The following is a 144179-nucleotide window of genomic DNA, read 5'->3' as shown; positions in this document are numbered from 1 at the left end:
TTATTAGACCGTTCTATTTCCCGTGGATGCAAGGTAGCATACACATTTGTTTTTGCAAAGTTGTGGCATTTGATTTAAGCTTAAACTACATTTATGGCATCTGCTCTGTCGCTGACCATTCTACTCTCTCTGTCAATGCCTCCGCACCTGTAATCACCATTAAAGATGGACAAAACAATATTATTATGAATGGAACTATTATTAATATTTGGCAAAATAACACATAATGACATTTTTTTCTATTAATTCAAAGAGAATAATACCATGCTTTTCTGATTTTGTTTAGTTCTTTAGTGACCTCCATAATATGCATTCTTTCTTTGGGTGATTCCATTGAGCAAGCAAGTCCAATCTTAAAGACTGAAACTAAGTACTTTTCATCAACTGCAGTAAGATTTTGACTGTTCTCTTTTTCTATTGTTGCTCCTTCATGATTTAGAACAAGTGTTGGGTCCAAAATTTGTAAGACATTACCAAGCAATGAATTTTCCACAAACTTATGCAAATTTTGACCATTTTTAAAGATTTCTTCTGTGGGTCTTCTTCCAGTAAACATTTCCAATAAAAGGATCCCAAAACTATACATGTCACCATTCATAGACACCTCAGAACCCATTCCATACTCTAAAATATACAGAAAAAAAAATGTCAATACTTTATAACTAGTAACTAAATAACAAGTTTTCATAAGAAAATAGAGAAATTTAACAAAGCAGTGATTCAAGAGTTTAGAACATACCAGGGGGAGCATAGCCAATTGTCCCCTTGAACTCAATTGTACTCGTTTGCTTACCAATACCATTAATAGTCGAGAGAATTCTTGCTATGCCAAAATCAGACACACGAGCAGTCATGTTATCATCAAGAAGAACATTGCTTGGCTTTAAATCACAATGAACAATCGATTGCTCACATTCATGATGAAGATAATGTACTGCAGAAGCAACGTCAATGATGATATTTAATCTTTGACCAAGGTTTAATAATCTTGGAAGTTGTTCTAGACCCAGTGTCCTTGGATGTAGCCATTGTTCTAAGCTTCCATTCTTCATGTACTCAAAAATCAAAGCTTTAAATTCTTGACCTTTGTAGTCTGTGCTTGAACAGCATGTTAAAATCTTAACCAGATTTCGATGTTTAATACTTTTGAGTGTGTTGCATTCAGCTATGAAGCTCTTGTGGGATCCTTCTTTTTGAAGATTTAGGACCTTTATAGCAACAACTTTGTCTTCGAACTCAAGAGTTCCTTTATAGACAGAGCTAAAATTTCCAGAGCCAATCAAATTTGTTGCTGAGAACCCATCAGTTCCATTGTGTAGGCTTTGGTATGAAACTTTAGCTAGCTGGTCAATCGTTGTTGAATCCAAAGATGGTTTGTTATTCCTTCTTCTCATCCAGTGGATAGTTAGGATAATTGACAATATGAGAAGAAAAACAACCACACTAACTGCCACTGTTATCAACCTAAACTTAAGGTGTTTTGCAGGTTTCTTACCTTTGAAAAGACATGGTGGTAGGTGCAGTTTGGAAATACCTCCACAAAGGTTATCATTTCCATTCACCACAAAGCCGGTTGCATTTTGAAACACACCTCCAGTTGGCACTTCGCCATCCAACATGTTGAAGGATACATTGAAATATTCCAAGAAAGAAATATTCTGCAAATCAGTAGGGATTGATCCAGACAAGTTGTTTCGTGACAGGTCTAAACGTTGAAGTCCTTTGAGTGATGCCAAAGAGGATGGTATGCTTCCCTGTAAAGAATTTCCTTGCAAATAAAGGTACTCCAATGTTATGCATTCTCCAATAGTTTCAGGAATGTGACCAGACAACTGATTCTCAGACACATCTAGATAATCAACATTTTTTAGCTTTCCCACTTCTTTTGGTATACTGCCACTCAATGAGTTTCCTGACAATTTCAACAAGTTTGTCAAAGAGGAAATATTAAAGATCTCTAAAGGTATGGTTCCTGTAAAATTGTTTTGTGAAAGACCCAGATGTTGTAACTTTTGGCAATTTCCTATACTCGAAGGGATATTTCCTTCTAACATATTTCTTCTCATATCCAAAAAAAACAATTGACTAAGGTTGCCAACAAAGTCTCCTATGTGTCCTGACAACTGATTTCCACTTAAGACTAACTTTTGCATTTTTTGAAACTTTCCAAAACCTGATGGAATAATCCCACTAAAGCGGTTAAATTCCATCGCCAATTCAGTCAAGCCAATTAGATTTCCCATTGATGTAGGAATATCTCCTGATATCATATTAGCTCCAAGATACAACTGGTTGAGTGCGGTGGACAAATTGGCTAAAGAATTTGGCAATTGACCTCCAAAATTATTGTCAAAGATATCCAACATTTGCAAACTACTACAATTTGTCAATGATTTAAAAAACTTCAAATCATTAGTTGAATTGTCACCTAGATTGTTGTGAGACAAACCTAGATAATAAAGATCTTGTAGCTTTTCCAAAGCTGGAACTTGTCCTGTGAATTGATTGGCACTTATCTCAAGTAATGAAAGGATAGATGCATTTGTAATGGAAGGTGGGATTGAACCTGAGACTTGATTTAGAGCAATATAAAACTGTTGGAGATTGGGGAGGGTGTGGAACATGTTCGGTGGAAGAGATCCATTAAACTGATTTCCTGTAGCTGAGATCACAGTCAGAGATGAGATGTTGTAAAAGCAAGAAGGAAATGTTCCAATCAAATTGTTGACAGCTACAAATATCTTTACCAAGTCTTTTAGGTGACACAATTCATGTGGAACTTCTCCCTCTAAGTTGTTCATACCCACTGAGAGAAGATGTAGAGCAGAAAGATTTCCTAGGAACGATGGGATTCCTCCTGTTAACTTATTGACCGCAACATTCAAACTTTGAAGCTTATGAAGGTAGCTAATTTCTATTGGTATTCTTCCAATCAGATTGTTCCCACATAAGTATAGGAATTTGAGATTAGTGCAACCTGTCAAGTTTGTAGGAATTTCTCCTACCAATGAGTTGTTTCCAACAGAGAGCTCCTGAAGTTGTGACAATTGTCCCAATTCTTGTGGGATGTTTCCGTACAGGAAGTTGTTGTCAAGGTACAAGATTCTCATGTAAGAGAGATTGCCCAGGTGAGGAGGTATGAATCCCTTCAACTTGTACCCCTTCTTCAAGTCTAACTTTGTAACTCTTTTTTGCATGGAATTGCATGTGATTCCATCCCATTTACAAAAGTGAGTAGAACTATTCCAAGATAGCAAAACTCCGTAAGGATCACTGGATATGGATTCTTTGAATTTGAGTAGTGCCAAATGATCAGTATTGTTGCCTGATGCAAAGACAATCATGTTTGTGCTAAGCCATAGCGGGTTCAACGTAAAGATAGAAATCAAGTGGACAAATATATAACAGAATGCATGAAACATGACAGAAAAATACTTCATTTTGATGAGGAATCAGAGGTTGCTAGATGGTTGTATATATGGAAATTGTAATTGAATGTGATCAATGAAGAAGTGGAAGTCAAATCAATAAACAATTGGCAATGAACTGTTACTAACATGGGACCTGGTTTATGGAAACTTTGTTAAAAGTTTAATTAATCTCTGCATTGATTGTCAAATAATTCCATAGCTTTTTGTTGTAGCAGGACCGATATGTATATAGCTTTATATAGAATTGTAATTGAAAGTGATTAATGAAGAAGTGCAAGTTGTTTTGGTCAAGTCAAGAAATTGACTATCACTAACATGTTTATACTTTTTGTAAGTTCTTATATTTACAAATTTCAAGTTGTAGTTCTTGTATAAGAATCTTTTATGTTTTAATCTCTGCCATTGTTTGTCAAATAATTTCAGTAGCTTTTCTTTTTCCAAGAATATAACAAATTAAAATCGGTGGTATAAAATAGCTACAATGTTGATATAGAGACTAAAAATTAGGGTGGCAAAGTGGGGTGGGTCGTGCGGGTCTGTTCGCGGTCCGCTGAAAAAAACGCGGGACGAATTGCTTATTTCAACCCGTTGGCCTACTTAGGTCTGTCCCGCATAATCCATAGTTCGCACAGATCAAGAGCGGGGCGGGGCGGGTTGGCCCGCATAACTCGCATAATTTTAAAATGTATAATTTTTTTTCTACACCCCATATTTTCTTCATATAACCTCATATTTTACTTTCCAAAATTTTTAATAACATTACTACGTATGTTTCATGAAAATAATATTATGATACCATTTACCTAATGTATCTAAATAAATAAAAAAATCAACCTGCAAATTTTATGCAAAGCGGGTCAACTCGATCCATATTTTGCAGGCAAGTGCGGAGCGGGCCAACCCACATTGCCACCCTTACTAAAAATGTAGAGTTTCTATGAAAAATAAAATATAAGTATGAATATGTTGAAGTACAAATGAATAATTACATCTTAATCAAATTATCACATATGAAGACTTGCAAGTCCATCAGACAAAAGTCACTGCTAGTCAACAATGTGTCTCTTTAGAAATTATAAATTATTTCTGAGTAGTGAAGAATTTCTTGAATGAATTGTCATTTAATAATTTAATCAATATAATTTTTCATTTTTTTTTTCTATTCAAATAACAGAATAGAAAACAAATATATAAGCAATATTATTATGTATATTATTATATAATAGAGTGTCCTATTTGATACATGTAAATTATTTATATATTATTAAATCAATAAATAAAAATCAATTTTAGAGACAAAAAATAATTAGTTGTTATATTAACTAATTGATACTATTTTAGAGACTAAAAGAATTATTAGTTTCTAAATTAATTTATATCATTAATAAATAATTTTTAAATTAGTATCTAATTAACTATAAAGATTTCTCTATCAAATTTAGAATTTAAATAATTATTAGTTAAAATTTTAGTAAGTAATTAGATACTAATTTAGAAACTATTTATCAATAATATAAATTAATATAGAAACTAATAAGTTTTTTAGTCTTTAAAATAATATCTAATTTAGTCAATATATAACTAATTATTTTTAATCTCTAAAATTAGTTTATATTTAATAATTTTTATTACTGAATTATAATATAAAATCACAGTTAAATGATATCGATGTAAAAGGAAATAAACAAAAAATAATAAAAAGGAAAAGGAAAAAAAAAACTCACAAATATTAAGAAAGAAACTCCCACGTAAATTAAAAAAAAATCACATATAGTTTTATGGATACAATTAAATTGTAAATAGTTAAAATATTTAATTTTATATAATTAAACTTTATTATAGAATAAATTTTAAATAATACATAACTATTTTACTTTTATACAATAAATAAAATTATATTTATAATAATATTATAAGAGATTATGATAATAAAAACATACACGACACATATTTTTACATTTCTTATAATATGGATTACTCACATAACATCGATTATAAAGGTGATTATATTTGAGTCGACTAACAACTATTATAGAAGTAATTATATTTGAGTCGTAAATGGACAAAAGTGTGGTTAAAGTACTGGATTTTAAAAAAATAAAAAAATCATATATAGAATGCAAAAACAAACATTAAGATTTTATTTTACTTTAGATAATTAAATTATATAGTCGATGACACAAAACATTATTTATAAATAATAATTTAAATAAAATATTATGCAAAAAAATCAATTAAGAAAATAATTATTTATTATATTAATGTCGACTTAATTAACACTTTAATTATTAAGATAGTAGCGTCAACTTGGTCAATGTTTATGGATTTTTTTTTTTTTTTTGGAATTGATGTAAGAAAAAAAAAGTAAAGTGATTCAGTAGTGAGTTCACTTTCTCTCGTTTTCCATTTCTTCGTCAATCAGATACTCTAAATCTCACATTTTAAGTGTCATTGTTAATTCTAGATACTTTAGATTCTTAGGTTAAAAAAAAAGATAAACCTAAAACGTAACATGTTTTTTTATTTACAGACAACTTAAACTATATGCATATATATAGTGATGCATTCCTAAGTTTTTCATTAATAATTGAGGAATGTTATGATTTTATATTATATGCAAATTGGATAAGCTGATAAAAAAAATGCAAATTGAATAATAAAAATATATTCTAAATATAAGAAAAATACAACACATCGGTGAATATTACCGATAATGTTATGAAAAAATGTTAACAACATTTATCATAGCTAGCTAGTGATTAGAAATCATACAAAAGGTGAGTTTATGGTAAAGAAAAAAGTTCATGTTCTTCATAAGTGCACACCATTCTAAGAAATCATGCAACAGAAAATGTTCTCAAAGGAACTAAACTTATTAAGAACAATGTTATATATGAATCTGGTTCTTGTTTGGTGGGACACGAATGGAATCAAAGGTCTCAATCTCATCTCACAGAAACAAAAAAAATGTCTGACTCTTACTTAGTTGTTCATAGATAGATGATTAGGTTAACCAAGTATTCATTTATATATTTTTTTAACAGATCTAACCTTAAGAAACACCCTTTAAATAAAAGATTAAATGTTTCATTTAATAAAAAATATATTGTAAAGTATGTTTAAAAAATAATACCATCTATGGAGCTTAGTGAGATCTTTTGTGGCACACCTATAAATACTCAAATTTTTAAATAATATATGGATATAAATGTGACAGAGTGATCCAGTAAAGGAAAAATGGGAAAATGCACAAGTCATGGGGAAGTGTAACCTTATAATCATGATGATATATGTGTAGGATTCTGAATGTTTTAAATAAATAGTAACTGCTAATATAGTAATTTTACAAATTATTTAAAAATACATAAAAATTATAATCTAGACTGGGATATTTGCATACATAGATCTTAGAGAATACAACACGAGAGTGAACATATCCAAATTCTATGAGAACTGATTCCATATAAAAATATATATTCTTTTATCCATGAAACTTGGATCTTGGTGAATGTTAATTATGAATTAACCTATTTCATTCAATTAACATCAAACACTTTAGTCCTTAATTATTGAATTGTGTAGAATAATTACCAAACTCATGAAATTCATCTACTGCATCTGATAGAAAAAAATATTTTTCATTTTCAATAATTAATACAATATATCATATTAGATAGATCAAGAGGAAGGTGATCTACTTGGAGATCCCATGGAATATATTTGTAGATGTCATTGTAATAGCAATCAAAGCCCTATAGTTGTATAAAATCTGTGTAAATCAACCCAAAATAATGGAACAAAAAATAACTTAAAGAGGATGAGTTAGAATGTTACAAATGCAACCAAACTAGTTGACATCATGTAATTCCAACATAGTTGGTCAAGAAACAAAAAGGCCATGGATTCACATTGAAGGGGTTAATAAAGAGTAGCAACACCATCTACATTTTGCATCATATGAAAATCTTATTAGATACTCAACTTAAGTTATTGAATGAAATTGAGTTGCATATAAGTGGATATATTTTTACACACATTTATAGTTTTATTTTATTGTGAATGCATTTTTTATATAATTTATTTTCAATTCTAAACACACTTTTTTTTAATAGTAATAAATTAAATTAACCTTACATTTCTTACTATTTTGGTCATGAATTTTTCTTTAGATTTATTTTATTTTATTTTAGTTGCATTATATTTTACCTTTTCAAGATTTCAAAATGGACACATATATGGTTGGTTAGATTTGGAGTTCTATGTTATTTTCCACACTTTTTTTTTAAAAGAAAGATTTGTTAAAATTTTATTGAGGAACTTTGCATACTAGTTTTTAATTGTTTTAGCTTACATTTTTGTAATTGAGCTTATAAACTTAATTATAGACTATATTTAGGATAGTGTGTAATTCATGTTATAAACTATTTTTAATAGCCTAATTGTGCTCTAAACCACACACACAAATATTTAGAATCCGTAATGCATTTTTTTTTATTTTTGATGTTTGGTTGTGGTTTTTAATAATTTATTGGAATTTTATGGTAAAATATTAATTTGTAAAAGCATGAGTAATACTGAAGGATTTGTTGAACTTCACTATTAATCAATTTTAGGACCCATTGAAAAACATAAACATAAATATTCTTATCCAATCGTCAAAGTTTGGTCTTCATATGTAGTTATGAGGTTGTAATCAAATTCATAAATTAATATGTAAACATACATTGTGGTTATTATGAATGCGGAAGAACAAATTCACTCCCGATCGTGTAAGAACTAATTCCCTTATATTGTAATCCAAAATTCACTTCCGATTATGTAATCCAAAATTCATTTTTTTTTTCTTGAAGAAACACATTTTGTATAACCTAATCCATAGCTAACCTCGAATCCAGGAAAAACTTTCAAATTGTGTAATCTAGAATGTGTTTTTTCAAAAATGAATTTTGGATAATCTAGAATGTTCAGAAAATGTGGAAAAAAATTTAGTGCAGCAAAATTAGTGTAGGAAAAGAGGGAAATACATATGAAAAACTAACATTTTTCACCACACAACCACTAATACATTGTAAAATGTTCTCAAAACTTTGTATGACCACGAAAAAACCTTCAACGCCTTTTGAAGATGCCTTCGTATGTATCGTGAGAGAAATTAGAAGAAGAGATAGGATAAAAAAACCTAAGTGAGATTTTAGAATTTATTTACTTTTTAATTAAAGGACAAAAATATAATTGCACAATTACTATATAGGGTGCTGGAAGAACCTATGGAATGCATGAAGAAGTAGTTCATACATAAATGTTGCTACAAGGAATTCTTTGAAAGAAAAATAAGAATGCAAAATCAAAATAGGTTGTCAATCCTCTTTCTCTAAATTAATCATGTTTTTCTTATACTATAATAAAGGGGAAATAGAATAATAGATTAAGTTAGGTAAACACTTTGTCAATTTGATGGGGATATATAATCGATGACAATTAGAATCGGCATCTATTTAACTAAAATATATAAATATAATATGAATGTATCATAATTCTTATAATAGTAAATAACTTAATTTAAAATAATAAATATTAATATTTATTTAAACTGTTAATTAATTTTTTAAGACAACAAAAATTTTAAATTATAAATAATATATTTAATTAATTATAGGTAATTATTTTTGTGTTCGATGTTATACGATGTTAATACTGTTTTTCATACTTGATCGATTTCTGAAATCAAAATTCTAATTTTGCAAATAACCTTTTTAAATGGTTCTATTAATATTTATTTTATGATAAGTATTGGTGTGCAACTGCATAATTTTTTTTGCCATAGTAATATTTGGCTGCTTTTTCCAGCACTTCTTCTGGCACCTCCATAAATTTCATAATTCTACAAATGTCTTAATGTAAAAAATCTAAAAAGCATGAGGCATTGGTTTTGATTGTGGAGGTGTGGAGATGTGGAACTGTTGGTGAGTGATGAGAGTATGAGTGTTGAAGACGCTAGTAGTTGTTGTTTTCGTGGATTGTGTTGGCAGTGGTTCATGATAATCTACGTGAGTTTTTTATGTTGTATTTTTTGTCTGTGTTTTATTGGTACATTTATGTATGTATTTTGGATTGGGTATTCTGGTAAATCTCCGACTTAAACAATCTGTAATCAAATTTAAAGATACTTGTTCTTTGAATTTAATTATGGATTATATAATTTAGTATATGTTTTATGAAAAATATTGATTTTTTACCAATCCAAATGAACAAAACTCCAAAGTTTCAGTATTTAGTTCTAACCGATTGACATGTGCGAAATGCATTAAGATAAGAAAAAGATTAAGAAGTTTTAACACTAAGAAAACACTAAATAATATATTTTTAATTATAATTCAAAGATTAATATTGTCCATTAATAATAAACTCATGATAAACGTATAAATAGTCACAATCTTTCGAGAAGAATAGATTTCATTATCGCACATTAATTATATCAAACACCGAATACAAAATACTTACTTGAGTGTCAGAGCACTTTTTCCAGGTATCCTTCGAAAACCCACAAAGAAAATGAGAAATTCACTGAAGTGAAGAAACGAGAATAAAGGAGGAAAAAGTGAAGGAGTTTGACTCATTCAAATACAAAAAAAAGAAGTAAACCAACTAAACGAGAACATCACACCACTTTTATATGAGAACAATTTCAAATCACATAATCCAGTATTCAATCCCAGTTCAGATTTATCTTCCGATTTACATAATTCAAAAACTTTTTTGAAAAAATAAAAAACACAACAGCGAAATAAACATTCAACCCCACAATTCAAGAGAACAATAATCAACATCTTCAACCACACAATCACAAACATGCCGAATATTTGTCAAGAACCACACAAAAATTCCTTCAACCAAAGCAAATGCAAGCTTCGCGGGTACTTGGGGTGCCTCGCGGTGAGAGAAGAGAGAAGAAAGAGTAAGGTAAAATCTATTTTAGGGTTTTAAATTTTCAATTATTCACCAAAGAAAAAACAGTAATTTCATATATAGTGTGGGGGTGCTGAAGAAGATATGGGTTGCAGGAAGAAGCAACCGTAATATTCTAGTCTGGGAAGTCGTGATTAAAGATACTTCTTTATTTCGAAATAGTCTATTAAATATTTTCTCTTTGTTAAAAGAAAAGAAGTAAACCCCAAGAAAACATTGATTAACAGAAAATTAATAACAAAGATATAATAAATTTAAAAAAGAATTTAATTAAGGTAAATTTTGATATCATTTTAATAAATAAATGTATCTCTAATTTACTTTTATAGAACTAATTTATAAAATAGTATTTATAGACACATTTTAAAGTTTATTTGTCTTTTATGTGGAAAGTTTATTTTATGTTGTGAAATAACATTATTATATGTGACACAACTGTCATGCAGAACCGCGTGCCATGCACCACCTGCGGGCCATACCACCGCGAAAGCGCAACCTGTGAGCACTACAGATTATGACTACCACCACCGTCGCCACCAACATCGCTGCCAGTACGTCCTCTTGCATTGCGTCCTCCTTTTGTTTCCGGTGCTTTTGCCACTCCTGCTAACACCTCCTCTTGTTCCACCTGTTACCAATGCTCCTGCCATCCTTTTTCAATAATTTTAATTTAACTAATATAATTTATAGAAATATATTACAAATATCTCTTAATAGAAACACAGATTTTTATATTAGATGGAATATATATTAAAAATTATATCTTAAATTAGAATTCAAGCTTCATTCAACTATTTATTAAAATTCAAGCTAAAATTGAAATGATACAAGCATATTTAAATTTTGGCCAAATTATTTGCCAATATAATGTGTATTTGTATCACTTTTTAAAGTAAAAAGCTATGCAACATAGAAAAATAAGTATTGTAACTATACGAGAAGTTGCATAAAAATAAGAAAAACAATTAATGTTATATGGAGTGCATTAAATGCTTTTCAACATCCAAGCTCATTACTTCTTCATGAGTCTATTTAAGAATATTTCTTAATAAGAATACAAAGAACATACCAATTTCTTACAAGTGCCAAAACTTTACTGAAGTTTTCCCTTTCCTAAAAAATCTTTGTAAGAACATTGTTGTGTCTGTTTTAGTAAACTAGTAGAGAAAACTTAAATATTGGGTACGTTGAAAGACATTACCCTTTCTAGTGAGTCCAAATTGTGACCGTTTGATTACAAAGGTGTTGTACTTGTTTTGAGTCTGGAGTGACTTATCAAAATAATACTTAGTTGAGCCAAAAGTGTGTTGGGTATGAAGTCAGGACCAATTGGGTTGGGCTGACAAGACACCATGTTTAGTGAGTGAGCTTAATCATTGTATCCCTTTATAATTTCTATTTAAAGAGATCATTGTACTTGTAATTGGTGTACAATAGGACAGAATGAAAACCTAATAGTTATCCGTGTGGAAGTAGGTTGCAATTGGCGATCGAACTACGTTAAATCCCTGTGTTGTTTATTTTCTGCAGTTCATTCATGATTATGGGTGTTACTTCCGTGTGCGTTTTTTTCCCATCAAGTGGCATCAGAGCTTGATTCCTTTACACACTAGAGATTCGATCAACAAAAATTAATCGACGAGACGTGAAAATTGCGGTTGTAGTGGCGTCCCAAAACTAGGGTTTTGTAGGGGCGGCAACTGCGTCCCAAAGTTAGGGTTTCGCAGAGGCGGCAACAACGTCCCAGAACTAGGGTTTCGCAAGGGCTACAGCGGCGAACCAAAGTTAGGGTTTCACAGTGGCCCAAGAGTGGTGGGTCGCGACGTGCAGTGGTGTGGGTCGCGATAGGAGTGGTGACAGCTCGCGACGTGTGTAGGTGACTTGCTCGTAGTAGGGTCGTGTCCAGGCAGTGCGGCGGAGTGCGCCAGTGCGGCGAACAGGTGTAGGTGCTTGCGGTGAGCGAGACGGCACAAAGGTGCAGTGCGATGGCAGTGACGAAAGACGCAGGGTGGCGCATGCATTTTTTTGCTGGTGCAGCAGTGACGGTGCGGTGGTAGGCGCGGGGTGTGGCTGTTTTTCGCTGCGGCACGTAGTTATGACAATTCAGTTACTGAGCACATCAATATTCGATCTTAGCCAGACTTACGTCAATGGGCATTAAGTTCGATGATGAAGTTCAAGCTTTACTATTGCTATTGTCTTTGCCTGACAGTTGATCCGGAACGGTTACTGCAGTTACCAGTTCAGCGGGATCCGATGGATTCACTTTTGAGAAGATTCGTGATCTCATTCTTGGCGAGGATGTTCGAAGAAGGAGTTCTGGGGAATTATCTAGTGAATCGCTATATGTCATCAGAGGTAAGAAAAATATCAGAGATAGTGGGAGCAAGAACAAAAGAAGGAGTCACTTAAAGACTCGGGATTGCTCAAGTGTAACATGTTGGAACTGCAAGGAGGTGAGACATTTCAGGAATCAATGCCTAAATGATAAACAAGTCAACATTGTAGAAGACTTCGCGGACGATGACCTTTTAGTCTGTTGCGCGGATAGTAGTGTGGATTCCTAGGTCATGGATTATGGTGCTTCATTTCATGCTACCCACAACAATGAAGCATTACAGAATCTAGTTATTGGAGACTTTGGAAAGGTAAGACTAGCAGACAACATAACTCTTGATGTTACAGACATGAGTGACATAGTGTTGAAGACACCAGTTGGTTTCTGGACTTTGAAGGATGTCAGAGTTGTTCCAAGTTTGACGAAAAGTTTGATTTCTGTTAGGCAGTTGGACGAACATGGACATGAAGTAAAGTTCGGAAATCAGCAGAGGAAGGTCGTCAAGTGAAATCTTGTCATGGCCTGTGGAAGAAAGAGAGGTTCGTTGTATATGGTCGGATTACCGTCTGAGGGAGTGACCATCCCAGTTCAGAAGATAAACAAAGTCTGGTTCACAGTGAGTGGGCTTAATCATTGTGTCACCTTTATAATTTCTATTTAAAGAGATCATTGCACTTGTAATTGGTGTGCAACAGGACATAATGAAAACCTAATAGTTGCCCGTGTGGATGTAGGTTGTAGTTGGCGACCGAACCACATTAAATCATGTGTTGTTTATTTTCTGCAGTTGATTCGTGATTATGTGTGTTGCTTTCGCGTGCATTTTTCTCCATCAAAGTGGCTTGTGAAAAGAATACTTGTATGAGGTGAGCCAGTAGTGTTTGAGAGCTGAAACAATACTTGGGTTGAGCTAGTAGTGACTTGTTGAAAGAATACTTGGTTGAATTAAAAATGACTTGTTGAAATAATACTTGAATGTGGTAAGCCAAAAGTGGTTGAAAAAGAATACTTGATTGGTTGGTCAAGAATTGAACGTAATTTGGTTGATCAAACGAACTAGTATAAAAATATTGAGCATCTTTTCTTTCCTTAACTAAATTCAAATCGTTTGACTCAACATACTTAGATGATATAAGTGAAAAACTATGAAAATTTAAACATACAATTCAAATATTCCTTCTTGTGTTAGTTCTTGTTCTTCACATGCAATGTCTTAAATGTTAACACCATTTCATCTTCACATAATCTATATTGAATTTATCCTAAGGTATTTAATTTTTCCTTTAAACTACTATAATCATTCTTATAAGTTTTTCATTAATTAACTTTAACTAAATTTCATATATTAATACAATAGGCAATAAATAAGATTTGAGTGCCGACACCATCATACATTAGACGCGGACCATAACTCGAGTCAATATTGCTGATTCTCGAAAATTGTAATAAAATACTTTTAAGTATTATAAAAAAACTTATTTTTGGTTTGATATGTGATATCATAAAAAAAATCTAATATTTATTCTCTATTACAACTTTTTACCCATAACTAATCATTGGGTTCAAATACAATGGAAGAAATTTGTCACAATTAGACAAGATATTTTTTACATATGAAAAATTAGTATTTGTCTTTAGAATAATGTGATATTTAAGTATTTGTCTTTAGAATAATGTGATATTTAGAGAAAGTGTTTTGATCTAGTTAATTTAGCTTTTATTAATGGTTAGTTTATATGATTTGATCTATGAAAATTTTGATGTTAATGTAGTTAAGTAAACGTTGATATTTAAGTAGATTTTTAGTATTTATTACTCTAAATGAATCCCACATTTTACTTTTTCACAATCTATTATGACTGCTTCAAATTATTTGTGATTACATATTAAAATCATATAAATCATGCTGTTATTTATAAAAAAACATTATATTTGCCATCTATTATGACTAAAATCGATATAATATCTTACAAATGAAAAAAAAAAACTTGATAAAAGATATATTACATTAGTATTTTAAGGTAACCAATGTAATATACCTTTCATCAAGTTTTTTTTTTTCAATTTACAAGGTACATATTACATATATTATCTCAAGGAATCTATATTATATATTGTTCTTACAACAAGGACTAAGAACACTAAAATTAGGTTGACAAGATTAACTCTTATACAAATCTTTCGAACTTTGGGCTGGACTCTCTCGGTCTCTTCTCACATTGGGTGCTCTAGACTTCTCCTCAAGGTAGATGCTCTCGGCTTCTCTTTCGGCTAAGTGCTCTCGGCTTCTCCTTCGGCTAAGAGCTCTCGGCTTCTCTTTCGGCTAAGTGCTCTCGGCTTCTCCTTCGGCTAAGAGCTCTCGGCTTCTCCTTCAGCTAGGTGCTCTCGGCTTCTCCTTCACCTAGGTGCTCTCGGCTTTTCCTTCAGCTAGGTGATCTCGGCTTCTTCTCGGGTTGGGCTCTCGGCTTCTTCTCCTCACAGGTGGGTGTGTGTACCTGCAAGGCGCTCCGATGCCAAAGTCAGATATAGTTTTTTGCTTATCAGATCAATTGAAATTCTCCTTACCTTTTGAGCTGAACCTCTATTTATAAGGCTCTCTTATTGGGCTTAAGAGTTACTTAGGTCTTTTCTTTTTGCACCTAACATTTTGAAAACACACACCTATATATTTGGGCCCATCTTATGGGCTTTGCTATAATCACTAATTTAATTTTACGCACAACCTTTCGGTCGGTCGAGACTTTCGGTTGACCTTTCGGCCGCACAACCTCTCGGTCGGTCAAGACTTTCAGTTGACCTTTCGGCGTCAGAGCCTCACGGTCGGTCGAGACTTTCAGTTGACCTTTCGGCGTCGAGACTTTCGATTGACCTTTCGGCCGTACAACCTTTCGGTCGGTCGAGACTTTCAGTTGACCTTTCGGCCTAGACAGTACATATACCTTCAACACATTTTTTTATTTCATTTAGAAAGTACATACTACATCATATATGATAATAACTGTTAGTATTACTGGATGTTGCATTATTAATTCAATAATCAATATAAAAACTATTAAACTTACTATCCCAGTGACATATATATCAGATCTAAAATCGATATAAATACTTATAAATAATTATGATAAAATATTATTTTTAGAGTAGTCAATATTTTAAAATAATTATATAATATGACTTAAAAATAAAAATATAATTCTAATTGTATCATAAATTTGGAAAGATGGTAATCATAAGTAACATTATGTGAAAAATGTGAGTATATTACCAGAGTCTTTTAGTTTTATTATTTCAATAAATATTTTAAGAACACTCACAATTTTTTTCTCCTCTAAAGCTTTCTACAACTTCAATCATAATCAATTTTTTTTTTCAAGTTAAATGAGATTGTTATACAAAATGATCAGGAAGAAGGTATCAATCCAAGACTCGAGGACGTGAAAAAGAAGGAAAATAAAGTTTTGCATTAGTACTACAAGTTGGAATCAAATTTGCAAGAAAATTTTGAAGAAAAATGATTTTGTAAAATTTTATTTTATGTTTGGTGGCCCAAAACAACTTTAGATAAAAGTTAATTAGTTTTAAAGCTTATGTTTAAAAATATTTACTTTATAAACATATTGTTATAAATTATATTTAGTTTTTTTTTTTAGTTTTTGTTTTGATCAGCATTTAGTTTAAAATATAATATTTATTTTATAAATCACTGTCACATGACATAAGTTTAATTACTCGTTCAAGGTTTAAGGGAAGTAGCTGAGGGCTAAAGATTATCTTCGACTTCACGGTGGATGCTAACATTTTGACTTCAAGTTCAAGAGATAGTATTGTTAGAATCAATCACCGCATTCAATGCCGTTTGAAGGTTGGTGATCCGTCATGATTTTATCCTTAAAAAATGTTTTGATGAGTGGAGGTGGAGGAACTATATAAGAATATATATATATATATATATATATAAAAGAATTGGTTAACCAAATGAGTTGGATCAAAGGTAATGATTCTCCCTTTATAGGTGCAGGAGCAATGTACCATAATATTATCAGCGATATGTACCATTGTTTGCATGTTCTGTTATTCTCCCAATGAGAGTTAGTGGCATCGTGCCTGCATGCTCAAGTTATAGCTGGATTACCAACCCTTTACGTTATTTCAAAGTGTAAAACGTAAAAATGCACTTACATTAAAATAAAATATTTTAATAAAATAACATTAGTATTTTTTTTTTTAAATTTTAGATAAATATTTATTTTCTTTATATTTTCAATAGATGACATCTCTTTTTATATTTATAAACGACAATGACATTTTTGGAGGATTTTATGATATTTTTTTGGCTATATATAGTTCTATTGGTGAGGGTGTTTTTCGGGATTTGGAGTGGTTTTCAAGTTTTTATGTCCTTTTTCACATAAAAACAAAATAATCATGCCCATGTCCTTTTCTTTCTTGACAAAACAAATTTTTTTATTTTATTTAAATTAACTAAAACTTGAATAAAAGAATTAGGAAAATTAAAATTCCAAATTTAAAAACATAAAAATTATAAAAAGGAAATTGACTGATTAAATTATAGAAAGATTAATATCCTTTTAAAGAACTTTCACCTGTTTGTGTTGTGAGATGGGAAATTCGTTTTTCAATTTTCATATGGAAATTATTAACAATATTCCTTTGTATACGAAACTTAACAATATTCCTTCTTATCTGGAAATAAAAATTACCAAAAACTCTACTTATAATTAAAGCAGCATTTGATTACAAATTATTTTTATTATATATATAATACATTTGTTAACATTTTTTAAGAAACATTCTTATTGATTTAAATTCATTAAAAAATATAAATATATATATATATATGTGAATAAGCTTATACCTTTTGATTTTGCAATTTTCATAAATTTTATCTCATAAAAAATAGTTAAAAGGTGTGATGCTGGTCCTCTGAGTCAAATATTAGTAAAAGTTTGATGGAGACAAAAAAGTTACTGCAGTGGAAATGTTGAAAAAGTAAATAATGGTAAAACATAGGAAGTGTCGGTGTCGGTGGATACTGGACTATTCGAAACGGTGGTGAGTGGTGGTGACAACGGGATTTCGGAGTTTGTCCAACGTTCATACGCAAGGTAAAGGGTATTAATGTAATTTGCAAATTCTTCCTCATCGCAGTGACCAGCTCTCTAAGGAAAGTGAAACAAAACCAACCATAGATATTTAAACGTGCAATATCTGCTGCACAGTCTACATTGCTTGCTTTTGCATTTCATCCAATCCGATTCTTCGCCCTTCCTCTGCAGCGCGTGAAGAAAATATTCATTTCTTTCATGCGCTCAGACTTTCAATCCACACGCCACTTTGTCTGTGCATGAGGTCAGTGATATCAAATTTTAATTTTTCATATTTGTTTTTGTTCATCTTTGTTTCTTCCATTATCAAATCCGTATTGCCATTATCTTTTCTGTTGTGTAGTGTACTATTTTGTATCTTGCCATACAATTCCCATTATCTTTTCTACTGTGTAGTTTATCTTATCTGCATTTTTTTTTTCGCTCATTGCTATATCTGGGTCTGTCAGATCTGGCACAAATCCCTGTGAATCTTGCAAAGATGGAATATTTTGCGCAATTTGGGTTGTGGGTGATCTTGATCTTGTGCTCATTTCAAATTCAACCCAATTATGGGTTCTACCTTCCGGGTAGTTATCCCCAGAAGCATGGTGTCACGGATGAGTTGTGGGTGAAAGTGAATTCCCTTACTTCCATTGACACAGAGATGCCATTTAGCTATTACAGTTTGCCCTTTTGCAAGCCCGAGGGAGGTATCAAGGACAGTGCTGAGAATCTTGGGGAACTCCTCATGGGGGACAAAATAGAGAACTCTCCTTACAGGTTTAAGATGCGCAACAATGAATCTGAGATTTACTTGTGCCAGGTGGAGGCATTGTCCGGGGATCAGTTAAAGATCTTGAAGGAGAGGATTGACGAGATGTATCAGGTTAATTTGCTTCTTGATAATTTACCTGCTATTAGGTTCACACAGAAAGAAGGGTACTTTATGAGATGGACGGGGTACCCTGTTGGTGTTAAGATTGAGGATGCTTATTATCTGTTTAACCATCTCAAGTTCAATGTTCTTGTCCACAAGTATGAGGAGAATGTGGCTCGAGTAATGGGGACCGGCGAAGGCGTAGAACTGATCCCAGTTGGCAAGGAGGGATCTTCTGAGAAGCCTGGATACATGGTTGTTGGGTTCGAGGTGATTCCTTGCAGTATCATGCATAGTGCTAATTTGGTTAAAAACTTGAAGATGTATGACAAGTATCCGTCGTCTATCCGATGCGATCCGGCCACTGTGGCAATGCCTATCAAAGAGGGTCAGCCTCTTGTTTTCACTTACGAGGTCACCTTTGAGGAGAGTGATATCAAGTGGCCATCTAGATGGGATGCCTACTTAAAGATGGAGGGAGCTAAAGTGCATTGGTTCTCTATCCTTAATTCGCTTATGGTGATCACTTTTCTTGCTGGTATTGTTCTTGTGATCTTCCTGAGGACTGTTAGGAGAGATCTGACCCGTTATGAGGAGCTGGACAAGGAGGCTCAAGCACAGATGAATGAAGAGTTATCTGGTTGGAAGCTTGTTGTGGGAGATGTTTTCCGTGCTCCATCAAATCCTTCTTTGTTGTGTGTGATGGTTGGGGATGGGGTTCAGATTCTTGGTATGTCTATTGTGACAATTTTGTTTGCCGCACTAGGATTCATGTCACCAGCATCTCGCGGAACACTGATCACCGGTATGCTGTTTTTCTACATGATACTTGGTATTGCGGCTGGTTATGTCTCAGTTCGGATGTGGAGGACAATTGGGTTTGGTGATCAGAAGGGCTGGGTTTCGATCGCATGGAAGACTGCGTGTTTCTTCCCAGGAATTTCCTTTTTGATCCTCACAACCTTGAACTTCCTTTTGTGGGGAAGCCACAGCACTGGCGCCATTCCATTTTCACTCTTTGTAATACTAATCTTGCTTTGGTTCAGCATATCTGTTCCCCTTACCCTTGTTGGTGGGTACTTTGGAGCCAAGGCACCCCACATTGAGTATCCAGTCCGAACCAACCAAATTCCTCGTGAAATTCCCGAGCAGAAGTACCCATCATGGCTGTTAGTTCTTGGTGCTGGCACCCTTCCATTTGGCACTTTGTTCATTGAGCTCTTTTTTATCATGTCTAGCATTTGGATGGGTCGAGTTTACTATGTCTTCGGGTTTCTCTTCGTTGTTCTGATCCTTCTTGTGCTGGTTTGTGCTGAGGTATCTCTAGTTCTTACTTACATGCACCTGTGTGTGGAGGATTGGAAATGGTGGTGGAAATCTTTCTTTGCCTCCGGTTCTGTTGCCATGTACATCTTTTTGTACTCCGTTAACTATCTTGTGTTTGATCTCAAGAGTTTGAGTGGTCCTGTGTCTGCAACTCTGTACTTGGGATACTCACTCTTCATGGTCCTAGCAATCATGCTCGCTACAGGCACAGTTGGGTTCCTCTCTTCATTCTGGTTCGTGCATTACTTGTTCTCTTCAGTCAAGTTGGATTGAAGACTTAACTCGCTCACAAATTACCCCTACAGAGATAAGTTTTTATCAAGAGGACCCTTTGAATTGTTCAATTTTATGTTACTTTATTTCAGTTCATTTTGTTAGGGAACATAGTAAATTAGTGCAGCTATTTCATTCTGTTTTGCTTAACTCTTTGCCAGATATAAAAAAATATATTCATTGCATGATGTAGTTAGCAATTGATAAGTTTCTTGGCATTCTGAAGCATGTAATTTTGTTGTTGGTAGTTGATGTTTGGGAATGTAATTCATATCTGCATGGCAGTTGCCTGCTTTGAATAAAGTGCAGCAAGTTGCGATTAACACCTAGGTAAGAATAAGATCTCTGAGCACTCGTGGACGTAATAAAAAAACTACAGTCGTTTTATGTTTAAAGTAATATAACAAAGCTGAGAAATATATAGCTTCGCAATCACATTATTCGGATCAGAACCGTTTTCTTACGAAAATGGTGTAACTAAATGGATAGATATGCAGGAAATTTACAAATTTCTTAGATATGCACCTTGACACGATTTTATTTCATGACCACTTTTAATCAGAAGAAAGTGGTGCATATTGAATACGACTTTGCTAGAGAAAAGGAAAGCAAAGTCGTTGATTTGTAATGCCGGTTTTGAAATTCAAGATACTAAGTTTATTTAAATTTTATAATATAGAAAACAATCCAATTTTATAATCTAAATCGATTCTTAGAAGACACGTGTATATTGTATTTAATTTTAAAAATTATTCCGTACAAATTAAAATTGGGGATTAGGGATTTGTTACAATAAAACACAAATTAAACTCAAAATGTAACAAAAATTAAGATGAAAAGTTCAATTCACATGTTCAAGAACTAAGTATTTCTTCCTCTTATCACAATTAACTAAAAATTAACCAAAGATTCAAATTTAAGATTAAACAATTAATTGATTCAATTAATTTTAAATTGATTATACAAATCAAATGAGAGTATCATTCAATCTAATTTATATTTAATCATCAAATTAAGATTCAATCCATTCTTAATTTAAATTCTAAAATTAGAAACGCAAATTGTAATCACAAAATACAAAACTGAAATTACAGGGAGAATAACAAACCTAAACAATCAATGCAAGACTCAATTCGGCTTGTTTGATCTTTGATTGGTTGAATTGATACTCAAGAATTAGTTTTCCATTGATGAAGAACACAAAATGCATATGAAAAAAGAGAAAGAGTCCCAACAAAAATTGAGAGAAAAGGAGATGAAGAGACAATTTCTAAAACTAAAAAATTAATCAAATGATTTACGTCTACAAGTTTAGAAAAAATTAAAGCTATTTTAATGCTATGAAATTTGAGCTAAACACTGCACCTAAATAGAGACTCTAATTACACCTATACAGAGGTTCTAACTAGATCATAAGCTTAATTACAAAAATCTAAACTAAAACCAAGAGAATTGAATATTTTTTTTTTATCAGCAAGAGAATTGAATATGCAAGAGTTATTTTACAAAGATTCTTCAAATTTGCCTCCACTTCTTAAAATCGTAGAAATAGCAGGGAGCTCCAAATCCAACAAATCATATGTTCATTTTGAAATTCTAAAAAATTATAGTCCGATGCAACTAGAATAAGCTAAGAGTAATATCTATATAAAATTTATGGTTGAAATAATGAGCAAATGTTAAATCAAAATTGCAAAATTAAAGCAAATATGTACAATAAACCCAGTTTATTACTATTGAAAAGAAATAAGTTAAAAATTGAAAATAAATCATATGGAAGTGTTTTCCGTGTACAATAAAGCATATGAAAATTATTTGGAATGTAATAGTTTCCGATTAAACAATCCAAAGTATTTTTTGAAATTTAACCGCTCTTAGCTAAACTTGAATGTTGTTTGAAAGTAGTCACTCCTAAATAAGGGTTTTGCAAAGAGAGAGAGTGATGTATAAGATCAAAGGTTTTTCTTAGAGTAGAGAAATGTGTCTTTCAATGAATTACTAGTTTCTAAATGAATATGAACAATGTTCTTGTGAAGTTTGGGGAACTAAAAGCTTTGAACAATGATATTGACTACATTTTATAGCTCTTGATCACTTTGTTCTGTTCTTTAATAAGGATATATGGAGTTGCGAAAAGAGCCGTTGCAAATCTTTTTCTGCCGGTTAAAAAACTTAACTTTAAAACTCCCTTCATCTAGACATACATGAATGTCAAGATGCACTAAATGTACTCCATACAGCATTAGATGTTTATGTCTTTTTTAAAAAAATATATTGATAATTGGCATGACTAATCATATCTCGTTAGAAAGCTTTCAACCTAGGAGTGGCAATGCGAACTACCTCGCGCTCTGCATTTGACCGACAAAATGCATTGTATATTAAAATTGTATATTATATAATTATTATCATATTTATAATGTCAACTTTATCTTGTGTTCATAATGAATTACTCTTATATTTAAAAACTATAACAAAAATTTGTCGTTTTTATTGATAAATATAAATATTAATAAATATAAATTGTTGGTGTAGAGTGATGATACGTTGCATCAGATTATGACGAAAAAGAAAAATACTTTTTTTACTGTAGAACAATTTTAAAAATTGAATTAAGCAAATCAAATTTATTATCTGTTAAAATAACATTTTTTTAAAATTCTACAATAAAAGTAATAGTGGCATTTGTGAGAGGGTGTAGTGAGTGCTGTGAACCACTCAACTAATTCGAGTGAGTGGCTCATCATCGCAAACGAAAGCAGACAATGATAAACTCCACACCCACCTCCTTCCACCGCACCACCACCTTCCACCGCACCACCACCTTCACAACCTCTCATTCTCTTCCGTTCACTCCCCTTCGCCGCCATTCATGTCTACACCTCTGCCATTTCTCTTTCTGCACACAGCCTCTTCGTTTAAGCAACCTCCGCTGCCACACGCTATCGCGGTTAACAACCAAGGTTACATTTATTTATCATCATTTACTAATTTATTCCTAATTTTCTTACACCACGCAAGGATCCTTACATCTCTCATTATCTTTAACAAGACGCTCAAAGTGAATTGTTCCATCAGCGATCCTCTGAAGGTGATGATATCAGGTGCACCTGCATCCGGCAAAGGCACGCAATGTGAATTAATTGTCCAAAAGGTTCGTTGCTTCCACATGTTACGTGCCATCCCTTTTCAATTAATAAATGCCTCACTGTTTTTCTGGAAGTAATTTAATGAAGAAAAGCAAGAAGAATTAAGGTTTGTTTGCACGGAAAATATAAAAAGTATTAAAAGTAATTTTTCACTGTTAAAATTTTTGTATATATTATTTTTTTTAAGAAATAATTTTTAAACTAATTTTAACTTGCAATTTGTTTTTCTTTAGAAATATTTGGTAGAAAATTAGTCCAAAAATGACTAAAATTAGTAAATAAATAAATTATGTAATTGATGTTGTAATAAATAAATGAATAAATTGTTTGTTTGTTTTCTGCTGTGCAGTTTGGATTGGTGCACATATCAACAGGGGATTTGCTAAGAGCAGAAGTGGCAGCTGGGACTGAAATTGGAAATAAAGCAAAGGAGTTCATGAACGCGGGTCAACTGGTTCCTGATGAAATTGTGACAGCTGTATAATATTGTCAAACCTAGCCTTTCTGCCATGAAAATAAAATGCATGGTTTGGTTAATGTATGTTCTTTTGTAGATGGTGGCAGCACGATTGTCTCGCGAAGATGCTAAGCAAAAAGGGTGGCTTCTTGATGGGTACCCTCGGAGTTTGGGCCAGTCCCAGAATCTGGAGAAAATGCAGATACGACCTGATGTGTATATAGTATTGGATGTATGTCAAACGTTTATTTTATTTTGTTTTTTTCCCCTTTCCAAAAACTCCACCTGCTAAATTTGCAGTTGTTTATGGGATTGTTTTTAAAAAATGGTTGTCAATTTGAAGGCTTTTGGGGTCTCGCAAACCACAATCATAGCATAAAATATTGAAAAGAAATTTCATATGATTGCAATGGCAATTTAAAATCCCGTTTAAGGTTAATAGGATTTTATTTGTTTTTTTAAAGTTTTTCATGGTTGGTGCAAATGTGACCTGTTTGTAAAGAGAAATGGGACATACACCTCATCTTTTGGTGCTTGAGGGATGAGTTATAATGAATGAAGAAAAAGAAGAGGGACAGTGAAAAATGTGTGATAGATGAGATGAGTTGAGAAAGGAAAAAAATGAGATGAAAAGGAGATGGAAGTGAAAGTGTGTTGGAGACCCATATCTACTAGAAATTAAATTATTTTATAGTATATAAGTGGATGCAAACCTGATCATATAAATCAGTTTTATAAGGTTGGTTTAAAGTCCACTTCTTACTTAAAAATATGTGAATAATCTTGTTTATAATAGGCATAGGACATAGTATTTGGTGTTATTGACATGTTACATGTTATATACTTAAATAGAATCAGTAATCTTTAGATTCATCTTCCTCGCTAAGTTATTAAATTTCTAATACTCAGGTTCCTGATGAAATTCTGATCGACAGATGTGTTGGTAGAAGGCTTGACCCAGTGACAGGGAAGATATACCATCTAAATTTTTTTCCACCGGAGACTGAAGAAGTTAATGCAAGGGTGATAACTCGACCTGACGACACTGAGGAGAAGGTATATGCACTCCTTTTATTTGTTTATTTTTGCTCTCTTTGTGGGTATTTCACATAAGCTGCATCATTTGAAAATGTATTTGTTATTTATACTCATTGGAAGCTGGAAAAGATGGACTCTGAATGAAATGATTTCCTAAATACTTGTCGCCATTGATGAGATTTTGATTTTGTTAATGGCAAGTTTTATTACAATATTTATGAGAAGTTAAAGATCTTAATTATCATATAGTCATAGTGTGCTTTTAAGACTATTTTCAACTGAATCAACAAAGAAGTTTATCAGTCAGCATAATTGCATTATAATGATGGTGTCAATCATGTGCATAAACTGCTCAATGTGTGCTGCATATCAGATTTACATATAACTCTTTCAGATTTTTGTTTCTTTCTCTCCACATTTCTACAAGCAAGGTGTGGGTTAACCATAGCCATTAAAATTTTTCTTTTCTAGGAAGTAGTAACAGGATTCAGAGTCCGAAGTTATATGAAAGGTGAATTATCACTTATGTTAGTAAAGGGAGGAGTTCTAAAGGATCACTGCGTGTAATTTATTAAAATACTTAAATTCTACAGTGTGACATTGCATTAGCTTTTTTGTTTTATTTTATTTCAATGCTACTTTAGAAGTAGAAAATGTATCATGTAGTTATTATCTTAAAGGGAAAAAAACGTTTAGCGAGCTTCGGTCATATTGTTATTTAAGATTACGTGGATCTAACATCCTTGTGAAATACCTTGTGTATACTTATCTATTGCTTTTCAGGTCAAATCTCGCCTAAACATATATAAGCAAAATGCAGAAGCCGTATCTTCCTCTTACTCAAATATAACTCATAAGGTCATTGGAGACTATTAGCATTCTCATATGTCTATCTTTTGTCTTGACGTTCACTCACATTTAACTTATTTGTCATGCACAGGTTGATGGCAGCCATTCGAAAGAAGCAGTTTTCAAAGAAATTGAATCTTTGTTATCTCAATTGCAATATGATAAAGTAAAAATAATGAAATCTGGAGGTATGAAGCTTCAAGAGCATGTATTAAAACCATCAACCATTATATATTTGTTGGGAATTGTGAGTTTAGAGTCTATTCAGTTTCAAAAAAAAATCTACTTTTGTTCTTTTGACAATTAATTTGAAAAGAATCACATTGTTTCCAATTTTTTCGTTTTAAAAAATTTGTTTGAAAACTGTGAAAGCAGAGTGGTATATATGTAAATATAAAAAATGAGAAAAAATATTTTATTTGTTTATACAAAACGGCCCTTATATTTGGAAGTCAGGTAATTCATCAACTTATACGGGAGTGTATTCCAGATTCTTAACCTTCACATGATATTTAAGAAACAAATTTTAGGCTTGCATTTTTGTTCCTTGCACAGTAGCCAATGCACGATTTTGGTCATCTAATAATTCGTTGTTCGAACTTAACTCCCCAATTTTAAAAATTTTCAATCTAACTCTAGTAATATTGCATTACCTAAACCATCCACAACCTTGTTATCTGGTCAAATAATTAGGGGTTTTGGAAAAAATTGAAATAGAAAATTATGTAGATGTTCAAAATCCGGAAACTGGGTATAAATTTGAGGAAAAATCTTAATGAATTTTCTGACATAAGGTGTTTGTAGAAGGTGAATTTTGTGATTATTTTAGGTGAAATATAATGCTTTGAGGATTGGATTTTGAGGAAAAAGAGGGTTTTCCTTTCCATTATTCCATTATTCATGTTTTGTAAGTTCATTTACTAACTTCTTTTAACTCAGAAAAATCAATTCTTGATACAAAGAAAGGACGTACATCTTTGAGCCAGGTAGACAGTTGTGAGCATTTGTCTGTTTAGTTTTTAATACTTTACTCCTTTATGCACTATAAAAACCTCCTCGGTATATTGTTTCTTATTTTTCCTTAGCTTATTACAGGATAAGTGGAGAGGGATTCCTACTAGACTAAACAACATTCCCCATTCTCGAGAAATCAGGAAATATTTCTATGATGACGTGCTACAAGCTACTGAGAGGGCTATCAGTGATGGTAAAACTAGGTTGAAGGTAAGACACTACTACTGTCACAAGTCTGCAAACTGGTTAATGCTTTCAAATATTTGAGTGACTCTAAATCTGTGCAATATCTTTAACCATTGTCATTCTTACTTAGTTTGCCCCAAGAAAAATGTTGTATATTTAAATGTAAAAAATAAAGAAAGTTAATGTTGGGATCCCATGGATCCAATGGTGCCAGGGATTTTCCTATGTGACCTACGCCTTTGGTGGCAACTAACAATCAAGCTTCAAGCGAGCGGGATAAACCTTCGTATGTAAATTCCTTACACGGGTCCTATTTCAATGTCTCACAACTGCCTAAATTGTGTATGAAGGGTGATGAAAATTCTATAACAATTCCGAAGGAAGAATACCGGGATGGGTTAGCAAGTTGCCAACAAAACTTCATGTCACAAGTCCTATTATCCTATCAAAGGGAGAAAGACCCAAGAAGCTCATGGATTTCAGCTTAAGTTAGAAGGAACTTGGAAAATTAATGGATCTTGGTCCATTGTTCCCCTTGGTCGTGGATATTTTGAATTCTCTTTCTCTAATGATGAAGATTTAAAAACTATTCTGGCCGCAAGTACTAGGCAATTGAATCCAGGGATCTTGGGAATGTTTCTTTGGCCACCTGATTTCAATCCTTTGAGACAAAACTACCATTCCCATGTACAGGTTTGGGTGCGCATTCTAGGATTGTCTCTTCAGATTTTGGGGTCTCGTATATTAATTGCCATTGCTAATGGTATAGGTACACTGCTGGAACTATGTTAGGAAAAATAAAATGGGTAAGAAGGGAAAACAAAATACGTTGTAATGTTTTGAGCTGCAGTCAAGGAATCTGATATTTTATTGATCAACAATGGTTATATCTATAATGATTGAAAGATAAAAAATAACTATAGGAGACTAGCTTTAGAAGGAAGGTTGAATAGAGCCTAAAACTTTTTCGCAGATCACTAGACCGTCTAATGACTGATGGTCTATAGTCTATATACACACAAATATAACCGAATAAAGAATGAAGGGATTTATTCTGGTTCAACATAACTATGAGTTATATCCAATTTTTCCTTTAGACACTCTTAAAGGTATCTGCTACAATCAATCAGATTACAAAGACAAGTATTCTCAACTTCACTTCTTGCTGTAATGTGTACACCAAGCACTAGTGACTATCCTATCTTAATCTCCCACTGAGACTAAGCACACAAGTATTTTAACTACCAGTTTTGGATACAGATAATCAAGGTAGAATCCTCACTTTGGTATTGTTTTTTCTTTTTTATGAGATTTGTGGTGCTGCAATAGTGATGCAGCACTTCCTACTTTTAATAAAATAATCAACATTCTTATTGCACGCATAATATTCAATGATAAAGAGTAATGAAGGGTAGGAAGAACAGAAGGAAAAATATTAAGCTTTTACCATGTATGTTGAATGGTATTATATTTAATTCCCTTGGATCCTAGGCTAATATATGCTTTGTTTGTCATTCCAAATCAAACAGGTTGACATCAACATTCCTGAGCTGAACCCAGACATGGTATGGACATCTTTGTTCTTTATTTTATTTTTCTAGATGTATTGATTTGACCATATATTGTGGTTTACAGGATGTTTATCGAATAGGTACCTTGATGGAACTTGTTCGAGCTCTTGCCCTCTCTTTTGCGGATGATGGAAAACGGGTTAAGGTATATTTCATACTCCTTTTTTTCCAACATAGAATATTTTCATTGTTTGGGGAATAAAATGATGCTATTGTCTGTAAATGCTAGATGTAATTCTTTTTATTTAAATTATCTTCATCTTCATCGTGCAGGTTTGTATACAAGGGTCGATGGGAGAGGGTGCTCTTGCTGGAATGCCATTGCAGCTTGCTGGAACTCGTAAGATTTTAGAGTTCATGGACTGGGGTGATTATGGAGCAAAAGGAACCTTCATAAATATTGGTTCTATAGGTATATCAATTAGTTTTACTATGTATGGTTTGGCAGATGCAGCTTTTGATCCAATGCCCCTGATGTATTTACATATTGCACACCTTTTGGAGGGACTTGGTAGTCGGGAAGTTTTTTCCGTGCTTGGGAATCATGAATCCTGAGAGTTATGATTCCTAGAAATAAGTAAAATATGTTTGGTTAGTCATAAATATTCCTAAGAATACTTTTTTTTAAAAGTTTTCTGGTATAAAAAGTAACATTGGTATTTTTACTAGAAACTACTATTTATCACATTGGAACAATTTTGCAGAAAAGATACCTGGAAAAATTCCAAAGAAAACACTGTTTTCTAGGAATGTTATATTTTTAAAAAATAATCCAAATATGGGAAACAAGCTTTCCGAACTAGACTCACAGGAAACTGAAAATTCCCTGTGTACAAAAGGCCTCCTTATATTTTCGTATTCCAGATTCTAACTTAAGTCTTAATATCTAACTATACTTCTCTGTATTTGCTTTGTCATCCATTTCTCTAATTCTATTTCAAGTCAAGTTCAGATTCTTTTTGCAATTCCTACATTAAATGCTTACTTCACACACAGAATTAACTGCAGGCCATCATATATGTATGCCCTATAAATGTAAAAAAGAAAAACATTCATATGTGCAATCCGGATTGAAAGAGATCTTTGCTTCCTAACTTCATATTGAGAATATCTATCTAACTCTGCCTTTTTACAACAAATTAGTTTTGCTCCTGCTGTAATATATTTGGCATCTTATTTATGCATGAATTTCCAATCTCAGGTGCTGCTGAGGTTGAGGAGCAAGATGACATGTATATTTTGGTGGCTCCTCAAAATGCTGTTGGGAATTGTATTATTGATGTAAGTGAATACAGTGGGAGTTTTACAGATATATTTTAGAGATTTTTGTTGACCCTTTTTTCCCCTTTTTCATGAGGGATTATACATGCTTTTTCAACTTTCCCATGCTTTTCTCTCTTTTTTCTCTTTAATGTTTGAGGTTGTAAATACAGGATCTAAGAGCCATGACCAATGCAGCAGAACACAGACCAGTTATTCTAATCAATGCTAGGCTTAAGGTTAAGTTCCTAGTTCCTATATTATAGCTCAAAATTATTTAATGAAATAGTTGAATGATTTACAGCTTGTTGTTCAGATAGTCTTGACTTAGTGAAATGAAGATAACCTGAATCTGACACAGTTCTGTGTCATATAATCAGTTTATGCACCGAAAACTAATTGCCAAATAGTCTAGTCAGTACAATTGCATGCTGATAAATGATTTTGAATGATTTCTATCTTTTTGAATAATTGATTAGATATGTAAAACTGCTGAAAGGAACACTGGACGTGTCTTGATTAGAGGCTGTTAGACATACTATTAAGTGTGTGTAATGTTGTAAATAGTGGATTATTACAAAAAAAATATCCTCAATATTTCCATATTGATTAGGAGAAAATATTTTTAGAATCTTCCTGTTCATTTCAACATATTTTCATTTCCTTATGTTAGAGAGCTTGATTATTACTGTCATAGCTTGGACGATGACCAATGACTGATACAGTAAATAGTGGATTATTAGGATAAAATTATCCTCCATATCTTCCTATTGATTAGGGAAAAGTATCTTCAGAATTTTCCTATTCTTTTCCACTTATTTTTATTTCCTTATTTAGAGAGTTTGATCGCTAAAAATAGAGGTCATGGTTGCTGATACAAAACTAATTTCTAGAGTAGTTATTTTTATACACATAACTACCATAATTGTCATTGACTATCCGTTCCTATCATTACATTACTGACTGCCAAAAAATCTGCTTTCAGCTTGTTGGGCCTTTAACCCATGTTTATAAGAGGAGTGATAATTGTTTCAATTGTGTTCAATTTTCAAAGAAAATCTATGTTTCTCTTCTAATGTGGTATAGGGTCAACCTAGGTCGAATCTTAGAGAAAACATGTTGATTGAATTCATTGTGTAATGTTTTTTTCTTTACAAGTTAAATGGGGAGATTTTGAATTTGGGTTTTTGAAACGTAAATGATCCGAAGGTAAGACAAAGTTTAGAATATATTGCCTAATGAAACAAATAGACCGCCTACCAACACTTGAAATGTAAAGAATTGAAAAGTAAAGGGCAAATTATAATCCACTGGAATTAGCTAATATTCTGAACTGGAAACGTGAACAAAATGAATAGAAACAGAAATTGTAGTAAATGACTGAAACAGAAAATGTATTAGACACTTAAAAACCCTGTACCAAATGACTGTGAGAATCTAAATCAAATTGAAATTAAACCTACTCTAAAAACAAAAGAGCAATATGAATGAAGGTATGTGAAGAAAAAGATTAAGTACAACTATTAGACCATCTAGGTGACTATCGTCTACTAGACTATCTAGTAGTTATACAAAAGATGAAAAGTGAAAAGAGAACGTCTAATAAAGAACAAACTAAATTGTAGAAAAGTAAAATGACTTGTAGAAAAGAAACCAAGTACAACTGTTAGACTTTTTAGTTAGCAATTGCTTATTAGACTGTCTAATGGCTTTACTTAGAAAGTGTGACAGAAAAAGAAAGGGATAATGTCTAAAAGTAAATTGCGAGAACTGTAAATGGATGAAAAATAAATTGCAGGAAATGTAAATGACTGCAAATGTAAAGGGCAGAAAAATAAATTGTAAATTACAGAAACGTAAAGACTATGAATGTAGAATAGAGCATGATGAAAATGTAAATTGAAATTGATTTAAGATGGACAGAAAGCCAATGAGAATTGTAAACTGAAAATGTAAATTGCAGAAATGTAAACAAGCTCAAATTGAATGGAAATACAAAAGAGAAAAGTGAAACCTAATCCAGGAACATAGAGCAGGGACCGCAACGATGGTTCAGTAATCTTCAACTTCGAATGCTAGGGACCCAAATCTGGATTCATTGATAATGAAGAAACCCACTTTCAATCAAAATTTAAATTCTAAAATGAATTTTAGAGAAAAAAAACTAAAACAGAGCATCGTCTAATATGGTTTTCGGATCACTGTTACCCAATTCCAGAATCAAAGTTCAATTATAAAGATAGACTGAGACAATGCGAAAAGTTCAATTATAATCTTGTTTCCTCTTAAATTAAATATTCTGTTGTGTACCTCTATATGTTAAATGTAAATATTCTTTCCTGATTTTCAACAAAAAGCTTGCACCTGATGCTTAATTTGAGGTTGCAACCCACCCTAAAAACAACCCAAATATTGTTCCATAGGCAAACGATTAGCTTGTGATGAGAGAAATTGAAAATGATTCAATAAAGATTCCCTCCTGTTTCAACTAGCCAGTTCTTGAAAAAGATTTTCATATTGTTCAGCCCCCCAAACCTTGTCACATATCCTGCTTCAACTTCTCCTGCAGAAGTCCACCTTCTATTTTTCTAAATAAATTAACCGATTGGTAGTGGAATCCTTCATGATTAACTTAGCTAATATTCTGAACTTCAAAATAAGTTTCTTCCCTAGATGGCAGTTCAACCACCTTAACTTCCTCACAAAATTAACATGTAGTAGTTATTTTCTACAGATCAGTGATTTTTGTTGGAGTTTCTGGAACAAACTATTTTCTAAAGTAGTTATTCTCCACAAATAATTTCTATAAATGTCCATAACTATCAATTTCTATCAAAATGGAGCCCAAAGTCAAAAAACATTGAGAGGAAGTTCGGTTGTTAGAGTTGTTACAGCTATGTGCTCCTACAAATAGGAGTATGTTCGGGCAAAGGGAGTTATTTTTGGATAAGAAACATTTGGTTGTCAGTGAGAGAAAGCTTTCAAAGTTGAATACCTGAGTAATGCCTTTTATCTTCTTTAGGAACCCACTATTTCAAAGAAGGGGTACATTGAAGTAAATGATTCTCTGTATCTTTGTATTATGTTAGTATGGTTGCTAACTTAGGCTCTTGGGCTATCTTGGATTTCAATTCTTAGATGTTAAGATTCATCGTTAAATAGCTGACTTCTTTGTAGAGCAATGTGTAGCACCACTTGATGCACATTTGGGTCTTTGTATTAAATTAAAACATCTATTTTAGTAAAATTGAGTAAATTACATCTTGCTACTTTTCTACAAATATGCTTTACACTATTAACGTTTTAAGGTGATGAAACCAGCAAATAAACTAACGTTACAAGTATAGAATATATTCAGATTGTTTAGTTTTCTTAAATTATCTTTGGTTGCATGGTCCTTGGTTAATTTTATGTTTATACTGCAACCCGTCTTTAAATGATATTTTTGCATTTTATTTTGCTCATTTATTAAATTGACAAATTTCTATGAATTCAGGATTTGCCCGGTTCTAGTGGTGTAATGCAAGTGAGTACTAAATCACCCAGTTGAAGATAACAAATTATTCTTGTAATAGTATGCTTATAACTTTGCCTTCTTAATCACTAGACGATAGGGAGGGACAAGAGACTCAAGTATGCAGCATCTTTTGAAAGTTGCTACTTCTTTCGACTTCTGTATTATGCAGGAACCCAGTATCCCATAATGGGAGCTATCAGGTTAGACAATACCATATTTGCATCATTAAGTTTTTCTATAAATCTAATGTTTCATTGCTCGACTTCAAGAAGAAAAGGAGACATAGTGTACTATGACAGATAAACATGCATGTCTGGGCTTGCTCATTGAGTAGCCTCTCAAAACATCCAATGAGATTGTCTGATCAGCAGAAAGGATTTTTAGGAACTGTAGGAAAGTTAAAGATATGTTCATAAAAACCAATCAAATTGATTCATGTTTATTCTGGCTGGTGCTATCAGAAAACATTATCATGTTCTCTTCCTTCTATAAATGGGTAACTAGATGATGGAATTGACAATGTTGTTAAATATTTGCTTTATGTATTGCACATGACTATATTTTTGTTTTAGTTTGATGAGCAACTAAATTCGTAATAGTCTGACATTTTTACTTGAGGAACAAGTCTGTCAGTTACCACTTTTACTTGAGGAGCAAGTCTATTAGTTATTGATAATTATATCTTTTAATTTGTTAGTCTATATTTTGTCTCTTTCTATAATTATAAATGTAAATATTGTTGATCAATAAAATATTAAATTACTTGCTTTTAGCTCAAAATATACCAACATATTTTGTTTCCCCTTCTACCCTATTTTATTTTTCTCTGCCATAGTTCCAACAAAGAGACATAGAGCCCTCTTCTTACTAGACCTCTAAAATAGAATGGGAAAAACGATGACCTTTGGGCAATTTATGAGGAGGCATTTGATTTTTTGGAAACTGTGGAAGAGAATTATGAAATACTCCTACTGTCGCATAATCATACCACAGCCCAAATCAAAGTCATAAGGATAGAAAAAAAAAAAAAGGTAAAAACAAAGTCATGTTTTTTTTTTCTAGTGTTTTTGAGACCATCTTCACAAGAATTATGGATTTCAAAATAACAAATGAAATTTGGGATTATTTCAAGGAGGAATATGTCTGACATGAAGGGGTACTAAGCACGCGGGTGCTTTTTTGAGTTGCAAAGATGAAAGAGTCTTAGAGAATAAAGGAATATTCAAACAAATTAGATAATTATATCTTTGATATGCTCAAAATACAAAGATATTTTTTTATCTTCTGCCAGTACGCACCATATGGTACTGTAAATTAACTTCTTGTGATGTAGAATGACTTATCCAAACCAATATGAACTCTACAAGAGGGTGGATGAATCACCTGGGAAGGAGAACTATGTTATTTTATCTACATTTCCACAGAGGCCTAGTACAGATGAAATTAACGATACTATCCAAGGAAAACCAAGGTAATTGATTTCTAATTTTTTGTGCTGAAAGCTACAAACGCTGTCCGTCTTATCTGACTTTCTTATGTAGCATCTATGCTTGTCAAAATAGAATTGAACATTTTGTGTGATAATTTTGCAGAAATGAATCTAAGAAAACCTCAGGGATTTGGTTAGTAACTTTATCCTCAGTCCAATATTTTCATACTGATCCCGTAATGGTAAGTTATGTCAAACATTTTTTGTTTATTGGTGCATCTATTTCTTGCAGGGGCTTCTTGAGTGGCATACTCTGAGCAGATTGGAAAGCAATGGCAAAGTGCTTAAGTCTTTGATTATAATTGAAGAACGATAGCAACTAGCTGTTTGATTGTAGGAAAGTATCAGAGTCCGTTTGTAGGTCAACTTGCTGGTTGTCTAGCAGCATTTGTATAAAAATTGAAAGCAAGTGAAGATGATAGGGAAATGAAGATTGAAAATACATCAATTGTAAAGTATGTAGGATTTTTAATTATTGTTTATAAACATCTACATTAATATATATATATATATATATATTTATATACGTACATATGTATATTATATGGAGCTCAAAAAATATCAATTGTATTGACCTTTTGTAGTTATGAATCAATTATTATTCTTGTGGATACGTGAAGGGTAAGGTATATGCACGAGTATTTTAATTTCTGAATTGTTAAATACACAATTTAATACAAGTTGCTTTCCAGCTGGGTGGCTTGGTTGAGCTCTCTGAATCTTCTTGGTAATGAAATCCCTTGACTAGGCAAATAGCAAATAGTATTAATCCATGACAGAGATTGCACATCCTATAAAAAGAAATTATTTGTTTCTTTAAGGCGTGTAACCCCTTTCACTTTCTGTTGTTCTTCTCTTTAAATCCATGCTGTTTTTCCTTTCTTTATAATAATGACAATTATTTACGTGTTTATGAGTAATGATTTGAAGGGAAAGTAAGTACAGAGAATCAGCATATTCTGCTCAGCGTATGAGGGATAGAGTCGTTTTTGGTTTCTTTCTCATTGGCAAGAAAAGTTTTCATTTAAGTAAAGCTAGTGTTTTAATCATCCTTTCCAATCATGGCTTAAAGTTTTTATCATTGGCTTTAGAGCAAATCACAGTCCATGGTCATTGGTCACTAATTACAAACTTCATTTAAATCCTCAATAATATTAGTAATCATAGGAAATATTTTACTGCTATATAGTTTTAAATAATTAATTTTTTTATTGTTATTCAACATTTATTTGGCAGTTTAAAAAATAGCTTAATAAAGTATTGTTTTACTGTAAAAGGAAAATACTTCATTGTACTTGTTGAATAGTAAATAAACTTTTTTTTAAGACGGAAGTGCTAAAGTATCATTATATTACTATCGTATACTCAAAATGATCGTTTTCCAGCACCCCAAGTAAGTTAGGAAAGTACCAAAAAACCTATTAAAAAACCAATGGTAATATCTTAGCAACATGGAACACTGTCAGGTACGAAACACAATCTTTCATAACAATTATGGGATGAAAAAATTAACCTTTTTTTTCCTTCAAATATTCATTCCAACAATATTTTAAGTAGAAGATTATCAAAACTAAAACAATATTCGTTTTTCAAATTATAGATATCAAAATAATCAATTTTAAATTTAAATACTGAAAATAAAAATGATCCCATATTTAAGTTTTTTGAGGAAAAAAACTCTAAGTATTGCAATAGTTTATTATTTGGTTTTTAAAAAGAAATAAATACATCTCTCTCTTCTCTCAAATCCTCATGTGATTACATATTACATACACTCCTAGAGTTTGTTCATCTTTCCTCTTCTTTTTTCCATGCTTGTTCCATCTTCAACATCTACATATATTGTCTTCAATGCATGACCTATGTTTTGGGATCTTCCTGTGGTGAGTTTTTTTAGTTTGGTCTTAAATACAAGACACTTCATAAGAGAAAAAACTTCTTTCTAAGAGAGTTTATAATTTGTATAAAATAATATATTTATCTTTCTTATTTGTTCCTATTAAATATTATGAGTATATATGTTTTTTTATTAAGAAATAATGATAGAATAATTTAAAAGGCATTAACAGAATAAAGTTAGCACATTAGTAATGTTGTTCCAAACATTCAACCATATCAATTGGGTTAATTATTTGTTTTGATTTATGTGATTATATTAGAAATATCTTATATTAACGACATAAAAAAATATTATTTATTAATTGATTGGCTAATTTGGGTTTTAATCATAATAATTAGTATGGCGAATCAGTTCAAAACATGTATGAAATCTAAGTGTTTATTTGGTTTCACTGATTTAAGAAAGGGAATAGAAGTGAAGGAAGATTTATCAGTTTGCTATCAGTGAAATGGCATAAAAATAAAAAAATATTTTGGCACGAAACCATGCACAATAATTTTTAAACAAAACATAGAGGTAAGTCAGAAAAATATGGGGAAAGAATAAAAAATTTATCACTCTCTCTCTCTTGCAATTCGGTAATAACATCACTTACATTCACTTAACATCTAAATAAATTATTATTTTATTATAATATAATATTTTATTCTATAAAATAATTATTTTATTATTATTATTTATAATGTCAAACAAACTTTAAATTAATGATATTCGTCAACAGAGTTGTATTCTTGAAAAGTGTTGTGTTTAAATTTTCTGGATTTTATGTGATGTTGCTTTCTTTTTATGTATATACTGATTTGATATTTTAAAATATATAATATATTAAAATCAGTGTCAACGCATCATCCACTAGTTTTGTAAATCTCATTCGTTTGAATATTCAATTGTGTAGTTGTCTTCACTTTGCATGTGTTGTTTTGGAGAACTTATCGGAAAAGTAGATTAAAACACAAGTAGGATTGAGAAAACATATTCAACTATGGAAGTAAGTATACATAATCAATAATGTTTGAGTGATTGAAACGTATACTTTTCCAATAAAGTAAATAAAACTAAATTATAAATTAATTATTCCTTCATTATATATTTAGTTGTTAAAAAATGATAGTTAACAGTTCATGTAGTTGGTTAGAATTTTTGGATTTGTGTTTAGGTTTGATAAAGTTTAATTTATTACTCAAATTATATCCTTGTAATAGTAATCATGATTAGGCTTTGATTGATGATATAATTAGAATGTAAGATGTATACTTTGGTTAATTGGTTATCATAGAAAACAATTATGTTATAAATGTTAATAAGGTTGTGCTTTTTGTTGCTGATAGTTAGTGTAGTCTAAAGGAAAAGAGATATTTCAATTTTCTTTGCTTTATTAGTGGCTGAAAACATCTTACGTACACTCAATTAGAATAATTTTTATGCAAATAAGGTTTTTGTTTAAATTTTAAATATGATAGAGAACATTTTGTGAAGTAAATATTGCCAAGTAATAACCATGTTTATGACAGAGAAATATTAAAAAAGGTAGCTTCGTATTTTACAGAGTGATATTTAGTATATTAGTATAATTAAAAACTATCATTTTAAAATATAAATTTTATATATTTTTAGGATGTTTGAAATGTGTCCTTAAACTATGAGTAATTTTTCTTTTGAAGAGATGGGTAAACATAGATAGTAACGAGCTTGATCTAGAGAGAGAATAATTCACTAATAATGTAATGGGAATGAAGACACAAATAATAATTCATGCTAACCAGAAACTGTAAACATGAACCATGTAATTGAATAAAGTTGGTTTGACTTCTTTTTTTTCTCACTTCTACTTTGCAACCCTTTTTAAAAATAAAATATTACATTCAACTAATAAAAATAAATATAAATAAAATAATAATATTATTAGTTGTTAAATGAGAGTGTGAAAAAAAATAAGAATATACATTAATAGTATTTATTGAGTGTGATGTCAAAAAGGCATATGAATATAAGAGAGTTTGGTTGAAAGAGAGAAAATGAGTCTCAAGCTAATAAAACTAATGAGATTTATTGATAGAGAATATTTTTTCATTGTTATAATAGGTTTTTATCTTGTCTTTTCTTAGAATTCTTTATGAATACGTATAGTTTATTTATGTATTGTTTTTGTTAATATATGAGTTTCGGTCTAATTCCTCCGTATTTTTGTATTTTTTTTTCTTTTTTAATAATACTTTTTTTCATGCGATAACAAATGTTGTTAATTGAGATGTCAACCTAACTAAGATCTTAAGTTGCATAGTGATGTCTAATATGAAAACTTTTATTTTAAAAAAATAACGTATGTTTTATAACAGTGAAAGGTGTGGTTTATGTCATAATTTAAGAGACAAATAAGATCTACCATGAAGAAGGAAAGTGGCAAAACTTTTAGTTATCACAAATGATAAAGTAAAAGATAAAAGTATTTATTTATTTTTCACTCAATGAGATTATTATTCAATATTTTTATATGTTACATGTTATTTAGAGGATGAAAGTTTAGTGCAACCTTTTGGCAGTAATTGAAAATTGAAAATTATAGTTGTATAAAATATTATTAGAATAGTTAAGATATAAATAACCTATTATATCATGTAATATATTGTGAAAGTGATTATTCATAATTTTATTAGATCGATGAAAGAAGAAAGAAGTAGTATTCTATTTTTCATGATGGCCTATAATATGTAAAAATTGTTATTTGATTCCTCATGATGGTCATTTGCTATACCAAGAAGGATAGTGATTTGTGTTTAAAAAACCTTTTGAATATTAAAATGGTTTCATTTTAAACATTATAGTTTTTAAAAATCTCTTTAAAAAACAAAAAACAAATAAACAACAATGTTTTTATAATAATTTATCTGCACCACTGAGACTACGTCTAATTCATAGTATAGTCACCAAGTTTCACCAATATTTACAATTAACTACAAGTATTTTTCATTAATCACGTGACTTAGTATTTTTTTTCACTCATTTCTCTAAAAATACCCACTAATTCTTTAGAGTAACATCCTCAATATTTAACACTATAAAATTGGGTATTGATTAAACTATTCATAATGTCTACATAAGACATATATGAATATTTTCACTTAGGCTAGGATCTCACATATAATAGAATATAATGCATCACAAATAATAACAAAAAATGTTTTTTGTTTTTTGTTTTTGGACTAGAATCTCTTTTCTTTTCATGTTTCTAGTCACTCTTCTAAAAAATGATGTGATCTTGTTATTTTCTTCTTCCTCATTCATGCATTCATCATTTTTTAAAAGAATTCATATTCAAAATTCAAAACTTACATTAAAGAAAATTATATCACTCACATCAAATATAGTACTAATAATATAATCATTAAATATAGTACTAATAATATTATCATGTAATAGATATAACCTTGACAAAAATAGAAAAAGAAGAAGAGATGAGACTTACCTCTTGTGGTGGCTCTTGGTTTAGTCGGAAAAAGTTAAGGAAAAAATGACATAGGAGTGAGCTTTATTTATAGTGAGGGTTGGTTCTTCAAAGTACAAAAGTTGATAAGGAAAAAAAAAAACTTCTAAAAAGAACCCCATTGTTGTTGCACAAAAGAGAAGAAACAAGTGTTCTATGGTCATGCTTCTATAAAATCAATGAATAGGAACTTGATTGACTAAAACTCCTACTTCCAACAATATTGAGGAGATGGGTTTAGTTATTTTTCTTTTTTTAATGAAATTATTTTAGTTTAAGAAGACCCAACAAAAAATTTAGCTTATTTTACACCTTTACATAACTTCATTTATAAATTAATTATCGGGAAAGTTTTAAGTGATTAATATATTTCTTTTTATGTGACTATTTTCAAGTTTTTTTTTAAGTTTTCCATATTTAAATTATTATTTTCACATAGTTATAGTTAAACTTTTAAGTTTACCTTAAAATAAAGAAATAAAATTTGTAAGACAACATGAGAATAAAAAACAGAACATTCAAGTAATTAAATAAAACCTATATTTATAATTACAATAAAAAAATATGATGTTACACTTAGTTCTAAAAATAATATTTTATTAAAATTATAAAATATGTCTCATTAATATTATTTAAAATATATAGGTTTAAGATAAATTTATTATTCTTAATTAATTTATTTAATTTTAATAAAGTCAATTGAATATTATTAAAAATAGTCGAGGGATCATTATTGATTTCATAAAAATGTATATGCTAATATTAATGAAAGTATATTTTTTTACTATAATATTGATAGAAATTATTTATTGTCCTTAAGGAACGATTATAAACACGATATTAATATAAAATTAGATATATATATATATATATATATATATATGTAATCTAATTTGATTTGAAATATATGATAATACTAATTAAAAAAATTAACCACAGTATTTATATGAATTATTTATTGTTGTTAGAAAAAATATAATATTGTTAGATAATTAAAAGTATACTTATATTTCATTTAATTTAAAATATTTTGTAATATCGATTAAAAAATTGGTTATGACCAAATATAGGTTACTCCACAACTTCTTACCTATTTTAAAAAACAAAGGGTTTTCAAATTGGGTTCTTGGTAAAAGGGATGCCTTTGATAGAGTAGAAGAAATAGAGAGAAGAGAAATGGATAGGTAAAAGAAAAATAAATGAAAAATATAGTGAAAATAAAAATTATTCGTTTAAAGAGATATAAAATAAAGATATTTTTATATTAAAAAATTAATTATAATTAAAAAAAATATTCATTTTATTAATAACTAGATGTATATCTGCATTTTTAAATATTTTAAAATTTTATTGTGTTTTATATATATATATATATATATATATATATATATATAAACATGAAAATGATAATTTAGAGAGCATGATAGTTTTATAATTTGTAATAATAATAAACTTTTTCTCAAATAGGAGACAAAAAACTAATATTTATTATATTTTAATATTATAAAGGATAAAATTGAAAAAAAAGTAAAAAAAAAAATCTGTTATAGATATTATTTTCATTATAAGATGTGCTTCATCTTTTACACTTGACAAACTAATTTTTTAACATTTTGTTTTCGCTATTATTTTTTAGAGTACACTTATTTTTATTTTAAAATATCAACATTTTTTATTCTAAAAAAAGTTCAATGTTTTTTTTCTAAAAAAAGATACTGCGGAAAAGAAGATTCTATCGTTATCACACTGACACACATATGTGGACAAATCAGTGACAACCCCAACTCTTTAACATTACACTAAAGTCTGATATTATAAAGTGTTATGAAAACCCAAAAAGAGAAATCAAAAGATACTGAACTCAAGCTTCGGAAAATAATGATTACGTGCACATTCACTCCACCATACAAAATTACAAAATTACTTCAACTTATTAAATGTTTACACACTTTCAAATCTCTCAAACAATATTACATAATACCATAAAGTTGTCCTTTTCTTATTTACTAAAGTAAGATTCTTTTATACATAATAACTATATTATTTTAATACTTCTGTTAAAATATATAATCACTATTTTCATAAATACATTAATTTAAAAATAATTAATTTAAATAGATCATAACACATTTAAGTATATTTTTGTTATAACACAGATCATTTTTATACCTACAGTCCTAAATCCTAAACATAAATTCATAATATTTTCATTGTACAACTTACGTTATTATTTTTAATTATTCACACATTTAAATATGTAAAAAAAGTAAATATTTATAATTTATATCATCACAACTTTTTAAAAAAATTCAATATTTATAATTTATGTCACCACAAATTTTTAACATAGCTTTTTTAAAGAAAAATTATCAAAATATTCAACATCATATTTCACTTTTAAAAAATAATTAACAGTGTTTCTAAAGTTAATTAAAATCGTGCGTAAGCAAAACTTTTTTGGAAATTTGTTTAACTCAAAATCATGAGACTAGATGATAACTTGTAACTCTCTTGCTTCCATGATAATCGTCTAAGTGGATGACGCTTTAAAAGAATAAATTCGTATCCTTGAAACAAAATTTATCCAATTTTATAATATTTTTTAAAAACTATAAATTCTCCTAAAATTAGTGTAAAATTACAACATTTTAGTAAAATTTCACCTCATCATATTTCATACTTGTTAGGGTAAAAGTAGTATCATGATTATTATTATTTTGAAGAGTTGAGAAGAAAGAAATAAGAAAGGGGAGTAGGGAATCGAAGACCGAGTCTTCTATTTGCCAAATAAAATAAATAACGTACGACAAAATTTTGACAAATCTTAACCAAACCCTATGTTAGTTCCATTGTTATTCATGTAAAAGGCGCATCACATTTCTCAATCTTTGTGTTGGAGACTGAAAGAAAAAATAACTTCATCCTTCAATTGAGTTACTGCAGATAAAACTTGGTTTAACAAACACGTGTAGTTTTTTTCGAAGTGTTTTTGATGTCGAAGTGTGCTACATGTGCAAAAAAAAAACCTAAAAGTATTTATTACATTGCAGTTTCTGTCACATGGTCTAACAGAATGGTTTTTCTACTTTGTTGAACAAATGGGTTGGTGGTAGGACTTGTATAAATTCTGAGGTGTATGAGAATGACAAAAAAATCACTCTTTTGAGGTTGGTGTAGTTTGAGAAAGTAGAATTCAGGAGATGGCAGGTGGGTCTTTCACAACCGGTGCTGTGAGCAAGGAGAGAGCAGAACAATACAAGGGAAGGGTCACCCCTTATGTAATCATCGCTTGTATTGTTGCTGCCACTGGGGGGTCTCTCTTTGGCTATGATATTGGAATTTCAGGTTCTTCCATAATCCACACTTTCAATCATAATTTTCATGATTTCTTCTTTTCTGTGTTCTGGTTTATTTATGCCTATTAGTGTTATTAAAGGTTGTTGTGAAGAACACTCACAAGATAGGTGCTGAACTGTGAATTGCATATCTGACAAGAGATTCTGCTCTACAAATTCATGATTTTGAGAATTTTGGTTTGTTCTGTGTACAATCTTGACCCTCTTTAGTGTTTCTAGAAGATGTGATTCCCAATTATCATCTCAAACTGACATGCAGGATAATTAGAAAAGGTTCCGGGTAGTTTTCTCTTTCCAAAACCTTAGATACAGATTCCTTAGCTCTAGTGATAAAGACATCACCAAAGTCCCAACAGTGAATTATCTCATCAACCACTAATGCAAATTCAATCACTTCCCTTCCTATCAGTAAGTGACAATATAATCCCTTCTTATTGCCCAATTCTCGTTGAGATAACAAGTTTTGTGAATCAAGTTCGATTTACATTCTTTAACAGAGCAGTTGTGGCTCTTCAGTTCCAAATTCAGATTCTTAGGTCAAACATTGAAAAGAAAAAACCCACTTAATTAAACTGTCTTTGAACATATCATGCACATTACATCTCTTATGCTTGCTAATAGAGATAATTATCCTCATATGTGCTAATGAAGTCACCTACACTTAATGGATCCGGTGACAAAGGGCTCTTTTTTTAAGGTTTTGAATTCCACTTTAGTGAAAGGAGAAAATAGTTGTTTGGAGAGATTTAAGTAAGTTCATCCTAATCAACTTGGATTAGTCAATGTTTGAACATGTCATTTTGCCATACCAAAGATCTCAAAAAAAAATTCTTTCTCATATTCTGTTTTCACTTTTAAGTTATAAAAGTGTCACTTTATTCTTTACTTTGTCTGCTATTTTCAAAAGTATATATAAGAAACAGTGAAAAAAGAAATGACAAACAAATACATGGTTTTACTATTTCCTGTACTAAACCTCTTAAAAACATGAAACAAGGAGAATAAAGTGCTACTTTTGAAATTTAAGTAAAAAAATACTTTTCTCAAATTAAATGGTCACAATCACAAACTAACCCAAAACCTTAAGACTTGTTCTTTGCGGCTCTTTTCTTCTTACGTGTTACTCAACTCTTTCATTCTTATTTAAAGTGATCACTTATATTTAAAGTAAGACTCTCAACTCATATAAGTATGAAGTCCATATCTACAGTGTATTGTCAAATATGCTTGAGAACATAGATTGGATAGTTCTTGTGCTTGAGAACTCATGTTGTGAGGAACAGAAAAGGTGGGGTTAGAGACTTATTAAAGTTCAGAAATTTTCTCATGCATGTTTTATGGTTAATAGGTGGGGTTACATCCATGGATGACTTCCTTAAAGAGTTCTTCCCAGCAGTATACAGACAGAAATTGCATGCACATGAAAATAACTACTGCAAGTACGACAATCAGGGTCTTGCCACATTTACCTCTTCTCTGTACATTGCTGGTTTGATTGCGTCCTTGATGGCATCTCCTGTGACAAGAAAGTATGGTCGTCGAGCAAGTATCATAGGTGGTGGTATCAGCTTTCTGATTGGATCAGCCCTGAATGCTTCAGCTATGAACCTGACAATGCTGATATTAGGCCGGGTCATGCTTGGTGTTGGCATTGGATTTGGAAATCAGGTAGTTGCATATTTCTTTAATCTATGACCAATCCTTATGCAGAAACAAACTTTGTTTTTCTTTTTAGGTGAAATATGTTAGGATATTTATATGAAAGGAGAAACCAACTTTTCTCCCCTTTGTTTAAAGCCTAGCTTTTGATTACCCTAACAAGTATCAGATGCTTTGAAAGGTGAGTTTTAAGAACATTGAGGTAAATGTTAACATGTGTTTATAAAATTTACAGGGAAAAATTTAGTAATATGATTGAAAGAGTCTATGTAGAGGTAGAAGATAATCCAGTTATACCTTGAAAGTTGAAAAATTCTCCTCCTGGTTATTGTTTTGAAGGCTATTCCACTTTATTTGTCAGAGATGGCACCAACACACCTTCGAGGTGGCCTGAACATGTTGTTTCAAGTTGCAACCACTCTTGGGATTTTCACAGCTAACATGGTCAATTATGGAACACAAAAGATCAAGCCTTGGGGTTGGAGACTGTCCCTAGGATTGGCTGCAGTGCCAGCTATTTTGATGACCGTGGGAGGGATACTTCTTCCTGACACTCCAAATAGCTTAATCGAACGAGGAATGGTGGAAAAGGGAAGGAAGCTGCTAGAAAAAATCAGAGGAACCAACGAGGTTGATGCCGAGTTTCAAGATATGGTTGATGCAAGCGAGTTGGCAAACTCAATAAAGCATCCATTTCGGAACATCCTTGAAAGAAGGTACAGGCCAGAGTTGGTGATGGCAATCTTCATGCCTACCTTTCAGATTCTCACTGGCATAAATTCCATTCTCTTCTATGCTCCAGTGCTGTTTCAAAGCATGGGATTTGGAGGAGATGCATCACTCATCTCTTCAGCATTGACTGGTGGAGTTCTTGCTGCTTCAACATTCATTTCCATAGCAACAGTAGATAAGTTAGGCAGGAGAGTTCTTCTTGTCAGTGGTGGAGTACAAATGATTACATGCCAGGTAAGGAAAACTGTCTCATAAAAATTCTAATCATGCTTAATATATCCATGCTGGTGGGAAACAATGGTAGAAGCCAGACCAAAACACCAATCTGTTGTATGATGTTTCACTTCAGAACTCATGTCAGATAAAGGTCAAAGGTGGGGTTATCTTATAAGCTGCAAAATGTTATCCAATTTTACTGGAATAGACAAAACTATCAGAATAAACAATTTACTATGAGTTATAGATTCTCTTATTTTGTCACATTTCAACTTAAAACTAATTGCCAATAGAAGAAACTGTTCAACACAAATATAAGCTAGACTCCAAGAATTAAGATACAACATATAGTTATTATACTTTGCAAAAGTCAAGATTCTTGCAAATTGCAAAGTAGTATCTAAGAAGAGGTGCAGTTTACTTTATTTTGCAGAGCAATTAATTTTACTTTCACTCTTCTTATGAGCAGGTTGTAGTGGCCATTATTTTAGGGGTGAAGTTTGGAGCAGACCAAGAATTGTCAAAAGGGTTTTCAATTTTGGTGGTTGTGGTGATTTGCCTGTTTGTTGTTGCTTTTGGGTGGTCATGGGGTCCACTTGGGTGGACAGTCCCTAGTGAGATATTTCCATTGGAAATCCGGTCAGCAGGGCAGGGCATCACAGTTGCAGTAAACCTTCTGTTCACTTTCATAATTGCCCAGGCCTTCCTTGCCCTTCTCTGCTCATTCAAGTTTGGGATCTTCCTCTTCTTTGCTGGGTGGATTACCATCATGACCATATTTGTTTATCTGTTTCTACCAGAAACCAAGGGGATTCCCATTGAAGAGATGTCGTTTATGTGGAGAAAGCACTGGTTCTGGAAAAGAATATGCCTCAACTGATGTTAATATCTGAATTACTTCACAGAGATTCATATCAATAAAAAATATGATTTTACTAAGGAGGTCTCGTGTATGTTAAAAATAAAAATAATACATAAATAATTACGTAATATATCCCTCTTTAGACTTAATAACAAAAATCAAGAGAAAGCTAGCTAGATCAAAATTTGTGAGGGATGTGATGATTGAGAGGAAATTTTAAATGTTTTTTTAAAGGTGTAAAATATAAGTTTTACAAATTTATCATTGTCTTTAAAAATATTTAAATAATGAAATATGAAGTATTTTTGTAAAAATTTGAGTTAACTGAAATTTTGTAAATTATTTCTAATATTGTTGAATAATTATTTTTAAAAAAAACATGAGTTTCTTGTCACTCTTGAAACATGAAATTACCTTTGGCTAGTTGTCGCCTCGTCTTTTCATTTTCTTCCCAGATGATCCATATCTCCTCCCCATTCTTCTAGTGTATCTCAGTCATTTCCCTTTACAGGGTTAGGAGTAAGGTCATCTGCTCGACTTCCCATATCCTCTCACTTGCCATGTTTCTTGTTGATACCATTTGCTTTTGTGATCTTCAGTACTCTTGACCCCACGATGAGTGCCATTTGTTTAAGGGGCTAAAACAATAATGGTAACCAGTTGAATAATTGATTCTTTCTTTTCGGTCATCCTTTGCTTCTTCCTTCATTTGTTCTTAAGTCTCAAGTTTCGACCCTCAGTTGGCAATGTACCTACAAAAGGTACTTCAATACTCTAGCAAATATTTATTATTTAGTGTGTAATAAGTATTATATTAATTACATACCTATTGATTTATTTATTTATTTATACAATTTATCGTAAACTATATTATTAATAAACTATATTTAATATATATAATCATAAAAACTAAAATACCTAATTTATCAGATATTTCCTTTTACTTTAACAATTCCTGATGCGATAGGTATAACACAATTGTCACATACTATGAAGCATAGACACATACACGACATGGATACGGATATAGGGATACCGCTAAATTGAAAAATATAGGATACAGGACATGTCATATATATATATATATAATATTGTTAAAATATATTAATATACTTCCTAATCTAAAAAAATTAAAAAATATATATATATTTATAAAAAAAATCTAACAAAAGATAAACATATTTAAATTATAATGTTTGAATTTTACATTTGTTCATCGTTATTGAAAAATACAACTTCTAATTCTGGTTGATTAAGAGGTAAATTAGCAATCTCAAGAATTCCATTTTCATCTAATGAAAAAGCATAAATATTTATCATTAAGTGATTATATTTACATAATCATATTTAGGTTATTATATTTAAATAAGTATAAATATTTATCCTTAAGTCGTTATATTTATATAACAATAAATATTTATCATGAAGTGGTTATATCTACATAAGTACAAATGCTTATCATTAAGTGGTTATATTTACATAATCATAATTAAGTCATTATATTTAAATAAACATAAATATTTATCATTAATTAAGTAAGTATATTTACATAATTATAAAAATATTTATCATAATAACTATCAAAATATTTATCATTAATTAGTTATATTTATATAATCATATAGATATTTATTTTTAAGTGTTTATATTTATATAATTATAAAAATATTTATCATTAACTATAATCATAAAAATAATTATGTCATTACATTTATATTATCATATAAATATTTATCAAATAAGTAGTAGTTAATAACTAGTTATATTTATTTAAAAATATTTAAAGTATTATAATTAAATATAAAATATTGTGATTTAAAATATTTTATTTCTTTTGAAGTTAAAGTTTAATATTATAATATTAATATTTAATAAAATATTAATATTTAATAAAATATTAATATTTAATAAAATATTACTATTTAAAAATTAATTTAAACTATAAAAAGTAATTTTATGACAAACACCAAAGCACCGTGTCACTGTCACACTCAAAATAAATACAGTATAGAAAAACAGACACATGTCATGTCAGTAATATAATAAATTAATAAATATCAATTTTCTATTCTCTTCATCTTTTTAAAAAAAAATTCTTAAAGCTTTATCTTCTTTCTTTCATTAGTTCATAGTTTTCGTCCCTCCTTCATCTTCTTTGTTCTCCTCTGCATTTAAAAGTATTCATCACATGTCCACAATTTGGATTATGTCCAACCCAACTCACTACATTCAACACGGTATCGACTTCGTGTCCACCAAATATCTATGTTCAGTACGCATCCGACGCACAAAAGCGACTATCACCAGCCATGTCGAACCTTCATGATCACATATAATAAAACTAACACAACTAATGCATAACAAATTTATCCTCCAAACTACATACACATGACAACCTACTAAATCAGTCTAACTGACTAGTTACTTTACACTTGAATACTCACTTTATATCTTATATTATAATTATATATATTTTATTCTCTAATTGATATAAGTGTGAGAATATAATTAATAAATGGATCTGCATTAGATACTCACTCATACCTTGTATATAGATTTTTTCTCTCATTAAAAATGCATCTGATTAAAATCCACAACTTGAGTTATAAAATTTAAATGATGAACTTTATCAATAGATCGATCAAAGACGTTCAACGCTGCCACCTATTCATGATACGTAAAAGCACATATTAGGAAAACCGAAGCAATAAAAAATAACTAAGAATTTATCCGAAAAATCAAAATCTTTTTTCTTTTAATCTATTTTTAGTCAATCGAATAAGTTAGTTTGTGTACCTGTATGGATATTGGGGACTGAGTAATGTTGGTCCACGTCGATACAAGGTGTCTGCTCCAGTCTTAGTTGTCTTGTCCTTCGAGTTTCCTTCTTCCTCGCGTGCCTCGGTCGGCCGGTGGGGGTACCTGCGATTGTGCTCCGACGCTCAAGTCAGTAATCTCTCTCAGTGAGAATCCTTGATAATTTGAAAAACATACCTCTCTCTCTTTCTTTCTCTTCTTTTGTATGTCCTTTGGGCTTGGGCCCCCTGGGTCATTAGTGGTTTGCGACGTGTTTTGTGGTCCTTGGGTCGTGTTAGATGGTTTCCTGGGATCTAGGGGTGTTCCCGAAAATCCAGGGAGTGCTCATGTGTGTTTGTTACTCAGTGGGAATTGTAACCGTTTATCCCACGTGTAACCATGTTCCTTGCTTAATTAGATAATTTAATTCGGACAACGCGGTCGTCCGGTACCGACCGGTACAGTTTGAAAATCAAGAACCAGACTAAATCAGATCGAATTAAGCCAAGTCTTTTTTTATTTATTTAAATATGATGTCATAAATTTAAAGTTAATTAGCGACTAGCAGATATATATACGAGTACTAAGTCAAACTAAGTCCTTTATTGTATTTAAATATAATATCAAACATTTAGTGTCAATTAACAACTAGTAGATATATATGTTTCTTAAATATTATTTTTAGAATTTAATTGGATTATACTTAAAATATATTTACATTTATTAAAATATGAAAATAATTTTTATTGAAGTTTTTATCTATGAATTTATTTAGTTTTTTTATAAATATGAAATAAATTAAAATTTTAAATAAAAAAAGTTACGTAAAAAAGACAAAAAGATATAATATTTTTTTGCAATAAAACGTTTAACAATATTTTTAAGAAAATGTAACAATTGTATGATAACAAAGTCTATCTAAATTAAACTCTAAAGATTAATTTGATGTAGTTGGAATTTTATATTAAATTAAAACCAAATTTAGATGGCGTTTGAATTTTATGTTACTTTCAAATGAATGTTTAATCAAATTTGGATAAAACCACCCCCAATACTGGTGATACATATTGCACATGGCAAAAGTTAACAGGAGATGAGATGAAAGTCAAGTGAGCCAAACAGACTTACAAGTATTTATGGCAATATATGAATTTTTTTAATTAGGTCAAACTCAACTTAATTCATAGGATTCAATCTTCTATAAATTTGGATAATTATTTTTAAAATTTCATTGAATTTCAAAAACTATTATTGTATAACGATTAAAAAAATTAATAGAAACAACTTAAGCATAGAACACTAATTCATCCTCACCTACTTTATATGTTATATATATTAGTGGAAACACAGGTGTATAAGTATCTGTGTGTCCGCATTTTTTATTTTTATCATTAACATTTTCAAAGTCATAATATTACTACAACAATAAAGAAAAAACGATTCAATATTTTATATTTATTAATAATTCTCAAATTAATGGAATGAATAAATAAAAGAAAATGAAAGAATAAGGTATGGTTGCGAAAGGCATGTATGTATATTCGTGTGAGTAGATCTAAAATAAAAAATAAAAATATTAAAAATAGAAAATTATTCAATTATTAGTTATATGATGGATGCGCACGTAGGTGTTATATATATATATTCGTGCGAGTAGATATATAATATGATAATTATTTATTTTTATAATTAATTTAATTAACACATATGCATTATGTGCATTAATGTATATGTATTATGTGTATTAATATATATGCACTAGTGCATTTGTGCGAGTTGACGAGGTCACAGTCGCCATTCATTCATATTTTTTTTTTCAAAGAAATAATAAGAAAACAAATGATAAGAAGGTATAAACAAGTATAATTTTTAGGAGAGATGAAGATATGAGAAAAAAACTATTCCACACAAAAATTTTAATAATTGCTTTTTATAATATGATAAAATATTAGTTTTAAAAATAAAAAAGAAAAACAGTTTCCAATTAATTATAAGAATAATTAGTTATTTGTTAAATAATTTAAAAATAATGAAATAATTGAAATGTCCAAGATAAAATAATAAAATAAATATTAATATAAGAATAAAATAGATAAACACAAAAAAAAGCCATTATAGAAGAAAATATTTTTTATATATAAGTATAGATAATAAAAAATTAAGATTGGAATCAAATAAAAAATAAACCCTACCATGCACACAAAGAAAAATTTGCAAAATCAGATATAAAGACTTAAAAAAAGGAAAAGAAATCCAAAATGAAAACTACACAAAAATTTCAACATATCACCGTAAATCCACCAACTATTAAAATATTAATATTTTTCGAAAGTTGTAGCACGACTGTGAAAATATGGTAACTTTATGTATTAAAAGGAAAAGATAGAATATGATAAATCTCTTGTATATATTGAACACATAAGGTTATGTTTATATTGGAAAAGAAACATATGGACTAAGCCTATTACATAAATAGAAATATTTAGTAATATCTCATAATATCTAATTATATCTAATAATATCTAACACTCTTCCTCAAGCTGGTGCATATAGTCATATGTACTAGTTTGTTACAAATATAATCAATCCGAGAAGGATTTAGTAAAAATATCTGCTAATTGATTATTTGAATTAACAAACTCAGTCTTGATATATCTCGATATAATTTTTCTCGAATGAAATGACAATCAATCTCAATATGTTTTGTGCTTTCATGAAAAATTGGAATTGAGCTAATATGAAGAGCAACCTGATTATCACATACAAGTGTCATTTGAGTGACCTCTCCAAATTGCAATACTTTAAGAAACTGTTTAAGCCAAATAAGCTCACAAGTAGTTGAGGTCATACCTCTATATTCTGCTTCTGCACTAGATCTCACCACAACACTTTGTTTCTGGCTCTTCCAAGAGATCAAGTTATCACCAATGGAGACACAATAACCGGAAGTTGATCTTCTATCAGATGGAGATCCTGCTCAATCAGCATCTTAATAACAAACGACTTTAGTATGGTTATTATGACCATACAACAAACCTTTTCCAGAAGAGGCTTTAATGTACTTTAGTATACGAATGACTGCATTCAATTGATCTTCACATGGAGAATTAAGAAATTGACTCACCCCATTGACTGCAAAGGAAATATCAGGACGAGTAACAGTGAGATAGTTCAATTTTCTAACTAATCTCCTGTACTTCTCAAGATCTGAAAGAGGCTCCCCCTGATTGGGTAGAAGCTTAACATTGGGATCCATGAGAGTATCAACAGATTTCGAATTCATCAACATAATTTCCTCCAAAATATCCAATGCATATTTTCTTTGAGAGATAACAATATTAGTATTGGATTGTGCTACCTCAATCCTCAAGAAATATCTGAGCTTGCCAAGATCTTTGGTCTGGAAGTTTTGACAAAGGTGTTGTTTTACTTGTGAGATGCCATGGTGATCACTGCCTGTAAGAACAATGTCATCAACATATACTACAAGATAGATACACCCAACACTCGAGTGACGATAAAAAAAACTGAATAATCTGCTTCACTGCGAGTCATACCAAACTGTTGAACAACATTACTAAATTTTCCAAACCAAGCCCTAGGAGACTGCTTGAGGCCATATAAGGATTTGTGAAGACGACATACCCATCCAGAAGACTCCCCCTGAGCAACAAAACCGGGAGGTTGCTCCATATAAATTTCTTCCTGCAAATCCCCATTAAGGAAAGACATTTTTGACAACCAATTGATAAAGAAGCCATTGTTGAAGAGCAACCATGACTATGAATAAGCGAACAAAAGCCATCTTTTCCACTGGAGAAAAAGTATCACCATAGTGTAAACCAAAAATTTGGGTATAACCCTTAGCCACAAGACGAGCTTTGAGACGATCAATAGTACCATCAAGACCAACTTTGATAGCAAAAATCCACCTACAACCAACAAAAAATTTTCCCAGATGGTAAAGGAACAAGTTCCCAAGTTCCATTATTCTGAAGCGCATTCATTTCATCAAGCATGGTTTGATGCCAACCAGGATGAGTTAAGGCATCACCTATAGATTTTGGAATGGATACAGACAAAATAGATGAAAGGCAAGTATAAAAGGGTTGAGATAGTCTATGGTAACTCAAAGCAATATAATGTGGAGAGGGATTATGGGTAGAACGTATACATTTACGGATAACAATAGGAAAATCAGGTTCAACTGTTAGAGGTTCAACTGTCGGAGCCGGAGGGGGATGAGGTGTTGGCACTAGAAAAGAGTCATCTGATGAACGATGAGATGTTTGATGACGACTATACACCTGAAGAGTTGGTGGCGATGGTGAATCATTAGGTGCACTAGGCACAACAAGAGGAATATTAACTTGATTAGATGAAGAAATAGAAGGAAAAGGACAAGACTTAAAGTAAAGGGAAGATTCACTAAAGGTGACATCCGTTGAAATAAAATAACGGTTTAGAGAAGGTGAGAAACATTTATATCCTTTTTGTGATCTAGTGAACCCTAAAAAGACACATTTGTGTGCCTTAGGAGATAATTTATCAAGACCAGGACTAAAATTATGAACAAAGCATGTGGACCCAAAAACTTTGGGAGGTAAAAAATGGAGAGGGTCATGTGGAAATAAAATAGAATGAGGAATTTTGTTATCTAAAACTGAAGATGGCATGCGATTAATGAGATAACATGCATTAAGAACAACATCACCCCAAAAACGCTGAGGAACATCACCATGAATTAAAATAGTACGAGTTGTTTCAACAAAATGTCTATTCTTGCGCTCAGCTACCCCATTTTGTTGAGGTGTATAAGCTCATGAAGTTTGATGAAGAATACCATGAGAAGCCATACAATTTTTAAAATAATGAGAAAGATACTCTCGTCCATTATCACTGTGCAAAATGCGAATGGAAATTCCAAATTGATTTTTAATTTCATTGTAAAATATTTGAAATATTGAAAACAACTCATAACGGTTTTTCATTAAAAACACCCAAGTACATCTTGAATAATCATCAATAAAAGTAACAAAATACTGAAATCCTAAATTAGATTTAATACGACTTGGTCCCCAAATGTCAGAGTGAACTAAGGCAAAAGGAGATGAAGCTCGTTGTGAGATACTACTAGGAAAAGAACTACGAATGTGTTTCCCTAACTGACACGACTCACACGATAAACTAGACACATTAGACAAACTAGGAACAAACTGCTGCATCTTGGCAAGACTAGGATGACCCAACCGAGCATGAATGAGAGATGGAGAATCCATAATCACGCCAACATGTGCAGAGATCTGTAATTGATAAAGTCCATGAGACTCACATCCGATGTCAATCATCTGTCCCAAACTCTGGTCCTGTAAAGAAACAAAATATTTGGTAAAAGAAATAACACAATCAAGGGAACGAGTGAGACGACTAATGGATAATAAGTTAAATGGAGACCCAGGGACATAAAGAACATTATCAATAGATAAAGAAGGAAAATGGTTAATAGTACCAACACCATGTGATGGTACCTTATATCCATTGGCAATGGTAACTGAAGGTAAATAACCCGTAATAGATGGGGAAGAGAAAAAAGATTGATTACCAGTAATGTGATCTGTGGCACCTGAATCTAGAACCCAAGGGCCAAGGGAAGTAGAGTGAGTGAGGCCAACAAAAGATATACCTGAATGTGCAACAAAAGTTGTGGAACTAGAGTTCTAACGATCCTCATACCATTTAAGAAATTCATTGAAAATAGCAGGTTGGCCTAGGGTATCAATTGAAGTATGGTCCATAGTAGAAGGTTGCACAAAAGCAGTTTAAGAAATTAATTGAAAATGGCAGGTAAACACACCATTGATATAACGTCTCATGTTGATGACTCTTCTGCTTTAGTCTCTCATCATAATGATCGTACTCACCTTCACAAGTCGGGCAAAGGGCGTCACAAGTGTGACCATTGTGGCAAACTTGGTCACAAAATTGACAGATGTTATGCCTTACATGGTCGTCCTCCTAAATCTGTTATGGTTGCTCAAACTGTCCATGTGCAACCTTCTACTGTGGACCATACTAGAATTAATACCCCAGGCCAGCTTGCTATTTCAATGAATTTCTTATATGGTATCTAGAACATAAGGTTAAGGTTCAATTTTTATTGGTGAACCCACTATTCACTAGAATTGTTCAACCACCGCCTTGCCGGAGTCGTCATCAGACCCTCGTCGGAGCAGTCGCCAAACCCTCGCTCAAGCAGCCGTCGGACCCTCGCCGGAGCAGCTGCCAAAATCGTTGCCGAAGCCTTCATCTTTGCTGTTGCCGCCAATTAACTAGTCACTGGATTTGTTCTTATCCTCTATGGCTTCTTCCGTTTCCGCTGCCATTATGCCTTCTTCCACTGCTGCTACCACTGTAGCTTCTTCCGCAGTCATTATGTCAGATCCATCTATTTATACTAATTACGTCAATGCTCATCTTTCCATTGAGAAATTGGATGGAACCAATTATGACACAAGAGATTTATCCTAATTTTTTTTCTCTATCATCATTCTATAATATTTTTTCCTGTCATTATTCATCTCTCCTTAACTACTACAACAATGATCAACAACCAAGAAATATACCACACTCTTTCAGCTCTTGTGCCATTGTATGTGCCCATGATTTTAGCCTATGGCTCGGTTCGGTGGTGGAAGATCATTACGCCCCAGAACAGTGTTCTGGCATAAATCGCTTCGTGACATTTTTCTCAATTCCTTTCCTTAACTTCTATTTCCTAGCTACCAACATCCCTTACACTATAAACTTGGGATTCATAGCCCCACACACACTTCAGAAATTGGTGATTCTACACGCTCTTTTTTTCTATGGTAACAACCATGTACAGAGATTCATAGTATTATTATAACAATAAAAAAATTTAATATTTTATATTTATTAATAATTCTTAATTTAATGGAAAAAAATAAAAGGAAAGAAAAGAATAATGTTTTGTTGCAAGTAGATCTAAAATATAAAATTAAAATATTAAAAATAAATAATTATTTAATTATTAGTTATATGTATGTATGAATGAGCGTGTATGTATTATATATATATATATATATTTTGGTGCGAGTAAATATATAATATGATAATTATTATTTTTATAATTAATTTAATTAGTATATATATGTATTATGTGCATTAATGTATATGTAGTATGTGTATTAATGTATATGCATCAGTGCATTCTTGCGAATTGACGGAGGTTACAATTGCGGCTGCCATTCATTCATATTAAGAAATCAAATGATAAGTAGAAATAACAACTATAAACTATAAATTTTAAGAGGTGAGATATGAAAAAAAAAAATTATTCACATACAAAACTTTTAATAAACTGTTGTACATTCAAAACTTTAAATTAGTAACAACTTTTTATAAAATAATAAAATATTAGTTTTACTAATATTTAAAAGTAAGAAAGATAAACAGTTATTAATTACTTATAACAATAATTAGTTATTAATTAAATGTTTAAAAAATAATGAAATGATTGAAATGTCTAAAATAAATATTTATATAAGGATAAAATTAATAAAGACAAAATAATAAAGAAGAGTTAAAGAGGAAAATATTTTTATATATAAGTATAGATATTGATTATTTAATATTATTTTTATTCAAATTATATATTTATATTAAAATATAAAAAATAGTAATATTTTTTTATCTAAATAATTACATAGTATTAAAATTAATATAAATATTAAATTTTAGTTTATTATAATTAAACAGAATACAAACCATAAATGTATTGTATATTAAGTTTTTAAATTATTAAATAATGTAATCTACTGTTTTAAAATATTTCAAAATTAGAAATCTAGACTATGAAGAAGATCATTCGATATTTTCTTTTAATCAAACAATTTTATTCCCGAAAAGTAATTTATTTATTTAAAATGATTATATATACTTATTGAAAAATATATATGAATTAAAAACTTAACTTATTCAGAATTTTTATTTTATTTCATTGATAGATTTATTGAAACTCTAATGAGGATTGTAAACCAACCCTAGTGATGTGATGAAATGGAAGATGAGAATCCCTCCCGCCCTTTATATTCCATTCCAAGCAAGCATCCGTGTCCATCAGACTCAGTTTTTGTTGAAGAAACAGTTTCATTTCTCTTCATTTTGCAAATATGGGAACCTCTCTTCTTCTTCGCTCCCACGATTGTCTTCAAGCCCGTGATGCTTTGCCCCTTACTTCATCTTCCATTAGATCACAAACAAACCCTAATCCCAACCCCAACCCTTGCCAGAATCGCCGCCGGAGGCTCTACGACGGAAATCGCTCCGGCATGGTGGTGAAGGCCCCCGTCGCAAACCTCGTAATGGGCCAAGTCAAGATCCTCAAGAGAGGCGAGAAGCTGAGCCCTGAAAACATCGGTTCCAGCGATGATGGTTTTGATCTGGCTTTGGGATCCACGAACCGGTTGGGTCCGGATCCGAGTTCTGTTCCGGTTCCGGGGTTCCTCTCTCTGAGGCGGTTATGATGATGAATTGGTTGATTGTATTGTTAGATTTCGGCGTCGATTGAGCGCACGTGAGACCTGACGTGAGAAGTGGTTGTTCGGAACTTTCTTGATCATTTGATCTGATTGCATGGTCTCGACGAGCGAATGATTTGATTAATTTTTTTTCGAGACTCATGGTCCTTGGGTGCAAGGCAATGAAGATAAAATCGAAGGCGAAAGGGGAAAACTTTTGGTCCCGCGAAGCTTTAGGTCACCGTTGAAGACAAGATAATAGGTTATCCTATTGTAAATTCCCATAGTGTTGTTATTTAAGTATACCACATTAATCTAGTAATATGTGTGTGTGGGTGTTGTGTTGTTCTGAAACTTAATAGAATAAACTTTCTGGTATTGGTGGCAGTGTATGACTGAGATAGATATCTCCTCATGACTTGAATTGAACCTGCAATGTTCTTTGGGGAGGAGCAATTGATTGGATACAATTGGTGATTTCTTTGGGAAGATTGTGAATTGCGAAATTGGTGCGTCTTATCAAACCTACCAATATTGTGATGCTTGTTTTGGTTGATTTGATGAACTAGTTCATACATGTTAAAGTGGCCAATTGTAAATTGATATTATTTCCAGTTGTTGAGGTGCAAGTGCTATTCGGGCTTGGGTCTGATCAAAACCCAGTTACATGTGAGAGAAAAAAATGTGGGTGTGCGTGTTACTCTTACCTTGTCTGGCTCTTTTAAACTAGCGAAGGATTATGTATTAAATTAGATTCCTAGCTAAAAAGCATATGCTTTTTCGTTGGTATTGCAGAATGACCACGAAATCCTTTTCTTGTGTTGCTTACATCATTGACACCGACTACACTAACACGATGACGGTAGTTTGTGGCCACTGGCCAGATGGGCCAATGTTGTTTGTGGCACAAGTCTTAGTGAATAATAGTATCTCTAATTTGATTGCACACTTTATTGACAAGGACCAGAAGCTTCTAAAGAAAACACTCCATTTTACTCTAATATTAGAACATGCGGGAGAAATCATTGCTAAAAGTATAGAGACTTGTTTAAATAATTGGGAATTGAAGGAGTTCTTAGTGTTATTGTAGATTAGATCAAAGGATATTATCATGGAATTACTTGTCTTGAAGGGAGAATAATTAAACATTTGAAGTCATCACTAACAAGGTTAACTAGGTTCAAGGCATGTGTGGAGCAAGAGAAATATTATTACAAAGGTCATCTCTGTCTTTGACGATGAAAATATGTGAAATTCAACTTATCTAATAGAGATGACCTTGAAATTTAAATCCGCCTTTGATTTGTTTTATATTTAAAGACAAGAAATTTGGTGTTGAATGTCCAAAAACAATGGTAGTGTGTCGTTAGAAGATTGAAACCATGTTAGGTTGGTTATACCATGCTAAGATTGAAATACAAAACACAAAAAAAAATATTTCTGAACTTAAAGATATGTTTACTCAATTCTTAAGACCCTAAACAAACCTTGGAATAAACATGGAGAAGGGTTTAATAATAGAAGATAACATTATAGAGAACCTTATTTTCAGAGTGAAGGGCCTTGAGTAGTCACCATAATGTGAACTACTACCAATAGCCCTTGGCCTAGATATAAAAGTTTTTTCCAAAGAACTTAAGGTAGACATTCCTTTCTTCTTGACTAGAGAAAATGTAAAAGAATATTTAGACTGAAAAATGAAGATATAACGAACATTTGAATGCCACTAAGTCAACCATGAGAGGAGAATGTCCATAGCAACATTGAGCTTTCAGGGATTAACCATGTACTGGTGAACAACCTTAATTAGAGACCTGCATAATAACCTCCAAATTCGCTACTGGAATGAACTTAGGGCAAACCTTGAGGAAGCGCCATGTACCTTCATACTATGATAGGGAGTTGATGTACCAACTCCGTAAACTCCAACATAATGATAGAACTATAGAGAAATATAGGCAACAAATGAAGTTACCATGAGGGCAAAAATAAGAGAAGAACCAAGAATAACCATGACGAGGTTCTAGAGTGACCTTAATCATGAAATCTAGGATAAGGTTGAACTTCTATCTTATAATGATGATCTAAATGATTTGGTTCAACTTTGTGGGAGGATAATGTTGAGGGGGATGTGATATGACACTTAAAGATTTTCACAAATATCAATTTATCTTTAAAAAACAATAATCTTAATTGATTGATTATAAAAAACCACATGTTAAAACTTTGATCAGGAAGTCAGTTAGAAATAGTTAGTTCACACTTTTTCAAGAGCTACATCCAATTACAACATCACACGAAATAGTTTTCACTAAAAACACAATATAGTACAAAGATCACACAAGAACACATATCTAGAAAGAACTCTACAAGATCAGTTGTACCTGTGTAACACCATGTTGCACTGTAATTGTACTGGACAGAGCGCTCAGGGCTCAGTGTTCGGTGGTTGGATCTCGATGCATGGCACAGACAGGTCAGCTCGGCTGTTGAGCCAGTATAGTGGACCACGTGATTGGGCCCAATTTGGTTGGTAAACCCATTATGGCGTAAGTTAACCTTTAATATGGTCACTGGTAAAAGGTATTTTTGGACCTAGGGGTACGCATAACACATATGGTGACTAGGTTAAGTAAATGTTTTCTTTAGCTTAAGTCCACATGTCCTAGGGCGCTTAGGGGCTAAGTTGCATGCTTGATAAAAGTTAATGTTGCACCATGAGCAGGTTGCCCACATAGATAATGTTGCGCCATGAGTAGGGTGCCCCGTAAGAAGAATATCCCCTCATGTTGGCGCATAAGTTGGTGCCCCGTTGACAGATGGTTGTTTTGTTATTATTTTATCACTCCTTAGAGATAAGATTCTTTTATGTTGTAGCACCTTGAGAGAAGGCGTCCATAAAAAGAATGTTCTCTTGTTGAATATGCTTTCAGTTGAGATTAGATTCTCGTGAGAGAAAGCTGTTACAAAAGATAAGCTATAAAAAGGACTTGAAACCCCATGTAAAGGTATGTTGTTTTTGAGACTGAAACTGAATACTTCTTTATATTTAATAAGCCATTTACTGACTTGATCGTCGGAGTGCAATCAACAAGTAGGACTCCCTCTGCTTCAACGAAGCCATGTTCCAGTGCAACCAAACGCAAAACATATTCTAGAAGAGGCAGATCGAGGCTAGAATTTGTTGTCAAGGTCAACCGGCGAGGAAGTCAATCGGCAAGAACATTTGGCGTCCACCGTGGGGCTTGATAAAACTCGATCCCACCCACAATTGTGATTAAGCCCTCTTATGTAATGAGAAACACAAGGCAAGGTCCATTGGGATCTGAGGGGAACGACACCCGCACTCTACAACAGCTTATGGAAACCGTGAGGGCTCTCCAGGAAGTTAACGAACAGTACAAGTGAGAGTAGGAGCGGATACAACGAGAGGCCAGAACCGAACAGGAAAGGCTAGTGGTAGAAGAAGTGGCAGAAGCAATGGTGGTGGCCAAAGCTAAAATGGAAAAACTCATGGCAGAAGCTTGAGCTGAGCAGCTGCTTAGGCAAGATCAGCTGATGGCAGAGATAGACGTTTCACAAGTAAGCAGTGAGGAGTTGCACAAGGCCAACGAGGAATTGCACAAGAACTTACAACAACTTGATGAATTCTCTACAGTGGAGCGGGGCCCGATTGCTCAGCTAAGAGCTCGCCCCAAGCCATTCTCGCAGGCGATTATGGGCGCTCTCATACCAGCTAACTACATAACACCCAAGATTGTTTTTATGGGCGTAGAAGACCCTGAGAGCCATCTTACGACGTTTAATGACCAAATGATCATTTTGGGAGGAACAAACTCCATCCATTGCAAGATGTTCATGGGGACATTCACATGCACAACTATGTAGTGGTTCAGTGGCCTTCCTGACGGCCACATCACCTCATTCGACCAGTTTTTTGAGTTATTCAAGGAATAATTCATTGTTAATTGAGCCCAACCACTGGTTCCCTTTGACATTTTTAGCATGAAGCAGAGGCAAGGTGAGTCTCTGAAGAATTATTTGAATAGGTTTAGGGTGTTCACAGTGAAGCTCCAGACCCAGGATGAGCCCTTGATGGTCCACGCCTTTAGGCAGGGGTTGACGACGGGATCGTTTAGCGACTCATTAATAAGGAATCCAGCAAGGACGTTTGGGGAGATACGATGTCAAGTTGTCGCTCACATCGGTGCATAAGAAGCAGTATCTATGAAGCACAATAGCATACACCCAAAGCAAGCCAAGCCCAAAGAAGGTAGCCGAGCCCGACCTCTGAGGGTCCATGAAGTCGTGATGGAGAAAATGTCAAATGCAAGGCGAGCGCCATACTCAGTTGGGAAGAACCAGCCTAGGACGAAGGCAAAGGAAGACCTGGCATTTTGATCAAGGTTCTAAATGACCTACAATGAGTTGTTGAATATACCGGGGGTGGTGGATAAACTGAAATTCCCCCAAAAGTATGATAGGAACTTAAGACCACAAAAGGAGACCTGGAGCAAGTTCCACAAGGGATTTGGGCATGATGTGGAGCATTGTATAGCTATGGGCTATCAGTTAGCAGGCCTGGTGAAAGATGGATTCTTGAAGGAATATCTGGAAGGGAACCAGGAAGGGTCAAAAGAAGAGATCGCTTTAGGGGACCACATGCATGAGGAACTAGTCCATGGTGAGCTGAACGCCATCTTGGGAGGATTCTCTCAAAGCGTAAGAAGTACACGAGAGAGGTGATGGCAGTAGAGGCAAGGAGGTCTGACCAATCGGCAGAGCCCGACCTGTGCTGACCTGGGAGACATAGTCTTGTATGAGGATGATCTGGTGGTGATATCTGTTGTCATCGTGGAAATAAGAGTACACCGAGTTCTCGTCGATCAGGGGAGCTTAGCTGATGTGATGTTCTGAGTAACATTTAATAATTAGCGGTTGTCACCTGACCAATTAAGGTCATATGATGGTTGTTTGTTTGGCTTCACGGAAGATCAGGTGGATGTGTGTAGGCATGTGGAGCTGAGGACAACTTTCTCAGATGACACCTTAGCTCACACGATCAACATTAGGTATACAGTAGTTAATGTTGTCTCGACCTATAATTTGCTTTTGGGAAGACCCTCCTTGAACAGGTTAGGCGTGGTGGCTTCGACGAGGCACATGAAGATGAAATTGTCCTCCCTTGATGGAGGGGTGATCGTTATCAAGTCAGACCAGAAGGCAGCTTGGAAGTGCTATGAGAATAGTCTGAAGAGCATGAGAGAGTATGTTCGATCACGGTTCAGGCACGAGAGTCAGAGGTGATCTGATATTTTTGGACTTAGGGGTACGCATAACACATATGGTGACTAGGTTAAGTAAATGTTTTCTTTAGCTTAAATCCGCGTGTACTAGGGTACGTAGAGGCTAAGTTGCATGCTTGGTAAAAGTTAATGTTACACCATGAGCAGGGTGCCCACGTAGATAACGTTGCACCATGAGTAGGGTGCCCCGTAAGCAGAATATCCAGTTGGCGTATAAGTTGGTGCCCTATTGACAGATGGTTGTTATGTTATTATTTTATGCACTCCTTAGAGTAATTCAATTTTTTTACGTGTTAAAAACTCTACTTGCAAAACTCAATTTATCAAGCACATTAAAACACAACTTTTAACACATTAAAACTTAACAAAAAAACACCAAAAACTTCACAAGTGTTTTTAGTTAGATGGTTTATGAAAATAACAAATTAAAAACTGACTTTTATAAAACCTTTTCAAAAACAGTTTCAAAAATATTTTAACCATTTTTCTCAAATTCATCATCTCATAATGCAAAAGATAAATTATGGACAAAAGACATTATACTAAGAAAAGACTTAGACATACTAGGCTTAATCAAACACAAATTGGACTTCAGATGTCCAACAAAATCCCTAGGCAAACAATCCAACACCTTATCTTTTGGAGTGCATAGTGGAAACAACAAACAACACAAAAAAATCAGAAGAAAAAGTTCTTCATCTTGGAGAAGATTTTTCAGATTAACCCTAAAGTCGCTTAGTTGTTGTTTCAGCCACAAAATATGTGCACAACAACTCCTTGTAGCAATGTATTTAGTTTCTGTAGTTGACAATGCCACACATGCTTGCTTCTTATAGTGCCATGAAATTAGACTAAATCCAAGTAGATGACCGGTGTCACTTGTACTCTTCCTATCCAACTTACAACCAATCAAATTAGAATTTGTGTAACCAACCAGATTCAAAGGTACATGGCTGAGATACCATAATCTTACATCCTTTGTCCCTTGTAAATATTTCAAAATTCTTATGGCTGCTGAAAGGTGTGATTTCTTTGGAAAATATTGAAATCTGGCACACGTACACACAACAAACATAGTCAAATACAAAAGAGAACCAATCAAACTTCTATACTTTGTTTGATAAATGAATATGTCATTCTTGAGTTTACAGTCCCAAAAAGTAGGTTAGCTCATCCATCATATATATGCCAATTTCACTTTTCATGGTATCTACAAATGTTTTTCTTCATGTTGATGAAGAGAGCCTTGTCTATCTCACCTCTTTCATTGGTGCTTGAGATAACAGACACCAACTTAACTTTTCATACCATTGTCGATGAGCTTGCTTTAAGTCATACAAGGCTTTCTTGAGTTTGTACACATGGTTTGAAAATTTATGGTCATCAAACTCAAGTGGTTGTGATAGAAAAACAATTTACAGAAAATACTAGAAACTTCATAAGTGTTTTTAATTTGTTGTTTAAGTGTTTTTAATCAGTTGTCTTATGAAAACAACAAATTAAAAACTTAAATTGTGGACACAAGACATATATACTGTGATATCGTGTGCGGAAGCGTGACAATTTCAACCAAAGATTATGAGAAATTAAAGTAACAAGTAAAGTGAGAATGATACTAGATTTTTTAGGTGGAAACCCCCTTTAAATAGAGGTAAAAAAACCACCGGCGAGAGAGCCAAAACTTTCACTATAATGATACTGGGAGTACAATGAATTCCTCTCAGACTAATAGATAAATAGCCCTAAAACAAATCCTCTCTATATGGGTTAAACACTTACACCCAAGAACAAAAATAGAGAGTATATGAAAAGAGAGAGGAAGCAAGTGTGTGTTGCTTGTTTGTAGTGTGTTACATTGCTTGAAGGAAGCCACTATATATAGTGGTTCTAGGAGACAACAATAATAAATACAATTAATGATAATTAACCTCCCATTGATTGCAATTGATTGCGGCAATTAATCTCCCATTGATTGCAATTGATTGTGGCAATTAACCTCCCAATTATGACAAGAAAACGGAAAGGTGAGTCATAAACCCACAAATCTCCACCTTGACTTGCCTTTGACTGGAACACTCTCTCGCCATGAAGCCTTGATTAAGTATGGATAATACCAGCTAAGTTCAGGCAATGATCGAACTTAGCCGATGGAAGTGGCTTGGTCAACATGTCTGCAGGATTTTCGGTCGTATGAATTTTTTCAACAATTATATCTCCTGTATCAACAATGTCTCGGATAAAATGGTGTTTAATTTCAATGTGCTTGGTCCTTGAGTGATACTTACTGTTCATGGTCAAGTGGACAACACTCTGACTATCACAAAATATAACATGAACATCTTGTTGAAGACCAAGTTCACTTACCAAGCCTCGAAGCCATATAGCCTCTTTCATACCTTCTGTAGCAGCGATATATTCTGCTTCAGTGGTGGACAAAACCGCAATGGCTTGAAGTGAAGAATACCAGTTGATAGCAGACCCACATAGGGTAAAGATGTAAGCTGAAAGTGACCTTCTCCGATCTAAATCACCACCATAGTCAGCATCAACATAGCCAACTGCTCCTCCGGGATCGGCTCTATGTTGATCAAATATCAAACCAAGATCTGGAGAACCTTTTAGATAACGAAGTATCCATTTAACGGCTTCCCAGTGTGCCTTGACTGGATTATGCATGAACTTGCTAACAACATAAGCTAAATCAGGTTTAGTACATACCATAACATACATGAGACTTCCAATTGCATTTGAATACGGGACATGTGACATGCGTCTTTTGTCCTCGTCTGATTTTGGACACTGATCTGATGACAACTTGAAGTGGGCGGCAATTGGAGTATTAACAGCTTTGCAATCTCGCATTCCAAATTTGTCAAGCATCTTAAGAACATACTTCTTTTGTGATAGAAAAAGTTTTCCAGCTTGTCGATCTCTGTTGATCTCCATTCCCAAAATTTTCTTGGCAGGACCTAAGTCCTTCATATCAAATTCACTGCTAAGCTGGACCTTTAACTTGTTAACTAAAGATTTATCTCTTGCAGCAATCAACATGTCATCAACATATAACAACAAGTATATAAATGACCCATCAGATGTCTTTTGAAAATAAACACAATTATCATAGCTACTTCTGGAGTATCCATGTCCAACCATAAAAGAATCAAACCTCTTATACTATTGTCTTGGTGATTGCTTCAAGCCGTAGAGAGATTTCTTCAAACGACATACATGGTCCTCCTTTCCAGGAACAACGAACCCTTCAGGCTGCTGAATGTAAATCTCTTCCTCAAGATTACCATGAAGAAAAGCAGTTTTCACATCTAACTGTTCCAGCTCTAAATCATACAAGGCAACTAAAGCAAGTAATATACGTATTGAAGTATGACGAACAACAGGAGTAAATACTTCATTAAAGTCAATTCCTTTCTCTTGATCAAAACCTCTTACAACAAATCTTGCTTTATTCCTTGTACTCTCAACACCAGGGATCCCTTCTTTTCTCTTAAAGATCCACTTGCAACTAATGACTCGTTTTCCTTCTGGTAACTTCACCAATTCCCATGTTTCGTTTTTTAGAAGACTCTCAACTTCTTCTTGCATAGCAGCAATCCACTTTGTTGAGTCGTCACCAGAGATAGCTTCAGAGTAATTCTTGGGTTCACCTTCTTCACCCATCTCTTGTGCAATAGTTAAAGCATAAGCAATGTTGGCTGATTCTGCAATTAATCTGAGTCGGTTTTCTTGGTCTCTGTTGTGAAAGTTCTTGAGCCATAGACCATGGTTGTGGTAATCCTCGTCGTTTAGGTGGACATTGCTCATGTGGACTCAAATGTTCATTTGTACCATCAATAACAGTGACTTGATCACCTTGAGTACTGGAGGAATTAGGAACGTCTTCCTCATGAGCGGGTGTTTTAATCTCAAACTCCACCTTCTCTCGAGCATCTTTCTGGTCACCTGTATCAATTGAGGAAATAACAATATCTTTTATAGAAGAAAGCATAGCATTTTCATTAAAGGTCACATTTCGACTGTGAATTATTTTGTGAGATTCTGGGTCATATAAACGATAGCCTTTAACCCCTAAGCCATAACCCAAGAAAATGCACTTCTTAGCACGAGGTTCTAATTTTCCCTCGTTTACATGAGAATAAGCAGGGCAACCAAATATTTTAATATTAGAATAATCAACAGGGTTACCTGACCAAACTTCTTCTGGAATGTTGCAATCAATGGATCTGTTAGGAGAGCGGTTTATCAGATAACATGCCGTTGAAGCCGCTTCAGCCCAAAAAGATTTGCTCAAACCAGAATGGGAGAACATGCAACAAACTCTCTCCAGGATAGTTCTATTCATTCTTTCTGCAACCCCGTTATGTTGTGGAGTACTTGGGATGGTGAAGTGTCTGGAAATGCCTTCCTTCTTGCAAAAATCATTGAATTCATTCGAACAGAACTCAAGGCCATTGTCTGTCCTTAACCTTTTTATCTTCTTGCCAATCTGATTCTCAATCAATAATTTCCACTCTTTAAAAGTGGAAAATGCTTCATTCTTATGTTTAAGGAAATACACCCATACTTTTCGTGAGAAGTCATCAATAATTGTCATCATATAACAACATTTACCTTTGGAGGGAACTTTTGACGGACCCCAAAGATTCGAGTGAATGTAATCCAAGGTACCTTTGGTTCTGTGTATGGCTTTAGAAAAACTAACCTTTTTCTGCTTACCAAAAATGCAATGTTCATAGAAATCAACCTTTCTAGTACAGTGGTTACCAAGGTGACCCTTCTTCTTGAGGATTAGAATTCCCTTCTCACTCATGTGGCCTAATCTCATATGCCACAACTTGGTGTTATCTTTGTTGGGTGAGGTAACAGCTGCAGAACCTGTAACAGTTGAACCTTGCATCACATACAAACTATCACATCGAATTGCCTTTAGTAACACAAGAGTTCCTTTAGACACTTTTAAAACTCCACCTTCAGCTGAGTATCTACACCCATGAGATTCAAGGGTGCCTAAGGAAATGAGATTCCGTTTCAACTCAGGGACATATCTGACACCTGTTAAAGTTCTAACAATTCCATCATGTGTCTTGATTTTGATTGTTCCTTCACCAACAACTTTGCATTGAGCATCGTTTCCCATCAAAACAAGACCATTATAAATTGGTTCATATGTGGTAAACCAATCTTTATTGTAAGACATGTGAAAAGTACAACCAGAATCAAGAATCCATTCATTTTTAGACCTTTGTTCAGTGTTGGAAGCTACAAAACAATCCCCATCAGATTCAGTTTCAACAATACTAGCTTCGGCAAATTTTTCTGGTTGTTTACCATTTCCCTTATCTTCTCTATCTTGCTTATTTTTCAATTTATAACATTCAGAGATCTCGTGTCCCTTTTTCTTGCAATAACGACAATATTTGGAGTTCTTGCCTCTAGATTTTGACCTAGATTTATGCTTATTGTTCCTAACTTTCTCTTGGTTTCTCCCTCTAACTACTAATCCTTCACCAGAACTTTCAGAATGAATTTGAGTATCAAATTTTTCTTTGGCTAGTAAATTAGTCTTGACATCATCAAAGCTTAAGGTAAGATAATTACTGTATAACATAATTTCTTTGAATTGTCGATGCGAGGGTGGTAGAGAAACAATAAGTAGAACGACTTTATCCTCATCATCAATTTTAACATCCAAATTTTCCAAATCAATTATGATGGAATTAAATTCATCAAGGTGAGATTGGATGGGAGTACCTTCGGACATTCGGAGTGTAAAGAGTCGCTCCTTTAACCGGAGTTTGTTTGCAAGACTTTTGGTCATGTATAGAGACTCCAATTTACCCCATATGCCTGTTGTACTTTTCTCGTTGATGACCTCACGCAACACCTCACGGGACAAGCATAACTGGATTGCAGACAATGCCTTTTCATCCATCTCATCCCACTGCTCCTCCGTCATAGTGGATGGTCTCATCATTTTACTTGCCAGAACTTTCTTTAAACCATTCTGGGTGAGAACAGCTAGCATCTGGACTCGCCAGATAGCAAAGCTAATTTTACCATCAAATTTCTCAATATCCAATTTCGACATTATTGAACAACAGATCCTGGTTGAATTATCGAAAAGCTCTGATGCCAATTTGTAGTGATATCGTGTGCGGAAACGTGATAATTTCAACCAAAGATTATGAGAAATTAAAGTAACAAGTAAAGTGAGAATGATACCAGAATTTTTAGGTGGAAAACCCCTTTAAATAGAGGTAAAAAAAACCACCGGCGAGAGAGCCAAAACTTTCACTATAATGATACTGGGAGTACAATGAATTCCTCTCAGACTAATAGATAAATAGCCCTAAAACAAATCCTCTCTATATGGGTTAAACACTTACACCCAAGAACAGAAATAGAGAGTATATGAAAAGAGAGAGGAAGCAAGTGTGTGTTGCTTGTTTGTAGTGTGTTACATTGCTTGAAGGAAACCACTATATATAGTGGTTCTAGGAGACAACAATAATAAATACAATTAATGGTAATTAACCTCCCATTGATTACAATTGATTGCAACAATTAATCTCCCATTGATTGCAATTGATTGTGGCAATTAACCTCCCAATTATAACAAGAAAACGGAAAGGTGAGTCATAAACCCACATATACTAAATTAAAGGAAGGCTTAAACATATTAGACTTCAAACGCAACTTGGACGTAAGATGTGGAATACTAAACTAAAGGAAGGCTTAAACATATTAGACTTCAAACGCAACTTGGACGTAAGATGTGGAACAGGTAGAACAACAACATAAAAGAAAATCTAAGAGTTGGAAAGATTAAATACATCCTCTTAAATTTACCATCTCAAAAGGAAAGTCAACAACGTGAAATAGGTTGGTGGAACGTTAAGAGGCATATTACAATCCTCTTAAAGGATATTGGAGAGAAATAGATTTTTGAAGGGCAAATCCAATGGTATGTTCTTATGATATGTTAAGAAATTTGGAGATAAGACCGTGTTTATATATTTAAAGTATTTAAATTTAGGGAAAAACATATGGACTTAGTGACAAGAATACTAGGGTATTTAAAGTATTTACCAGGAAGTGGGTTGTTATACTCGAAAAACAATCATTTAGAAGTAGGAGGCTACTCATAACCATAAGTCCACGACAGTTATCTCACTCTAGTGGGTGGAAACTTGGAGGAGAAAAAAGTAAAAGAAAGTCTCAAGATTGAGCACTGAAGCTGAATGGAGAGGCATGGCAAATGGGATTTGTGAATTACTATGGATTACAAGATTAATGACATAATTGGGATACAAACCAAGGCCAACCATGAAGCTACATTATGATAACCAATTAGCTATTGAAATATCTGAAAATCTCATACAACATGAGAAAACGAAGCATCTTGATGTGGATATAAATTTCATCAAGTAAAGCCTAGATCATAAGATTATTAGCATCCCATATATCAAATCTGAAAATCAATTGCTTGATATATTAAACAAGGCAGTATTCAGAAGGATGGACATGGGTTGTGCTACTTCATTTCTATATTTTGTTATGCGGATTAAAAGAATTATCTTTAATTTTTTTTTCAATTTTTGAGATTAAATATATTTTTTTCTTTAAATTATTAAATAAATATGTTTGAAAATTATTAAATAAAAAGAATACCGTGAATCAAATGCCCCAGCGCAGGTGACATCTGAATATGTATAGAGGCGTGATGAGCCTCCACAACCCGACCGTAGCATTCACAACGCCACCCAACTACGCGGCGAGACTCTCCAACCTACTCAGCCTCAGCGCCTACACTCCCCTCTGGTGCCCCACGCTCCTCATCCAACCCCTTCCCTCCACCCTCGCCCCCTTCCTCTCCCCTCACTCCCTCCACCGCTTCTCCGCCATCGCCTTCACTTCCCGAACCGCAATCCAAGCCTTCCTCCAAGCTGCCACCTCTCTCTCTCACCCTCCGCTCCCTCCCGAGGGCTCCACCTTCACCCTTGCTGCCCTCGGCAAAGACGCCGACCTCATCGACGCCCAATTCCTCTCCGCATTCTGCAGCAACTCCAACAGACTCTGCGTCCTTGTGCCGCCCACAGCCACGCCGAGTGCCCTGGCAGCTGCCCTCGGGGACGGCTGCGGCCGGGGGGTGTTGTGTCCGGTCCCACGGGTTATCGGCGTGAACGAGCCGCCGGTGGTGCCGGGTTTCCTCGAAGAGCTTCGGCGCGGCCGGTGGGTCCCTGTTCGAGTGGAGGCTTACGAGACGCGGTGGGCCGGGCCTGGGTGCGCGGAGGGCATTGTGAGGGCGAGCGAGGAGGGAGGATTGGATGCGGTGGTGTTCACCAGTACCGCTGAGGTGGAGGGCCTGCTCCAGAGCTTGAAAGACTTTGGACTGGGCTTTGCTGACTTGAGACGGAGGTGCCCAAGATTGGTTGTTGCAGCCCATGGGCCTGTTACTGCGGCTGGTGCCCAGAGACTTGGAGTGGAGGTTGATGTGGTGAGTTCGAGGTTTGGTAGCTTTGATGGAGTTATTGATGTTCTTAATGTTACATTCTCAAGATTTTAGAGTTTAGACTCCTAATTAAAGCTCTATTTCTTTTTGAAATGGATTGTGTATATGTGCTTAATATAGCTATAAATTCTACAAAACCTTCAATGCCTTTTGGAACTTGGAACTTGTATCAATGGCGTATGATGAGATTTTCATTATGTTTCACTACAAGTGGACAAGTTTGGCTCGATTCGATTAGTTGTTCAATGATGTGTTAGGGATTATATTTAACATATATAGAAATTTTCACCCCAAAGCCACACATGCCATTTTTGTGGATTTTGTCCCAAAATTATCTGGAATTCGGTATCCACAAATCGATTCTGAAGTAATTTTTTTTCTCATTTAAATTTAAAAATAAAGGAAGAAGTAAAATTAGAGAAAATAAATTAAGTATCAATGATTTAAAATATAAATAGTTGAGAAAAGTGTAGAAATATAAATATCTTTTCAAATTAAATTCAGAAAGGTATTATATTGAGTAATAATGTATAAATGTAATTTTAGTAAGATATAATAATTTACAAATAAAATTGGAGTGATACAGGACACGTGTAATCACGTTTTTGGAGTGATATATATGCATGCACAATATCACATTTTTGTTACTTGTCAGTGTTATATATTTAATTTATTTGTAAATTATTATTTCTTATTAAAATTATTTTTATACATGGAATAATCACTGACTTTTTATTTGTGTGAAGAATGAAAAAAAAAAATTCACCATCTCTTCTATCCATTCCCCCACTCTCAAAATTCGAAACAAACACAAGAATCATCGACTTCCTCATTGCACATATCCAGAAACAAAACATTAGGGAGGTGTTTGTAAGTGTGTTTGCTGCAACTATTTAGTCTGGTACCTCCGGTTATAATTCTGTGGCATTTGCGTTTAGGCAAAGTGAATGTACGAGATTTGGATATCTTATCCAAACAGGGGCTATTGGGTAACTATAAGGGGGAAGGTTTTCTGTTTTGTTAGCATTGCGTGTTTTGAAAGAATCATGCAGATTTTTTGGACAGGATTGCACAAAACCAAGGCCACTTTGGATTATGTTCCTGCTCATTATTGGGGTTGTTAAAAGTTTCACCGTTAGGACATGTCAAGTATTTTCTCTCAGTCATCAACGATTCTTCAAGGCTTACTTGGTGTTCATGATGAAACAAAAATCAGAAGCCTTTGAAAAGTTCAAGCACTGGACACTGAATTAAATTGAAGAAGGTCCAGCTTTCAAAAGATTGACAATGATTTGAAGTTTTGCTCTAGGAAGTTTAATAACTTCTGTGAAGACGAATGAATTGCAAGACCTTTGATTGTTCATTATACTCCACAATAAAATGAATCTACTGAAAGGATGAATAGAATCGTGTTGGAGAGAGTAAAGTGTATGTTATCATTTCTAGTTTGGTAGAGGATAATAGGCCGAAGCGATAAGTAGAACATGTTTCATAATGAATCAATCTCTGTCAACAACAATTGAATTCAAGGTTTGGAAAAACACCTGACTTCTCAATGTTAAAGGTGTTTTAGTGTCCTCTAATGAATGTAAGTTTGAATGAACCCACATAAAATAAGAAGTGTTTGAGGATTATGTGAATTGAGTGAAAGGTTTCATGGTATGATCACAAGTCTGAGTAACAGGTTATTCCTAGAAATTATAAAATTTCATATCCAAACACAGATAAACTAAACTCAAACTTTGTGATCAGTTAAGTTATTCGGCAAGTATTAGTCATTAACAAAGGCGCGTAGAAACTTTATTTAAACAATATAGTGACTATCAACAAAATAGCATGACAATTAAACTCAAATTTATCTGATCTATTGGTAAGAAGTAAAAGCTTCAGATTTAATAAAATAGCATGGCGATAGAAGATGACACTCAATATTAAGAATTCAAATGAATTCCTTTTCAAATAAAAAATGTTTTATGAAGTAGACTGAGAGAAAGTGGGACAGAAATGTGTAGCACACTGAAATAATGAACATATCAATTATACAAGCTGCAAACTCCTTTAATTACATACTTGCAAACTTGTTGTCTAAGCAATTACTATATGTTTCCAATGGTTTTGAATGCGGTGACTAATGAAATTTTATTGCTCTTCTTTCGAAGTTCTGCCATCATCTATATGCTTTAGCCCTGACAGATGCTTGAGAACATCTTCCATTGATGGCTGATCTGATGACCTGCTTCTGGTGCAAAACATAGCAACCTCAAGAACCAGTTTAATCTCATGCAATGAACTTGCGGAGCTTGCTTCGTTCTCATTATAAATTTCTCTCAAGAGATCCTCCCATGGTGTGCTGTGTATGCTGGCTCCTGCATTTGTCAACCTTCCGCCACTTAAAATTTCTAGAATCATCTCCCCAAAATTGTAGATATCCATGCGCAGTTCTTCTTTTGTGACCTCATCGTATTCTGTCACCAAAAAATAAACATGAACCAGTGCGGGATATAGTTCTCTGCTATGAACCTAAGGTATATGCTTCGACTGGATCAGTGGATCCAACTATAGATCACTTGAATATTCCAAAAGCATGAAGTATTAAATGGGAACATTTTATAGTACATGTGTGATACAGATTTGTTGTGTTTATATGACAAGGAAAGGACAATAATTTAGTTTTAATTTTCTTACAGTAAAATCTTTCGCAATGACAACCAATTATTCCAAGTTGTATAAAAAAACAAATTATTCCTAGTACTACTGTTGAAGTAAATGTTATATAGGACAGTCTTGCAATACATGTCTGTCTATAAAAGATTCTAATCAAATTCAATATTTGAATGATGTACCAAATTAATGCATATGCATATTGTACATACTTGTTCATCATACCTGCTTCCCACTTAGTTATGGTAGGTGATGAGTCTTTGCTCAACCTCAAAACCTGTTTGAACCCAAATTCTGCCAAATGGGGTTCCATATTTTCGTCAAATACAACATTGCTAGGCTTCAAGTCTCCGTGGGGTATTGCTGGGTAACATTCATGGTGAAGAAAGCATAGACCCCTTGCTATTCCAACCACTGTTCTGAATTTTGCTGACCAATCCCATTTCATTTTCATTTTCTCAGCCAAATTCCCATTGGGCAAGTAATCATACAAAAGATAGACTAAATGCTGGTTGTGGCAAAACCCCAGTAGTCTGATTAAATTCTTGTGCCTTGAATTTCCCAGTCTCATTATAAATTCTGACACAACCTTGATGCTCCTAGCTTCCCATTCTGTCTTCTTGACCAAAACTGTTATTCCTGTAGGCAGAACAGCCTTTGCAACTGCTGGTGATGGTGATGTAACTTCTGTTGGTTTTGTAGCAGTGAGGCTCGTCAAAACATCATTTGCTGTGAATTGAGGGAGACCAGCGTAGGAGATCATCTTCCATTGACTTTTTATCCCCCTTCTCAAATAAAATATTCCAAAAGTAAGTCCTAGAAGAACTATCAGCAACCCTACAGAGAGTAGCACAATATGTGTAATCTTCCACGTGCCTTTTCTGCCCAATATTCCAACTGAATCAGGACATGATCTCAGGGGTGCTCCACATAGCTCTGAATTTCCGATAAATGCACTTTTTCCCATCAATTTGAATGTCTTTCCTGTGGGTATTGAACCAGAGATATTGTTAAAAGACACATTCAGAAGTTGTAAACTTGAACAACTACCAAACTCAGCAGGTATGAGGCCATTGAACTTGTTGTTTGATAGGTCCACCACAACAAGAACCGGAATACTTGCAAGCTCATCAGGTATATGACCTGTTAAGTTATTGTTGGATAGGTTGATTCTCTCAAGAACTCGACATTTGGAAGCACTGTTTGGGATGATTCCAGATAAGTTATTGCTATCTAGATCAATAACTGAAATTGATTTGCAGGACTCAAATAGGGGAAGACCACCAGAAATAGCACAAGAAGATGCTGAAAAATTTTGAAGTTGGGGCAAAGACCACGTTTGTGCAGGGATGGTACCTCCTAATTGCGGATTATAAGAGACATTAAAATACTCTAGTTGAGTGGCTTGAGAAATATCTGAGGGAATGCCACCAACAAAGTTGTTCCGGGAGAGATCGAAGTATAAGATATGAGGAAGATGGATGAATTTCAAAGTGATTTCTCCTGAAAATGAATTATCTTCTAGGCGAAGGCGAACGAGTGAAGAACAATTGGAGATTGATGAGAGCTGACCAGTGAAGTTGTTTGAAAACAGTATTAGCTTAAATAGTACTCCATTCACACAGATGTCTGGTGGTATGCTGCCAACTAAGTTGTTTGTGGAAGCATCCACCCACTTGAGTTTGGAGTTCCTCCCTAAGCTCTGCGGAAGTGACCCAGAGAAGCGATTGTTCCAAATGAGAAGAGTTTCCAAGGATTTGAGTTGCGCAATTCCTTCAGGAACAGTGCCACTCATGTCATTGTACATGAGGCTGAGTAGTCTTAGGTTCTCCAGGGCTGAGAAGCTTTCGGGAATGGACCCTGAGAGGAAGTTATCAGAGAGATCTAAATCTGCCAGGGATTGAATGTTACTGAGCTCACTAGGCACTGTTCCTGTGAGCTGGTTCCTGAACAGGAAAAGTGATTGCAAACTGGTGAGGTTGGAGAGTTGGTTTGGTATATGACCTGATAGATTTGCTCCTGCTATGTCAAGATACTGAAGCTGACTCATGTTACCTAGTTCGGGTGGTATAAAACTCTGGTATAGGTTGTACCCAATCTCCATATGGGTCACTGTTTTGAGGTTACCCAGTTCTGGAGGTATACTTCCTGAAAGAGAATTTCCGGCAAGATGAAGAAACTGAAGGCTTTTAAAAGAACCATATTCAGATGGAATTGAATTTCTGAAGTAGCTCCCAGCTAGATTGAGAACTTTAAGGTTTGCTAGCTGTGAAAATTCAGCAGGCAACGACCCTGAAAAACTGTTGCTAAAGGCATCAAGTACAACCAAATTTTGGAGCCTAGTAATTCCACCAGGGAAGGAACCAGAAAAGTTGTTTCTGCTGATGTCCAAGCTTGTTAGGCTGGTGAGGTTGAAAATCTCTGCTGGAAGCTGTCCTGAGAAGAAATTGTAGCTGAGGTTGAGATTAGTGAGGTTTGTGAAGATGCTGAATTGCTTCCCAGACAATACACCTCCCAGTTTCTTCATGGAAAGATCTATAGAAGTCACAGTGGTTGAGTCATTGTTACACTTGACACCTGACCAAGAACACGCATAGTATTTCCCAGTTAATTTTTCTCCTGAGGAGGGTACCACCCAGTTGCGCAAGCTGTTATCATCATCTACAAGTTCATGTTTTAGGCTGAGGAGTGCTTCTGAGTAAGGGTCGATTGCTAGAACTGCTGATAACATGAAGGTAGCAAGAAGATTGATGTAGAAGCAGTTGAAAATCTCCATTGGAACTTGAATAGCACAAGGGAGAGGGACAACTGTATGTACCCTAAGCAAAAGGCAAAAGCAATGGTGTCAGAATAAAATAAGAGTGTGCATATTTTTTGTTTGTTGCATTAGGAATGCATGGGGAATAGAGAAAAGGAAAAGAGACTGTAGATATGGAAGAAGAGAATGAGTAGTGTGATTGATGAGTTGGTTTAAGAATAATATTATTGGGTTACTTTGGGGGAGCCAGTGGACCCTGCTGTGTTTATTTATTTGGATGGTGTTTGCCATTAGGGAATAAAGCCTTCAAATCTGAAATTATCTTTTTCTAACTTTTTCATTTCGAGGGAATCCCATAGGTAAGAGACGTCATGGCTAATTCAAATACTTTAATCGTTACTCTGTGCTCTGTGGGACATGGACATGGATAAACTTCGTCCATATCCCTCTCTTTGTATATATGGAGATCATAAAAGTCCGTTGCATGCTCTTTTTCGGCTCCACACACAAAGCCACATTTCTTAATTCAGTAACATGGCTATCTCTTGCATGACCAAGATGTGACAACAAAATTGTCATGTACTACAGTACTTGTTTAGAATTACCTCATCCTCCACTGCTAATCAATGCATCCATTTTTTGTAAAATTTTTAAATATATGACTATGGTTTTCCTTGTTAAGTGAGACCAGAGTGACATGTAAACTCATTTTTTTACAAACGCCCTTCTTACAGTCTACCACCTTCAATAAAATAAAGAATAAGATTAAATAGATTTTTAGTTTATGTGACATAACATTGATTTTCGTTTATGTGAAAATATTGATTTTCGTATATGTGACACAACATTGATTTTCATCTTCAAATTTTATACCAGATGTGAATTTTTGTAGTATGAAAATTATTGAAATAAATATTTTTATATGTAAAATTGATTCAATTTAAGGTTTTATTTCATCAACTTATTAAAAATAGTTATAATGGATATCAATCTCAATCAAAACAACAAATTTTTAAAAAATTATCAATTTTTAAAAAAAAACTAACCATATAAATACATTAACGGTAAGTTTAAACTAAAAACAAAAATCAATAGGAGGAAAAAAAATATTTAACTCTAAAAAATAATTTTTTTTGTATTTCAGGCAACTATAAGACATTCTTATTCTTATTACTACTGTTTTACTTGTTGGTTAGGTTTGGTTTATAAATAAAATAATTTTAGATATAGTATTAGTAATACACCTTTTAATACAATATTTATAGTATTTAAATTTAAGTAATAACAAACTTTACAGTTAATTATTTTTGTTAAAATAATTTTTTATCAAAATAATAAGTAACAAGTAATGAGTAATAACAAGTTTCAATATAAATCTATTAATCTTTGTTCTACCTGTGGTGTTTGTAGTTTACAGGCTGAAAGTCCTCAATATTTCTTGGCTGTCAAGTTTTGAACTTTGGTTGTACTAAACTTTTTAGTTCAACCTTTCTTAATAATTTGGATATTTTAAATTTTTTGGTTGGAGCTAAAGAATAATATATTCTAGTATTGAGATTTATAAGTCTATTTTTCATTTTCTCTGGACAAAAACCTTAACTTAAAATTATATTAACATGAACTTTTATTTATTTTTTGTCCAGGACAACAGCAAGAAGAGATTCACATTATTGTTTAGAAGTTAATGGGTAATACAATTACAGATTAAAATTTAAGAGAAAATTTTCAGACCAAAATCTAAAACAATATAATCTATTTTTTTTAAGAATAACGGACATTAAAACCTAACATTCTCTTTCAATGGTTGTTGGAATATCTGTCTTTTACAACAAAAAAATCACTAAAGACAACCTAAAATTATTGAATTCTGCATGAAAATTTTCTGAAAAAAAGACAGTGAACCGATACAAAAACCTACTTAATTGGTGCCTTTTTCACGAGAGTCAGAACCCTGCAGCAGCTAATCTCACAGAGCTCTCGTGACTTTGGAGAAATATATAATGAATATTGCATTTGCATGCTATATTCTTGTGATAATTTTCTGAAATGAAATTTGCAGATATTTATCTGAGAAAAAAAAAGGAAATTTCAAAAAATAAGAAATGACTATTCTGCTTTTAATACTAGGTAAGGACATTTTTGCACCTCAATGCACTAAGTGGTCCATAGAAGGGGACATGAACCCTTTGAGTTTAAATTTTATTTTAAATTTTTTTAAACATTAAATTATGTTTTCAATTGACGAACCAGACTTCATTATGTTGATTGAAACTATAGATTTCATTAAATATAATAAACCATTTTTTTAATACAAATAAGTTATTATTATTACAAAACTGGTTAATACTACACATCTATAACAAGGTTATATATATATATATATATATATATATATATATATATATATATATATATATATATATATATATATATACTATCAGATAACTATTCTACACTAACTAACCATGTAAACAGAGAGATTCACTTACTAATACATTTATGTTAAAATTTTATTTGACAAGAGATGTGAATATTGTTTGTAGTAGGAATAGTTTCTCTAATGTAGTATTGCATATTATTTTTTTATTTTTAGACTTGTTTCAAATATTGTGAGTTGTATCTTTTTTCTTTTCCTATGATGCAATAAGGAAAGAAATTTTTTAAGCAAATTTGTGCCGAATAACAAGAGTTATGAATGAAAACTTTGATATATTATTTTTAAATATAAATTAGTAAATCAATATTTTCTTTGCATCAAGCATTGTCATATGCAAATTTTGGTTTGGTCACTTCGACATTCATCCTAAAAATCTTAATGTTATTATTGAGAGATTGGATGAATAGTATAATTTTGTTATCATTAAGATTAATAAAAGCAATTTGGATTTTTTTACACGAAAGAGTTGAAGTGCTTCTACATCCAACACATTTGTAAAATATTTTTCTAAAAAAAGTTATTAATGTTCTTTCTCTCTATTTGAGATAATATCAATAATTTAATCTTAATCTCAATTCTAATTCACTTTCAAATCATTAAAAATAATTATCCCAATTTTTAGAAAAACATTTTGGTTGAAGTAATTTAAATAATGGTGATTTTATGGTTATGGTTGTCATAATCATAACTGTAAAACCATCACTATTATCATTATGATTAACATTATCTTCCTCCTTCTCATTTGTTCTATCAAGATTTTACTTCTTAACATATCCATAATTCAACTCAGTCTCTACAACAATTCAATGAACAAACTGCTAACAATACCAATTGATATCTTCATTCTAAATTTCTTTACACGTAATAAGCAATCCTCAAAACATTCAATTGGTTGGTCCTTTTGAAGCTTCATACCAAATTTACATTGATAATGATTAAGATTTGCCTAAATTATTGTGGTTTCTCATTCTTTATATCTCCGCATGATCCTAATATTATTTTGTCTTTAAATCATTTTCTTCATATGTTTCTTTCACCACAATTTTTTTAATCAATATTAATAAATTTATTAAAAATAATAGTGTTCATTTAGGATTTCATGACACTTTCTGTATTGTCAAATCTCAAGTATGAAGTCTTAATGTAAGCATTATTGAGTCTAAATGGGATATATTGTTTTTGGAATCTCAAAATGTACTTTTCATCATTGAGTTTTGTTTCTTGTCTAATTTTCCATTCTATTCCTGATATTATTTCTGTAACTTCTTGTAAAATATAGATAGGTATTCAACAATTTCGCATAACAAACTTGGTTATGGTTATGTGAGATGTGCGCTTAAAAAAATATAAATATAAGAGAAAAAAAAAATCACAAGCAGAAAGCTTAGTCTGCTATTATAAGAGAAATTAGGAAACAAATCCAGTTTATAAAATCTTAGAAGACTTTAGAATATTTTAAAATGTTTTAGAAGTTTCTAGAAAAATAAACGAATGGACATCTAAATAGAATAAAGAAATAGAAAGGCAGAAGAAGTTGTTCTCGCCAAATTAGAAGTCGGGAGCTTAGAGATAATCTTCGAAATGATTCCCTTGTAATTGGAGTCTTTGAATGTCTGAAAATCACAATAAGATGAGAGGAACTCCAGTTGACAATATCCTGATGATCAAATCAACGAAAAACATAAAATATCGGTATAGTATGTATTGGATAAAATAATATTTCTTTTTATTTTTTGGGATCATCTTCTATTTACATAATTTTTCATCAGAATAATATCCCAACAAATTAAATAATGAAATGTACAAATTAATTTTTAAATTGGTCTAATTAGTTACTAAAATTTATAAATTAATTTCTAAATTATTATCTAATTAGTTATAAAAATATTATATAATAAATTTATGATAATAAACTACGCATATCTTGAAAAAATGAACTTTTATGATTAGAATCTTACAACAACACATATTGTAAAACAAACTATTGGGGGTGCTTGGCACATAGGGTTCTACTACTCTACTTTCTACCTAAATTTATAGTTTTACCTACTTTTCAACGAGGAAAATAGAAATAGTATTCCTGTTAAATTCCCCATTCATATTTTTGCCCTAATTGGATGAAAAGTGAATATGCCATGAGGTGATTTGAATAAAAGAAAAGAGAGGCACAGTGTTAATAATAGTAAGTGAGCGTGTGGCCTAGGGCTTCACAATTACTCTGCTTTTGAGAAAGAAGAAAAGTAGGATTGAGTTGGACTAGATTCCCACTTGGGTCAAAAGTGTTGCACCTCATTGCATCTGATTTGGTGCCACTTTTTTTTATCAATTCTCTTAAGTTTTAAGAAAAGTTTAGACAGCTGAATTATTAACAACAAAATTGCCAGATATAGAACCCTTTTCCTTTTGTTCATAAAATGATGATGGGTGCAAAGCATCTACTCTAAAAACATTAACTACAATTAGGTGATGACTTTAGGATCATCAATTATTGGTAATCTTAACCCAATTAGGTCTCTTTTAGGATCTTCAATTTCTCATCAACTCCAGATAATGGGACTTTCTGTAGAAAGAACAACAGTGACCTAATAACAAAATTGAAGCATAGGTGTTTTTAGTAGGAGATTTCAAAGCAATGTCTTCACAAGTTTTTCAATTTCTACATATTAATTATTGTAGAATAGCCATTTTTACATTCATTATTGCTGTAACGAATATATAAAAAGTAGATTTTATTTTAATATGTAATTTATTTTAGGAGAATTCTTAATTTGTAAAATGCAAAAACGAATTAACATCTTCAATTGTCTAAGTAAGCAATGATTTAGTTTCTCTAAATAATTGCAACACGAATTAAATTGTGAATGAAGGTACTTAATTATATTATATTCACTCCAAACAAGTTGTACAAAGAGAATGAAGGTTTCAGTGCATATAGCTTACATGATCTCTTTCGTCAATAAATTTATATGTATATTTGGCTTTTGTTTTTTTTATGTTACATTAAATATGTTATTCATCTTGGTACGACTTCTGCCCTGTCATACTGAAGTCGTGTCAACTTGACACGACTTCTGCTCCGTCATACTGAAGTCGTGCCAACTTTGCACGACTTCTGCCACGTCATAATTGTCCGCACAGACAAGCTTAATAATAAAATTCAATTCAAGTTTGATTATTAATTTCCTCATTTTTTTATCTATGTATTTATTACTTCATAACACTCATAGAACATTCATTTTCTTTATCTATGTATTTATTCATTCAATTCAAACATGATCCATACACAATTATCCAATTTTTTGTTCCTTAAAACTAACACTCTTAGAAAATTATGTATCAAATTAATTTTTAACATTACATAACTTACTACCCAATATATAATAAACAATAAAATTAAAAAAATAATGACGTGGCAGAAGTCGTGTCAAGTTGGCACGACTTCAGTATGATAGGGCAGAAGTCGTGTCAAGTAGGCACGACTTCAATAAGACAGGGCAGAAATCGTGCCAAGTTGGCACGACTTCATTATGACAGGGCAGAAGTCGTGCCAAGTTGGCACGACTTTAGTATGACAAGGCAGAAGTCGTGCCTAATTGGGACAACTTCTGCATATGAAGTTGTGTCGAATTGCAACGACTTGCCTAAATTTGTAATTTTTTTAAACGAACCCATTTTGGTAAAAACCAAAAAAAATAACCCCATCATGGTCAAAAAACCATTTTTAGCCTTGTTCAATAATTGGTTATGCTTGATTTTTTTGGATAATCGATTATCCTTTGTTTGTAACATATGGGATAATCGATTATGTTATAATTTTTTGTGAGCTTTATGAAATTTTCTGGGTTGCTTAATTTGCTTAATTTCCTTAATTTCCAGGCATTCTTCTGGTGTGTTCTTCATCTCTATTGTGCTTCCTATTGTGTTGTTCTTTAGTGTTGTTCTTCAGGTTTTTTAATTTTTTATGTTAACTTTTTGTTTTATATTTATGGTTTTGTAATATAATTTGTTTAGGATTTAGTTTAGTTAATTATGTTAATGAGTTAGTAAATTAATGTTATTTCTAATTCCTTTATTTGATTTATTTTTTTAATTTTTGTAGATAGTTATTATTTTTTTAACATTTAAAAAAAATATTTATTTGTATAAAATGAATTATTTACAGAATGGAAATAGAAATTTGTAAATTTTAGTTTTTTTTTTATTTAACATAAATTATTAATGTTATAATTAAAACAATTAAAAAATGTTGTAGTAATTAAAGAAAACTGAAAAAAGTTTAGATAAATATTGTTTATATTTTTAATAATAAATGTAGATAGTTATTTTTTTTAACATAAGAGAATAGATTTATTTATTTAAAATGAATATTTGTATTCTGTAGAGTTATTTTTTATTTTACATAAATTATTCATGTTAAAATTAAATGTTATAAAAAATGTTATAGTAATTTAAAAAGGCAGAAAAAGTTTAGAGAAGAAATTTGAATTTGTAATAATAAATGTAGATAGTTATTAGTTTTTAAAAATTAAATTGTTTATAAGAAATAGTTTTTTATTTGTAAATAATATTTTTACTGGAAATAAAATTTATAATGTTTAGTTAATATTTTTTTAGATTTGACATAAATTATTAATGTTATCATTAAAAACATTAAAAAAAATGTTTTAGTAATTTTTTTATAAGATTTAATTGTTTATAAGAAAAAAATTTATTTATTTAAAATGAATATTTTTACAAGTGAAAATAGAAATTTGTAATTTGTATGGTTTTTTTTTTATCTAACATAAATTATAAATTGTTAATGTTATAATTAAAAACTTTATAAAAAATGTTGTATTAATTAAAAAAACCAGTAAAACTTTTGAGAAGAAATCTGATATTTTAATAATAAATGTAGAAATTAATTATTTATTTAAAATTGAATTGTTTATAAAATATATTTAAAAAAATTATTTTTGACAGAATGGAATTCAAAATTTATAACGTTTAGGGTTTTTATTTTTGTAGATTTAACATAATTCATTAAATGTTATAATTAAAAACATTATAAAAATGTTGTAGTAATTAAAAAAAGCAGTAAAAGTTTAGAGTAGAAATATGATTTTTACTTTTATTTATTTAAATTTGAATTCTTTTTTAAAAAAATGAATTTTTTATTTATAAATAAAATTTTGACAGAATGGAAATTTCTAATGTTTGAGGGTGAGGGTGTCATCCTTGTTTGCTTCTATGAGACTTGTACCGGTACGGGGGAGAGATCGGGACCCACCCGGCTGCCCGATGCCGTGTCAGCCTGACCGAGATCATGAGAACCTGGCCAAGACCTTTGAAGACTTGGCCGACCGGCCGGGGGCCGGAACCTTTGAAGACTTGGCCGACCGGCCTTGGGCCGAAACCTTTGAAAACTTGTGCCGAGAGGCCGAAGCCTTTGAAGACTTGTGCCGAGAGGCCGAAGCCTTTGAAGACTTGCGCCGAGAGGCCGAAGCCTTTGAAGACTTGCGCCGAGAGGCCGAAGCCTTTGAAGACTTATGCCGAGAGGCCGAAGCCTTTGAAGACTTATGCCGAGAGGCCGAGACCTTAGAAGGCTTGGCCGAAACCGCCAAAGACCACAGGGATTTGGCCGATGGCAGACTCGCACCGTGGGAATTTGGCCGATGGCCGAACCCCATTACAATTAACGCTCAGACCGAGATTAGTGAAGTTAATCCATCATCAAGAATTAGGTAATGCAACCCTAAGCGGTATCCACCTCGATAAACGGGCCCAACAATGTAGGCCCACTAGAATAATATAAATAGCACGCATTTCAAGGAGTAAGGTATGTCATTATTACTGTTCACCTACCTGAGAGCTGACCACCCGCTTTACTGACTTGAGCGTCGGAGTGCCTTCGCAGGTACCCCCACCATCCGGTGTTCACCCGACGACCGAGTCCCGAGTGCCGAAAGATAAGCAGAAGGAAGAGAAGGATCCCAGTTCATCACTCAGCCACCTGCCCGACCGAAGGAAGGAGAAGAAGACTTCAACAGTTCCCTAGGTCCCATCTCCCTAGCAGGAACAAGACTGAATGGAAAGTTGAGGGTATTTAGGATCCTCTCATAATTGAAGAGAGATGAGGGTGAAATGAGATGAAAAGACCATGATGCCCTTATTTTTTCTTACAATAATATTAATAATGGAAATTATTATTAATAATAATTTTATGTGTATATATATAACATAATTAAAATAATCATAAATAGTATTAAAATTATCTAAATAAATTCACATAAGCAACAAAATTAATTTAAATTAATAAAATGAAAAATAATAAAATTATACTTACATTTAAAATTATATTTAATTATTTTAATTACATTTTTTTACATTTTCTTTGAATTTTACATTTTTTTTCTTTTATTTATAAATGAAACTTTAAATTATTTTAATTAACTAAAATATGCACAAAATTAATAATTATTTATTCTTTTTTATATATAAGGATAAATTTGTAATCTTACAATTTATACTATTCAAAATAATTTAAAATATTCTTACAACCATCACATCACTCATGTATCTCAATAAACTTTCTTCACACATCCACTCTAACATACCATAATCCAAACACACTCACTTTTTTCACACTTTCTTCTCACACTCTCACTCTCCCACACCCTCAACTTTTCACTCCCCAATCCAAACAAAGCCTTTAAGTATATTAGAACTAACCAAACAAATATATGATTTGATAAACAGTAAAGGATACATAAATATGATATGAGATTATGTATATACAAATAGTGAACTAGATTATATGTTTATTTAAGATGATAAAGTAATGTTAAATGGGACATTAACTATATTTGGTTGCTAGTGTAATTTAAATAATAAAGTTAAGATGTAATTACATGGTCCAAAATTGAAATAAATGACTTTTTAAGATGAAAAAACAATATTAAATGGGACATTAATGTTAGATTTAATGGTCTAAACAAGAGAGGATGAATTGTTTGTCAAGAGATTTTCGCAAAGATTGGATAAAAATGAAGTTTTAACAACAATCACAGAAAGAGTAATCAAGGAAACCAATCAAACAAAGTAATTGAAACTATTTGCAGAAAATCAATCGGTTGAAACTTCATTTTAACCAGTTATTTATGGCAGCATAAATAACAAAATCAAATCAAACAGTCCCCAGAACAACCACTGTTTTTTCCACTAGCAATTAATCACAGATTACACACACTCAAAGCCACAAAGAGGTGATCTTGATAACCCAAGAACACTCACCCTCTTTTCCTTTCACACAACCACAGTCAGAACATCCTCTTACCTTACAGGTTTACAAACTTTACAAGTATAGAAAAGTAACAATTACAAGAATAAAAAAGGAACAAATTACACGTGATATTTCAGGAATCACAGAGCTCCTAAGATAGAGTCCTTGAACCAATGCACAACCTTTAGGCAATCTTGCAAAACTTTGAATCAAACATCTTCTAAAAAACGTTCTCAATCTCACTTTCTGTGTGTTTTTTAATACAAAGAGAAACCATATTTATAGCTCTTAAATCTAGCCTTTTTTTTGCAGTTAATCATGAGTCAAATCAATTTTGATTCAACTGAAAACAGATTTAACAGGTTCTTGAAAAGTTGTTAAGAAATGTGACAATCAACCGGTTGAAATATCGTTTTAACCGGTTGAATTGGTTTTGACAGTTAGTCAACCAAGTCAAAAACAGTTTTGAAAACCTTCAAATAGGCTAAGTGTAAAACAACCAATTATATCGTGAATTCAACTGGTTGTTTTTCTCTTGCTTAGAAAAACATTTTTCTCTTTTAAAATAGATTGATTCAGCTTGTGCATAGGATTAAGAATGATCTTTACAAGAATTCTAAACACCCTAGAACTAAGCTTCAATCAAAGCAACAAAGCATCAACCCTTCATCACAGATTTGGTTCATCAAAGCTTCCATGTTCTACAATTAACTATAATAATGTTTAGTGATAAACATAAACGATCTAAATCAAAGTCTAATTATGAAAATTTGTAAGTGTTTAGATGTTAACAAACACATAAGTTTTGACATACTATTGTTCCAACAAGAATTTATCAAGAAGAATAATAAAGAGAAATACTCAGAAGAAACAAGTAGAACATCATCATTAGCCATACGACCTTATAATATTTACAACTTATTAGACTAGATGAATCTAGTTATAGCTTGAACCACCCTTTAACTACCAGTCTAGTCTTGTTTCTTACAATCGTACCTTTATCATTAAGCTAACTCTTGAAGACCGACTCACTTTGTTGTTATTATAGATTTATCTTTTTGTAGAATAACGAGTTTCTAAACATTATTCTTTATCTTTTTTGTAGAATAACAAGTTTCCAAACATTATTCTTTTGAAACTGATCAAGTTATATTTTTATAGCCTTGACATGACTTTCATTGTGTAATGCTTTATTGATTTTCTTTAACTTTATATCTGAGATAAATTTTGACTAATATTTGTCGAGTGATGATTTTACTTTTACTCCTTATTTTGCATCACCTAATATAACATTAGTCGGGTGATTCATCATCATGTGTGAATTTTGTCTTATAGGCTCAGGTTCTTGTGTTAGACCTTATTCCAACTTGTTAAATGCTTCCTATTGATCTTTTTTCTCATAGTTTGGTTTTGCAAATATATATCTACAAAAGCTTCATATAACTAATAAATCCTTTTTAGACTTATAGCCATTCAATCTTACATGAATGGTTTCCTCAATTGTAAACACTATAGTGTTATAGACTATATAAGTTATAGATGTTTCAAAATATCCAAGTAAAATTCCTTTATCATATCATATATGGAGTAAAAATTTCCAAGACTTTCTTTGGTGTTCAAAATAAAAACATCGACATCTAAAAGGATGGAAATAATATGTTGGACTTTCTACTTTTCACTATTCATTAGAAATCCATTCTACAATCTAATATATATTTACTCTGTAAATAGCAACTTGTATTCATTACTTCATCTTAGAAGTGTTTAGGAGATGTGTTAGCATTTAACATTGTTATAACCATTTATTGTAAAATTGATTTTTTCTGTTGAGGTGTTCTTAGAGTTGAAAGTTATGGTTAATAAGATAGTTTTTTGCAAAAGATTAGAAAAATTTCCTTTTGAAATTCATCTCCATGGTCAGTTTTGATTGAAACAATACATGGGTATTTTTTTGTTTTGTTTTGAACATCCTTACATAATTTACAAAAGACTTTTGAAAAACTAATCCTTGTACATTAAAAATTTCACCTATGTTCATCTAGTATAATAATCTACTATAACTAGACTCCTTACCATTTACAAGTTATAGATGCAATTCTAGTATGATCAAATTGTTAAATTGTTGAAGGAATAATAATATTTAATGAATCCAAAGACAAAATTTTTTTTTTGAAGACTTGAAGTTATTTTTAGTCTGTATTTTTATACAATAGTAACCATTATAACATAGATTTAAGCATCTTATACAAAATTTCTCTTGAATGCTGAGATCGCTAAACATGTTGTTAAACTAATTTTCTAAGTCTTACAACTAATTACACATTATTACTTAAGAAATTATATCCATTAATTTCACATATTCAAAGCATAATTTTTTTTCTTAAACATTGCCTCTATAAAAAAAATGGTGTCTGCATAAACAATGTCAATCGTTTGTTCAAAAGGTAAATCTTATTAAGCAACGTTGCTCAACTTTAAGCAACCTTTTATAATCAACTGTAATGGAGATATCGTTAATGGTTTAATGAAAATAAAATACCAACCTTATTGTACGTGTGTTGTTTTTCTCATACTTTTGCTGTTAAAAACATTAATTTCTTTCATTTTATCTTAGCAAGGAAGACTCAACTAATATAGATACAATTAAGTGGCTTGTACAATGTTAAGTGTTTTAACCTTTGACAGCTGCAGCAAGTTGGAAGAGACCAGTTTACAACTGATTTGATTAATACAATTTTAAAATTGTTTTATATCAACAAAAAGTTATTTTTCTTTTCAATTATAATATAGTATATAGTTGCAACATATCAACACTAGTAACTATAAACATTTGAACCAAGTAAAAGAGAAGAGGCAAACTATTTAATAGTTTTGGCTGAACACCTCAAACCCCCAACGGCACAGCAGATTCAGGTTTTAAGCGGTTTAATCGGACAGTTCCAAGTAAGTACTCTGGCAGCTCTGCTTCTTCTTTTGCCTGCGACCATGGTATCACTAAATATAAGAATTACGTAAGAAGCTTGATGAATCATACAGGAGTTTATTCATTGTTGGCCAAGCAGATGTTGACATGCTTTATGCAAGGAATCAAACACATACACACTACGTTGCCATTGTCTCTCTTGTTTTTCCCTGTATGCCATGATATCTATGTACTTTATATTATAGAAGGGATCCCTCATCTTGTAAATCAGAAGTAGGATGCCTCTAGTATGTGTTAGGTTGTTAAGGAAGACACCAAAGATATTTGATACCAATAAATTATAAACAAACTCATAAGAGAGTACGACACCACTTTCTTTCAATATAAAATTTGAAGAGATTGAGTTTGCAGGTCTTCCTCGTGCTCGAATATGCACCAAGTTGTACAATCTGTGTATCAGTCAATTTCCATAACAAATGTATTGATAAACACTCTTGACCTAAAACATATGAGCATTCTACTCCCAAGAAAATACACCAAAGAAATCACATAATTGCACATTTTTTATAGAATCACAAGTCTACTTGAAGGAGCATGGAAAAAACGGATAGTTTATCCATAATATTATGATCAAAAGGAACAAACCTCTATCAAAATTGCAAGGTCAACGACTAGGCTTGTGACATATCCCAGAACAAGGCCAATGACACTCCTAGCTACAGAAGATGATCCAATATCTACATCTATCTGCATAATAAGGAAAACACTATCAAAGTAGAATCTACCATACAAATTATGACAATGGCAAAAAAGTTCCAAACTATTGCACCCAATTTTAAGAATGCGGAAAAGGGGATTTCAATGATTGTCAAGCTAAACATTCAAACTTATTTCCAAATAAATGTTAAGTTTCCACATGAAAGAACAAGTTGTTGTTGATGAGATGTGGGCTTGAAATTTACAGAAGTAAATCCTACGAAAGTTGTTAAAACTGAACCAGCATTAAAACAATGCAGAGATTATAGTGTAGTTCAAGACAACTATCACCGGAGCTAGTAGCCTTAAGGAGAGTGGACTGGCTACAGGACTCCTATTTGTATAATTATTCCCAAATGGTAAACCAAGATGGGAGTTAGCCTTTAGGAAGAGTTAAAATGTGAAGAGTTGTGTTACTACTACAATAAATAGAGGAGAGGGTCCTGTGAAGAGATACATGCATTCAATAAATAAGATGTTGACAACATATTTCTCAAATAAAATGTAATAAATTATTTAAATATGCAGAGATGTTCAGTATAAGTTTCAAGCATAAAATTGCACAAGAATTTGATAGGCAAATATGAACCAAAACATCATCGAAAAATACAATACTCTAAAACTCCAGATAATACTCGCAGAACAGGCTCTACCATGCATTAATCAAAAACTTCAAAATCTGTTGCATAATATTTCAGAGCCAATATAAACTAGACTTTATACTTCTTAATTTGCTACTTCAGCTTTACCTCAAAAAAATTATCTTGTTTAAAGTATTTACAAGTGACAGCTTTGCCCAGCAGGCAAGCTTTTGTTCCGACAGCTCGCTTGACCATCCAATATCCCTGTATCCATTGAAAACAATTGGCTGGCTGATACCATCAAGCATAAAATAAGAGCATATCAAACATCATTGAGAATCACACACCTCAACTATGCTAGGAATTAGTTTGAATCTTGTGTCACGAAACGTGTCATCTCCATCCAAAAACTTAGCCAATAGAGAATCTTTACTTACAGCTCTGTCAGATGCATAATATAAAACCAAGCTGTAGTTTGGTTTAGCTGGAACCTGAGATTGATGGCCAAAATAAAAATCTACCTTGATAAAGATCCATTACTATGAGCATTGAATAAATTTCCGTTTTGAATCAATTTTTGTGTACATAGTTACATATATGTATTCGCTCAATTTCTATCTTATACCTACTAATTGCAGTTATGGGGCTAAGATACTTGACAAATTTAACAAACAGAATATGGTCCACTTGGCTCTTTGGGACTCATCCTTATTTCTTTTAAAATATACTTCCATAGTTGGTTCCTAGTTGAGTTGTAGGTAATAGAGGCTAACTGGCTAACCTCTATGCTTAAATAAGAGAACTGTACATAGAAAATACCAATTGGTCAACTATTCTCTGGTTCCATCTTAAAGAAACATCTAATAATATCAAAGACAACCAAAGGATGGGTTTTGTAATACCAACATGTTTATTAAACTTCACCTTGCAGTAAGTTAACATATAAGATAGACAATATCAATAATATCCTTACCTGTAGATTGAATACAAGGACAAATGGAAGTTTTTTCCCAGCTTCTGACTGCAATTTAGAAAGTAAGGATTATTATGCAGTATATCGACTTTATATAAAACAATTAAGAGATGTCCAGTTTAAGGTTTCCCCAGAATAGTCAGGTAACATGCATGCATATTTTGGACCACAAGTTTTAAGCTCACAGCAAGCATAGGAAAAAAAAGATAACAAGCTAGAGCATTATTTTTAAAAATTTACAGAAAAGGTATGACTGAAAAAATGATAATCTGGAACATACATATGGCAACCCAATGGAAAAAAATGTAGCGCAGAATCTGAGGGGGGGCACAACCATACATATGGTATTATACGTAATTGGAAAATAAACATGAAGCTATAGAAAAATTAAGCTCACAGAACCTATTGTCAACAAATAAATATCTGACAATGAAGAGTGATCTGTAAAAGCTCCATTTAAATAAGGATTGGATGAGGATCCATATCAGAGAAACACTACTAATGAGGAAACTAATATCCGTAAAGTCTAATGAGAAATTTAAAGCATGAATTGACTAATGGTTTTAGAGAAAATCATTGTGTCGAATCCAAATTGATCATATTTTCTCCAACCTTAATTCATGAACTCAAAAACAGCTTTACAGATAAAATCTTCTAGTATAATAAACTTTACCTGAACTAGATTTCTATGATGCAGTGCAATTCTGTCTGCAGTTTTGTCAACTTTTAACCAATCTACTGCTATGAGCTTGAGAAGAGGATCTCCTCCAGCTACCTGCATGAGAATTTTCTTATCTACGATATTCAGCCAGAACACAAAGGGATATAGTATACAAAGCACTTTGCCAGCATGTTACTTTTTCTATAGCCTAAAAGCTAGTTCTTAGAAAAAAATTAAGTTTGAATTACCAATATGCCTGAAATGCCGTAATGGCAATTTTGGGAACTAAATTAATGGGTAAACCGGAACCCATGTATTACTAATGCTATACTTAATTTTGAAAAAGAAACAAAGTTTACTACCCTTTTCTTTTACACTTAACTATTTCAATCACAAATGTCAGTCCAAACAATTAGAAATACTCATTGATCTGAATATGGGATAAGTTTTCAAATCTGTTGGTATCATTATCATTTGTCCAGAAAAGCAAAACCCACCTAATCTGTTCTGTGATTCCAACATATACTTAATGGACCATGATGGTTAACTCACCTTAGAATTATCTTTCAGATAGTTCTTTCCTCTAATCATAAATCCTTCACCACTAGGAGAAGTCCAACAGTCTGTTTCCTTATCATCCTCACCTCTGCGCAACGAGCCGTGCATGTCACTCACATCAATTGTGACAGAACTTGCATTGGGATCTAATTCTTTCCTTACATCTTGAGCTGCAAGCAGATTGACAGAATTTTAGACAAAAAATTTGAATGGTAAAAAGAATAAAAAGAGAATTAAGAAATTAATAGGCTCAAGTGACATTAATCTTCCTTGTCCTTTGTAATTCACAGCTATCCTAAGCTATCATTTTTCTTCTTTCAAGGTAATAATGAATTACCTGGCCACTACACATGCAATTAGATGATTAAGGTGTATTACATGAATAAAAGAGCTAAAAATGACTGCAGTAAGATCCCTTTTTTTATCAGTTATAGTTGAAAGTATCAAAGGAAGATAAGAAGACTATGCTCAAAGGACTTAAGGGAGAAATAAAAACCAAAAAAAGACAATAAAACATTACGGTGACTACAGCATCTCTTTGAATTCAATAGCATATAATAGCTGGTATTATTGCATGTTACACCTCCTACGTGATTTTATTTAAATTCTCTGAAGTATATGGTCTCATAGTGCCAAAAAGAATCAGATGCAGAAATCAATGTAATTTTTGAAGTTAGAATAAAGCAGTTGCTGTATTTAAAAATTGAATAATGTAAATAAATTAACTGGACAAAGAAAGCTACACTGGTTTTAAGCCCTTTATCCCATGCAAATAACAAGAAACAAGGCTGACCTGCAGGTCGCTTCAAAGCTACGTTTGAAATGGCCCAAGAAACATTCTTTAATTTGACTTTGTGCTCCTGACAAATTGGGTAAGGATTAAATTATATAACATAACAGAAGAAGTAAGTTTTCTTTGTTTCAAACCTCTCAAACACATATAATATCCAATTCTATTGAAAATTTTGTTGTAGTTGATACACAGATTGAAGAAGGAAACCTCATCAGACCCTTTATCGTCATCACTTTCATCATCTGACGACACTGGCTCGGCAGCGATTGCATCATAAAACTCATCCTGTAGCTCTGCAAAGTCAGAACCGGTCATAGAAGGGTTGGAGCCATGCGAACGAACAGCAGTAGTGGAATATTGTTGGAGGAGTGCTGGATTGGCTCCAATATATTCCTTTAGACCTGTCATTATTTAACATGACGTATTCAATGTCACAGACATCACAGCATAGAACATGCAAGCAAACAAAATACAAACCTTTTTCTCCATTTTTCCTATTTCACCATTATTTTTATGATATGTTTTTTAAGATTTTCTGCTATATTTGTGAATAGTTTATGCCTCATATCATACTTTTCATGATTTGACATGTCAACATTTCCATAGCCAAGATATTCTACCACAGATTTTGGTTGAAACTATACAAGATGAAAACAAAAGTTCAATTTACTTGACCTGCCACTTGGCACAACAACGCATATGGGACGCTCTTCTCAAATTTTGTGCACTGCTGGCTGTTCTTCCACCGATACCAAGATGCTGAGTTTATCTCTAAAGTGTGGGACACTAAACATCTTGGTCTATCTGCTCCCATAGGTGTGTTCAAATTTCTGATTTCCCAGGTAGATGCTGCGGCCACAACAAAATACATTCAGGGTAAAAGTTCAACAAATGTCATAAACAAGTTCATAGTAATTATTTTATTCATTTATTCAGATGAGTGTACTTAAATATATGGATTTATTGGAAGGCTTAGGATTCTAGACAGTTTATGCCACAAGCATTAGCAACAACTAGTTGAAGTATTGCAATCAAGCAAGCACACTGAAACATTTTAAGGTAGCACAGATTACACATTGCCAGAAAATGTTTGAGTGCAAGACAATGAGTGCATAAATGCACGAATAAGAAGCGAAAATATCTTTTAATACCTTGTCATCAAAATTACTCCTTGTATTTTTAATAAAATAAGAAATTCAACATAGACAAAGACTTAGAAGTGTAAGTGATAAAGAAAACCAGTAACAGGAAACAACAGAAAGAAGCAAAGCTATGCTACCCTCGACATATTAGATCATGTGGGTGGCAATGCACCGCACGGACCGACCCGTAGCCTGCAAGAAATAACGCAGGGCGGATTCCCTCATTTGACCCGCTAACTCACTTAAGCCCGCCGCGCACCCCGTGCGGGCTAACGGCGGGGCGGGCTGGCCCGTTAGCCCGCATAAAGCCCGCATAAAAAATCCCATCCATATATATCTTCTCAGTTTCTATAGCAAGCCCGCTGCTGCCTCTTTCTTTTATCATCATATTCATTTTCAATCCCTAAAAGAAATAGACCTATGTGCCGCCATCTGCCGATTCCCTCCACAGCCAACACCACCATCTGCCACCGCTCTCCACCGCCGTCTTCTTCCAGGTTCTATCCCTGTTTCTTTTAATGTATTTTTGGGTTGTGGAGTGGGAGTGGGGTTGTTTAAGTTTTAAGTGTACTTTGCTGCCTCTGTTTTTGCAAATCTAAAAATTGAAACTCTTTCCAACTATGCAGTGCAGCGAAGCGAACATAGAACATTGCTTTGATTCATTGAAAGGTAAAAGCCTCCACGTGAAACGTGTTCTTGTTTATTCCTTGTTTTTTCTTTTGGATTCTCTTTTTCTTCTTCATAATTCCTCTCTGCTTGACCTTGTTCACATCTTTTGCTGAATGTAGTTCTTTGTGTGTTAATATTTTATATCACGGTCTATTTGTAGGAGCTTAGAATGTAAACCTTTTGTGTGTTTAGTAACATAAATTTTTGTCTGCTTACACTTATTTTTATAAAAATGAAAGATCAATAATTTGGAGGAGAAAAAAAAAAGGGAAGAAAATGGCATAATTTGTAATGTAGAGATTGATTCACTGTAAGATTGGGTTTATAATTTAATATTTTATAATGAATCTGAAATGTTACTCTGTGTGGATTAAAAATATTAAAGTTCCAACTAATGTTTCCGCAATAACATTCTAAAAGAATAGTTTTAATATAATGAAGGTGGGTTGCAAAAAATTAACAAATGAAAATCCACTGACCATTAAATTTTAATGGCAAACAGTATATATACGCAATGATTTGCCACGAATTACTGTATAATACATATAGGTCAAATTCAATTACTTTGCTGAGTTGAGAAGATGGATGAGCAGACTTGATTAGTTTGTGGAAAAAGAACTCTGAAGCACTTTTTGAGTCCAAAGAAAAACTTACATATGAATTACAATTTTGTGGTACATTTTTGTTTATATTTTTTTCGCTATTTATTTTCTCTTTTGGATAAAATCTCATAGGCAACTTTTCGAGTCCCCCCAAAATTGCATATGTTGCTATATTTTTCTTGTAATATATAAGACTAATAAATGATATTTAAATCTATTAATAACATGATTAATTCATAATAAATTATCATTACACCCCATTGTATATAATAAACATAATATAATTATATTGATTATATGTTTAGATAGTTTCTTATTTATGTTTATGTTGTTCTTATGTTTATGGTATTAATCAGGATCTTAATTTAGAAATTGGAATGGATGAAGAGGATATTAATATGCTTCTTTGTGAAAATGAAATTGAGGAAGATGATTTTGAAAAATAATCCGAAATTATTGAAGCTGACAAAAAGAAAAGGGATAAGACTACCACATCTGATTGTTGGAGGTATTTTACTGAGATTGAGGTCGGTAAGGATGGAAAAGAAAGGGAAAGTTGCAATAGAATATATGCAACTGGTGGAAGAAAATATGGCACTTCTCATTTAAATCGTCATGTTATGAAGTGTGATAAAAGAAAAACTGAAGATGTGGGTCAAATGATTTTAGATATGCAGGGAAAGTTGAAAGGAAAAAAGATAGATCAAGTTGTACATCGTGAATTGTTGTCTAATCTAATTATTAGACATAATTTGCCTTATAAATTTGTTGAGTATCCCGAACTTAGGACTTGGATAAACTACTTGTGTCCTGATGCAATTATGGGTTCTACAAACACGGTTAAGACTGATATTGGGAAAATGTATATCAAAGAAAAGACAGTGCTTAAGGAATTGCTTGTTTCAATTCCTAATAGGATATGCTTAACTTCTAATTTATGGACATCTATTAATACTGAGGGTTTCATATCATTGACTGCCCATTTTGTTGACCTAAATTGGAAGTTAAATAGCAAGCTACTCAACTTTTGTCATATGTCTCCCCATCATACAGGTTTTGAGTTGTCTAAGAAAATTTACAAATTTTTACAAGATTGGGGATTGGAGAAAAAAATATTTTCTATCACTTTGGATAATGCTTCTTCTAATGATGTTCTCCAAAATACTCTAAGAAGTCAACTTCTTTTACAAAATGGTTTGATATGTGGTGGTGAATTCTTTCACGTTCGTTGTTGTGCACATATATTAAATTTAATTGTTCAAGAAAGATTAAAGGTGTTTGGTGAGGCTTTGAACCAAATTAGAAATAGCATCAAATATGTGAGGGGTTCAGAGAGTAGAATGGTGAAATTCAAACAATGTCTTGAAAAGTTTAGTGATATTGATGCATCATGTGGATTGTGTATGGATGTCCCTACAAGTTGGAACTCAACTTACTTGATGCTTAAAAATGCTCTTAAATACCAACGTGTTTTTGGAAGCTTGCACTTGGTTGATGAGTCTTATAAATATTGCCCTTCAGAGGAAGATTGGAGAGAGCAGACAAAATTTGTAAGTTCTTGTTACCCTTTTATGATATCACTACCTTGATTTCTGCTACAAGTTATCCAACTTCCAACTTGTATTTTTTACAAGTTTGGAAAATTCAATGTTTGTTGATGGAAAATGTGAAAGATGAAGATGCACTAATTAAGAATATGGCTGAATTGATGATAGTCAAATTTGAAAAATATTGGGATGAATATAGTGTTGTACTTGCATTTGGTGTAATTTTAGACCCAAGGATGAAGTTAGAAACATTGAGTTTTTGCTTTGAAAAAATTGATTCACTAACTTGGGAGCTGAAATTGGAAAACATCAAGCAAAAATTATACAAACTTTTTGCCGAATATTCTAGCAAAGGTTTGACAACATCATCAAATACTCTAAAGCGTGAGCAAGGACAATCTTCATCCTCCTCTACTTCTAAACCAAGTCTTTTTTATGTAAGTTGTTTACTTGAATGTACTTCAATTAATTTTTTAGTTTTTGTTGTATTTTCCCATTATATATGTTACTAACTTATTGCATCTATAATAGGAATTAAAAATGTTCAAGCTTCAAGTAGCTAATCAAACTGGAAGAACACAACTTGACACTTATTTGAATGAGCCAACTTTGGATTTTGATCTTTTTGAGCATATGGATGTGTTAGAGTGGTGGAAAAATAATAGTCAACGTTTTTCGCAGCTTGCTTTAATGGCTAGAGATTTGTTGAGTATTCCTATAACTACAGGTGCATCAGAATCTTCATTTAGCATTGGTTCTCGAATTCTTAACAAGTATAGGAATTCTCTTTTGCCTGAAAATGTGGAAGCACTTATTTGTACTTCTAGTTGGAAGCATGGATTTTCTGAGGGTAATTTAATTATTTTAACCAATCCTATTGTTATTGTATTACTTTTGTTTTAAATTCATTCTTTCATTGTCTTTGTTCAAATGTATGCAGATGATGAAAAAGATTATAATTATCAAAAAGTGGAAGATGAAAGTTCTTCTAAGACTGCATCTAATGTTCTTGAAGTGGAAGAAGATGATATAATAGTAACTGCATAACAAGTGTTTGATGTGGTAACTACTTTTGATTGTTAATTGATGTCAATTGCTTATTCAGTGTTCTTTTTTACTTCATCAAAACTTTTGTAACTATTGATGATGTGTACTATGAATGATTTTTGGTCATCTTGTCTAAGCAATTTCAGAATTTATGAGGTGTATTTGTTTGCCTTAATTTCTTGTACACCAGAGGCTTGATTCATTCATAATTTCATATTGCATCAATTTCCACAAACTTGATTTATTTATATGATAGTCCATTGTAGAAGTTATGTGAATCGACTCGCAAGCCCGCGGATCCACCTTAATGTGCATGAAAATCAGTCTGCATTATTTATGTGGGACAGGTCAACCCGGCCCATATTTTGCGGGCCTATGCGGGGCGGGACAACCCGTATTGTCACCCTTGATGTTAGAATACCAGTTAAAATAACAAAATGGGATTTCTCTATTCTACCACCCATTTTTGTTAAATCATACTAAGCCAAAACTTAGTGCGTTAGGCTCAAATATAACCTTGCATCTTTGTGGGATGTCTTGTTGAATCATCAGCTAATTTTAAAGAAAAAACAAGCATGATCTTGTTTTGGGTGTTTTCCTAAAAAGTATGTAGAGATTGAGTAGCCTTTTCTGGTTTGTGTATTCTTTTTACACAATAGGGGATCCATTACAATACAAAATCTAAGTAATTAACTTTTTTTCTTACTTTTCAAAAAAAAGAAAATTATTGTTTTTTATGACGGTTTGAATACCTCAGCAATGATGTTTTAGTATAACATAAGGTGTAAAGTCCTCATTGCATGACTTTCCTTTTGATTTGAATTACTTTTATGTTCAGCTTTGCATTTCAAGTATGCATGTGATAGGAGGTGAAGAGTTGTTTAAAAAGTTGAAAGCTAGTGCTCCAACGATTAATATGAATTACTTATGATAATAAAATATCTTACGATTAATTTTTGTACGACGATATCCTGATCTTGGAGGCTTTTTCTTATGAATAGATGGAAATTGCAAGATAGCTGCAACAATAAAACGTAAGTATGTGAGCATAATCAACCTGGTCATAGTACAACATAATTTGAAGTAAAGCCACAAACATGCAATCTTTTTTTATGATAACTTAAGTTTTGGGGAGTTATTTCAGTAGAGAAATTTTCAACAGAAAAAAGAGAGTGAAATAAAAATATATATTCTCACTGTATGTTCCATCTTGTGCTCGAAACCATTGCCTAGAGAAGATAAAATCACGCTTTGAATGCCACCTGGAGAAGGTTTTAGAGCAAATTTACGGATACAAATTTTTAAAAGTAAAACATGGATTAAGTCATTACAACAAAATTTGCTACGAATTCACAAAATGCAAATATAAATGAATAAAGCAATGAAAGAAAAAGAAGATAATCAATTATATATAAATTACTTGGCAACTAAATTGCATCATAAAGAGTTATACCATGGATAGAGGCACAAATATAACAAAACCTATAATACATCTCTAGTAATAGAACTTTGTAGGATAGAGATTAATCAATTGGTCAAATTGATAGACTATGCAAATCTTGGGTGAAATATGTGTTCAACACAATGAGTATTGGAACATTTCTTTTTTAATACAATAAGTTTAATTCTGTTAGTTTTCTTTCAACTCCGTTAAGAATTCAGCTAAATTGAACACAAGGAAATACTTTACCAAAATCCACGTGTTTTTTTTGTTTTTATTACGTAAAAACTAACGCAAAAAATTATTATACATTTATTTTGTAAATTTAAAATACTATTAAGCGTCGTTTTGGGGAAGAAAGAGAGTTGTGATCAAGGATTGAAGAAAAAAACAGAATATTGCACAACCAAGACTAATGATGAACCATTGCGGTGCTTCTGGTCCCTCAGCAAGAAAAAAGTAACATGATTTCTCTCCATACAATACAATTCCTGTAAAAAAAATATACTAACCATTTCACAAATAAATTAATAAAATATTTAAGGATGTTTTCTACACCCTACATTTTACTTCCCGCAGCCCATCAGAAATGGCAATTGACAAAATTAACCCTGGAAGTTTTTAAGAACCCAAGAACGTCTCCTTCTTCTATGCTATTTCCATTGCACTATTCAAAACAAGCGACTGGACGATTTTGATGATTTTAGTGCGCTTTTAGATAAACATGTGTACTTTTTCGATGACATTGTAGAGGTTAGTGGATGGTGTTGGAATTGGAGAAAAAAGACAAGGTTCGTTTTTGTTGTGTTTTTGGAATTGGTAATCTGTAATATTTACATTACGGAAATGAAAAATTCATAATGAAATGGAAGAGTGTATGCATATTACATCCCAAACAGGGCACTTAGTAACCTGTTCCTAGAAAGGACAATTCGTAAACATTTTGGAATATCTTTTCCAAAACATATTTTACGAATTTTAAATTTACCATTTTGAAAATCAAAAATATGTTCAAAAAAAAATATTCTAAAATAACTTTTTTGTCTTCTGAATTTCCTATTCCAGAAACACCTTTGCTTATAGAACACTTATTTCAGAACCATCCAAAACTGTTAAAGGTAATTTGGATATTTCAAAAAATATAGGTTGCAGAGAGAAAAATGTAGAGGTGTAAGGAAGAAACACCCAATATTTAAATAATAGTAAGGGAATGACACTTTGTTGGTTGTAGGATTTGCAGCAGAGGTAATAGATGATAAGTTCTTTGACTGTGAGGTGGAATCTAAATCCTGGGGGAAGTGAAGTTGTGGTGCGGCCATTGATGGTGTTGAGAGATTATGAAAGTTATGCAATGGCAGCATTTGGACGTTATGGCGTGAGGAAAGGGTAGGTTGAGGTTGGGATGGTAAAGGAGAAAGGGCACGTGTGGTGTGTGTATGTCCAGAAGAAGTTGCTTTAATTTTTATGTAATAATGACACATGAATTCTGGTAAATTACTTCTTACTAAGTTGAAATGAAAACTGTTCATCTTCTTTTTATTGTAATAAAAAAGAAATGTTCCAATAGTTGTATTGAATTCCCAAATGCAAACATAAACTAACAAAGTAACGGAAGATAAAGCAGATAATCAATCATATATAATTACTTGGCAGCTATAAATTTCATAGACAGAGGAACAATGGAGATCAATCAATTTGGTCAAGTTGACAGAGGATGCAAAGCTTTATCAATTATATATCAATTCACACTTAAAATTGATAAACTCTCGAGCTATTTGAAGAAGAATACATAAAAGAATTTAAAATTGTGAATATGATGCAGTTGCAATAATATCAGTAAGTGTGATCTATCTTTGTTTATCGACTCACGTAATGTTGTGGTTCATATTCTTGTGTATGTAATTAAATCATTGTCACTTGCAACCATTTTCAGTACATTTAGTTATTTCAAAACTTCACCTAGCATTTTCCCTTGAAGATCTTCGTGATCTTGATTAGTTTTTGGTGTTAAAGTTAAAAATCAATCAGATAGATCTCTTGTTCTCACTCAAAGCAAATACATTTGTGATATTCTATCTTAGCCTAGTATTGATGTAGCCAAACCTATCTCTTCTCCCATGGTGGCTGCAAATTATCCAAAGATGGCTTAAATTCCCTTCTTGATGCCACCCAATAGAAGTATGTGGTTGGTGCTTTGCAATATGCATTAGGTCTGAAATTAGCTACTCTATAAATGATGTTTGTTAGTTAATGTCCTATCCTATGGAGCTTCATTGGTAAGGTTTCAAACGCATTTTATAGTGACCACTTTTACCTTCATGGTTTCCACGACCTCCTCTTCCAAATAGAACACTATTGTAAAGGACTTCGATATCTCAAATTTCCACCCTTTGTCAAGCTAGAAACAAAAGAGTTGAGTTTTGAGTTTTTTTCGTGAAAGGAACCTCTTGACTAGTCAGAATTTTATCACAAGTGCATTCTTCAAACCATAAAAAGATTGCACCATATTCAACTTGTCAAGCTTCTTTTTTATTTTTTCTAATGAATCAACTGCTACATGTGGTATCAATTGTCCTGCAGTGGATATCATGTGGATCAAGTTACAATCAAATCATGGTGTTTGGACTACTATGTTCTTAAATAGAAAGAGTTGTTCTCTAACTATCAACTATAGTTTTTGACCTAGCGGTAAACACTCGCTCTAACATCAACATCTAGAAGTTTTCTCAATTCTTCCACAATGGATTGGGCTGGAGTGACATATGAGATAATATCAATAAATGTGATTGCAATTGTGATGGTAATATACTCACAAATATCCCTAAAACCATGACATTGCAATTGAAATCATTGTTACAAACAAATTTTAAGACTTTAGCAACATTGGCAATTGGAGCCATGTGATGATCAATAAGTGAGGTTTATGCACATGTGAAACTAAGGTTGAATGAGGCACTGTAACCGTGGAAAAGGGATTAGAATTAACATAATCAAACCCAAAACTATAGACACCAAACTAGGTTAGGTAACCGTGTCTAATATAGAACCCATATTCATCTTCACAAAAGTAAGGCACAACAATATAACATAATAAATGCTAATCAAATCCTAGTAACATGTACATGTATGGAACTAACTTAAGCATTTCCTACATGTGTTAAATGTTCTACATCTAGCAAATTGTACACGGTGAAACATTGTTGTGCCACCTATTGAGTAAAATATAACAAAAAATAGTTAAGGTGGTTTAGAGATTTTGCAAAAAGGCCATCAAAGGTATCCCTTAGAAGAATATATCATATGATTCTTGTCATACGACAAAGGGGGATAGAGGGAAACTAAGAAAATTACTAAACAAGATCTGATGGTGAATATATGTGAAATTGGTTTTTGATAATTCAAGCTCAGCTCCATTATGTGATTCACCTAGCTTCAAGATTTCGAAGCGATCTAGCTTAGGCTTATGGCGTTTTGTTTTTTCTATCTGATTTTTGGATGGGTTCTGGTTCTTTTTTCTTTGCTTTATGGGAAAGTGTAGTTTTCGAAGGTCTTTTGAGGGGACAAGACTTCAACAAATAATGTTATTCTTTGTTGGCTTTTTTGTTTTCATCCTCTGTTATTTCTTTTTGTGTACAAGGTTGAAACACTGTTTCCTTATTTATAAAATTCTTTGTTGCTGATAAAAAGAAATGTGATTCACCTAGCTGACCTCATCTAATGGAATTGCTGTTATGTTGTTATTTACTAAGCTATCAAGTGTGCACTAATTATTGATAAGATAAGAACTTAATATGATTATATCCTTTTCCGTTTTTTTCTTGCTCTCTTATTGGCTTATCCTATACATTCTTATCTTGACCAACAAATGATCCTTACAAGTTCTGAAAATGTTAACATCCATTGATTACCGAGTAAGATATTTAGGATCATATGTTCCATAAACAACATCATAATTACTATCATAAGTCTCTACCAACTCCAGGTCACCCATCAACATATCCCACCTGAAAAAGTAATTATAGGAAAGAATAAGTTACCCAATATGATATCAAGAATCAAGACTCTAAACACTTTTTATAGGTAACTTACTCATATCTTTTCTGTCGCTCAGTGTTTAAAAACACTTCAAACACACTGTCTGCAGTTGCATCAATAACACCAACAGACTTAACAAGGACGCCCTTACCAGTCTACAAAGATATAAAAGGAATGTCAAAGCAGTTTCAAAGACAAAAGAAATATATAGGACAACAAAAGTAAGCATGCATTCAATTTTTACGTTATATAGTCAGGTATTGTACTTTTATTACAGTAACATACATACATGAACTCAAAGCTAATTAGTTTTGAAGATAAATGGTGAGAATCAATTTACCCATGAGTCCCAAATCTTATGTGCATATACATACCTTGTGATCGGAAACATCCTCAAAGATTCTAATGCCTGAAACCGCAAAAAAAAACATCTAGAAAAATAAGGATACATCCAACTATAAGCTTTTCAATCATGACAAATGAAAGCAAGAATTACAAGTACAAGAGTCATATGAGCAAGAACATCATTTATGCTGAATAATCTGAAAGGCAAATGAGGCCCAAAGGAAAAGCACAGTAGATAACTTCTTAGATAAAAGATTAAATTCGAATAGAGATATGTAATTTTCTATATTTGTTCTATTCAAAACAAAAATAGGAAAGGGGTCAATCCATTCATGTATGATCCAAGAGAGCAGAATTTACAAGCTGTAAACAAAATCCTTTAATATTTGTAGACAAGACCAAGAAGGGGTTATTATTTAAGAAGAATGGAAAGTTAAATATGGAAGTATACACTTATGAAGTTTATGTAGGATCTCTTACTAACAGGAGGTCAGCCTTAGGATATTGTATCTTCTTAGGTAGAAAATTGGTGACTTGGAGAAGTAAGAAACAAAATGTAATTACAAGGTCTAGTGCCGATGCTAAATTCCAAGCTTTGGCACAAGAAGTGTGTGAAATATTATAGCTGAAGATTTTCTTGAATGATCAAAAGTGAAATGTGAAGAACCTATGATTCCCCTTAGCATTGACATTGCTGAGAATCCAATTCAACATGATTAAACCATAAATATAGACTAACATTTCAATGAATAAAAATTAGATAATGGCCCTATTACTATTTCCTATGTCTCATCCTGACTTTAGCTGGCAAATTTGTTTAGAAAAGGCTTTCCCATAGAATAGTTGCATAATCTCACATGCAAAGTGGAAATGATAATGATAGATATTCATTCATCAGCTTGACGGGTAATATTGAGTTATTAGGAAATATTTTGTTGAGTTATTAATAATCATTTTTTATTATTTCATTTGAAATATAGTAGGGATTCAAGAAATTAGTACATGCATTACTTAGGAATGGCATATATATACACTTTTGCACTGATTTACAATGAATCGGTTAAAATCAAATATTTTTATCCTCTCATACTTCTTTTCAGATGAACTAATAAAAGATGAAAGTTTATACCTTCCCCCACTTTTTGAAAAAATTAAATATTTTTGTGGTTTATGTTGTCTTTTGTCTTTTTTTAAAGGATTTCTTATCCTCAACTATTTGTAGTTCTCTAGTTCGCTTTTCTCAGCAATAAGTATCTTCTTCCATCAAAAAGAAAATACAACCTTTATATAAACATGGTAGAAATGAGCATTTGTTAAGTTTAATAAGTATTAGGAAAAAGGTGCTGAAGCAACAATATTGATTTGCATTGACTGTAAGATTGTGTATGGCGGAAGAAAAGTACCAGACATGGTACGAACACATTTCCATTGATGTTCATCAAATACATCTCCAGTTTCCCCTTCAAAGCCTTCTGAATTACCAAAAAACTTTGAGGATAGACGTAAGAGTGTCTCTGGGCCTTTAAAATGAAAAAGAAAAAGTAATATTAATTAGTATATAAAGAGAGAGAGATAACAAGCTCAACAAACATATAATTTAGAAACAAATATAAGATTCCCGAAAAAGGTAGAAATGATAATTCAGATTCACATTTTCACAACTATCTCCCCGCAAATGTTTTGGTCATATCAATAATGTAAGCCTATCCCTCCTTTCAAAATAGGAAACAAACCATCACACTACTAAAATACAAAAATAATAGATTATCTTACCCAAACTATAACATATGATTACATGGTATAATAACAAGTCAAAGTTACAATTCTTTTATGCATGTTAAGACCAAAAAGCCTTATAGATTGAACAATGTGAATCATATTACCTTGGCCAATTTTTTTTAGCTTCTTGAACCCAGAGGCATATCGTTTCATTTTATGTCGATTTCCTTGTAGATCGATCCTTTCATACCAAAAAGGGAAATGATATGTTAGTTTACAATAAGTTATCTAATAAAAGGATGACTTCTAAGAAACAATTTGATAATGATATCAACAATCACACATGTCATTCATTACACCAAAAACATCAAACACTACAAGAAAATCATCAAATAAAAACCAATTTTAGAGACAAAAAATAATTAGTTGTTATAGTACCTAAATTAGAGACCATTTTAAAGATTAAAAAAAATTGGTTTCTAAATTAGTTTCTATTATTGTTAAATGGTTTCTAAATTGGTATATAATTAGCTACCAACGTTTTTGCTACCAAATTTAGAATCTAAATAATTGATAGTTAAAACCTTAGTAGCTAATTAGATACCAATTTAGAAACTATTTAACAATAATTGAAACTAATATAGAAACCAAAAAAAAAATTAGTCTTTAAAATGGTCTCTAATTTAGTCACTATATCAATTAATTATTTTTGGTCTCTAAAATTGGTTTCTATTTCATGATTTCCTTGTAGTGAAAATATGAGTAAAATTTTAAGGAAAAACATATTCTTTGAAAATATTATTAAAAGATCAGTATTACTAAAGTTTATTTTATAAAAATTAAAAAATATAAGAAATTGAAAGACAATTGAGTTTGATATTATCAAAAGCATAAAAGCCTTCAAATACATATGAAGCACAAATACTCTCCAAAACTAGTGTGTCCACGTGTCCAACACTGACACCTGTTCACACGTGTTGCACACTACACTAAAGGGTAAAAGTGTCATTGGGTCTAGTGTCTGTCAGTCATTGGGTCTAGTGTCAGTGTTAAAGTTAGAGGCAGAGTCTATGCTTCATAAATTGTCAAAAAAGATTGCTCAAGAAATGCTAATCTATCATATATTTGCTAAAGTGAGTTCTAGGTGAAGTAAAAAAACACACACATACTCCATATCCAGCATTAGTTTATCTCTGGCATTACTTTCTGTTAATAGCTCGTGCTCAGCCTGCAAAAGAGGTTATGTTAAATAAATTCAAAATAAGCATATCATGCTACATATGATGGAGATAGTTTTGTGACATCCCATAGTTATTTAAATACAACGAAAAATAAATATTCACATAATATTTAAATACAATGAAAGCCTATGCTGTTTAAAAATTCTATTAGATAACCCATAGTTATTCAAGTATAATTAGGAAGAGGCATGTTACATATAAATAAGAAAAATGTTGAGAGGAAGGCGACTTTAGAGAATTAGAAATGTTGTAAATAGAATTAAATCTTCTACCATGTTTAAAGTATATTTGTATTTATGTGAATAGATATTTTTCCTTCCTAGTTTCCCTTTATGTTTAGTTTCCTACTTCCTTTAACAAGTTTAGCTTATAAAAAGGGATTGAGTTTGTATTTCAAACACACAAATATATTTAGTTTTCTTTACACTTTGTGAGCTCTTTTCTTTCAAGTAGAAAGTTTGTGACAAGGTGGTCACTTAAACATCTGGAGCGTTGTATCATCCTTGCTAAAACATTTTTCCTTATTATTACTATCAATAAAATTTTATCTTTCTCACTACTTCGATAACATATCTATCAACTAGTATCACATAAGTTTAACTAGAAATTGTGGGTTGATTTGCAATGGATTCTAGAAGCATTCCTGGCCAGAACCGTGGAGGGTTCATCATTGTATTCAACTAAAAGCTTCAAGCCAAAATTAGAAATATTTAACCCCCAATATAACGAGGTACAACACTTGAACAAGGTGCATCTTGCAACAGTAAGAAAAGGAAGACAATATATGGAAATAATGATGAAAGAATTGTTAGGAAAAGGAAGTACAACCTAGTTAGAGAGGCTATTTCTTTTGTTTTCTGTTTCCAGAGTTGCTACAACTAATCTTTCCTTTGTTGTGCTTTTAACCATATATATATAATTCCTTAGTAATTTTCTATAATTTTCTTTTAGTAATGAAATACATTCCTTAGTTTTAATATGGTATCTAGAGCCAATTCATCTTTTTCCTTTTATTGTCTTTTGTCAGTTCTTTTTCTTGTTGTTTCTGTGGCTTCTATAGATCCTTTAGATCCACCTCCAACCCCTCCTCCTCTCACCAGTACTCATTCCTCTACACTAACACAAGTTCCTATCAGTTTTTCACATCAAATTACTGAGAAGCTTAATGACAAGAACTTTCTGTTGTGGCATCAGCAGGTTGAACCTGTTATTATGGTGCATCATTTTGTTGTTGATCCACAAGTACCATCACGTTTTCTAACAAATCAAAACTGTGATGTAAATCATGTTAATCCATAATATCCTTCTTAGGAACAACAAGATCAAATACTTCTTGCCTGGCTTTAGTCCTCTCTTTCCATTGATATCTGTTCCTCTATTCTTGGATGTGTTCACTCATATGAAGTATAGATACATGCCTATTTTTTCGTCAAAATCAAACTAAGGCAAGGCAGCTTTGCTCTGATTTAAGAAACTTTGGATAATCGCACAGTTAGTCTTTTTCTTTTTGTTCGGTTGGTGATGTGATTTCTTTAATAAACATTTGGATTCAATTCTTGAAGGTCTTCCTCAAGAATATGATTTTATTGTTGCTCTTGTTAAAAGCAAAGTTGATAGTATCACTATTGAGGAAGTTGAGGAAATAACCTCTCTTAATTCTTGCTCAAGAACTGTATCTACAAAATTATGGAAAGAAATAATTAAATTCTACTTTTTCACTCATATTTCCCAGAATTCATTTATTCCTTCTGCACAAGTTCTTGATCAATAAGTCCAATATAACAATACTGCCAAAATGACATTTGTGGGGTTAGACGAGGTTACAAATGACATTTTGGTCATGCTGGAATGGGCCGTTCAAATTGCGATTCTAAGCAATGTCAAGTTTGCTTTAAATATCTTCACACTGCTATGTTCTGGTATCACAAATTTAATTCTTAATATCACCCTTTTTCTTTTCCTCATTCATGTCGCTCCATCTTGGGATACTCTCCAAACTATACCAGATCTTGGGTATGTTTCAACATCACAGTGGCCTCCACAGCTTATTAAAAGACTGAACCTACTCAATCACATGCTATGATAATAAACATTGCACCCACTTCATCTTGAACCTAATTACCAAATTCAGATGCTTCTTTCGTGTAACAAATTTCACTCAAAAATATACAACAAACACTGCTTTTGAAAGGCCTAATTAGATTTTTTATGGCAATGGGCAAGCTTTTTTATACATTATTTTGGTTCTACTACTTTCGTTTCACCTTTCAACCTAAAGATACACTTAACTCTTAACAATATTTTACATGTTCCTTCAATTACCAAGAATCTAATTAGTGTAAGGAAGTTTACATAATAATGTTTATTTTGAATACTGACCATTGTTTTGTCAAATCTCTGGAATCCAATGACATTCTTCTTTGCGGATGTGTTGGATCTGATGGCTTATATCAGTTTTCAGGTCTCCCTTTTATGCCTAAACATTTTTCTAATAGTTCTATTAACTTTTGTAACAATGCTACAATTTCCAATACTTTTACTACTAGTAATGCTTATACTTGGAATCTTAGATTAAGACATCCTAATATCAATCTTATACATATTGCTCTTCAAAATTGTAATATACCATTTTCTACCAAAATTTTTATGCCATTGTGTTTTGTTTGTTGCATGGGCAAGGCCCATGAACTTTCTTCTCAACCTTTTTTAACTGTCTGTCAACCTTATAGAGGCTTGTATGGACATTCACCTGTTTCTTCATCTACTGATTTTTCTTACTATGTTTCTTTTGTGAATGCCTACTCTCATCTTACTAGGATATATTTTCTTAAAACAAGAATTTCAAGCTCTTTCTATTTTTCAGAACTTTAAATTTATGGTTGGAAAAAGAACTCCATTTACTACAGAAATGGAAAGATCTTTGGTGCAAGAACAGGAGGGGTCGGTCCATATCATCTTGATTTCATTCAGATTTCTCTACTTTTTAAGAGAATCGAGTTGCATTCTTCTTTCTGCCAATTGGTTTTAAATGAAATTTGACAATGTATCAGGTATCTTATCCTGGTAGTAATTATTGGGAGTGTGGTTTATATATCTAGTGGGCAACTTCACTTAATTTCAATTGGTTTTAAGATGAAATTTGACATGACAACTATTGGGAAATTTCGTATCATTAACTCACCAGTAGTTTTCTATAATAGGAATTATCTACAACACTTCACTTGGTTACACTTCATAGAACTCTCCATTGGTTAAACCTTTCATCGGTCAAAACCCTTCTAGGTAGCCTTTCTGAGATAACGACAACTAGCTATGATACCAATTGATAAGTATCCAAGAATTTGAGAAACCCACCCTCAAAAGCTAACTATTAAGGAAGAAGAATCAAGCACTTAAATTATCCATTTAGCATCTCATACTACTGGATCCGGAACTTAGGCACCCTATAATACCCAAGTTCCTGTCACTTTCTTCCTAGTTTATTTCAATAAAATGCCCATTCTTTCATAATGTGATTAAAAATCATGTTTGCATTGTTATGCTACAAGTTCTTTAGATTGCATATCATAAACTTTGATCAAAATCGCTTGCCCCATAAGCACACTTTCTATAAAAACCAGGCTTAGTTGTGTAACAATTATTAACATGAGTAATATACTGAAAAAATTATTTACATTATAAAAGAAATCTTACTGCTATTTTTACATACCTGGTGCTTGGCATGAAGAAACGCTTCCATCCATCTCTGGGCTTCCTCAGCTGTGGCACAAGCAATCTTGAAAAAAAAATTATGTAAAAACTCACTTCTATACTGAATAAAAAAAAGAAAAAAAAACGCATGGCACCCATGAAACAAAAGGGTTTGTTCAATTTCAAATAAATAAGTTCTTTAGTACAGACACTCGAGAATTTTGTTGGATCAAGAGACTATAACTGAAACTAATAAAAAACTTAAACATAATTTTATTGTAGAAATCTAGTTTGAAGCATTTTGGTGCCACCCTATTAAGGATGCTAACAAATAAGGAAAATACTAGATAAGCATAACTTTTGTAATTATGTACTCTGTACCATTTAATCTTGATAGCATATCAATAATATATTCAATTGTACATTATTATGATTAAAAATAATAGCACATAAACAACATAAACCAGTAAGATTAAAGAAACTAAAAGTAATATTTTTTGTATAGAAAGCATTACTTCTAAATGTCAGCACTATAATGAAGCAATACAAAAGCATAAAGTAGATAATATATTTATCTACCATACATAGAATTCAGGCTAGGTCGATGAAATGGAGAAAAGCTTTCATGCACAAAATAACTATCGAACTCAAGAAAATTCTACCCCACAGCTACAAGACTAGCAAAGAATGTTTGGAACTGACGTGACAATAAGAACCAACAGTAAGTGTAGCAGAGATGAGAACACTAAGGTGTATGAATTGACAGACAAGAAAGGAAATTCAACTGAATACATGTATCCAGAAGAGGGTTGCAGCAGCACTACTAAGGAAGATATTCCCATTAACCATACACGGGATAGATGAACAAATAAGCCAACTTAGCAAGGTTTTAAATAAAAAATAATCCAAATAGTTTTTCACTAGTTCAATTTATGTCATATGTTAAAAGTTGGAAGCTTGAACTATGATTTTAAACTTGGTGACGTGTAGGAACAAGTACTAAGATGCTACCTTGAATTCTTTATGAACTGATACACCAGTTAAAAGCAAGTATATGTCAAGCAGCTTTCTATCAACAATTATTGAAAAGAAACAGTTCAGAACTATAACTTACTTCTCCCCTTCTGCCCTCCTCTTGTCGACTGTAGAATCGTATTACATAAAGATCCTGGAGAAGCAAATAAAACATATTTAGTTAGGTACCAAGAACTGTACAAGATGACACTCACACACACACATATAATCACAAGTCAAAAAGCTAGTTGTAACTTATATCTTGTACCAGTAGAGTATATACCATCAACTAAATGCAAAATCAGTAAATTTGATAAATACAAGAAATGAAAACATTTGTGTTTTACCCCATTGTTGACCTTCCGACATCCTAGCTCCTCCACCATTAGTGTGGCACCTATGACTCCCTGTCTAATGGGTTTCTGAATAAAGGATAAAAGTTTTAATGAGATATATCTAAGCAATATAAAAGCTACAAATGCAATATTACTGAAGAAAAGAAACGCATATGCTCAAAAGTGATTACAACTCACATTAAAAATAAAATTAAATCAGGGAAACCCTAAAATTATACAAACATTGTGAGCAAAAATATACACCGAGGACATTGGAAGATGTTAATTACTTGTATCATCCACAAGTAATTATAAATTTATTCAGTTTTTAAAAATTATAATTGTTACATATGTAGAAAATCATCAAGCAAGATTAAAATTCCAGCAAAGTTGATCAATTTAGTAAATTTTAACTAGTAAAAAGTATTCTCCAGAACAAATCTTTGATTTTCTCATATTTAAAATGAATAAGCTCCACACAAATGCATATAAACACATGTATATGAGAGAGAATTTGAGACTAAAATGTATAATTCAAATTAAATGCACTAATTAATATATATAACGTGACATTGATTGAACATATTAATTAACTAGACAGACATAGAAAGTGATGATAATGATATGGATTGAGAGTTGAAAATGGTTTATATGAAGATGAGATAAAAATTATAATTGGATGTGGTGGGGAATGAAGTGAAAAGAAAGAGGAAAGGATAAGAGAGATACAATGCCAGGGTTCTGGTGAGGGTCACGCTTGTACATGGCAACGCACTTGCCCCTGACCAAGAGGAATCGGAGGTGGCAGTACTCGCGGCCAACGGAATTGACGCCAATGTGATAAACCCAACCAAAGTATTGGAATATCCCTTTCTCTTCGCCGCGCTCAGAACCTTCTCCGCTCGACGACGCATCCATCTTCTTCTTCTTGTTCTTGTTCCTGTGTTTCGTTGCGTTACGCGAGATTGAATTGAATGAGATGACAGAGCAACGAAATGATAGGCCTCTTCGCCTCTAATATACGTTCCCTCTTTGCACACGTAGATCTATTACCTGGGTCCCACTTCTTTTCTCTTCTCTTCTCTTTCTTTCTTTTTTCAACTGCTCACGATCTTCACCTCTTCTCCCATCATTAACTTTCTATTTCTTCTTCTTCCTATTTTTATGTTTTTTTTTTCTGCTCTCAACCAAATTTAGACCCTTGTAGATCAACGACACACAGACAAATTTCGGAACTAGCATTGTCACCCTCTATCAAATTATCTACCAATAAAACATTAAATAAAAATAATTAAAGATAAAATATAACTTATAATAAAGTGATAAATTTTCTGGGTGGAATTCAAAATTTTATATATATTTTTCCAAAACTATATACAACTATAATATAAGATATGTCAAATATAATTTTCATTTTATATAATAGTTTCTTTAAGAGATAAGTTATGCTCTGCATCACTCCTCCTGACATCTTTTTTTTTTTTTTTTAATCATCTTCTTTGGATTTAATTTTTGCCGTTGATCATTTTTTTGGACAAATCTTAATGTCTCTTCTGCTTTTGAAAGCATCTCTTATTTTACAATTCTTGAGATGATTTTATCATTTCTTCTTTTTTTTTCTTCTCATACATAATTTAGCACAATTTTTTTTTTCAAGCCACTTTTTATATATGTGTACTTACAAAAAGTCATAAGTAAAAGTGTTATCCTCCTTTAAACTAAACTGATATTGATTCTAGTTGAGAATTGATTCTAGTTGAGAATGCAGTGTGATTTTTGACCTTCGATTAGTATGCAAAAAAGGTAATTTAAAACTTAAGTCAATACTCAAAATAAATAATATCATGATAGATCTTTGATACTAGATCGATATTGAGGTGGATTATCAGATTAATTTTTGGTTTTTAGGTAAAATTTCATAGTGTAGTTATGTTTAATAATTGTGTTAAAGAAATTTTATGAAGATTATATCAATCATGTCATTTAAGGATATTCAATTGAGATCTTTCATAACTGTACAGTACACTATGGAATTTACATTAGTTATGAAAAATTATCTAAATTAATTCATAAAGTATAGTAAGTTGCAATATTGAATCATTATATTCATTTATTGACATAAGGATTACTCGTGTTATCAGCACAATCAGCTTGTTCTTCATTTTCTTCATCAAAATCTAAAGAGCATAATGCTTCCACACAAAAAAAAAAAAAATTATCTCTGCTTTGGTTTTTCCTTTAAGATTTAGTTGAACTTGGGAACTTATAACGTTTTTCTTTTGAAGCTTTTAGGATTAGGAGTAAATGACTTGCTTGATTTTTCCTAAACTTTCTTTCTAAGAATGCTACTTGAAATTTCTTTCACCAAATAACTTTACTTTTCTAGAAAAGGATGGATTTTAAGAAAGGAGAGACTTTGGGTTGATGGTATTGAAGGACACATATTATTGACTTGGTTGACTTTTTCCAATAGAACCACTCTTTGAAAGCATGATGATAAATGAAATGGTAACAAATTTTTAAAATTGATATACTCAAAGTTTGCTTCTAACAATATCTTATACCAAGCCTCTTAATAATCAAATAATCATATGAAAGAATGTCAAAAGGCTTAAAAATTTCACAAGTTAAAAATATCATAAACAATATTATTTTTTCTTTTTATAAATTTTATTTCAATATCAAAATAAGATAATAAGCTTCTCTTTCCATATGGAAAAAAATATGTTTTGAAACAATATTTTTAACATCATTTTCTAATTTCTCTTTCGTTGATTTACAATCAATTCTTAAAAGAACTTTTTTATTAAACTGTTTTAAAATTTGGTAATAATTAAAATTATAAATCATTTTTTTTAAATATACTATATTTACTTTGTGTGTCATTACAGGTCTTAAATGATGCCTTGTATTTTTTAGTTTTCTATTTTTCTAATATCCCTCCAAATCTTAAATTTGATACATGAGCTAGTGTCAAAGTATTTTCTAGATTGTGAATTATATGAGAGACTTTTCACTTATCCTTTTCTTTTGAAGACGGTAAGTTAATTCTTCTACTAAGGGTTTTAGATTTTCTTTCAAAGTCTATTAAATAATGGTTTAGTTGTTGTTTATTATAAAAAAATATTTTTAATGACTATTAAATTTAGTCGCTAAAAGTATCAAAATTGGTTGTTAAAATATTTGTGATCGAAATAACAATCAAATAAAGATAACAATAAAAAACTAGTCACAGTATTTAGTGACTGATATCGCAATTTAGTGACTGAAATTTCAAAATTTCGGTCGCAAAAAGTTTAATCACCACAATTCCAAATGATCAAATTAGCAATCCACTTTTGATGGGAAAATCGGTCGCTAAAGTAAAAGAAGATAAAAATCATAGTTTTCGGTTACTAATGGATTGAAATAATTAATTAAAAATTAAATTAAATAAATTTCAATGACTAAATTTGAGACCTATAATGACCAAATTCCTTTTGGTGGCTAAATAATATTTTTTATAACGACTGTTCTTTTGCCTAAAACTACAAAAATGACACTGTCTCTTTTATAATGATTGTTCTTTACTAACCGTCTTTATAGAAAGTTGTAGAATTCATATTTTGTACTAGTGTAGGTTGGTCGAGATTTAACAAAAATAAAAAAGATAGAGTATTAAATTTTAAAATTCAAAACTAAGTATAAAACAAAGGCTAGGATTTAACTTCATGTTGGTGTCACACTTTCCATACTTTTTGTCACATACTCCATGTTAAACTCACTTGTTTTTTACCTTTGTTTTATTTAGGTTTAAAGTCATATTCCTTCGAGTTGGACTTCAAAGATTGTCAATTTCTTCTTACTTGTTTGTATTTCTTTGGTCGTATCCTTTAGATTCTTTTGCATAAAACTAAACTAGACCGTTTATCATATAACCAACATAAACAACACAAATAAATTTTATATTGGTTCAACCAAACTCACAAACTATCTCAAATTCTTCCTTAAGAAAATTGTTCAAGAGGTTTCACTAATCAAATTAATGATTATACAAGTACACAAACAACTTCTAGTTACAATGAGTACACAAACCACTTTTGGTTATACTGTCTTAACCTCTTCCTGAGATTAAGATATCATAGAAAGAAATAAGAACACTCTCAAGAGAGATTGATTAAGCTTACAATGATTAGTTTTTTTTTTTTTAAATAAAAGCTTCCATGTTAGGTATCACTATGCAACTTAAGATCTCAGCTAGGCTGACACCTCAAGTTACAACAATCATTTACCATCACATGAAAAAAATATTATTGAACAAAAGAAAAATAAAAAAAAAATAAAAAATACAAAAATACAATGATTAGTTCACTATAAGAAGAATTTCAAAAAATTTGCACACCTCCAAATAACACTTAACACTATATGATCACTAAAAGATGGAAAAAATTGTAGTTTGTAGTTGTGTGTGTTCTTCTTCTTCATCTTGAATCATTTATATAATTGGCTAGATAATTGTTGCAACACTTCCTTTAACTAAGATATGATCTTTACTTAATATTCATCATTTACTCAAAATCTTCTATATATTTCCTTGATATACTAGAAGCTTCATATAGAAAGCCTTCCTATGTTTCTTTATTTGCTCTTCTAGCTTTAATTGTTTTACAAACAATTAATTTTTTATTTTCATATCTAACCATTAATCGCTGTTAATTCATTTTGCTCAAATATATTGTTTCTAAAATTATGAAATCTCTTGATAGTTTCTCGTATAAAAGCTTTCCAAATTTAAATATATAAACATTGAAGGTATAGTTTCCAATAAGTTAAAAAAACAATTATCTTTATATCTATTTTTTTATTGATACCACTTAATTATAGATTTAATTCCTTCCAAGAACATATGAAAACTGTAAGACCATCTGTCATGATTTTGGTGATACTGCTATAGATCCTTCACCTAGAAAAAAAAAAACAAATTAAAGTGTTTAGATAGTAAATTCATTTTAAACAAGTTACGTTTTATATTTATTATCATAAAAAAAATGAATGGTCTGATTAGATTTTACCATATGATTAGACTATATAGATTAGTAGTTAGAAATCCAATCAAGATACCTTAAAGTTTGAATAAATTTGGACTTCTTCAAACTCTCAATGTCATTTGATTTTTGTAGTTACTTCTAGTGCAGATATTCAACATGTTTGTTTTACTAGTTTTTTACCTTCAATTGTAAAATCTTTTAAAATATCATTTTTTTAATTTTTAATTAAAATTTTCAATTATCCACAATGATTTATAATTATGTGGTTTTCTGTTTGATTATTATTTTATTTTAATGAAATAGGGAACTAATAATCATAAAAAAAATTATAAATAATTTGGAACAACAGAAAACTAAAATTAAAATATCATTCATAACTTTCAAAGCGAATAACACCAAAATTCTTCTAAATCTAAATATTTAATAAAACACAATTATACCAAATATAAAAACATGAAATTAAGAACTGTTGTTTGATAAAATAAATCCTAGAAGTAACTAAGCAGGAAAGTATGAATATCCATGATTTTGTGGCTCGTGTCTATTGTAGAGGAAGAACATTTTACTTTTGCCGGTGAATCTAAACCTTTAACAAGCAACTATAAGATAAAAATAAAATAAAATATTAGAACTTAGAAGGTACAAAACACATAAATTAAACGAAAAATAAATAAATTATCCAATAGTACATAATTAAATGCATAAAATTATTATATAGTTGACAAAAATACAAAAAAGCAAATCTCAATTTTAGGTGTGTGGAGCAAAACTTTTAGTTACAATTAGCCCCTTAAATTCACATTTTTCCAACATTTCAAAGTTCCTCATAGAGATGCAATATTTGCTTCATATAATAATGACAAAAATACTCAAATATTTAGTTCTATGCTAGTATTCTTCAAATATTTCTTTTAATTTTATTTATTTTTTATTGATAAAAAAAATAATTGCAAAAATATTTATTTTATGTTAAAAAAAATTATGAATAAAACATATAAGTCTAATGATTAAATATTTTTAAACAGAGTCTCAATTGTGAATCCAAATCCTATATGTTGATATTAAAGTAATCAAATTTAAAGAGGTAAAAAAATAATTATTTACTAACTAATTTAGATACTATTCTAAAAATTAAAAAATTATTAATATCTAAACTGGTTTCTATTATTAATAAAAGTTTATAAAATAATTTTTAAATTAACATTTAAATTAACTATTCATGTTTCAGCTATTAATATTTTTAATATTCTAAATTAGTCTATGAAAATTGATCAAGACTAATTTATAATATAAGATAGTTAGTAATTAAAATCTTGGTAACTAATGGTTAGATACTAATTTAAAAATTACTTTATAATTTTTTTATTAATAATAAAAACTATATTAGATACTAATAATTTTTTAATTTATAAAATAATTTCTAATTTAATTAATATAATAATTAATTATTTTAGTGTTGTAAATTAATTTTTATTTAATGATTTTTTTTTATAAAAACTTTCATACATCATTATGCAACAAAAATAAAATAAAAATTATTTAATGATTATCTTACGACATATGTTAATATATATATATATATATATATATATATATATATAATCTTGACACAATCACATAGGTAACACATAATCTTGACATATATGTGTAGGAAAACTTTAACAGTTAGAAAATTACTTGAAGAAAATAATTATGTGTCGTTTCGTGAAATTGTTTTTAGTGTGAATTTCTAGGACATGATTTTTTGTCAAAAATTGTCACTTAAGTGCAACATTATGGTAAACTTGAGATGCTAAGTAAAAATGATATGTATGAAATTTTTACTGTAATATACCCACTTTTATTTTCTTCTTCTGTTGCTTCCAAAAAAAGGAGTTAATTGAGTCCAAGCAGCACGTAGTATAATATTGTAACGGGCAACGAAATCACCGTTCCAAATATAACCCTGCCAATTTACAAAATTCTCTTTAAGAATTTATGTTTCATTTGTTGTATTCATAAGGCACAAAATAGTTTTGTAAAATAGCTATAAATTTAAAAATATAGGCTCTTACGCAGTGCTTATTATGTCTGTGTGGTGATTGTACTCTTTGGCATATACAAAAGAGAGGACAGATTGGGGAAGAGCAGCCTGCAAAATTATAAATGGTTATTTGTTGTGCACAAACACGATACAAACACAGATACAGAGATACGTATAATTTCTAAAATATAAAATACGGGAATACAAATCTATATTATATAATTATGAATTGTATAATTTAAATATAAATATTTATGTGCACAAGTATGTTTCAGATTTTTTTGAAAGCATAAAAATGTTTTTCATGACTAATTTAAAAGAATTTGTTCCTTATTTTTATAATTATAATAAAAATTTATACAATAAATTTGAGATTTTAAAAAATTATTATATTTATCATTTTTAAAATTGTATTAGAATCGTGTTAGAATTTTCAGAAATCCAACAAATATTTTTTAAATTGAACACTTCACCGATAAGTATCCTACGAGTGTCGTACAAATATCGACACCGATACATGTGTCTGATATGGACACGCCATTTAAAAGAAGTGTCTGAGTCTCATAGATTATATGGTTTTTAATATATATAAAATTGGGAATTGAAATGTGTAAAAATAAGTGAGAACTTGTTATTGATAATTAAATAATAAATTCAAAGGAGTTAATGGAATAAAAAAATATTAAGATTTGAGTGTATCATATTCTTAAAAAAAAACAAAAGTAATATTTTCCAATTTTTGGCTTACTTGAACAATGGCAATTCGTAAAAGATCTCCTCGGACACCGATGGCTATGGCGGCTATAGCAATCACTGTTGGACCAACCACGAATCGAGCCACCATAGATACTGTTGCCCAAGTGTTTCCACAAGCTACGATTTTGGTTTGTAATGCCATGAATAAACCTATGCCAACCCACTAAATATATCAATACACAAAACAACAATAATCACAAATGTTAACAAATTATAAATATTAATTTTTTTATAGGATAAGAAAAAAAATATTTTTGTAATTTCTTTTAGTATATTAAAAAATTGTTAATATTTATTTTAAGTTTAATTTAATTTTATTATTGATTTTTAATATAATTTTTTAAAAATAAAATTGTTAATTTGTGTGTGAAATTATATAATGAATGGTCCAATAACAAATGATCTTATTAGCTAAAAACTTATGAATATAATACACTCTAAATAACTTATTTATCAAAAATGAATTTTTAATTTAATTCATAAAATGTGAAATACCTAACAATAATCGTTAAATAATTTTTACTCTTCAACCTCATTATAAAATTATTAAAAACTAAGTATACAAAGAGATTTATATACGCGGTAAATCTTAAAAGGTGTCAAATTTTAGTTACTATTATTTTAAAGTTATTAATATATATGGTTTATGACAATGGATAGTTAAATCGCATGCTTAAAAAAAATTAAGTACATTATCTTTTTAATTTTAAATTCACCCTATTTTCTTTTCCTCATAGTTAAGAATTTTAAATTACACTAACTTTTTTTCCAAAATTTTAAATGCTTTTGTGTCCGCGTGTTGTTTCATGGTTATGCTAGTGTAAGGAAGAAAAAAAAAAATGAATTTGCAGATGTTGGCCTAATAATTTAATATTGCATCTGTAGAATGAGAATAGTTGAACATGACACTGCCATCATAAATGAATCTAAAAAATATTTTTTTTACACATTTTAAAAATTATTTTAATATATTACATTTTGTTTATATTTTTTTAAAACTTTTTTTAATATTTTTGTAAAGGTAAAGAGCAAGTGTCAAAATATATAACTCATAAATTTAATAATAATCTATAAATTTAATAATGTTTAAGACTATACCCATACTGAACATGGCCGTTCCTGTCCCAGTTTTTGCCAATATTAGAATGGAACCATCTATCATCAACGGAAATTTTATATTCCACCTGCCAATAAACACAACAACCATTTTTATCAAGACAAGTAATAATAATATATAAAAGTGATACAATTTTTACAATTATCTTTTTATATATTTTTATTTTATTTTACTATTATATAAATAATTAATAATTGTAAGACTATTGAATATTATATTTGCTTCCAATTTCATATTAAGAATCATATCCTAAACGGATTCAATATTCTAAAACTCAATAAGAGGGAACCATATAATAAATTATCTTTTATAAACTTGTGGTAATTGTTGTTTTTGATATTTTATTAAGTAACAAAAAATGAGAAAACATATCACAAATTGTTTCTAATTAATTTGTTGTCGATAAAAAGTATCACAAATTACTTTTAAAAATAGACTGCTTCTTCCTGCACCTCTATACCTTCTTCTCTCACCTCCATAATTTTTCAAATTTTTGAAAATACTCCTCTATAATATTTTGGATTACGTAATCTGGAAGTCATTTTTTAAATTTGTAATTACCTTCCGGATTATATAATCCGGTAGCCTTTTTTCATATACATGATTACTTTCTGGATTTAATCTGGAAGTCTTATTTAGCTTTTGGATTATGTAATCCGGAAGTCTTTTTTCAAATGAGTTTCCGAATTACATAATCCGGAAACTACTCTATGAAGGTGACACAAGAAGGAGAAAAATGTATTTTCATGTTATGTATGGAGGTGGGAGAAGAAGATATGGAGGTGCAGGAAGAAATAGTCTTAAAAATACCTGAATGATATGAGAGACCATGCGAGTCCAGTAGCACAAGCATAGGTATTAGGGTTTCTAACTAGATTCCTCCAAACCATGGTTAGAACAAGCCTTGTTACCACACTAGTTGCTGGCATTTGCTGCTTTTTACTGTATGCACCTCCTTCTTCATTTTTCACCTCTTTTTTGCCCTCGCTTAAAGGATGTTTTATTCTATCCACATTCTCAACCTCTGTGTCTCCCATTGCTTTAAGATTCACAATAAATTCATTTTTCACTGCATCTAAAATAACATATAGTTTATAAAAAGTTAATATATATGTTTTTCTCCACGAAATATTATACTTTTTTACTCCAATTGTTTTTGGATTTTTGTCGTTGAAATTTTTAAAATGTTGATTTTACTATTTATCATTTATGTTAACATAATTGAGGATTAAAAGTAATAGAAAAATAATTTGTTCATAACTCGTTTTTCTTTTTTAAGTAGTTAATATGAAATGACAAGAGTGTTAAAAATCATTCTTGAAACCAATAACAATATATTCACAAAGACTACAAACAAAAGTAATAAATTTACAAAAGCTAAAGACTAAAAGAAACTAAATACCAAATATATCTACAAAATTTAGAGTTTACTAAGAATAAGAGATTTGGAACTATTTTTTGTCATTTTGATAAATAAAGAAGAAAGAAAAAATGAAGATATAAAAAAAATTTCATCACATTTTTAGGAAAAAAAACGTTAATATGTAAAGCACAAAAACATATTTATTTGTATATGAATTTTTTTTGTTAAATTAAGAAAAATACAAAGTCTTGATGAAAAAATAGAATTTTTATATTAAATAAATTAAATAAATTTTCTAACAAAAAATGATTATCAATAAAATCAATAAATATTTTTGCATTACAACACTGTGAAAAGTAATTGAAAATATAAATCACTCACAATTATTTTGCTATAATGTTTTATTGCACCAGGAAAAGTGGCTTTCTTCCTTGATTTTTTTAATTAAATATTAAGAAATATGGAGACGAACTCTTCCATAACAAAAACATTTAAGATATAAAAAAACAAATGAATATTTTCATAAATTAAGTATTAGTTAACTTATAAAAACTTTTAGATAATTTATTTAACTGTTTTAATATGAAACCATAAATACTGAGAAGAAAATAAACCTTGGTTTGGTTCATAGATCTTGGACATTCCTCTTTCAGAACCCTGGTCTCGGAGATCACGTGTGGTGTTAAAACTCATAGATCTTCGAATGGAGAAAATATCTGTTGCAGAACGATTGGAAGATGAACAGTTACAAGAGTTGTTGAAGGAAGGGCTCTTCAGCACCACATGAACCTCTCCGTTTTCTCCCGTTTCGGCTTCAGTTTGCAGAGGCTCGTTCTCGCTGAGCGAGATAACGTCAGAGTCAACGGTGAAGGAGGCGATGGAGCCTCCGTTTTGAGGGAACTGCTTCGAAATAAGGTTTCTGGCGCTTCTGTATTCGTACAAGAACAGCATGAGCGTGAACCAGACCACACCCTGCATGACGAAAATGTGACTCATGAGGCTGGTTGTTGAGTCTCCGTACATGGCCGTTAGAAGCGGCACACCCACGACCACCGTGTTGGGCAGCGTGGAAAGTGAGAAGAGGGTGATGGTCCAGTCGATGCTGCCACCTTTTATGAAGGCAGACCATAGAAAAAGAGCACTGAGAATCACCAATTTCTGAAGCGTGTCTGCGGCTATGAATCCCAAGTTTATAGTGTAAGGGTTGTTGGTGGCTAGGAAATAGAAGTTAAGGAAAGGAGCTGAGAAAAATGCCACGAAGCGGTTTATGCCAGTGCACTGTTCCGGCGTGATGATCTTCCACCACCGGACCGAGCCATAGGCCAGAATCATGGGCACATACAGTGGCACAAGAGCTGAAAGAGTGTTGTATATATCTTGGCTGTTGATCATCGTTGTAGTAGTTAAGGAGAGATGAACAATGACAGAAAAAAAAATTGCAGAATGATGACAGAGAAAAAAAGACTGCAGAATGATGGTATTTATCAGGAATGAGGAATAAAGAATGGGTAATGATATTTCACACTGCTCCACCTTAAATTAACATTTTATTTATTTTTATTTTATTTTTAATTCAAAATATTATTATATTATTATAAGTATTTGTTAAATATATGTTTTTTTAACGTAGAAAGTTTTCTCTATTACTTTTAACTATAAAGTAATAGGTCTAATAAAAAATAACATAAAAATATAAAATGTATTATTTAAAACGAAAGCTAGAACATATGCTCGGTTAATTTATCAAAACAAAATCAACTCAAAACTCAATTTTAAACTACCACCAATGCTTAACCTTTTACATTATTACGCAGGAATATTCAGACTTCCATTTCTAATAAACTATAAAATTCAAGTCAATAACTAATCATAAGCACAATTCAAAATTCCAAATAAGGAAACATGTCTATGATATTTTAATTTCATTTACACACCAAAATTATATACTTCAATTTCACTATATTCCTCATAATGAGAATTTAGTTTCCTAACTTGATTATATTAAATTATCCAAGTTTAATAAATTCTTTGTTTAATTTTGATTATATGCATAAACAAACTAAGTGTAAAATCATGTCAAACTTTACATTTAGTACTAACTCAAATTGTGTGGTTAGAGATTGTTTAATATAAGTTTCCTTTTAACGAATGTAAATGTTTTTGGTTTGATAAGATTTTGTTTGAATAGTGGCAAAGTTAGTATATTAAGCTTTTGTTTAGATAGACATAAGTATAATTTATTGCTTATTAGACATATTTTTTTAAATCACTTTATCAAAAGATTTTGTTCTCACATTTCGAATCATGTCCTATAATTCATTGTTTAATGTGAAATCAATAAACTCCGAAGTTTCGTGTATATTTGGCAAGTGTAATAATTTATCATGTCACGTCTATGTTGTATAATTTTTAAAAAAATTATCATCCAAAAGATGTTCTCTAATTTTGGAAACATTCAATATCCTTCCATTCAAACAATTCACATAAGGACAACTTATTCTTATTCTGTTATGATTACTAACAACATTACGTTGTGCAAACTGCATGAATTCTTCCACCATATCTCGTATGCATCACTCATATGTGACATATTAATCCAACTCTGATCCATAGAACTAGTAAACTAAGAAAATATAAATCAAAATTGTTGAAGGTCGGACATCCCCGAACTCAACATCAACACATTTAATACATATAAAGACTATCTAATTTATTATAAAACTAAATCAAAAGTGTTGAAGGTCAAACACTCTCAAACTCAGCATCAATGCATTCAATATATAAAAATACTATATAATTAATTATAAAACTAAATCAAAATTGTCTAAGGTCAGACATCCTCTAGACTCAGCATCAACATGTTTAATATGTATAAAGACTATCTAATTCATTATAAAACTAAATCAAAATTGTCGAAGGTAGGAAATCTTCATATTCATAATCAACACATACATAAACACATTTATTATAAAATTAAACAGTAAATAAAACACTAACCTCAAATGTGAGTTTTTAAGCTTTCGTGACAAGGAAGAAAGTTTTCGGAGATAATGATGCGGTGGTCATGGTGGCTCGCCGAGGCTAGTGGAGGAGGAATCACCGAAACATGTGCAGAGGCAAGCAAGAGCGCGAAGGAGGGCTCACGACAAGGTTGAACATCGGAGGAGGAGGAAGAAGGTCGTCAGAGGAAGAAGGTCGCGACAGTTGCACCCTCTACAAGGAAATGACAATTTAGTCACTGAATTTAGCGACCGAAAATTAGTGGTAGCAATTTGCAACCGAAATAGCCACTAAATACCCGTAGTGTCAAATCTGCGACCGACTGAATTATTAATCATGTTAGTTAGTTTTGCGACCGAATCCGCGACCGAACATGAGAATGACAAAACCATTGGTCGCTAAAGTGGTGGCTGTTTCGAATAAATTGGGAAAAATATATCTGCGACCGAATTAGGGACCGAATATGTTTATTTTTTACCCACCGATTTTATTTTAGTCGCTAAGTTTTATTGTTTTTTTCTGCCACCGAATTAGCCACCAAATATGTTTACTTTTTAGCCACCGATTTTCTTTTGGTCGCTAAATATAAATGTTTACTTTTGTCACCGAATCAGCCACCAAATTTATTTATGTTTTAGCCACCGATTTTGTTTCGATCGCTAAATATAATTGTTTATTTTTACCACTGAATCAACCACCAAATACGTTTATTTTTTAACCACCGAATTTCTTTTGGTCGCTAAATATAATTGTTTATTTTACTACTACTATTAATAATAATACTAATAATTCATTTTTATTTTAAAAAACTATACAAGGATCACACTTTGAATATTAATGAGTAGTCATCCGTTTAAAAAATAATTAATTGTATTACTGGTTTCTTTTTCTATTTAAAAAATATGTGTCAATTATATTTGTAGTTTCTTAAATTTAAATAAAATTTATTAAATATTTTTTTTAAAATATCAGCTCAAATAAAAATTCTAAAAAAAATATTATTATTAATAAAATTAATTCCTTTAAAAAAAAGTAAATTACGCTACATAATTAAATTTAAATAAAATGATCTCTTTAAAATAACTTTAATTTTATATAAATAAATAAATTTTCAGAATTAAATTGTAAATAATTTTTATTTTTTTTTATAAATAACAGTTTTATCACTTGTTTCTAATTTTTTTTTAATTAAAAATTATTAACAGAGGTAAGTTCTGCCAGTTAGAAATCATGAAATGTATTAGTATGAAAAATAATTAATTGATTAAAATATCCACATTTACTATCATGGATATTTAAATACTTATTTAATATTTATTTTTTAATTTTATATAAATGCTATATTTTTAATATTGTTTATAAAGAGGTGGTAGAACGTGACAATTTTAATACAACATGCATACTTATTTATTCATTGGCAATAATAAATAATGTAATTAGATAAAACATTGGGATTTGTTTTTGTTAAGCTTCAGAGTTATTTGGAAGTTGCAGGTAGCTTTTAGAGCACCAAATACCCAAAACAGAGTTATTGGTCGTGGTGTGAACAAAGGTGTGAAGGAAGCTGCCGGCGGTGGTTGGAGGAGGAGGAAGTTGCGGGTGGTGGTCATGGTGCGAACGGAGGTACGAACAGAGGCGAATGGAGGTGTGAGTGGAGGTGAGCAGAGACGAACGAAGGTGAGAACGGAGGCGAACGGAGATGCGATAGGAGGTGTGAACGGAGGTATTTGATTGCTTGCATTAATTTTAACCTCAATCCTTTTGTCTAGGCTTGCGAAAGATGGTTTATTGTTAAACGATCAAACAAGTTATCGTTGTAGGCATTAGTTTTTCTTGTTTCTTCTGTAATATTGTTTGAAGGTCTCTGAGCATTGCAATCACACAAGGGTTTATGTTTGATGGGGTTCCAATGTGAGTTGAACATAGTGTTTTGCACTGATTCTACTAACGGAGCTATTATGTTAGTGTTTGCAACTGAATAATTTTCACGTTTGGAAGATAGGGGATTCTTTTTAGTGTTTTTAGGCATGTGATTGATTTGGGTTTAACTGGTTAGTTTTGTAAACTTTTTGGTGTTTGAGCAAAGACCTTTTAAAAATAATTATTGCATTTTAATTATTGGTGATAAATAAAATGCTGGTAAAATTATCTGGAAGACAAGTTTTGGAGCAACCTACTAAAAAAAAGTATGCGTTCAGGACATAGGCAATTATGTGTTTCAGAAAACTATTTTTGATATTTGTCATCAGTGATCCACCTTTCTGAAAGCACTCGTGTGATCTCTGTAGATATGGCATAGCAACATGCCATACTCAGATTGTGAGTTCCACTGTCCAGAGCTTCCACTTGATGGACCTAAATCTTCACCTTTAAGGCCAACCTAAATTTACAAAAATACAGATGGTGTATTCTGTCTGTGCATGACTTCAATAAAAAGAGGAAAACCGAAGTCCAATTTACTAGTTCAGTTGTATCTATCCAATTAATTGAGTAAACAATACTCAAAATAGGAAAGAAAATAACTAGCTTTAGTTAAGCTGAGACTAACCTGATACTCAAAGGCACATTTATCTTTTTATGTTTTGGAGCTAGTAGCATTACTCTTGTGATTACTTGTTTATATGGGATGCAATGTTCCTACTCCAATGGTGGGATGGTAGTTTACTTTAATATGAGGATTATTTTTTGTTTTTATTCCCCTGAATTCCCCTTGGCTGCATTTTTAAATTGTTTGGGGTTCATGTTCCCACCTGATTTAGGAACATTATATGTGAGATCAATGGGTGTTGAACGAGTTTGATAGCTACTAGTTGACTTAAACTATGTATTTGAAGTTCATTCGTATTTAGCTTGATTGAATTTTGAGTATCTATAAGCAAGTTTGAATTTTTTTTATAAAATGGTTAAAATACCATTTTAAATAGGTATGAACAATACATATAAAAATAGCCACCGAAACCGATTTGGTGGCTATATTTACAAAAAAAAAAATTAGCTACCGAAATAGAATCGATCGCTGTAATTAAGAAAAATATTTAGCCATCGAAATCAAATAAGTCGTTAAAGGGGTCTCCATTTAGCCACTGAATTAGTCTCCAAAAGTGTTTTTTAATTAATTATTTTGATCCATTAGCAACCGAAAATGGTGGTCGCTATCACCTCTATTTCAACCACCGATTTAGCCACCAATTTTTTATAAAAGTTTTGTCGCTAATTTGGTTTTTGAATTTTGGTGACCAAATTTTCTGCGACCGATTTAGCCACCGAAATTTCAGTTGCTAATTTGGTTTCTAAACTTTGGTGACCAAATTCGGTCGCTAAAGGCTTTGCAACTAGGGTTTTCGCTTCCATCTTTATTTGGTGATTGTTTCGGTCGCAGATCCATTTAGCGACCGATTATAGTACTGTTAGCGACCAAATTTGGTAGTCGCTAAAAGTGATTTTTTTTGTAGTGACCCAACAGAGGAGGCCCATGGTGGAGGCGCTCATAGAAGAGCAATTGTGCTGCGCGGACGAGTTCAGTGGTGCGCACGCTCGCTGCGACGCATACGGATCGCGTGGTGCAGCGCGAAAGAGCAACTGTGTGGGGCATACGGGCTTGGTGATGCAGCGTGCGATGCAGTGGTGCATCGATTTTGTGAAAATGGCATGCGATTCTGTGCAAATAGTGTGTGAGAGGTAGTGCAGTTTCAGATTTAGTAAGACTTTTGATGAATGTTGATATAGTGATTGTCGTCATGTGAACCTCCAAAACAACTTTTACAATGGTTCAACTCAAAATCGCCGTTGTATGTCTTTCAAAATCACTTTTAACAAAAGTTGATGTAGAAACTATCGTTAAAACATTCAATTATTTACAAAATTGTCATTACCTTTTATTATGCAATAGTTTAAAAATAAATATTTTTTTTAAGTCATGATTTTAATATTTTGTACTACTCGAATTAAAATATTTCATTTCAATATCTAGCTCTATTTCAACATTTCACTAATAAAAATTTTAAGTACAAACACTCCTAACTTGTGACAAGTAATTTTATGTCATACCAAACAACCTACCATCTTAATCTAAGATTGACAATGTAGTCTTTAAAATTTACTCTTGACATTCATAGCTTCATCTAATTAATTATGATTCTCAATCTACTATTATTTTTGCGGAATACCTACCTTATTGTGGAATAAGGAAAAAAAAAAGTAAGACTAATTATTTTGTTTGTTCACCTCTACTTCTAAGAACTTTTTATAAAAGTAAATAAATTTATTAAACAGAACAATGCTTTTATCAAATAATAGTATAAAACATTACATTACCTTTACGTAGGCCTTTTTTCTTTCAAATTTTATATTATTTTTTTAATATCATTATCAAACCATTAAATCTTGAAATGTTTTTTTATCAGTTCACTGGTGGGTCAAATTTTAAAAATGTTGTTTTAGAAGTTTAAATTAGTAAACTATTTTATTTTTTTTTTACACAAAATTTTTTTCCCTTTAACTTTCCATTGTCATTATATTCAATGCATATTTTTATGTAAACTTTTATGTGATTTCTGACAGAGTTTTTGTTTTAAAATTAGTAATATCAGAATTTACTTTAATCTAATGAACAATATTTTTATTAACTATGACTAAACACCATTTTACTTAACCTGCAAAATTGATCTTAATTACAACTTTATTTGGGAAGAACTTTAGTCAAAGACTAAGAATATGTGTTCATTGAACAATTTTTTACTTCATTACAATTTCTATTGCCTAACTCATCTCATTCAAAGCACCATAAAGAAGCAAAACCTACATTTCCACCAATTAGTTTTATGTCAAGATCATATACCTCCACACCCAACTACATAGACAAATACTTTTTTGTAAGAATATTTAGTAAAACAATTATGATAAAAAAAATTAGTTTATTCATAACATAAAATTGTTTATACTTACCAAGATCGTTCATATAACTTGTCTTTTAATTTTGTGTATAAATTAATTTTAGTTTATAAATTTTATTTTATTTTCTTTTAAAAATCCTCAAGGAGAAAGAATTCCAAACAATACTTTTGCCTACTATTATGTGATTGGTAATGAGAGTGAAAGGGAAGTAAAAGAAGTAGTGAGATGTTTATAGTATTTAATCTCAAATTAACTAATTAAATGAGAGATAGAGTAACCTAAAAAAGAGGGTAAACAATTTAGAAAGTGAAATCTTTCTCTCACGCCATATTTAGAAATTTTGATTATTTTTTTTTCCTTTTTAGGAGAAGTCATTCCATGTGTAACGATTTGTCTCTTTTTTGTTGGTTTTAATTTTACTAGTTTTAAGTAAAAATCCAACTAGCTTTAACTTATTAAGTTTTTTTAAATTATAAAAATATTAATTAAAACTTTATAATAAAATAATTTCAATATGTATATATATGTTATTGGCAAGGATAAAATATAAAAATGAAAAAAAATGTATAACTACTATTAATTGGGTTACTATTTCTTCTTCCTCTTGAAAATTGAGGTTTGAAAATTATTAACCTTTACCATGAAAATAATGCATATCTTCTTAAGTTTGCTTGAAACTTTGTTTATAACAATAGACTTTGGTCTTTCCTCACTGCAAGAAAATCACCAAATAGAAACCAATTTTTAGAGACCAAAATAATTAGTTGCAATAGTAACTAAATTAGAGACCATTTTAGAAACTAAAATAAAAAGGTTTTTAAATTAGTTTATATTATTGTGAAATATTTTTTAAATTAGTATCTAATTAGCTACCCAGGTTTTAACTACCAATTATTTAGATTCTAAATTTGGTAGCAAAAACCTTAGTTGCTAATTAGATACCAATTTAAAAATCATTTAACAATAGTATAAACTAATTTAGAAACCAAAAATTTATTTAGTCCCTAAAATGGTCTCTAATTTAATCACTATAACAACTAATTATTTTTTTGTCTCTAAAATTGATTTTTATTTCATGATTTTCTTGTAGTGACTCTTAAAAGTAAGAGTTGTTAAATCAAAATACGAGTTTCGAATGGTTTATAGATCCTCATCTCTTTGACCTAAATTAAGCAGTTTTATTCTACTATACTTGATTATACTTCTTGGACCGTTGATACAGGAGGTTCTTTTACTAATTTTTGGAATGATAAATGGTGTGGTACTACTTCTTTAACGAATATTGTATGACTATCTAATGGTGCTAACATTCTGGATACAGTCTCTCAATTTTGGATAATCATATTTTGGATAAGTGGTGATTGAAAGATTTCATTGTCTTTACAGCATATGAGAAGTAGAGAAATCTTAAAAAAGTATTGAGATGTTGATAGTATTTAATCTCAAATTAACTTAAATGAGAGGTAGAGTAACCTAAAAAAAGAGGGTAAACCATTTAGAAAGTGAAATCTTTCTGTCACGCCATATTTAGAAATTTTGATTATTTTTTTTCCTTTTTAGAAGAAGTCATCCCATGTGTAACGATAGGTCTCTTTTCTGTTGGTTATAATTTTACTAGTTTTAAGTAAAAATTCAACTAGAATTACACCATTTTGATATTTTTTTTCTTAATTTTATGATTAAAAAATACCATAGTAGAAGTGTAAATTAAATAAACGTTCCTACGAAATTATTTATTCAAATTAAACCACAAGTTTGTACCTTGACATTTTAAGATAGTAAAAAATTTACTTTTTAAAATTTAAAATAATTAATAATTAAAATTTTAATAATTAATGTGAGATATCAATTTAAAAAATAGTTTATAAATTTTATTAATAATAAAAATTAATTTTAGATACTAATAATTTTTTTTAATCTCTAAAATAATTTTTAATTCAAATTAATATAGTAATTAATTATTTTTTGTCTCTTAAATTAATTTTTATATAATATTTTTTAGTATATATATATATATATATATTTAGTTATGTTACATACTAAATAATTATAGATATACTAAAAATATCGTGTTTATTATTATCAAAATATAAGTATTTTTTATATTACTTTTAGACTAAAACTTGTTTTTTTACTATTTCTTGACTTGCTAATGCTTAATGTATAAAATGATGATGATGAGAAGATTTTTATATTATAAATTATGATAGTAGATTTTAACAAAAAAGTTTAGAATTTAAGTGTATAAGTTTATAGTTGAAAGGGAAATTTTGATATTTGAATAATTTGTAATGTATTATTTTAAAAATTTATTATTACTTTTGTAATTTTAAATTTTATTAATTTTTTACAATTTAATCATGAGTGTAAATTATGTTGTTATTTTGGGATTACACTATAGACACATAAGCAAGATCTTCAAGAATTTTAGAGCAGATAAAAGGTTTTTTAAGAAAAAAAAATGGAAAGAAGTAGAAAAAATATATTTAGAGTAAATACAAACCCAAAAACACTTAAGAGTAGTGTTTAGTGAGAAGTTTATCAAATTTTGATTCATATTTGAATTCGATTACCTGCTTATTGTTCAAATAATAGGATTTCCATTTACACTAGTTTTGATTCCTTAATTTTTTTGAAAATGTATCACGCTAATGTAGTTGTTTTGGACGAAATATGCAAAAAGGTCAAGTTCCTTTTTTGAATCAAAATAGAAAACAAAATCTGAGGACAAGAAGGTGAAAATAAAATCTACAATGTCACATAAACAAAAATGGAAACAAATTTTCTGCAAAATACAAGAATTCTGAAAGGTTGGAAACTATTAACAAAATCTAAACTACAATATTTTTTTAAGATCTTTCGAGCAGACAAACCTATAAAAAGACACAGGTATCAAGAAGAAAGGGGAAACTTCATAAAGTTTTCTTAGTTTATTTTCTTCTTTGTAACTCTTTTGTTTTGTCCACATGAAAGATAATCCTTTTTGGTTGATTCCTTTGTAATTTCCCATTGAGTTTTGAGGTTTTGATCAATAAAAGTTGAGTTTTTTAGTTCTCTACAACAATTGTTTTAATATTCTAATCTCATAGAAAACTGGGTTTTGTGAGAGGATGTACTTAAACGCATGATTAAGAGTCTTTCTTATCTTAAACTTTGATTTTTTAGTTAGTTCGCACATGATTAAGAGAGGAGATAAGCATTCTCATGGAGTATTCGCATAGAACAAAGTGAGTACATATTAAACTAGTAGACGCATGCTTTACAGGTGAGTTTCAGTTGAATTATATTGAGGCGTGTTCAATCTAGTCTAGCTCTGTTTGAGGATTGAGTAAGGAATAATCTTTAGAGAACTTGTGAGGAATTCACTTATGGAAGAACTTATGGATCAACCGCTTTTTAATTGTTATTTTAATCTCTTTTATATGTTCTACAATTATTTCAACCCCTTTTATCTTTATTGTTATTGCTAACTTTTATTGTTTGTAGATGGATTCTAAACAGTGATTTACCAATTTCAATATTGGATTCGTTGGGATACAACTTGGGGTCATGTGACCACAATTATATTATCATCTCTCTAACTTTAAACAGATCTACGCTAGAATTATCAATTTGACAGCAAAATGACACCTATCAAATATAAAATATAAATTGGTTACCATAACACCGATTCACACAATTGCTAACTTTAGTATCTCTTAATCTAGTTGTCTAAATTTCAAATTATGTTTAGGGATGAGATAAATGAGGTTAAGTATTAATTATTGCATCCAACTAGTATCAATACTATAATTATAAAATTAAACTTTTCAATTTTAAAATAAATTAGTGTGTCGTACAAGATTATTTTGATTAAACAAGGTTCTAACCTATAGAAACAAGCTATAGTCACTTTTAACACACACACATATATATATATATATATATATATATATATATATATATATGTGACGTGTTTACACATAAGCTAACTATTAATTAACAAAACGAAGGGTAGGTACCTAAAACTTGTTTTCCACCTCACATAAATATGCTTGAATAAGGTGAAAAGTGATATAATTCGGCCTAACAAAATAAATAAATAAATTAACTTTTTCTTACAATATCAACTTTTCTTTTTCTTCTATTCACATTTTTATTTTTATATTATACAAACGAAGGGTGCCGTCAAACTTAAATTACAGTTTTATTATTTCTTGTTAAATTAAAAAATAATAAGTTATTTTTTATCCAAATTCTAGTCTTATTGTTAATTCAATTTACTGTTCAATTTAAAGAGAACTTGAATAATATTTATTCAATTTATAAATTAAATATATTAGCTAGTATTTTATTATTATTATTATTGAATTTGAGTTTTAATGTCAACTCGGACATTCAAAATTCAATATTTGTTTTTAATTTTTTTTCTCTACTATCCCACACACATTTTCTCTCTTTTTTCTCTTCAAGATATTTCCAAGCTATTTTCAAATTATTTCAAAGCTATTTTCAATTATTGATTGAAAACATCAATATATACCAAAATTTAAAGCGCATCCACACACTTATTTATAATCCATTATCAAAATAATTTGAAAGCTCCTTTAATCCCCAATGTTTGAGTGCATCATGATTTTCCACTTAAGCTTGTAATGAACTGCAAAATAATCAAGAAAAAGTTTAGATATACTCAAAGGGGTTACAAATGAAATCAATGAAAGATGAAGTAAGGCCTAAATCATATTTGAAACTTGTAAATATGAATAATGAAAATAAGGTTGCTCCGAAAGATTCTAAAACAATTAAAAGTCCATTGACAAGTATGCAAAGCAAGTATAAAAAGCAACTAAGAATACTCCCACAACATAAAAATTCACATTGCCCTTAGTTAAATAAAGGTAAAAGATAACGAGACAAATACAAATAAAAGAGTGGGGATGAAGAAAAATGAATGAAATAGGAGAATATGTAGGCATTTTTATGAAAAAAGCTAAAATTATAAGAACGGATAGTTAATTTGTATTTTAAGATTTTTTCAAAAACTTTTTTACGAAGTTTCATCTAACAAATAAAATTTAATATTGAAAAAACATACTTTCAAACAAGTTTTTTTTTTAAGAATTGTGTTTGATGAAAAGTTGTCATACTCAAACTTCAAGCTCACAAATGTTTTCTCTAAACAAATTCTTTCAAAAGATCATTTTCATAAATATGACCTTTAAAGATTAATTACATATCAATAACATATAATCTAAAAAATATATAGGGGATTAGAGATTTTTATATAAGATATTTTTATATTGTTTTATTTGTTAAACTCATATTATGCCTAGTTCTTCATCAACATGATCACTTTTCACTAAGACGGACTATTATTGCAAGATAAAAGTATTATTTGGACCCAACCAATTTGTTGCTAAATAACGAATATTCTTTGGACACAATCACTCCTAGCTAAATCTGAGTATTCTTTGGACCTAAACATTCTTTGACTAAACCTGTGTATTCTTTGGATTCAACCACTCCTATCTAAAACCACATATTATTTGGACACAACCACTTCTGGTTACGCATTATTATTCTTTGAATCGCAATCTGGATAAGACTTGAGTATTCTTTGGACCCAACAATTATTTGCTACACCTTTAGATTATAAGGGGTTTCTACAAGATGACATGTTTCACTAACTAATAATGATAAACATCCTTGGATGGATACAAGGTGATAAACAATATTTTAGGTTACTCTCGAACATGAAAAGTATTATTCTTCACAAATACAAGCAAATTCCTTTGAAGTCATTGTGAAGTATACGAGTCTTTCATCCCCGTTGGCTATCATCTAACCACGTTCAAGCACGTAGTCACATAAATGTTCTTCATGCAACATTAAATGCATGTGGTTTTTGTACATAACGTTTTTGGTACACGATATGGCTTATCAAGCCCAGACATGGAGCTTCTTTCTTCTTTGGTGTAAAACGTAGGCCCTAACATTATTGGATGACTCTACAAAACTAACATTTCACCTATTTAAAAAAGCTTGTTTGTGTGGTTCAAGTTTAAGCACACACTTCAAGATATAATAATGATGTTGAGATCCTTTTGAGAGAAATGAAGAGTCAAATATTCTATGCATAAAGATAATAGGTGTTTATAAGTCTTTGTTCTGTATCATTGTGAAAAATAGGAAAAACACAACAAGAGGGGGTTCAATTGTGCTTTAAATTTTTTTGTAATTTTTCACAAGTATTGTTTAATGATGAACATTCATACAAAAAAATTTCAACATGATAGATGATTTGTCAAAGACTTTTCAAAAGGTATTGCATCTGATGAGGAAATCATACGCAAATTCAAGTTTGACAAATGCACTATATAAGAACACTTTTCAAAACATGTTTTCTCAAATAATCTCCTTCAAAGATTAGTTATATTTAAATAACATGCAATATAAAGAGATAAGGGATGGAAATGATTTACATTGTGATTTTTATACTAGTTCACTTGATAGTGCAGACTACATCTAATTCTTGACCAACTAGTCAAGTTCTACTAAGTAGACTAATGTTGCGAAGTACAAGACGAGAATTCTTTGGACCTCGACCACTCCTAACTAAAAAACTCAAGTATTACTTAACACTCAACCACTCTTAGCTAAAAACTTTGAGTATTATTTGGAACACAACCACTCCTAGCTAAAAACCCCGAGTATTATTTGGAATTCAGTCACTCCCTGACTAACTCACGAAGTATTGTTTAGATCAAGTCACTATTGACTAAATTGAGTATTTTTTTTAACCCAACTACTCCTGGTTAAATTGAGTATTCTTTGAACTTAACCACTCCTAGCTAAACTAAGTATTCTTTGACTCCAATCAGTCATGTCTAAACGAGTATTCACTTGTGGCTAAATCAAGTATTATTTAAACCCTACCACTCATGGCTAAAATGGATATTATTTAAATTCAACCACTCCTAATTAAACGAAGCATTATTTTAAATTAACAACTCCTAGCTAAATAGAGTATTCTTTGGACACAAGTACTCTTGACGAAAATCAAACAGGTTTACAAAATAAATTGATCTAACATATCAATGGGTTTTCTCACTAGAAAGAGGGGTAGTGTCTTTCGACTTGTACAATGGTTAAGCTCTCTTTTAGATTTTTATATGAATATGAACCTTAGTTTTTCTCACAACTACAAGGCTTGGAAACTTGAGATCTTGTGTGCACTTTTGTAGTAAGTCTTTCATCATGGTTGCCAACCTTCCTTATTCAAAGAGACCTTTTATATATAAAGCTTGGAAGAAAAAAGAGTTGTGGCACTTCATTTGTAACCATTGAGAGGAACTTCAGAGATAGTCTATTTTTTTTTCTATCACCTATCCACATTTTGATGGAAAGATGCATTAAATGCTCTTCCAATAACATTGAATGTTCATCCCATCTTCAAGCAACATCCTAAAAAACTGGCACGATTAGCTAGGTCAAAGATTCTACACAAATGCTTATTAGCGTGAAACAAATTTAAACGCGTCTTTAATAAAGATATTTGATGTTGACGTGAGCTTTTGAGATCTTCTTGTGAGACAAAGATATTCTCTACAAACACATATAAGCATAGGATATTCGACAAGAATGTTTGCTTAAAAAATGTGTTTGTATCATTTGATAAATACTTCTACTTATTAGACGAAGCAAAGACAACAAAATGTTATATCGTTTGACAGAAAATCACTTGTATCTTACATGTTTGTATGCTTAACAAGAAGTTTGCCTTTGATAGATGAAACATTATCATGTTTTGAACTATGACAAACAAGTATTAAAAAGAAAATTATTTATGAAAAGTGAATTTTTTTTTTTTAAAATGATTTATGACCTCTTTAATCAATTATGTTTTTGAATAATTGATTAAATTATTCTTAATAAGATTTAGAACATGATAATTGGTTATCTCTTTTTTAATATATTAAACTAGAGAGTTGGAAAACTATATCTCAAGATTATAACCGACTAACATGTATCATAATCGATTAAAACAAAAAACATTGTAAGTGATTTTCAAAATTTAATTGAGAATAATCGATTAACACCTTGCATAATCATTTAAATACGTAGTAACATTTTTTAATCAGCACTTTGTAAACTTAATAAATAAAGCATTTGACTCAATGTTTTGAATAATTACACATCTTATCAAAAACAATTTGAATTGATTTCTTCTTTGCATTTTCATAACAAGATTTGATAATCAAGGTTGTCTTGTGTTGAACCTTGTATGTGCTTTACTCTAATCAATTTGTAACATTTTTTTTCTTTGTATTTTGTTGTTGTTGGAGTGTTTCGGTGGTTGTTTCTTGTTGATCAAGAGTTAATAAGGTTGAGGTCCTCTTGGTATCAAGAATAATTTTGGTTGATATTCTCTTGAAGGTGTTCAAGAGTTTATTGGTTTGTAAAAACTTCTTAAAGATAGTGGAACCAACTATTCTAAGGTTGAATAATTCAGACTAAATGTAGGATCTTGTTAATCTGAACCAATATAATATTTCTTGTACAATCTTTCTTTTCTTGTATTTTTTTTATTGTCCTGCAATCCAATTTTGTTTCAAATTTAATTGCATTATGTTTTTAATCTGAAAATGAGTTTTAAAAGAACTTCAAGAAAGATAATTTTTTCTAAAAAGGTTTTAATAACAATTCAACCCTTCTTGGTTTATACAAGCCATTCATTATTTTCTAACACATATAAGGGTTTACCTTGCTTTGTTATTCAATTGCATGGGTTGAACTCCTCTCCCTCCTAGTCTTTTTTAGGAGCTTTTACCATAATATATCTTCATTGGTTATGATTTGTCATAATTGATAGTGTGTGAACTTTCGGTACATTTTCATTCTATCTTTTCAGTAAGAAAAATGTTCATCCAAAAATCTTGAAGGTCTTGTGAATGCTCCTTCATCTATAAGTTATTGTTCCATCTATAATTTTTTATTAATAATAAAAATTATTTTAGATATCAATAATTTTTTAATTTATAAAATAGTTTCTAATTTAGTCAATATAATAATTAATTATTTTTTGTTTCTAAAATTTATTTCTATTTAATAATTTTTGTGTGTGTTAATCTTGTGATTTTCTGCATGAAGTTGTTGTAAAAGTCTAAAATGTTAAAGCTTTAGATTTTTTTTATTGCCAAATTCAACATCTCATAAATTGCACAACTCAATACATTTGTAAATCAGAAAATACATCTTAGATTTAGTGTTTTAAAAATGTATTTGGATTATATAAGAATACATTTTAAGATACGAAAATATATTATAAATTTCTAAATTACAAATCCAAAATACATTTTTATATTACATAATCCAAAAACGTAAATATATTTCCAAATTTATAGATTACGAATCCAAAATGCATTTTCATATTACATATAAAAAACGTAAATACATTTTCAAATTATACAATTTAAAATATTTACTAACCATAAATAATTTATTTTTTTTGCAAATAAAAATAGGTGAATAAAGTGTGAGGTGCTAAAAGTAATTTTCTCTGCAATATTGTTTTAAGAAAAAGTTAGCAAGTTGGCATGAGATGCCGAGATTGTGAAAATTACGTTTTCTTTCCTTTCATATTCTCCTTCCTAACAAATGCTTCGTGTAATTATACACTAGCCTAAATCAGTTAATGTAGGTCCAATATTAAAAGTTAAATAATTCGAAAACATTTTTCTTCATTTTTTATTCATAAATTTTATTTTCCGGTTCATTTTATAAGTTTATCTTCCTTACGAAAATAAAAGTGAAAAGAAAATATGATAATTATAAAAAATAAAATCATCAAGGTAATTTTTTTTTTTTAAAAAAAGAGGATGATATGATCTCAAGAGGTCAATATAATTTTTATTGTATTTTATTTAAGAGTATCAAAAGTTTCACTTAAAAGAATAAAGGAATAAAGAAAATAAATAGATTTGCATACTAGCTCATGAAAATACATCATATAGTATTATTTTTTGCATGTTAGATGAAAACAAACTCAAATTTAACTTAACATATGACAACTCCAAATTTATCTATATTTATCGACCGAAGTAATCAGGCTAAATAATTTTTTAAGCTCATTTTCTTCATTGCTAATGTAACTTTTGTATATAAAGTTATTTAAATATTTCACATGTCTTTTAAGAAGATTTACGTCTGTTTAATAAATAAGATATATAAATTTTGAAATAATTTTTTTTTATAAGAACTTTATAAAACTTTGAATTATAAGAATCTAAATTTAATTTTATATTACGATAAGTTATGACGATAATTTATAGAGAATTCTGTGGGAGTAAGATTGAAACTATAGTTGTTTTCATAACTTGTCACCCTAAATATAAAAATAAACTTAGGATTTCACAAGAATGTTTGTTTCATGTTGAATTTGCTTACAAGAGAACTATAAAATAAGAAATAAAGGAAAGAAAAAGGTGTATAAAATAATGACTTTAATTAAGATTTGAAACCATAGCCTCAAACTTAATTAAAGAAGGTTTTAAATCACGGCATTCATTAAAAGTAAATGAATAGTACGGAGTATTAATTAAAGTTAACAAACATAAGTTAAATAATATATACATTTTAAGGAGAAATTAGTTGAATATAAGACCTAAGGAACTATGCAAGGATAAAAAATAAAGAACTATCATCAAGCTCAATCATATATTCTAATCTTTTGTATTTTATTTCCGAATTTTTATTTTATTTTATCACCTGATACACACTTTTTATTAACATGCAGTAAGAAATGCCATATGTTATTTAAATAAAACAATATACATAACATTTTATTTTTTACATGAAAAATTGAAACAAATATGATAATTGAAAGAAGGCCTAAAAAAAAGGACCACTCTGAATATGCAAAGGACAAATGGCGGCGGGTCTTCAATGGAGTTTTGACCGAAACTCGAGTTAACATCGTGGTGAAAAATTTAGCCTGATATAAAATAATTAAAATTAAGGTTTGATATAAAATTAGATTTAATCACTTTTATAGATATAGAGAGAGATGCACACACAAAGATAACAATCTTTGGATATAATAAGTATAAACATCAGTCACAAAAACAAGAAGATGTACACACATAATAGGACAAATAAAAAAAAAAAAAAAAAGGCAGATTGATACTCTTTCAATCATTTTTTTTCTATTTTTATTGTTGCTAAATTGTCTTGTTTCTTTATAAATGATTTTTCATTATATCATCTAATTTTTTTTTGACCGTCTTATTTATTTGAGTAAACTGTCTAACACTAGATTGTTTAGTCTGTTTGTTTTCACTATATCGTCTAGTTTATTCACAGATAATTTAGACTCTTTCAATCGATTATTGAGAAGACGTATTACATACTATGTTATTATATATGAATAAATAATTAGACAAATAGGTAAATAAACAAATGATAAATAGATAGATATGCATAGAATTAGAAAGATAGATAGAATAGATGGATAACTGATACCTATGTAAATAAACATATAGACACACAAACAAATCCAAAGAAGTATATATAGATAAATAAATAGACAAACAAGTAGGTAGATATGTAAACTTACAAAAAAATAAAAAAAATAAATAGACATATTAATAAAAAATAGATAAATAGATATACTATAAAAAAAATTGAATTTATCGATAAATATTTATTCGTCAGTAGTTCTAAATTACTGATTAATAAATAAATTATAATATCTATCAGTAATTTAAAGTCAATTTGTATTCATTGATAATACACATCAATAATCTCATGTTAATCAATATTCATTGGTAACTTTCTACAATAATAAATAATAATAAAAGTATTAATTAAGATAATAATAATAGTATAATAATATTAATAATAATAAAAATATCTATGACAAGATTAATAACAATAATCATAATTTTTCTTAATTTTAATAAAAAAAATATAATAATAATACTAGTATAATAATATTAATAATAATAATAATAATGTTGATAATAATAAAAATACCTATGAAAAAATTAATAACAATAATCATAATTTTTCTTAATTTTAATAAAAAAATTATAATAATAATACTAGTAATTTTATTTTATATACATACATAATAAAATAAAAATATTCATTTAATAATTTGATGTAAAAATAATAATAATTATAATAATTTATGGTAATAGTAATATTAATAATTTTTTTTATATTAATATATATTAAAATCAAAGTAGTAATTTAGTTATATGTAATAATAATAATAAGAATAATTATGATACTAATAATAAAAATAATAATAATTATGACAAAAAAAATATGATAATAATATTAATAATTTTCTTATTAATGATATTTTATGATAATAGTAATACTAATAATTTTATTTTGTATTAATACATATTAAAACGAAAATATTAATTTAATTGTTTGACATAATAATAATAATAATTAAGATAATAATAATATTAAAATAATTATGATGATTATTATAATAAGAATATTATTTATTTTATTGTTATTTATCATAATTGTAGTACGAATAATTTTATTTTATATTATTATATATTAAATAAAAATATTAATAATAATAA

At 31.2% G+C, this 144179-nt stretch overlaps 9 protein-coding genes and 1 long non-coding RNA gene across 14 annotated transcripts in view; 5 read left to right on the top strand and 5 right to left on the bottom strand.

Moving 5' to 3' along the window:
* Window positions 1-3440, bottom strand: part of LOC137822923 (probable LRR receptor-like serine/threonine-protein kinase At3g47570) — a 3636-nt gene extending 196 nt beyond the window's left edge. Inside the window, exons 1-3 of the mRNA XM_068627947.1 lie at window positions 740-3440; window positions 264-624; window positions 1-147 (exon numbers count right to left, since the gene is read on the bottom strand). The exon at window positions 1-147 is cut by the window's left edge and continues 196 nt beyond it. Of these exons, the coding sequence (XP_068484048.1) occupies window positions 81-147; window positions 264-624; window positions 740-3440 (3129 nt within the window). The 3' untranslated portion in view covers window positions 1-80. The remainder of the gene's footprint in view (window positions 148-263; window positions 625-739) is intronic.
* Window positions 3441-17616: 14176 nt separating this feature from the next.
* On the top strand, window positions 17617-20642 carry LOC137820297 (transmembrane 9 superfamily member 11-like). Its single transcript, XM_068624288.1, has 2 exons — window positions 17617-18105; window positions 18311-20642. The coding sequence occupies exon 2, from the start codon at window positions 18343-18345 to the stop codon at window positions 20317-20319; it is 1977 nt and encodes a 658-aa protein (XP_068480389.1). The 5' UTR covers window positions 17617-18105; window positions 18311-18342; the 3' UTR covers window positions 20320-20642.
* Window positions 20643-22998: 2356 nt separating this feature from the next.
* On the top strand, window positions 22999-35462 carry LOC137820717 (adenylate kinase 5, chloroplastic). Its single transcript, XM_068624932.1, has 19 exons — window positions 22999-23282; window positions 23372-23473; window positions 23818-23946; window positions 24023-24157; window positions 24835-24981; window positions 25747-25821; window positions 25904-26000; window positions 26752-26798; window positions 26908-27036; window positions 28542-28577; window positions 28648-28728; window positions 28857-28995; window positions 29785-29864; window positions 30017-30082; window positions 33340-33369; window positions 33451-33560; window positions 34694-34831; window positions 34953-34982; window positions 35082-35462. Exons 1-19 carry the CDS (start codon window positions 23085-23087, stop codon window positions 35104-35106), a joined length of 1794 nt encoding a protein of 597 aa, XP_068481033.1. The 5' UTR covers window positions 22999-23084; the 3' UTR covers window positions 35107-35462.
* Window positions 28371-32084, bottom strand: LOC137820718 (uncharacterized). Its single transcript, XR_011082670.1, has 2 exons — window positions 31858-32084; window positions 28371-29150 (listed from the first exon to the last, which is right to left on the bottom strand). It is a non-coding gene; the product is annotated as an uncharacterized lncRNA (long non-coding RNA).
* Window positions 35463-43067: 7605 nt separating the features above from the next.
* LOC137821744 (sugar transport protein 7) lies at window positions 43068-47132 on the top strand. The gene is made up of 4 exons (XM_068626483.1): window positions 43068-43575; window positions 44935-45254; window positions 45585-46211; window positions 46663-47132. Exons 1-4 carry the CDS (start codon window positions 43431-43433, stop codon window positions 47071-47073), a joined length of 1503 nt encoding a protein of 500 aa, XP_068482584.1. The 5' UTR covers window positions 43068-43430; the 3' UTR covers window positions 47074-47132.
* A 10757-nt stretch (window positions 47133-57889) lies between these two features.
* On the top strand, window positions 57890-74121 carry LOC137820230 (uncharacterized). Of its 3 annotated transcripts, none has more exons than XM_068624189.1 (4): window positions 57890-58653; window positions 58780-58900; window positions 71408-72209; window positions 73290-74121. In XM_068624189.1, the coding sequence occupies exons 3-4, from the start codon at window positions 71421-71423 to the stop codon at window positions 73476-73478; spliced, it is 978 nt and encodes a 325-aa protein (XP_068480290.1). In that variant the 5' UTR covers window positions 57890-58653; window positions 58780-58900; window positions 71408-71420; the 3' UTR covers window positions 73479-74121. The 3 variants fall into 3 exon arrangements, 2 of the variants coding, with proteins under 2 accessions (XP_068480290.1, XP_068480291.1); XM_068624190.1 differs by having other exon boundaries at window positions 71403-72209; XR_011082590.1 differs by lacking the exons at window positions 71408-72209; window positions 73290-74121 and adding an exon at window positions 59007-59351 and having other exon boundaries at window positions 57909-58653.
* A 34-nt stretch (window positions 74122-74155) lies between these two features.
* LOC137820229 (leucine-rich repeat receptor-like protein kinase TDR) lies at window positions 74156-77882 on the bottom strand. The gene is made up of 2 exons (XM_068624188.1): window positions 75111-77882; window positions 74156-74689 (listed from the first exon to the last, which is right to left on the bottom strand). Exons 1-2 carry the CDS (start codon window positions 77659-77661, stop codon window positions 74364-74366), a joined length of 2877 nt encoding a protein of 958 aa, XP_068480289.1. The 5' UTR covers window positions 77662-77882; the 3' UTR covers window positions 74156-74363.
* A 12152-nt stretch (window positions 77883-90034) lies between these two features.
* On the bottom strand, window positions 90035-114526 carry LOC137821759 (protein ENHANCED DISEASE RESISTANCE 2-like). The gene is made up of 22 exons (XM_068626506.1): window positions 114143-114526; window positions 113426-113500; window positions 113179-113232; window positions 112084-112149; window positions 108303-108361; window positions 107298-107374; window positions 106818-106934; window positions 105444-105478; window positions 105124-105224; window positions 104943-105038; window positions 100791-100855; window positions 100541-100612; window positions 95262-95435; window positions 94794-94987; window positions 94587-94653; window positions 93788-93963; window positions 93248-93349; window positions 92575-92622; window positions 91949-92092; window positions 91770-91865; window positions 90910-91011; window positions 90035-90318 (listed from the first exon to the last, which is right to left on the bottom strand). The coding sequence occupies exons 1-22, from the start codon at window positions 114329-114331 to the stop codon at window positions 90226-90228; spliced, it is 2202 nt and encodes a 733-aa protein (XP_068482607.1). The 5' UTR covers window positions 114332-114526; the 3' UTR covers window positions 90035-90225.
* LOC137821760 (zinc finger BED domain-containing protein DAYSLEEPER-like) lies at window positions 95871-99744 on the top strand. Of its 2 annotated transcripts, XM_068626507.1 has the most exons (5): window positions 95871-96225; window positions 96355-96397; window positions 97356-98983; window positions 99078-99396; window positions 99487-99744. In XM_068626507.1, the coding sequence occupies exons 3-5, from the start codon at window positions 98657-98659 to the stop codon at window positions 99591-99593; spliced, it is 753 nt and encodes a 250-aa protein (XP_068482608.1). In that variant the 5' UTR covers window positions 95871-96225; window positions 96355-96397; window positions 97356-98656; the 3' UTR covers window positions 99594-99744. The 2 variants fall into 2 exon arrangements, 1 of the variants encoding a protein (XP_068482608.1); XR_011082877.1 differs by lacking the exons at window positions 95871-96225; window positions 96355-96397; window positions 99487-99744 and having other exon boundaries at window positions 97445-98983.
* Window positions 114527-118161: 3635 nt separating the features above from the next.
* LOC137820989 (auxin efflux carrier component 2-like) lies at window positions 118162-125164 on the bottom strand. 2 transcript variants are annotated; one of them, XM_068625367.1, is made up of 7 exons: window positions 124314-125164; window positions 123147-123411; window positions 122318-122403; window positions 121212-121369; window positions 120495-120571; window positions 120279-120385; window positions 118162-118355 (listed from the first exon to the last, which is right to left on the bottom strand). In XM_068625367.1, the coding sequence occupies exons 1-6, from the start codon at window positions 125089-125091 to the stop codon at window positions 120316-120318; spliced, it is 1434 nt and encodes a 477-aa protein (XP_068481468.1). In that variant the 5' UTR covers window positions 125092-125164; the 3' UTR covers window positions 118162-118355; window positions 120279-120315. The 2 variants fall into 2 exon arrangements, with proteins under 2 accessions (XP_068481468.1, XP_068481467.1); XM_068625366.1 differs by lacking the exon at window positions 118162-118355 and adding an exon at window positions 118791-119039.
* Between the last annotated feature and the right edge of the window lie 19015 nt (window positions 125165-144179).

Source organism: Phaseolus vulgaris, chromosome 9 (assembly GCF_000499845.2).
Source record: "Phaseolus vulgaris cultivar G19833 chromosome 9, P. vulgaris v2.0, whole genome shotgun sequence".
NCBI lineage: Eukaryota > Viridiplantae > Streptophyta > Magnoliopsida > Fabales > Fabaceae > Phaseolus > Phaseolus vulgaris.
The sequence above is the reverse complement of the archived record's forward strand: the minus strand, read 5'-3'. Positions and strand labels throughout refer to the sequence as shown.

What these genes read in the sequence shown, in the direction of transcription:
- LOC137820297 (XM_068624288.1), top strand. Translation starts at nt 18,343, where the DNA reads ATGGAATATTTTGCGCAATTTGGGTTGTGGGTGATCTTGATCTTGTGC.
- LOC137820717 (XM_068624932.1), top strand. Translation starts at nt 23,085, where the DNA reads ATGATAAACTCCACACCCACCTCCTTCCACCGCACCACCACCTTCCAC. An exon ending in ATGATGGAAAACGGGTTAAG is followed by an intron (nt 28,729 to 28,856) that starts GTATATTTCATA and finishes TTCATCGTGCAG; the next exon opens with GTTTGTATACAAGGGTCGAT. An exon ending in GTTCTAGTGGTGTAATGCAA is followed by an intron (nt 33,370 to 33,450) that starts GTGAGTACTAAA and finishes CTTAATCACTAG; the next exon opens with ACGATAGGGAGGGACAAGAG.
- LOC137821744 (XM_068626483.1), top strand. Translation starts at nt 43,431, where the DNA reads ATGGCAGGTGGGTCTTTCACAACCGGTGCTGTGAGCAAGGAGAGAGCA. An exon ending in GCATTGGATTTGGAAATCAG is followed by an intron (nt 45,255 to 45,584) that starts GTAGTTGCATAT and finishes ATTGTTTTGAAG; the next exon opens with GCTATTCCACTTTATTTGTC. An exon ending in TACAAATGATTACATGCCAG is followed by an intron (nt 46,212 to 46,662) that starts GTAAGGAAAACT and finishes TCTTATGAGCAG; the next exon opens with GTTGTAGTGGCCATTATTTT.
- LOC137820230 (XM_068624189.1), top strand. Translation starts at nt 71,421, where the DNA reads ATGTATAGAGGCGTGATGAGCCTCCACAACCCGACCGTAGCATTCACA. An exon ending in TTGGAGTGGAGGTTGATGTG is followed by an intron (nt 72,210 to 73,289) that starts GTGAGTTCGAGG and finishes TTTTTTGGACAG; the next exon opens with GATTGCACAAAACCAAGGCC.
- LOC137820229 (XM_068624188.1), bottom strand. Translation starts at nt 77,661, where the DNA reads ATGGAGATTTTCAACTGCTTCTACATCAATCTTCTTGCTACCTTCATG. An exon ending in CATAACTAAGTGGGAAGCAG is followed by an intron (nt 74,690 to 75,110) that starts GTATGATGAACA and finishes TTTTGGTGACAG; the next exon opens with AATACGATGAGGTCACAAAA.
- LOC137821760 (XM_068626507.1), top strand. Translation starts at nt 98,657, where the DNA reads ATGGAAAATGTGAAAGATGAAGATGCACTAATTAAGAATATGGCTGAA. An exon ending in CTAAACCAAGTCTTTTTTAT is followed by an intron (nt 98,984 to 99,077) that starts GTAAGTTGTTTA and finishes CATCTATAATAG; the next exon opens with GAATTAAAAATGTTCAAGCT. An exon ending in GAAGCATGGATTTTCTGAGG is followed by an intron (nt 99,397 to 99,486) that starts GTAATTTAATTA and finishes AAATGTATGCAG; the next exon opens with ATGATGAAAAAGATTATAAT.
- LOC137821759 (XM_068626506.1), bottom strand. Translation starts at nt 114,331, where the DNA reads ATGGATGCGTCGTCGAGCGGAGAAGGTTCTGAGCGCGGCGAAGAGAAA. An exon ending in GTTGTTGTGCCAAGTGGCAG is followed by an intron (nt 94,988 to 95,261) that starts GTCAAGTAAATT and finishes AAATAATGACAG; the next exon opens with GTCTAAAGGAATATATTGGA. An exon ending in AGCTTTGAAGCGACCTGCAG is followed by an intron (nt 93,964 to 94,586) that starts GTCAGCCTTGTT and finishes ATCTGCTTGCAG; the next exon opens with CTCAAGATGTAAGGAAAGAA.
- LOC137820989 (XM_068625367.1), bottom strand. Translation starts at nt 125,091, where the DNA reads ATGATCAACAGCCAAGATATATACAACACTCTTTCAGCTCTTGTGCCA. An exon ending in AACGGCCATGTTCAGTATGG is followed by an intron (nt 121,370 to 122,317) that starts GTATAGTCTTAA and finishes GGGTTGGCATAG; the next exon opens with GTTTATTCATGGCATTACAA. An exon ending in ACAGACATAATAAGCACTGC is followed by an intron (nt 120,386 to 120,494) that starts GTAAGAGCCTAT and finishes GTAAATTGGCAG; the next exon opens with GGTTATATTTGGAACGGTGA.